This window comes from Canis lupus, chromosome 25 (genome assembly GCF_003254725.2).
Source record: "Canis lupus dingo isolate Sandy chromosome 25, ASM325472v2, whole genome shotgun sequence".
NCBI classification, from domain to species: domain Eukaryota; kingdom Metazoa; phylum Chordata; class Mammalia; order Carnivora; family Canidae; genus Canis; species Canis lupus.
The window spans coordinates 3,416,269-3,560,447 of NC_064267.1; the positions used below are offsets into that span (position 1 = coordinate 3,416,269).

General features: G+C 35.5%; 1 pseudogene; it reads right to left on the reverse strand.

Moving 5' to 3' along the window:
* Positions 1-57,513: 57,513 nt before the first annotated feature.
* On the reverse strand, positions 57,514-113,896 carry LOC118349987 (rRNA-processing protein FCF1 homolog; annotated as a pseudogene).
* Positions 113,897-144,179: the final 30,283 nt, after the last annotated feature.

Consider the following 144,179-nt stretch of genomic DNA (forward strand, 5'->3'; position numbering starts at 1 on the left):
GAGGCTCTCAGAAGGAGGAGAACGGCCAATACAAAACATGGATATGTAGATACAGGATGAGGTCTTAAAATGTGGTGGGAGTAGAAGTAAAAGTCAAGAAAACAACCTGCATGGTGTGTGATGTGAAGTGTGTGTGTGCACATGCACACAAGTTTAAATGCCACAAGGCTTTCAAGGAATAACATCAATACTGATGATGATAACAGAAGCTAGAGAAGTCACAAAGTTAAAAGATGTAACATAAAAATACTTTGACATTATAAAAGTAACAGAAATTACAGTAGCCTTTATGAACATCTTACCTTTCATTTATTCCAAATTACCATACAGTGCAATGTCATCATATTTATTAGTAAATGTGCTGAGCTATTTTTGTAGGAAGTTTTTTTTCTGGTTTTAGAGATTATAATCTATAGGTATGGTTAGCATTTATATCTTGTGCTCATGTAAGCTATTAGCTTAAAAAGATTAAAAGAATTATTGTTTTAAGAAAGGGAGCCAGGGATGAGATAAATTAACCATTAATACCTCCTTTCTTCTTCACCTTGTCATCCTTAGACACTTGTACTTCCTACCCCCTAGTTTGCTCTGGACCTGTCCTGTTCCAGTTGTTGAGAACCCAGGTTGCCCCAGAAAACAAGTAGGAGGACAGAAGTTCTCCAAACAGACTCTGTTATAAAGACCAGCTGGGGCTACTGCTTGTCTCAGTCTGGGGGATTCACAGCAGGTAGGGGGTTCGTTGCCAGCCTAACCTGAAATGCAGCGAAGCAGAATCCTGGCAGGGCTCAGAAATGTTCCAACCTCTTCATCTTCAGGAAACAGGCTGTTCCTAGGAGCACAACCCAGCACAAAAGCTACTTTGAAGAATCTTCTTAGCTTTTTGTTTATCCTCCTCACTTTTAGGAAAACCACAACCCTTGCAGGGCTGAAGCTGTACCATCTGAAGGAAGATGTATATATAAATGCAATTTGTGCTATTGTAAGCTAGGGAAAAATGGAAATCACACCAGGCAAAGAGGCTGCCTGCCAGTTAGTAGGCTTGTTTTGTCTTAGTTTGTGAGTACTACTACCCATAGTACTAAGATACTAAGAAAGTTTGTGACAGCTAAAAAGAAAAGCTTTGGCATTTTAAGGGATGTTTGAATGAGGTATGCTATTCCATTATTTTCTTTCTTTTCATTATAGTTTTCATGACTTGAGACATAGTGTGAGCCTTTAAAAAACCTGATGAATGATTTAGGTAAACACAAAACTAAAATTAGCACACTGTTCATCTGCAATGAAAAATAGTATAAAGCTTGCACTTATTATTTTTCTTTATTCAAGCCTTCAATGAATCTTTTAAATATTTTAGAGTTCTTGGTACAATATAAAGGCATACAAAAATTTCATACAATTTTCTTCCTTTGTTAAAACTTTTAGACTCATTTCCCCTTCTAAAAGGGTATTTTTACAAATAGAAACAAATGAACAGAGAGGGAGGCAAATCATAAGAGACTCTTAACTACAGGGAAAAAGCTGAGGATTGCTGGAGAAGGGGTGGAGGGGATGGGGTAATTGGTGAAGGGTATTAAGGAGGACACTTCAAGTAAAAGCATTGGATGTTGTATGCAACTGGTGAATCAGCAAATTCTACCTGTGAAACTAAGAATACAGTATATGCTAATTAAATTGAATTCAAATAAAAAGGTTTTTAAAAGAAACAAATGAAGCTAAACTGTATCAAAATGATTTTTTAAAAACCCACATATAATAATTTCAAAGACTAGAAAATTATAAAGAAAATAATTATACCAGCAGAAATCATTAGCATTACTATGTTAATGTATTTCCTTATAGTTTTTTCATACATAAATAGTATTTTTACAATTTCAGATATTTTATATTCCTTTTTTTAAACATCTTTTGTGAACTATCAGGTATATGGAAGAATGCATAAAACAACTGTGTGGCTAACAGATAAAAAGGGACACACTCATAACCACCATCCTGTGGGAGCATCACTGGGACTGCAGAAGCCCACAACCAATGTCACTTCATGCTGGGTCTTTGTACCAAGAAACTTTTGCTTATAATTTTATTATCTAGGTTTCCTGATGGCATGAAGAAAAGAGCATTGATGTCAGTACAAATATTCTATTCCCCATGAGATTTTTTTCTTGTCTCATTGTGAATTATTAAGTTATCACATTAGTTTTAGATATCAGTGTTTTGAACTTGGCTTGCCAAATTTCATTTCCAAGTCTGAAAGATAAAGACCACAATTTGGCATGAGATAAAATCACTAAGTTAATTATGAGGCTGATAGAACATGAGCTTGCTGGCATTCCCAGGGCAACACGTGCTCTATCTTACCCCTGGCCTAGTATGCACATGCCTTTTCCACAGACATTTTGCTATTTTAATTTTGGAACACATTATTTGTCTAAAAAATAAACTAAAATTGCACAAGAACACCCTAAAGGAAAATATGATTGCCCAGCACTTTGCCTAACTAGTCTTTAATCTTAATTTTGAAAGTGTTCTTGAAGTTATGCTCTAAGCCCATGACTGAGGGTTTACTACAGAGTCTATCTAGGACTCAGAGAACTATGGAAGATATACAGTAGATGCATAAATGGCCTCTTCCTCCTTCCTTGCCCTGCTTTAGGAAAGTTGGCCTCTTGTTACTATATCTAATCACCCAGATATGTCTGCTGGGTATCCTACATGCTCAAAATGCTGAACCCTTTCTCAACAAAACAAGATCATATCTACACAATCTCTTTGCTGAGGCTTTGACCAAATTGAAAGGAGGAGAGGGAAGATAGAAAACTTACTAGAAGAAGTAACAATAATTAGAATAAGAACAAACTGAGATATAATGAAAACACAACTTTCTTGGTCTTCCATTTAATGAGGCAAACATTTCACTTGCCAATGGATTAAAAAAAATCACAGGACTCCATGATATTCTTTTCACTTCACACACAAAATAATTCTCTGGTCACCTGAAGGTATTACAGAAATGTAATCTGTTTAGTCCAAGATATTATGCTTTAATGGTTGTTGAAAGGTAAGATATTCTCCTGACTGTCTGAGAGCTCTTATGTGTAAGGCTCTCTACTATGTGATAAGATACAAAATTAAGTATGGTATCTTCCTTTTCTTGGAAGCATTTACAATCTTTGGTGGATGGAAGTATTGGAAGGAGGAGTCAAGATGTATATAAATAATCAAATAATCAAATAATCAAATACAATCTATCCTAAAAGGATAATGAACAGTATACCCTAGGAGCATTATGGACAGAACAAATTATTTTCAAGGATAAGGTTATCTTCAGTAACTTCTCCACAATTAAATCATTTTCAATTATATGCTTCCTTGGAATGAAGGGAAAAAAGGATTGTCCTATATATAGAGAAATCAAAATTAGAGTTTACTTATAAAACAAGTGGAAATCTATTATTCTTTCAGTTATACAGAAATACATTAAAAGTTATGAAACTCAATTCCTCATTTAAATATTAAACCAATAGACATTCTTTTAAAGCTAGTTTTTAAAGGAGGCTATGTAGTAAAATGGAAATCATCTCCTTAGTAAGATTGTACTTAGAAGTCAACTTCTCTGGGATAATGCATATCCTGACCCTGTAGAGTTATGCTCTTATAGCACACTTATTACTGTAAGTAAGTACTGTGTACTACTTATTACACAACACTGTAAAACTGCCTTCTGATTGGCCTCACACATTACAAGACCCCTGATGTAAGAGATTCTGACACAAACTCTTGTACATAGTAAGCATCCAGCAAAGGGCTTTTAAATGACTGGATCGACCAATGATTTACTTCTCTTTGCATTTCTAAATGCCACAGTTCCTCAACTTTGATAAACCCCTCTCTAAAATAGTCTCTTAAAAATGCTCAAAGACCAAAAAGAACATGTAGAAAAAAATGTGAACATTTTTCTGACACCATGTGTCTCACTTTAAGTCCAGAGAAAATGGTCACTAAATCTGTACATGAAATAGGAGCAATAATTTATCCTTTCATTGATTTTCCCCTGAGAATTAACTATCTCAAATTCTAACATTTTTGAAAAATCCAGATTAGCCACAAATATAAATTATAAGCATGTTTTTGGGGTAGGGTCTTGTTTAGTTACGGTTTCTTCAAATTAAATGTACCAGCAATCCAATGGCAGAAAAGAAAATATATTTTCAAAATTAGATTCAACTACCATGAAAGGTTATTGGTTTAGAGTTCATATAAGTATATCTCCTAATGCAATCAATTTTTCCTAGAATGGAATGTTCCTTTCAATCTACACAGTTTTCTGTCTAATTAAGGGGAAAGTCTTTCATAATATGCCTTGAGTACATTCACTGTTCTAGTTGTTGAATTCTCTGCTTTAGGGACATCATTTGTCCTTTTTTTGGATTATCTTTATCTCTTCTTTCTAGTAAATAAGTTCTCTTTAATTGCTTTAATATTCATGTGTTTTTCTCCTACCTTTATTTTCATTACCTTGAGTATTTTATTATGAAAAAAGCATTAAGTCATATCTTTTCTGTTTGCAGTTTTTTATTAGTTATGGAACAGTGACTCTCTGTCTTCAGTGTGACTGCTATTCTGGACAACCTTTCCTTTTCATTCCAAGTCTGATTTTATGCTCTTATATTTGAGATTCTCTTGTTAAATTGATATTCTTAGTAAATTATTTAATGATGCTTTCATAGAGATGTTCCTTCTTTTCCCTGGCTTACAACTACTTTTAGAATAAATTTTCAAAATCTGTTATCTTGTCTTCAATGATGTTTTCTTTCTTTTCCTCCCATCTTTTCCATAATATATTTAATACAATTTATTTACATATACCTAGGCTGGCAAACTGGTTTTTGTTTCATTGGCATGTTTCTCACGCAAGGAAGGTGACTGAACAAAGGAATCAGCCTCTGCTGTTTGGCCTGCTAGAATCTGGATGAACTCTTCCTGACTCCCTTTCCACACTGAGCTTTCAGTTTTATTTACCAAACCTTATTGTTTGGGTTTGGAGAAAAGTTTCAGTTGGGGCTGTGTGAGTAGTCTTTGTTAGGAAGACTGACAAATAGATATTCTTTGCTCTAGTTCTCTCTACCTAATCTTGAGTTTATTTTAATCTAGTGTGAATAATTTGAAATTCAAATAATTCTCCAATTCAATGTGAATCTCTGGAAACAGCTCCATCAAGATCAGCCTGAATTTTTCCGTAACTGCATTTCACTTTTACTCTTCCATCAGCCACTTCTTTTCTTCAAAAGAGGAAGAGAGGAAAGTGGGGTTTGCAGGGGGTAGGGTTGCATTGTCTTTTGGTCCCTGATTAACAGTTCACAGTTTGGTAAGGGAACTTGACCAGATGCTCTTTAGCTCTAAATTCATCTCTTTCCTTGCCTCCCTCAGAAGATCTAGTCTAATTCTCCTCCTCTCCCTGTTTATTCCTGTATTAATAGGTATTTAGTATTTTTAGGATTCTTTCATCTTTTTTCTTACTCTTTCACCCCCAACAGCAGGCTCCAAATGTGGTAAACTCATTTTCCCTGACCCCGAAAGGAAAACAGAAAGGCAGGAAGGAGGTTTTTTAATTTTAAGTACACTTCCACATCTTCTTCCATGGCTGTCCACATCCTCTCTCTAAGCAAAGCCATCCTAACTTGTGGAAACCTCACTTCTTTCACTAGCCACAAACCCTTTGTTTGCATTGTTTAATTCGCGCCAGCATTTTTAAGCCAAAGTCTTTTTTTTCCCCTAATGATTTTTAGTTATACCAGTACATTTTTTGAGGAAGAAGTATTTTGTGTTTAGTGAGAAAATTATTTTTGAGAGTCTTCTATGTATAAAGGTCTTACAAAATGACTCCATAAGTAAAGTAGATGTTTTTATCTTTTTAATTCTTATTTTAATTCCAGTTAGTTAACATACAGTGTAATATTAATTTCAGGTGTAAAATATAGTGATTCAGCACTTCCATACAACATCCAGTGCTCATCACAACAATTGTACTACTTAATTCCCATTACCTATTTCATCCATCCCCCAACCCACCTCCCCTCTGATAACCATCAGATTGTTCTCTATAACTAAAAGTCTTTTTTTTTTTGCTTTGACTCTTTATCATTTTTCCCTTTGCTTGTTTTGTTTCTTAAATTCCATGTATGAGTGGAATCATACAGTATTTGTCTTTCTTTGTCTGACTTATTTCACTTAGCATTATACTCTCTAGCTTATCCATGTCATTGCAAATAGCAAGATTTCATTCCTTTTATGGCTGAATATAATACATATATCATTTCTTCATCCATTCATTAGCCTATGGACATGTGAGCTGCTTCCATATCTTAGCTATTGTAAATAATGCTGCTATAAACATAAGGGTATTTGTATCCCTTTTGAGGTAGTATTTTCATGTTCTTTGGGTAAATATCCAGTAATGCAATTGCTGGATTGTACGGTGGTTCTATTTTTAATTTTTAGAGAAACCTCCACACTTTTTTCTACAGTGGTTGCACCATCCACAGTTTGCATACCCATCAACAATGCACAAGTGTTCTGTTTGTTCTATATCCTTGCCAACACCTGTTGTTTTTTGTGTTTTTTATTTTAACCATTCTCACAGGTATGAGGTGATATCTCATTGTAGTTTTGATTTACATTTACCTCATGATGAATCATAATGAGCATATTTTTTTTGTCTGTTGGCTATCTTGATGTCTTCTTTGGAGAAATGTCTGTTCATGTCTTCTGCCCATTTTTTAATTTGGTTATTTGTTTTATGGGTGTAGAGTTTTGTAAGTTCTTTATATATTTTGGATACTAGCTCTTTATTGGATATGTCATTTGCAAATATCTTCTCCCATTTGGTAGGCCTCAATTTGCTTTTTGTATTGCTTCCTTTACAGTGCAGAAGATTTTTATTTTGATGTAGTCCCAATGATTTACTTATACTTTTGTTTCTCTTGCCTCAGGAGACATATCTAGAAAAAAAAAAGTTGCTATGGCTAATGTAAAGTTACTGCCTATGCTCTCTACTAGGATTTTTATGGTTTCAGGTTTCACATTTAAGTCTTTAATCCATTTTGAATTTATTTTTGTGTATACTGTAAGAAAGTGATCCAGGTTCATTCTTTTGCATGTTGCTGCCCAGTTTTCCCAACACCACTTGCTGAAGATACTAGCTTTTTTCTTACATACTCTTTCCTGCGTGTCAAGATTAATTGACCTTATAGCTGGGGGTTTATTTCTGGATTTTCTATTCTGTTCCATTGATCTATTTTTGTGTCAGCACCATACTGCTTTGATTACTGCAGCTTTGTAATATAACTTGAAGTACAGAATTATGATGCCTCCAGCTTTGCTTTTCTTTTTTAAGACTGCTTGGCCATTCAGGGTTTTTGTGGTTCCATACAAATTTTAGAATTGCTTGTTCTAGTTCTGTTAAAAAGTACTATTGGTATTTTGATAAGAATTGCACTGGATCTTAAACTGCCTGAGTAGTATAGACTTTTTAATAGTTTTTGTTCTTTCACTCCATAAGCATGGAATGTCTTTCCTTTTCCTTGTGTAATCTTAAATTTCCTGCATTAGTTTTTTATATAGTTTTCAGAGTACAGGTCTTTCAACTCCTTGGTTAGTTTATTCCTAGGTATCTTGTTATTTTTGGTGCAATTGTAAATGTGACTGATTCCTTGATTTCTCATTCTGATCCTTCATTATTGGTGTATAAAAATACTGTGGATATCCATATATTGATTTTGTTTCTTGTGACTTTACTCAATTCGTTTATCAGTTCTATCAGTTTGTTGGTGGAATCTTAGGGTTTTTTTTATATACAGTATCATGTCATCTGCAAAGAGTGAAACTTTACTTCTTTACTGATTTGGATTCCTTTTTTTTCTTTTTGCTGTCTGATTGCTGTGGCTAGGACTTCCAGTACTATGTTGATTAAAGGTGGTAAGAGTGGAAATCCTTATATTATTCTGACGTTAGAGGAAAAGTTCTCAGTTTTCCCCATTAAGGACAATGTTAGCTGTGGGTTTTTCATAGATGCTCTTTATTGTGTTTGTTTCCTCTCCTATTATTATATTATTATCAATTAATTCCTTTATGTTTGTTTTAACTGCTTTATGTATTTAGGTGCTCCTATGCGGGGTGCATAAATATTTAGAATTGTTTTATCTTCTGTTGGATTGTTTCCTTTATGATTATATAGTGTCCTTCTTTGTCTCTCATTATAGCCTGTTTTTAAGTTTCTTTTATCCAATATAAGTATTGCTGTTCCATCTTTCTTTTGACATCCACTTGCATGATAGAAGTTTCTCCATCCCCTCACTTTCAATCGGCAGATGTCTTTAGGTCTAAAATGAGTCTCTTGTAGGCAGCATATAGATGGGTCTTGCTTTTTTATACATTCTGCCACCCTATGTCTTTTGATTAGAGCATTTAGTCCATTTACATTCAGAGTAATTATTGATAGATATGTATTTATTACCATTTTATTACATATTTTGTGGTTGTTTCCTAAGATTCTCTTTGATCCTTTCCTGTCTTTCTCTCTTTCGTGTTTTGTTAATTTTATTTAGTAATATATTTGATTTCTTTCTTGCTATTCCTTGCATATTTATTAGTGGCTTTTGATGTACAATTACCATTAGATTTCTATATAACCTCTTCTGCATATAGCAGTCTATGTTAAGTTGATGGTCATTTAAGTTTGAACCGTGTTTTCTTTCTCCTCTCTTTCCCACATTTTAGGTATATATAATATTATATCTTATATCCTTTTTTTGTGAATTCCTTGATTCTTTTACAGAAATATTCATTTTTACTACTTTTGTGTTTCCTACCTCTACAGTGGCACTGTTGGCCTCTCCTTTCCACTTAAAGATTCCCTTTTAATATTTCTTGCAAAACTGGTTTAGTGGTCACAAACTCCTTTAGCTTTTATTTGCATGGGATTGTGGGACTTGATTCCAGGTCTCCAGGATCACGCCCTGGGCTGAAGGTGGCGCTAAACCGCTGAGCCACCCGGGGTTGCCAGCAAACTGCTGTTTTTATGGTGCCTCTTCACACAGGCTGTTGTCTCTTTAAGGAGGGCTACCAGCTATCACTGGCCCTCCCAGCTCACCCAGTTCTGAGTCAGCTGACCTCCAAAAGCTCCAGGTTCCAAGTCCCACTGGTTTTACTAACTCATGGAATTCAGCCCCTCTGGTTTTTAAAGCCAAATGCTATAGGGATTAGTCTTCCTCATGTGAATCCCCTGTACAAAGGCTCATTTCTCTGTCCTCTCTATGCATGCATGCAAGCTCTCTCCCTCCTGCAGGCAGCCTCCCTCAACCTTTCCGACCTTCCTAACCTTTCTGATGCACCTTCTTCTCAGTATTTAGTTGTGAAATTTGTTCTGCCAGTCTTCAGATTCCTCTCCAGTTTATTGGCTTAGATGTGGATGACATCTAATTGAAAATGTGGGACAGGGATGCCTGGGTGGCTCAGTGGTTGAGCATCTGCCTTCAGCTCAGGTGGTGATCCTGGGGTCTGGGATCTAGTTTGGCATCAGGTTCTCTGAGAGGATCCTGCTTCTCCCTCTGCCTGTGTATCTGCTTCTCTCTCTGTGTCTCTCATGAATAAATAAAATCTTTTTTAAAAATGTGGGACAGGTTGAGATCAGGGTTCTCCTACTTCATCATTTTCCTAAGCTTTGTCTGGAGGGAAAAAGATTTTTAAGTCTGGCTTTACTTCATTATTTTAAATAAGAATTCATTTATGCTGCTCTTAACAGGCCACAGATGAGAGCTTCCTTGTCCTTGAGAAAGACACTCCTGGGTTATAAAACTGGCAAGAGGTTTTTACATACATCTCAATAAAACAGGGGGGAAATTGACAGTACAATATTTCCAATGTAAATGCTCACATAAAAAGGTCAGAGGCCAAGACATAGAAAGAACCTGTCTAAAATCTACTCAAGATGAGAACAGTAAGGTTGACTCAATCATTTTATTTGCCACTAACTTTGGCAGTATATGAAATGCAAACCACCAATGCCTAGATCCTGTTCTTCTTATTCACCTTACTTTGTATAATTTGATATACAATTGAATAATCATTGAGCTCACAAAAAGTATTTGAGATTATTTCATTTTTTTGGTACAATTATACAGGGGTTGTATTTAGCACAGAGATAAAAAGATAAGTACAAATGCTCTCAAGTGAAAAAAATCAAAGTCTAAAAATTTCCTTTGAAAGTCAATTTACTATTTCAGACCTTCGTTTTCAATACAGCTAAATGTTCACAAGTTCTCACTTGAGATTTACCTATTTAGATTCTACACTGTTCAGAAAATATACAAACATTGAAAACTGTTTCTTAGTGATTCTACACTGTTCAGAAAATATAAAAACATTGAAAACTGTTCCTTAGTGATAAAATATTTGGTTCTAAAACAAAGAGTTTGAAAGGTCTCTCATGTTGTCATTCCTAAATGTGATTATCTTTTAATGCTCACTACATTAGTCTTTTTTTACATGTTCTTTTTTCTTTTATATATTTTAAACTATGTTCTTATATTTATTTTCAATCTCAAATATATGAGACTATACATATTTCTCAATTATTTATACTAATATACAGAAGCAAATGAAATACTGAAAATACTTTAAATTATCTTTAAAATGCTTTTTGATATTCCAAAAATGCATTTTGATTGCTCTGTTCCAAAAGAAGTTAGAAAGTTGCTGGGTTTTTCCACCTGAATTTGAGTTACTTCCCCACTGCAACACACACTTATAATTAATCTCCCCCTTCCTAACCTTTCCTAGGATTAGAAATTGTTTTATATTTTTAATTCTAGAAGACTTCCCCTCCTAAGACTAATTTAATTTGATTCAATAAATACCTATTGTCTCCTACCATATGCCAGCCATTGTATTAGTCACCGAGGCACCATCCTACCTCAAAGAGCTCATGGTCCATTAGGATTCAAATTAAATATAGGAGAGTGAGAGAACAGAGGATGACAAATTTTTAAAAACTAAACAATTTTACAAATCTTATCAATAAACTTTATTTTTTTATCAATAAACTTTAAAACAAGATTTTACATGAATGATAATATATCATTCAGATATATTTTTAATCACCAATCGTATTACCTCTACCCAGAGCATTATTACCTACTGACCTATAAATCTCACTTGTCCTTCAAACCTCAGTTTAGTTATCACCTCCTGCAAGCAATCTTCCATGGCCTCCACTTCCCATCCAGATTAGATGGTTTATAATATTCTCTGTCTTACCACTTGTGGTATTGAATTATATTAATTTCTTTACATGTCTATATCTCCAACTGGACAGTGAGTTCTTTGATGGCTGGGGTAAAATCTTCATCTCTGATTTCCCACCTCTAGGAATGCAATAAATATAGACTGAATAAATAAATGAATAGATGGCTACATACAATAACAATAAGAGCTAACATTTATTAAGTAATTTATCTATGCCACCAACTATGCTAAGTGTTTTACATGTGTCATTTAATTAACCTAAGTATTATTTCCAATTTACATATGAGAAAAACAGAAGCTGTGAGAAATTAAGAAACTTGCTTTAGATTAAACAACTATTCAATCATAGAGCTAGAATTTCAACATTAGCAGTCTGACTTTGTAGCCTGTTCTCTTGACCACATCATGAATGAATAATGTAATTTTCAAATTGGTATTACACAATTCAGAATGAGACTATCTTTGTGAAACAGGTGGAACAAATTTCTACTAGGTCTATTAATTTAGCAAAGATTTCACCGTGGGAGTAAAAATGTCAAAAGTTTAAATTCCCTCATGAAAACAGACAAACGCTAAACATCCCACTAGAACTATTTAAGTATAAAGTTGTCTAAAGGCAAGAATAGGCTTTCCAGGAATCCTTCCAATATAAGGACATCACAACTTAAATATTTTCAAGATACACATCTAGGTTTGGAATATCACGGACATAATTTAGCAATTATGCTTTATTTCTTAATAACTAAAGTCTTTAGTCCATTTTTAAATAAAATTTTTACCTTTAGCTCATTTCATAAGCTTAAAAATTCAATTTGACATGTACACAGTAAATTTTTATATTGAGTAACGAGGTTTTTATATGTGTACTCAGACTCTCATAATTAAAGCCCTCACCTCTAACTCAAGTCAAAGAGGTACAGGTATACCCAAATTTTGCCCAAATTCTACTCATGAAAAGACTGATTGTTTTGATCTAAAACACTCAATAAGCTTATATTGAAAGCATCATTTAATAAAGCAAGTATTTGATCCAGCCTTAAGAGTGGAGATTGTACTTCAAGAGTTAAGATTGTACTTCAAAAATAAAGAAAAAGTTTAGGTGTCTGTGCAAAAATAACAATTTCCCTCATTTTGTGCTTTAATTCATGAGGTATTGATTTCAGAAAACTAAATTGTATTTCTGATCATGTCAACTTCATGTCATCCTCATACACAACAGTGTCTGACTTAGACTTTGGTTAGTGTTCACAGTTCCATTTTTTTCTGAGCGACGCCCTAGGCCTCATCTCATTGGAACACACAGGACCACAGTCTCCTTATTGCCTTCATTGTGTGACAGGACTTTTCCATACAATTACAAACTTCTCAAGCATATTAGAACCTTCTTTTTTAGGAGCAGACACAAACCAGCAGCTTTGTAATCAAGTAGGAGCTTATAGGGAACAAAAATGGGTTAAAGACTTCAGTTTGGATTGATTTGTTATAATTATTATTATTAATGCACAGTTCATCAAAACACTACAAATTTTCATAAATACATTTTATTTTTTTATTTTTTTTTAAAGATTTTATTTATTTATTCGTGAGAGAGAGAGAGAGAGAGAGAGACAGAGACACAGGCAGAGGGAGAAGCAGGCTCCATGCAGGGAGCCCAATGTGGGACTCGATCCCTGGTCTCCAAGATCAGGCCCTGGGCCAAAGGCAGGCATTAAACCGCTGATCCACCCAGGGATCCCCATAAATACATTTTAAACATAAAAGTAAAATGTATTTAAAATGTACTTCTCAATTAATTAGGCAAGAGTATTTTTTGTTTGTTTGTTTCCCAATTAGTTAATGTATTCATGGTGGAATTTTATTATTGCTGAAATGAGATAACAGAGTCCATTCTATTTCTACTTTCCATTTTTATAGACCCAAGTGCTGAGAAACTTTAGTCACATAAACAAATAGAAAATAATGGAAAGAGTTTATTTCTTTAGCAAATGTCCTTCAATTCTTTGTACTACTTCACCAAAACCTTATGGTAATCTAAAAATGAAAAATTGGGGGCAGCCCTGGTGGCTCAGCGGTTCAGCGCCGCCTGCAGCCCGGGGTGTGATCCTGGAGACCCGGGATCGAGTCCCACATGGGGCTCCCTGCATGGAGCTGCTTCTCCCTCTGCCTGTGTCTCTGCCTCTCTCTCGCTCTCTCTGAATGAATAAATAAATAAATCTTAAAAAAAAAAAAAAATCGGGCAGCCCTGGTGGCTCAGCGGTTTAGCGCTACCTTCAGTCCAGGGTGTGATCCTGGGCGTGATCTTTGCCTCTCTCTTTCTCTCTCTCTCTCTCTCATGAATAAATAAATAAAATATTTTTAAAAAATAAAAAATCACTTTTCATAATAAGTCAGTTGGAAACTCAATTAGGTCTTTCCCCACTACTGCTGAAAACACAGAATTGAAAACCAACTGGTTGCAAAAAGATCTGCCACACAATAATGCTGCTCATATTCCCATTTTCTGAGAGGAATTATCACATTAATCTTAACTATATCCATTATTCTCTCATTTAGGAGTACCTAGTTAACTCTACATACTCTACATATACAGTAAGTGTGGGGGAATCAAGATAATATTAACTCCAGTGTACTTTTACCATTATAGCTATCTTACCATATGCTTCAAAATGTCAAAGCCGCAGGTGTAACTCATTTAATTACTACTGTATGATCTTATTATAGGTTTCTTTTATCTGTAACCATAAGTGAGATTGACCTACGATTTTCCTTTCTTTTTCTGTTTTTAAGAATTTGGTATCTGGTATTTTATCTAGCCTCATAAAAGGTATCAAGCAATTTTACATCTTTTACTATTTTCTTGCATATACTAAAGTAAGGTGGTATTGGTTATCTATCATTTGAAAGTTCAGTAGAACTAGCCTGAAAAATCTCTAGGTTTTTAGGAAGGCATGGTTTTGATTGCCACTTCAATTTATTTATGGTCATTTTCTTTTCAACTATTCTGCTTCTTTTCTACTTCTGTTTCTATTTGACTAGGAACCAACTTCAGCATTTTTTATTTTTTTCAGAAATGTAATCATGTCATTTTGGTTTTCTAATTAGTATATGATTGTTCATAACATTTACTTTTGATTTTCAAATTATTTTTATATATGTATATAATTATTTACATTTTGTTTTCTATATTTCCTTGATTCACTTGTCTATAGGTTTATTTAGCTTATCAATCTGTTCAAAGAAACATATTTTAGTTCTCATAATAAAATGTATGAAGCAACAAGAAAGAAATACTCATAAGAAACAATTAAAGCAACAAGAAAGAAATACTCATAAGAAACAATTAAAAACCTAAAATACCTATGAGTAATTACTTTAGAAATATATTTGAATCTTAGGAAGGAAATTATAAAACTATATTGCTACATAAACTAGACTATAGCCCTGTTTCTACACTGAAAGATTAATATTGCAAAAATATCAGTTCTTCCTAAATTACTTTACAGCTTTAATTTCATTCCAATAAAAATGCCAATTTTTTTGGAGAATTTTAATGCCCCAAAAGGATTTTGAATTTCATGTGGAAGAATAATCAGACAAAAATAGCAGAGACACTTTTTTTTAAAGGAAGTAGAGATTCACATATAACATTAACTGAAATTTTTTAGGAAACTATAATTTTTAAAATGCAGTGCTAGCATTAGATTATTCAGGCAAGTCTCAAGCCAGTCAACCTACATTTAAAAGTATTTGCAAAGATATCCTTAAAATTAACAGACATTTACCAAATGTCCATGGTCTCCTCTAAAACCCTCAACCACTTTGTCATGTGACTAGATCTAGTCAATGAAGAGGAAGTGATGGGAGTCAAGGCATAAAAGGGTGGGTGGGAGTTCTCCACTTGGCTTATCTCCTGCTTTGTCTGCCATCAGGAGTATACAAATTCAGATGGCAATACCCAAAATGGGAACAGCCTGAGTTAATCATGTGTAAGATGAAGTATGAAGTTACCTTAGAGTTATCCAATTCTCAATAAACTAGAAACAATTTTAATTCTTAGTCATTTGAGTTGAGTACTATGAAACAGTAAAAAAGACCATTATAAACAGCCTTCTGAAACCCTTGAAATAGGGAAAGTGTAGTTGCCTTTTAAAGTTAGCCTAAAAAATTAACACTTATAGATTTGAGAAAAGACTCCTGTATTGAAGACATAAGACATTTTTACTCATGAAAACTCAACCTATGGTTGTGTCTGTCCTCTAACCCCCAAGTCCCATAAGAATAATGCAAAGTGGGTCAGGTAGATGCTACGCACACAGTGGGTTAGTGTCAGATTTGAAGAACACTATACTTATTTTATAATGAGGAAATGTTTTATAATTAGCAGTAAGAAAACCTGCCTGTTCTTTGCTCTGGAAGGAGACAGTATCTTTATTATACTAGAAAATAAGTACATCTGCTGTCTATTAGAGAAGTAGATATTATCTTTATCTTCCAAAGCTATTCTTTATACAGATATCCTTGAAAATATAATGTGGAACAAAAGAGCAGTTAGTCCCTCTGCTCACAAGATGTGCAGATACAGGAGACCATAGAAAATTGTCTCCTGGCAATCATAAAAGTAACTAACCAGTTCAATAAATCTACCATACCTAGTTTGCATGGATCCAGAACAACCTACCAGCTCTATCCCCAATTTACTTATAAAGAAAATTTAAAGTTTTCATCTTTATGAAGAAATACCTTAGAATTTGGTCACCTCTCTTTCAGTCAATTTCTGGAATAATGGGAAAGAAAGGGAAATTAAATTCAAATTTAAGCTTTATCACCACCCAAATGCCATTTTGATAGAATTATTTTATTAATCTCCATCTCTAAAGATTCTCATATTCCATAGATATATCAAAATTTTGGCCAAGTGCTTTGTACAGCATTCCCTCCTTCCCTAGGGTAAGGTTTCTTTTCATTTGGTTTAACCTGGGATAAGAAAGCTTTTTTTCCATACTCTTAAAATTATAAGAAGCAAGAATACATGCAAACTGAAGCCAATGGCAAAGTGAGTTACTGAGTCCATGGCAAAATCATTAAATGAGAACAGCAGCTGTCAGACGGGGCTCAGCAAACACCTAAGTATTTCATAAGAACTTGGCAAGCCACTCAAAGCACTGCCCCTGGGTACAACCAGAAGCTTGTTAGATGGGGTCAAATACAATGGAATAAATGGAGTAATGGTCTATGTAAAGAAAACCAAATTTATGTGCCATCTATGATAATGGAAACTCAGGATCAGAGAGTTACATGACACTCTGACTAATTTGTCAGCATTTCAGTGTATTAGAGGTTTTAAGACTATCTAAAGAATAAAGTCTCAGCCACCACACAGTCCTTTGGTGTTACATAGTTCAGAAGAGCACTGTAATTTAAGCATATTATTTCAGAAAGAAAAATATTTTACTTTAAGAGATTTAAATTTTATTTTAGAGTCATTTTAAAAGACTAAACTTTTTGTTTTAGGTCTGTAGAAACAAAAGTTATCAGAGTTATATGGAAAAGTAACTAAGAAACATGTAATTTATAAAGATGAATGAGCTTTGAAATATCAATATGTTGTTGCCTACTACCTTTTAAAATTCCAACACTAACTCCAAATGTGCAGAAAACCCCATAAATAAAGGAAGTAGCCTAAATGCCTCAGCCATGTATCTAAATATGCAGCCATTTTACATTTTCTTTCTGAAGCTTTAGTGATACAATATGATCTGCTCTAGAAGCCATTTACTAAAACATTTTGAAGCTTTATTGGTTCACATATAGGTACTAAAAGTTCTAGATCAATTAATTTCTTTTGTCTCTCTACAGGAAATTTGAAGCAAAAATTCTTTTTAAATTATTCAAGGCTGTTATTTTTTTTAATGATAGAAAACAAGTTTAAATCAGCGAAAAGTCTAGAAAAAGAAAGGAATTGCTTATTCTCTGCTAATACTGGGTAGGAAATGTAGAAAATTTAAACCAATATAGATCAAACCTAGAGATGTGAATTAAGCAGTCACCTACACAAATATGAGGCAATAACTCTAAGGACAACAAAATAATTTTTTTTTATTTAAAAGATTTTATTTATTTGACAGAAAGAGAGAGTGCGCACACACACACAAGCACGGGGAGTGGCAGGCGGGGAGAGAGAGAGAGAGAGAGAGAGAAGCAGACTCCCTACAGAGCAGGGGATCATGACCTGAGCCAAAGGAAGACGCTCAACAGACTGAGCCACCCAGGTGCCAACGGACAACATAATAATTTTTACAAAAAAAAAATAATAATAATAATTTTTACAAAAAAGTAAGAACGTATTGAAAAACAAAAATTGAGACCTGCTCAGAGATATCCAAGAAACAGATTTTTTTAAAAAGCTACCAAAGTAATACTGCATTGGAAGAAAGAAACCTGTCCCTTCCTGGTTCCCAAAGTGTGTCCTATAAAGCAAAGTATCACAAATTCTACTAGATATTATGCTGGAGAAGCTCCATGGCTTATAGAGTTAGGACAGAAGTACTTCTCAGCCCCTCAATAAGGTAATGTGTATCATGAATTTCCAACAGGAAGATAGAAAATGCAGCATTTCCCAAATTGGTTTGATGTTAGAACTTTCCAAAGGGCATATCTAGCATAACTGTGCCATGAGACTGCAAAAGAAAATGTAGGTTCCAATCCTACATGGCCGAGGGAAGAATAGCAAAAAGAAAAAAATGCTGCCAGAAAAGATCTCTTATTGTAGTGGGCTGAATGGTGGCTCCCAAAAGATATGTCTATCCAGAATCTGTGAGTGTGATTTTATTTTTAAAAAGGGTCTTCTCGGGGCAGCCCGGGTGGCTCAGCAGTTTTGCACCGCCTTCAGCCCAGGGCATGATCCTGGAGATCCAGATAGAGTCCCACATCAGGCTCCCTGCATGGGGCCTGCTACTCCCTCTGCCTGTGTCTCTGCCTTGTTCTCTCTCTCTCTCTCTCTCTCTCTGTGTCTCATGAATAAATAAATAAAATCTTTAAACAATTTTTTAAAATTTTAAAAAGGGTCTTCTCAATGGTATTATTAAAAATCTCAAGATGAGATCATTCTAGACTAGGGTGAGCCCTAATACCAATGACAAGTATCCTTAATAGAAAAGAAAAGGTGAGAACATGTAGAGGAGAGGTGATATGAAGACAATGGAGGCAGAGATTGGAGTAATACATCTAGAAGACAAGAAACATCAAGGATTTCTGGCAGCCATCAGAAGCTAAAAGTAATGCACAGAATAAATTTTCTCTCTCAGCAGACACCTTGATTTGGGACCTCTGATCTTTAGAACTGTGAGAGAATACAACAGCCTTAGGAAAATACAATGCCTATATTAGGGGAAAAAAACCAGAAACAGAGAAGAGGTGGAGGGGGGATGGAAGAGAGAAAGAATATGAGAGGGAACAAGAAGGAGAGAGTGAAATTGAGACAGATTTAAAAAAAAGAAGATGCAAATTAATTGGCAGGGAGCAAAAAGAAATGAAGACTGGGAGAGTTCACTAAGCGGTATCAGAATCTCTTTGAAGAATTCAGTAAAGAGAAAACAAGGAGGAATGACAGCTAGCTAGCCTTTCCCCTTTTCTTTTCATGTTTCTGAGTATTATCTAAAAATGAATAATACTTGCTTTTCTAACAAATTTTCTTTAAAATCTAATGTTTTCTGTTATTTAATTCTCTGAAACACATACTATTTGCTATACATGGTAACTCAGTATTAAGAGAATAAGAGAAGAAAAGAAGATTTTCCATATGTCCCCCTCTTTCTATACCTCTTCCCTGTTTAGCCCTTCAGAAAGCAAAAGAAAATCTTGATCATGTGGTTGTCATCTGCATAATATTCAAAATTGAGAGTAGCTATTCATGGTTTCTGCTTCTCTAAAGACATTCTATTATTAAAATAACCAAATGCAGTAAGTATAATTATGACGAGCTTATAAATTACTTTCAAAGCACACAAAAGAAAAACTTTCATGTGCCTAACTACTTAATTATTCCTACCATGACCAATTTACATAATTTACATTTTATATAAAACTGGTTTTCTAATTATAAAAAGTGACATGTTCATTATAGTCACTTGGAAAACACATTGAAGTAATAAAAATATTAAAATCACTCTCTTCTCAAAACTTCTGTATTTTCAAAAAGGATTATAAATATAAATATTTCTGGGGCTCAAATTTGATGTGATTCCCAAAATGGTTTGGATTTAATTTCTCCACTCTTGTTTTTTACAAAGAAAGAATGGAAAACACCAAAGCCTATAACTGTCAAACATTTCACATCTGCTCACAGAACTGGCAACAGAAAGAAACAACTTTTTAAAAATATGTTTATGATTATTTGTATATTATAAAAATTGAATTCACTTTAAAATAAAACAACCCCCTTAAACTATAAAAAACATAAAAGTAGAAAGAATAGAAATCACCCATTATTTCATTGTCGTTAGACGTTCACTATTGGCATTTTAATCAATTTCTGTCCTTCTATTCACATTATTGAAAATATAATTTATATTTTTTAACCTAGCAAGATATAATAAACATTTCCTATGCATTAAGAACTTTAAAAAAAAAAAACCCTCACACACATAGTAAGTAGCTGCATAATAGTCCATTTCATGGGTAATACATAACGCTCTCAAGCATATCTATAATGTTGAACATTTAAGTTCTCTCTAATGGAATTAAATGAAGTTTACACTCAGTGTGTATGAACTGTTTTAAGGGTGGTAATTTGTATTCTCAAAATGATTTCCAGAAAGATGGTAACAATAGATATTCCCACAGGACTCTGAAAACCTGTCTCAATGCAACCTTGCCAACACTGAGGAAATTCAACTTTTTTCAATGTTTGAAAGTTGAGTTCCACCACGAGTTTAATTTGCATTTGTGTGTTAGTAATGTTGACTTTTAAAAATAATTATCATCAATTTGCATTTCTTTTGTGTCTCTTTACATGAAAATATAATTTTTTAAATTATAAAAGAAATCAAGAAAAAGCTATATTTCTCACACTATGCATATCTTTCTGCCTTATTTTCTTTTCATAGAAGTTTTTTTTTTCTTTTGAAGCTCAAAGCCAAAATCTGAGCAGTGTCCTCTCACTTGTCCTTTTTACCTCTTTGTATCTTCTCCTTTCTATCAATGGAAAACTTAACCTATAGGAAAACTGATCCAGATCTTTCCAAAAGAAACATAATGCTCATGAAAAACAATATTTCAACTGAAGTAATTTGAATTAATTATTAATTGATAACATTATTTTAAAATTAATTTATTAAAATTAATAAATGTGGTTATTATTTTTTCCTCTATACTGGGAATTATTCACAGTATAGTGGTTCAGAATTAAACCTTGTAAGGACTTCTCAAGCTATAATTTTATCAAACTTCATTCCACAGTTGAGGTTATTTGTAGTAGAACATGCACATGACATGATGCAAATCAGGTAATTCCACCACTCACCCCCACTGCCACCCCCTCATCTGTACTGAACACTTCCATTTCCTTCTCCAAATTCTTTCTCCATTCCGATCTTTGGCCCCAAGAGGGTGATCTGTGTACACAACATCAACAGATTTCTGTGTCCTCTGGCTTATTAGATTCAGCCAATGAAGAGCCAAGTCAGGTGATCAGAAGGAGGGAGGAAAGTAAATCAGGATATTTATTCCCCTGGCTGTATCCCCCATGGTCACTGTACCTCTCAGGACTGCCACCTCTTCAAAACTCTCTGCTTCTGGATTCTTCCCTTATTCCTTTCCAAGTAGTAATGATACAGTTCCCCCACCATTTCTACTGTAGGTTATTAATTATCCCTCTTGTTCTCCTACACTCAGTCCAAACCTTTGAAAATAATCCATTTGTAAATAAAACCTCTTTAATTTATACTAATTTGTGTCTGTGTTGTCCTTTTGAGTTGAAATTGTACTGCTCCATCTCCTATATAGATATTAAATAACAGAAACAATAACGAATTACCCTCTAAAAGTTTTTCATTTGAGACTTCATTATAATTATTGAATTTAATACCTTTAACTTAAATCTCATTAGCTTTCTCTCACTCACTTCAAATATGGGCAATTGGCAGCAAATCCTAAAGATAGCATCCTTCTTTAGATGAGTATCTCATGACCATGCCATAATATGGAGTATCTTTAAAGACGAAAATGTACACTTCAATGTAAGATCTAGTTAGATTAGCAAAGGCTAACAGAATTATCAGTTTCATAATGAGTACTATAATGGGGACATACTCAAAACAAAATGAGAGGTCATGGTGACAACCAGAAACAAGCTTTATATATCACAAAAGAGAAAGCTGTTGTTTATTTATGGCTGCCGGTAGTTATCTAGAAATTTTCCTACATACTTAATATTAGGTGTACAATATAGGACTTTCTTTTTTTTTTTTTTTTTAACTTTTTTTTTTATGATAGTCACATAGAGGAGAGAGAGAGAGGCAGAGACATAGGCAGAGGGAGAAGCAGAGGGAGAAGCAGGCTCCATGCACCGGGAGCCTGACGTGGGATTCGATCCCGGGTCTCCAGGATCACGCCCTGGGCCAAAGGCAGGCGCCAAACCGCTGCGCCACCCAGGGATCCCTAGGACTTTCTTTTAATTAAAGTTTCTCACCATAGATTTGTATTTGACATGTATTTTTTGTTGTTTAGATTGCAATTGATGCTGGGAGATGGGATATATGCCATAGCAATGTTCCATGAAACATTATTAATGGAAACTCATGAAAACTGTAACAAATTGATGTACCACAATATCAGTATTACTGCCATCTGAACCACTTCATGAAAATAAATGGCCCTCTATCAGTCAAGAATCCAGATGCAAAAAAGTGACAAATTTGTCCCTGTCCACCAGAAGTCCACACTCTGTGAGTACTGACTAGTAATCACAGGTTGTCATTCAGTTTCTCATCTAGATTCAATCTCTACCTATAGGTTATTGAGAAATTAGCTGAGAGATGTATTGAAAAGATACTCATTCTAAAAGCTTCAGAATCATGCTAAATTAATCCCATTCTACTGAGTTTTTTTTCATCCATTCAATTACTAACAAATACTTACTGAGTGCCTATCTTATGAAAGGCAGTGTTCTAGGCATGAACCAAGAATGAGTGGAAGGCAAAATAAACATAATTCATAGGACTTTTTTCCTCCTGTTTTTACCTTTTCTTTCCAGATGGATTTTACAAATAGTTACTGATCTAATAGACAGACTGAAGATATGTTAATAAAAAAATCATAAGTAAACCAAAAACATTTTATATGTAAATATTTTGCCAATGACAAGGGTGTCATCAGAAATTTACAGAGAACAAAAAAATTATGGAGGAAATGACATTGAAATAATTGGTTAGTAATTGAATGGAAAAAAATCACTTCAACTCAACACTGTGCAGTAAAATAGAGTACATTCCAAAATCAAACAGAAAAATCAAAAAACAAAACAAAAGTAACCAACATCCCTAAGAAGTTTTAACACATAGAAAAAAAATTGCTTAGAAAAAAGAAAATGAATTGGAAGATTTGACTATATAGAAATGTGAACATTTCTCTGACAACATAAAAAAATTATCAAAATTAAAAGATAAACAGATTAGAAAATGTATTTATAGCAAGAATTTAACAGTTTAACCATAATAATAACCTATAAATTGATGACAGGAATACTAAGGCATTAAAAGTTCAACTGTCAAATGACATGAACAAGTAACTCACAAAAGAGGAAATGAACTGTATATATTAGCAGAGTGGAAAATACTATTTTATGGAAAATGATTTGGCAACATGTATCAAAATGATAAAATATCTGAGGCAGGTACTTAAGTGGCACAGCCAGTCAAGCATCCAACTCTTGGTTCGGCTAAGGTCATGATCTCAGGGTTGTGAGATCAAGCCCTGTGGTATGCTCCATACTAACCAGGGTGTCTACTTAAGACTCTCTCTCCTTCTCCTTTTGCTCCTCCCTGCCACCTTCTCTTCTCTATCTCTAAAATAAATAAATAAATCCTTTAAAAAATGTTATAAAGTGAAAGTTATTTCATTATTTCAATGAATAATGTTAATGCCAGAAAAGGCTTACACTTTATATGTAGAAATTTGAAGGTTATCTAAATGATCATTGATGCAGAAATAGTTAAGTATAGAACCTGCCCTCAATGATTATCCAACTACTTTACAGTATGGCTTATGAAGACTGAAATGACATGAAAAGCAATTATGATTAAAGTAAGCTATTTAGCACTTATGTAACATGATTGCAATTATGTCAGAAGAAATTAGACAAAGAAGAAAATAACTAAAATGAAAGATAGTCAAGCAGTAATAATTTATTTGGCCAGGATCAGTGTATGATTGATATATAGCTTTTCCTGATTTTTAATTTTTTTTCTAAGCACTTAATATTTGAATTATAAAACATTTCAAATAAATATATCAAATAAACATTTGGCATCTTTGTCTATCTCAATTCTTCTGGGAACAGTAAGTCTACAAAAATGTGCCATCCAGACTGAACTGTCAAGGCATAAAATTATATAAATTATTATATAATAACATTTCATTCTATCATAATTCATAAATACTGTAGTACTTCTCATTTTATTATTTCAATGCCTCATAAAATCTTTTCCTGTTAAAACTTGTGTTTTTTAATTTTTCTTTTCAAATAATGATTAGCACAAACAATCCACTTAACCATTAGAAAACCTAATGCACACACCTACTGCATTACAAAGTCATAATTAAACAGGAAATCCTCCTGCTGATGTTTCAACCACACACACTTCATGAACAAACTACAAATTTTCAGATTGTGACTACATTTTCTGTACCTTGCTAATAAGCCTTCCTGGTCTATTCGCCTATATCTCCTCTCTAGAGCTTGGCAGATGGTGGGCACTAAGTGAGTAAATATTTTTTGTAATAAATTCGTACCGAAGGAATAAATAAACAAATAGGCATTCATTTACTTCCATTATCAACATACATCCATTCTGAAAGACATACTCACAGAGACTTAACTTATAACCATAAAACTCACCACATTTGCAAATATCATTATCAAAGTACACACTAAGTAGTTTCAAAGTGAGAAAAGTTAGAATTGGGATAAACATTATCTACTGAAAAGGATTCATTAATAAAAAGAATTAAGAAGAATTAATTAAAAGGAGATTCATTCATTTTCATTGAGTGTTTTTCAAAAAAGAGTTTTCTGTATTCTCTTAATTAGATCATAAAAATAGTAAATGCATGTCTCTAGGGCTGATCAGTTGAGGCTACTCAATAGTATCTGGCATTTTGTGTTGGTGACAGTGTTTTCTACAGGTTTAATGATAGATAATTTACATATCATGTGATTTACCCATTGTCAGTGCACAATACAGTAAGTTTTTTAGTAAATAAATTTATGTAGCAAAATGCCAGATATAATTAACACCATAATCCCATTCTCAAATATGTTCATCACTTGAAAAAATTTTCTCCAGACCATTTACAGTTATTCTGTGCTCCCATCCTAGCCATAGGCAATCACGGATCTGCCTTCTATGACAGTAAATTTTCTTTGTCTTCACACTTCATGTAAAATGAGTCATATAATATTCAGTGGTTGTATTTGCCTTTTTTTTCTTACTAGTTTTGAAGCTTTATCCATCTTATAGTAAGAGCCAGTATTTCATTCCTTTTAACTGATAAATAGCACTCTATTGTAGGGATAAGGCACATTTTGTTTATTCAGTCACTAGTTGATGGACATTGGGACTATTTCCAGTCTTTCTCTTTTATGACTAATGCTGCTATAAACATTTGCATACACACCTTTTTGTAGCTATAGGTCTTCATTTCTCTTCAGTACAGAAATGAAGTGAAATCCTGGGTCACATGGTAAGTTTACATTTATAACTATTTAAGAAACTACCAAAATCTTCCAAAGAGGCTATACCATTTTACATTCCCAACGACATATGAAGATTCCAGTTTCTCCACATCCTCCCCAATACTTGGTATCATCTATCTATTTTTTACTATTATTATTATAGCCATACTATTAGGTGTGCAGTGGTACCTCATTTTGGTCTTACTTTGCATTTCCCTAACAACTAATAATGTTAGTTAGCATCTTTGCTTGTGCTTCTCAGCCATTCATACATATTTGTTAGTAAAATGTATATTCAGGTCTTTGCCCATTTTTAACTGGGTTATCTGCTTATTCTTGACTTCTAAGAATTTTTTTATATTCTCAAGCAAGTGCATAATCAAATAAGACTCATAAATATTTTCTCCCAGTCTATGGCTTTTTCTCTATTTTCTCAATGGTATATTTTGAAGCATGAACATTTTAATTTTTATAAAATCCAGTTTGTCAATTTTCATTTTTATGGCTCAAACTTTCAGTCTCATATCTAAGAAAAATTGTTCCCTAATCCAAGGGCACAAAGATTTGCTCCCATGTTCTCTTCTAAAAGTTCATTCTATGTCATCATATTCAGCATTAAGTGTTTAGAAGTAACAAAAGTAAGAAAAGATAATGATTCCTTGGTTGCTTGTGTTTCTTAGAATGCCATTGTCTTCTTTCTGTTTTTCCAAGTACCCATTCCAATGGAAAGCATGGCCCCTCAAGGCTGTCAGCATCCCAGTTTACTTATTGCAGATGCAACAAAATACATTCATCTTGTACTTGCTTTTACTCTCACTGAATTGCCTGTGAGTCCATAAGAATTCTATGTTAATAGGCCTTACACAAATGATATGTAAATAGAGCAGACAGAAACAGTGGACATCTTGCACAAGATCTGCTCAAATGATGTTACATTGTCCTACTGGACTTAACTTACAAAACAGTTTCAAAGATAAAATATTAAGAATTCCAAGTAGATGACCTCAGAGCCCTGCTAAATACAGACTCTATGTGACTGAATAGAGCCATGACCATGAAACTGGCTTTGGTAATAGATTTTTCATTGAGTAACTTTAACAAATAGAGGAAGTTTCCTTGTATATCCAGACTTTTAGTTGTATGTGTATGAGGTGGTGGTAGGGAAGGGGTTTAATCATAAATGGATGTTAGATTTTTGTGACATGCTTTTTCTGTGATCATTTACATGAACATGTAATTTTCCCCTTTACTTGATGTTCAAATATTAAATCAATCTTTCATTCACAGAATAAATCCCAGAATAAAGGTGAGGTGTATTAATTCATTTGTATTTTGCTATATTTGAGTAGTTAATTCCTTTTTTAGAATTTTTATATCCATGTTCATGAATGATATTGATCTGCAGTTTTCTTTTGCTATCTTTGTCTGGCTCTTGTATAAAAGTAATACTGACTTGAGAATGACTTGAACACGGACTCCTGGGTGGCTCAGTGGTTGAGCATCTGCCTGCCATTCAGGATGTGATCCTGGAGTCCCAGGATCGAGTTCCACATCGGGCTCCCTGCACAGAGCCTGCTTCTCCCTCTGCCTATATCTCTGCCTCTCTCTCTCTCTCTCTCTCTCTCTCTGTGTGTCTCATGAATAAATAAATAAATAAAAATCTTAAAAAAAAAAAAACCCTCAGCCTCAATAAAACAAAAAAAGAGAGAATGACTTGAACATTGTTCCTTCCTCTTTTTTTTTTTTTTTTAGAAAGTTTGCATTTGGTACTATTCTTTATTTAAATGTTTTTCTTTAACTTTTTTTTATTTATTTATGATAGTCACAGAGAGAGAGAGAGGCAGAGACACAGGCAGAGGGAGAAGCAGGCTCCATGCACCGGGAGCCTGATGTGGGATTCGATCCCGGGTCTCCAGGATCACGCCCTGGGCCAAAGGCAGGCGCCAAACCGCTGCGCCACCCAGGGATCCCTATTTAAATGTTTGATGGAACTGACTAATAACACCAGTCTAGGCCTGAACTTTTCATTATGAAAAGATTTTTAATACCTAATTCAATACCTGTACTTCTTGTAGATCTAATCAGATTTTATCTCTTATAGAGTCCATTCCAGTAATTTGTATTTTTCTAGAAATCTGTGTTTCATCTAAACTAATTTGTTGGGATTGTTTTTTATAATATTCCCTTACAATTTCTACAATAAAAATATTGTAGAATAGTTATACCATACCTTTCATTTTTTATTTTGTTATTTTGAGTCTCTTCCTTTTTTTTTTTTTTTTCTTTCTTTCTCTGCAATTCTAATTAAAGGTTTTTCTAATTTGGTCTTTTCAAATAAACAGCTTTTGGCTTTACTAATTTTCTCTATTGTTCTTGATTATTCTATTTCATTGAGTATTTACATCTCCAATTATGGTAGTTAAGTGTCTTTCTTCTTTTCTATTTTGTCATATTTTGCTTCGTGTATTTAGGGTTCTATTGTTAGATGCAAATACATCTTCCTTTTTTTTTTTTAATTTTTATTTATTTATGATAGTCACACACAGAAGAGAGAGAGAGGCAGAGACACAGGCAGAGGGAGAAGCAGGCTCCATGCACCGGGAGCCCGACGTGGGATTCGATCCCAGGTATCCAGGATCGCGCCCTGGGCGAAAGGCAGGCGCCAAACCGCTGCGCCACCCAGGGATCCCAAAAATATCTTCCTGACTGCATTGTCCCTTTCATCATTATAAAGTATCCTTCTTTTTCTTTAGTAATATTTCTCATCATAAAGTCTATTTAGTATGATATTAATGTAATGACTAGCTCTCTTATGGTTACTTGTTTGCATGGTATGACTTTTTCCATTCTTTTACTCCCAACCTATTCATGTTTTTAAATTTAAGATGTGTCTCTTATTATTGACAACTTATAGTTGTGTCTTGCATTTTTATCAAGTCTGACAATCATCTTTTAAGTGGTGTGTTTATCCATTCACATTAAAATAATATCGGTATGTTAGGATCTATATTTGCATTTTTCTCTTTGTTTTCTTTATGTCTAATGTCTTTTTTGATTCAACACATTTTGTTGTTTAGAGTCTAATTTTGTGTTGAGTCTGTACTATTTTAATTCCTTTGTTTTTAGTATATTTTTAAATTATTTTCATAGTTGTTGCTCTATGCATTTTAACTTTAACTCTATGCATTTAACTGACATAAGGTATAAACTTTGTTCCAATATATCTCCTTTAGTCTCTATTCCTTAATATTAGTATTATGATATCTATCACCTCAACATGTTACAACTCAGCATTACAGTGTTATAATTATTGCTTTATAGAATTCTCTTTTGAAGGAGTTTTAAAAAGAAATAAATATATTAATAGAATCTTGTATTTATCCACACATTTGCCATTTCTTTCATTCCTCATTTTTCAGCTGATTTGAGTTACTGTTTGGTGTCACTTCTTTCTAGACTAAAAGACTTTCTTTAGTACTTCTTGTTAGATATATATGTTGGCAACTAATTGTCTCCATCTTTATTTTGGTTTTCATTATTGTGTCTTCATTTTGAAGAATGACATTGCTATGTACAAAATGATCTTGACAGCTTTTTTATTTTCAACACTTTGAATATGGCATGCCACTAACTTCTGACTTCCATTACTTTTAATGTGAAGTTAGCCATTGGTTTTTTAGTTGTTACCCTGAACTTGATGAAACACTTTTCTCTTGCTTCATTCAAAATATTCTCTGTTTCTCAAGAGATTGACTATGATGTGTCTAGGTTTATAACTTTATTTTTATTGGGTTCTGTTGCACTTCTTGACTCTTTAATAAGTAATTTTCATAAAAAATGGAGATCTTCAGCCATTATTTCTTCAAATGTTATTTCTGCCTCTTTATCCCCTCTATTTCTGGGATTCTCATTATATGGTATGTTTTATGTTCTCCCACAGTTCTCTAAGGTTCTTTTCATTTTCTTCAATTATTTTTCTGTTTTCAGAATGGATAGCTTCTAGTGATCAATGTTCAAGGCCATTGATTCTCTTTTCTGCCATGTCAAATCTGCTGTTGAATCCTAATAGTAAAATATCAATCCACTATCTTCACATATTTTGCTAAATCATTCTTATCACACTTTCTTTTCATTCTATAAACATGATTTTGTTTAGGTCATTGAATAGTATTTTCAGAATTGCTTAAAGTCTTTGTAAGCAAAATGTGAGATCTGAGAAATTCAGAGAAACTTTCACTTGATTTTTTCTGGGTATGGAACATAATTTATGTTTCTCCTGCATGTCTTCTAATTTTTTACTGAGTACTGGAAATTTTACATAATATACCAACTCTACATTATTATTTTACTGGGAGTTGTTATTGATTGATAACTAGCCTGAATTAAATCTGTGATGTCTGATTATCTCTACTAATTTTTTTCTTGTTTTCATTTTTAAGCCTAGCTTCCCAGGAATCAGAGTATACATATAGCTCACTGTTCATGCAACAATTTTTCATAGGTTGTGCTCAAAGATCTCAAGCCAATAAGGCTCTCTGCTCTTCTGATGGATCAGTGTGTGGCCTTGTACATTCAAAGTCCAGGACAGTTTCAAGCTTCCTCCAGCTCTTATTTTCTACCAAGATCTTTTGAATCTTCCCTATGCATGTGACATTCTATTACCCAGGAATATATGTATGGCTTGGGCCCATTTCTGTCTCTGCTTGCATGAACACAGCCCAAGGTTAACCTGATATATGTGGAGAACTTATCAAACCCTATGACTATTGCACTTCCTAGAAGCCTCTATTAAATTCCCAGCTAATCCACTAGTTCATTGTTTATCTTAAATGGGACCACAACCACAACCTCAAGCTCACTGTTCTGCTAGTCCTTCTTGTTCATCTGGGAACCTGCATCATTAAGTATCTCTAGCAATTAATGTGAACATGGCTATAATTATAGTGTAGGGTTTTTGTTTGTTTTTTGTTTTGGAAAACTCTGAATTCCTCTTCTATAATGGATCTTATAAAGTATGGAACAATTATTAAAACATGGATTCTGGACTCAAAAAGTCTGAACTATCACCCCAATTCAATCATCCTTAACCTTGAAACAACACTGAAAAACTTATACCATTATAAATGGAATTGACAATAATAGTGTTTAAAAGGTTGAAATGAAGATTAAATTAAATCATATGTCTAAAGCACTGAGCACAGTGCCTGGTATTTAGTAAGTACCCACTAAGATTATAAAACCCCTGGTTATGAATAATTTGGGTCATATAATTGCCCTGGTCATGATCTTGCTCTTCTGATCTTATTCCAGCAGTATTCAGCCTGCATGAACTTTTTTTGGTATGGGGGAGGTTTGTTTGTTCTAGGCTACCTCCCACTGGTCATTTTCCTGATACCAATGCTGATATATCAATTGAAAAAAAAAAAAGTATTGTCTGCAATTGCTGAAAGTTCAATTAACAAGCTATGGGTTTAGTGTCTCATCTACATGTAGTTCATAAACTGTATTTCTATCACTTTTATCCTAGTATTTTTTCCCTTTATTGCTGTATTTGCACTAATATGCACAACCCAGAAACTACAGTAGTTAAGTCCATCCATCACAAACTGTTTGAATGTTTATGAACATCTTCTATGCTATGCCACTGAAGAGGAAAGTATTAAGGTGAATATGTTCTTGTCTATACTGAGATTTCTCTGAGACTCTCTTCCATTCCTTTATCCCATAAAGTTCATTCCTTTTATTTCCTGACTTTTGATACACATATTTGTATGGTTCAGGATCTATTTCTCCTGGAGCTGAGCCTAGTCTATGTAACAGTGCTTTGCTGTTTAACTGCTTCATATTCAGTACATATGTGCTTATTTATATTTGTTAGAAGAATTCAACTACTTACCAGAATACTGGGTGATGAAGTGGAAAAAAAAATCAAGCACAACTAATCCAAATTTAAAACTTAATATTTGGATGCATTTACCTATAATGTTTCTTAAAATCTATGCAAATTAAGAAATATCTTGGATGTGTTCTGGCGGCATTTATAACCCAACACAAATGCTGCAAATAATAGTTTATATTTGTTGAATGCTTATTTACCCCAGGAATTATTATTCTAAGTGCTTTGTGTAAATTATCTTACTTAAAGTCACAACAAGGGGATCCCTGGGTGGCTCAGCAGTTTAGCGCCTGCCTTTGGCCCAAAGCACGATCCTGGAGTCCCGGGATCGAGTCCCGCGTTGGGCTCCTGGCATGGAGCCTACTTCTCCCTCTGCCTGTGTCTCTGCCTCTCTCTCTCTGTCTATCATGAATAAATAAATAAATAAATCTTAAAAAAATAAAGTCATAACAACCCTTTGAATTTGGTACCATTATACCAATTTTATAAATAAGAGAATTGTGCCCCAGTAAGTTTGAATATCTTGCCCAAGGCAGAGCTTAAAAAAAAATCAAGCAAGTGTGACTCTAAAGCCTTGCTCTTACCTGCCATGCTGTATTCCATTCCACAATAATGGTCAACATTTACAGAATACATAGTATCTCTTAACACTGTACAGGTACTGGTCTCAATACCATATAGGTATAACTCCTTTAATCATAACCATAGTCCTAGAAAGCTATATTATAATACCTATTTTAGAGATATGGAAAATTAGGGCAGCCCGGGTGGCTCAGCAGTTAGTACTGCCTTCAGCCCAGGGCGTGATACTGGAGACCCGGGATCGAATCCCACGTCGGGCTCCCGGCATGGACCCACCCTGCTTCTCCCTCTGCCTGTGTCTCTGCCTCTCTCTCTGTGTGTCTCTCATGAATAAATAAATAAAATATTTAAATAAATAAATAAATAAATAAATAAATAAATAAATAAATAAATATCTGGAAAATTAGAACAGAAAAATTAAGAATTCCCACAGGCCATATGATAGGAATAGGTAAACTCAAAATTATAAACAAAGTATATTCAATTCAAAGTATGGAAGCAGCTCACAGCCCCTGATTCTTATAACTTATGTGTTTAGATAAGGATTCAAGAAAAGTTTTCAAATTCTTTCCCCTATGCTTTTGCAAGAATATCCCACTGGGTGATGGGGGGGGTAATGAATAGTTTTCATATCATGTATTATCTCCTATACACATAATAAATAACCAGACAAAGACAAATGCCACCTATTCATTTGTATGTGCTGAGCACAGCTGGCAAAAGCAAAGTGAACAAAAGACGTTCTTTATTAACTTATTCTTGAAGACACAACTGAATGAATGCAACTCAGTGAAGTAAAAAAAATATATTTTTTATACGAATGGAGATTATTTTGATCAATTGAGCTATTTATGCATTTGTTCACAAATAATTTATGTAACAAAAAGCATTAATTACTAAATGAGATTCAAAACACCAAAAACTTGCCCTTGTAAAACTTTGAGAATATACTAGAAGAAAAAGTACTACTAATGATCATCTAATTAAGTTGCTATCTTCCAATGAAATTTAACGAGAGTAACAATGAACAGTGATGGAGACTGAAAATTTCAATGCTTCTATCCAAAAATGAATTCTTCAGATAGTTTCATTTGAAACTATGATCACTTATCCTTATCAGAAAAGGAAAAAAAATGTTATTTGTTTTACTTGTCTGCATTTAGTATTTGTATAAACATGAGTAAATGAGTGAAATTAGGGCAGCCTCAGTGGCCCAGCGGTTTAGCGCTGCCTTCAGCCCAGGGTGTGATCCTGGAGATCCCCAGATCGAGTCCCATGTCGGGCTTCTTGCATGGAGCCTGCTTCTCCCTCTGCATGTGTCTCTCTGCCTCTCTTTCTCTCTGTGAGTCTGTCATGAATAAATAAATAAAATCTTAAAAGTAAAAGTGAAATTAGCTAGAGAAAAAATTCGTATTATGTCCATAAAATATATATAAAGTATATCTATGCCCACTATAGTTTCATATATTTTTAGAACACTGTCCTAAGTAGCCTGGAAAAGTGCTCAAGAATAAATGAAACCTTAAATTGTCTAAAAAAAAGTTTTAAGAGCAAATACTGGCTACCAATCATTTGTATAAATCTTCCCAAAAATCTAAAAATAGGAATGCATTAAACAGAATGCACAGAGACAGAGAATGGTTCATCAAACTTTCCCAGCTAGGAAAATGTGGCTTTCCCATACATCATTCAATAAAAAACAGATGGGAGCAAGTTGGTTGCCAGAAAGAAAGGAAAGAGATACAGCATGTTATAATTATGAGCTACGGATAAACAAAGGGAGAAAGAATATATTAAAACAAAAAGCATAGTTTCTTCCATGAAAATTCTCTCTCCAGAGTAGGTGAAACTAAGGATAAAATGACATTTTTTGTGAAACATTAAGTACACATGGAATGGACACTTTATCGTCTAGAACCTATCTCCCTTCTTTTGTTTATAACACCCCAAATCTTTTGCCACTCCTGATACTTGTGGTTCAGAGACCCCTTTTAGGCTCTGAGGATGGGTGGTGTGATTCATGCTGGTTCAGTGTCTTAAGTCTTATGACCAAATCAGGTCAAGTCAGGGATGGGAACATCTCTGAACCTGGTCCAATTTAGAGGAAATTCTAGAGTTCTCACAAAAAAACTATTTGAAAGACATATTCTTTTTTTCTGAACTTGAGCATAGGAGACCACACGTTTAAAACTGTTGGCAGTCATACTGATACCACATGAAAGTAGAATGCAACAAACTATACAGGAAAGCAGGCTGATGAGATAGATGGTAGGTTCTGATGACATTTCAGCCCCTTCATCAAACTGCTTCTGTATCAGATGTTCCTCTGGAACTTTGAGTCATGTGAACTAATAAGCTTCCCTTTTATCTTAGCCCAGATTGGGTTGAATTTCCTATCTATTAAGCCTAGAAAAGCCCCTAGTAATCAAACTCCAATTTCAAAAACGATGAATAAATAAAAACTAGAGCCACTGCAGTTTACAATGCATCTTTTCCACATTCATTGTTTAATTTTGTTAACTATTACCTCAATTCCCATTTTACAGATGAGGATAAATGGAGTTCTGTTTGTGTAAGCTGCTGAAAGAAAACTACCATTTTTTAAAATTAATTTATTTATTTATGATAGACACAGAGAGAGAGAGAGAGAGAGAGAGTGTCAGAGATTCAGGCAGAGGGAGAAGCAGGCTCCACGCCTGGAGCCCGATGCGGGAGTTGATCCCGGGACTCCAGGATCTCGCCCTGGGCCAAAGGCAGGTGCCAAACCACTGAGCCACCCAGGGATCCCCAAAATACCATTTTCTGATAGAAGAAATACCACTGGGTAACTTATAAACAACAGAAATGTATTTCTCAGAGTTCTGGAGGCTAGAAGTCTAACATCAGAGAGCCAGTATGATTGAGTTGAAAGCCCTCTTTCTGCTCAGAGACATCTTGTATGTTCACATGAGGGAAGGGGAGATAAACTCTCTGAGGCCTCATTTTTTTCTTTTATTGAAGTATAATTAACATATAGCATTGTATTAGTTTCAGGTGCACAACATAATGATTGAACAATTCAACACATTACTCAGTGTTCATCATGGTAAATGTACTTTTAATCTCCTTTATTTCACCCACCTGCTCACCCCCTCAAACTGGCATCCACCAGTTTGTTCTCTGTTTTTAATATTCTGCTTTGTTTGTCTCTTTCTTTTTTTATTCATTTGTTTTCTTAAATTCCACATATGAGTGAAATCATATGGTACATGTCTTTCTCTGTCTATTTCACTTAACATTATAACCATAAGATCTAATTATATTGTTGCAAAGGCAAGATCTCATTATTTTTTATAACTGATAATATTCCAGTATGTGTGTATGTGTTTGTGTGTGTGTGTATCACTTCTCTTTATCCATTTCTATCAATAGACAATTGGGTTGTTTCCATATCTCGGCTATTTTAAATAAAGTTACAATAAACATAGGGGTGCATATATATTTTTGAATTGGTGTTTTTGTTCATTTTCGCTGGGTAAATGCCCAGTAGTGGAATTACTACATCATATGACACTTCTATTTTTAATTTTTTGTGAAACCTCTATATTATATTCCACAGTGGCTGTACCAATTTGCATTCCTACCAACAGTTTACAAGAATTCCTTTTCTCCACATCCTCACAAACACTTGTTGTTTCTTGTCTTGATTTTAGACATTCTGACAGCTATGAAGTAATATCTCATTGTGGTTTTGATTTGCATTTTCCTAATGATTAGACACACTGAGCATCTTTCCATTTGTCTGTCGACCATCTGTATATCTTCTTTGGAAATATGTCTATTTAGGTCCTTTGCCTCTTTTTAAATTAGGTTATTTGCTTTTCTGGTATTGAGTTGTATAAGTTCTTTATATTTTTGCTTGGATATTAACCCCTTATTGGATATATCATTTGCAAATATCTTCTCCCATTCAGTATGTTGCCTTCCCTTTGCAAATGCTTTATATTTTGATATAGAACTAGAACAAATAATACTAAAATTTGTATGAAACCACAAAAAACCTGAATAGCCAAAGTAATCTCAAGAAACAAGAATAAAGGGATGCCTGGGTGGCTCAGCGGTTGAGTGTCTGCCTTCAGCTCAGGGTGTGATCCTGGGATCCAGGATTAATTCCCATATCAGGCTTCTTGCGGGAAGCCTGCTTCTCCCTCTGCCTATGTCTCTACCTATTTCTTTCTCTGGGTCTCTCATGAATAAATAAATAAAATCTTTTAAAAAAAGAAAAAGAAACAAGAATAAAGCTGGAGGCATCACCATCCCAGATTTCAAGATAAAAGACCTAACTGTGAAACCTGAAACCATAAAACTCCTAGAAGACAGGCAATAATTTTTTTTTTAATATTGGCTGTAGAAACATTTTTGTAGAGATGTCTCCTCAGGCAAAGGAAACAAAAGCAAAATTAAACCTTTGGGACTACATCTCTGAGGACTCTTTTACAAGGGCACTAACTCATCAAGATAGCAGAACCTTCACTTAATCACCCAAAGACCCATTTCAGTCATTAGGATTTCAACATTTAAAGTGAGAGGGGACACAAGCATTCAAACCATAGCAAATAACTTTCCCAAGATTACACAGTTGGTAATTAGCAGCACCCAGGTTTTATGAGTTAAAATCCCATAATTTTCTACTCGTGCTTTTCAACCTCAGGTTAAAAAAAAGTAGGGGGGAGTTGATTCAGTGCTATGCCAGGTGGTAAAAAAATAAAAATATAGTTTAAGTGTAACATCTTTCTAGAACGTCAATTATTTTCAAATATCTGAGTAAAAGGATATGAGTAAATTAATTTTTAAATAGTTCTATACAGATTTTTGTATTTTAAGCTCTAATATAATATGGAATAATGCAAACATTTTCAGAATTCAAGTATGAGATCACAATAAAATGTCAGGCTTATAACTTGCCACTTAGCAGACCAAAATGTAAGAGAGTTTTATCTTTAGGAAGCATATAAAATGCAGTAGCATTTTAAAGCTCAAAGGACAAAACTGATTATTTATAAATAAGTGAACTTCCATCTATAAAATCTATCACTTTTTTTAATATTTAGCACAAAATTACTATAGATTCCAGGGAATGATTATAATAACTAAATAAGCCAGGGACATTTTGAACAAACAGCAGAAGGCTGTATGAGTACAAAATGTTCTAAGCGAACTAAGATTTCTATTGTCACTTATGTACTATTGACCTAGATGTTCTAGAAACTAAGGTCACTATCAACAGAGACTTCCGAAATATTTTAGCAGCACAGTTCAAGCAAATGTTTCTTTTCAAGGTAATATATATAAAAAATAATTATTGATGATAAATTTTTTATTTCATTTGCCTTTTTAGCAGAAGTCTAATATTCTTGAGGATATTATAAGGTCAATAAACCAAGGAGAATGTGGTAGACTAGATAATGGCTCCCCAAAGATGTCCATGTTCAAATCCCTAGAACCTGTGAATACATGACTATGTACTATGACTATGACTACAGACTTTTCAGATGCGATTAAGTATCTTGATGTTATATATGAACCCAAGGGTAATGATAAACACAAAACCAGTAATAGACACACCATAGAAAAAGAAAGGAATCCAAGCATAACACCAAAGAAAGCCATCAGGCCACCAGCAAAATGAACAAGGAAAGAAAAAAAGGAACAGAGAATAACTACAAAACAACTAGAAAATGATTAACAAAATGACAATAAGCATAAATCTATGAATAATTACTATAAATATAAATGGACTAAATGCTCCAATCAAAAGACATAGGTGACTGAATGGATTAAGAAAAGACCCATCTATATGGTGCCTCTAAGAGACCCATTTCAGACTTAAAGACACATACAGACTGAAAGTAAAAGAATTAAAACAGATATTCCATGCAAATGAAAAAGAAAAATAAAAGGTAAGGTAGAAATACTCATATAAGACAAAGTAGACTTTAAAACAAAGACTAGGGGATCCCTGGGTGGCGCAGCGGTTTGGCGCCTGCCTTTGGCCCAGGGCCCGATCCTGGAGACCCTGGATTGAATCCCACGTCGGGCTCCCGGTGCATGGAGTCTGCTTCTCCCTCTGCCTGTGTCTCTGCCTCTCTCTCTCTCTGTGACTATCATAAATAAATAAAAATTTTAAAAAAAAATTTAAAACAAAGACTACAGGGACGCCTGGGTGGCTCACTGGTTGAGCATCTGTCTTCAGCTCAGGGTGTGATCCCAGACCACAAGTCCTGAGCTGAGCTCCCTGTGAGGAGCCTGCTTCTCCCCCTGCGTATGTCTCTGCCTCTATCTGTATGTCTCTCATGAATAAATAAATAAAATCTTTAAAAAAAAAAAAAAAGATCTTAAGAAAAGCAAACCCAGAGGTGACTGAATGGCTCAGTCAGTTGAGCATGTGACTCTTGATTTCGGCTCAGGTCATGATCTCAGGGTCCTGGGATCAAGGCCTGCATCAGACTCCCAGTTCAGCAGGGAATCTTCTTGAGGATTCTCTCTCTCTCTCAAAATCTCTCTCTCTACCCCTCTCCACACTTGTGCACTCTTTCTCTAAAATAAATAAATAAATCTTTTTTAAAAAGCAAACCCAAATATGTATATTAAATTAATTTTAAAGTACTAAATTCACTATTGCAATTCAGATCCTCTTATATGATTTTTAAATTGAAATACAATTGACATATAACATTATTTTAGTTTCAGTAGTACAACATAGTAACAATATATTGCAAAATAATCATCACAGTTAACATCCATTACCACACAATTATAAATTTTCCTATTGATAAGAACTTTTTAAGATTTACTCTCAGCAACTTTCAAATATTCAATACAGTTAATGTTAGTCTCCACTGTATATTACATCTCCAAAACTTACTTATTGTAACTGAAAGTTGTACCTTTTAACTACCTTCACTCATGTTGCGCACTACCTCTGACAACAACCAATCTGTTCTCTGCATATATGAGGTACGTGTTTTGTTTTTGTTTTAGATTTCACAAGTAAGTGAGATGATATTACAGGGATATTGGCCTATAATTTTCTTTTTCTGTAGGGTTCTGGTCTGGTTGCAGTATCAGTACAATGCTAACTTTGTGGAGTTTGTAAATATCCTGTCTTCTTCTATTTTGGGGATTAATTTGAAAATAATTGTATTAAATCTTCCTTAAATATTTGACAAAATTCACCAGTGAAGCCATCTGGTTCTGGAATTTTATTTGTTGGAAGATTTTTAATTACTGATTCACCTTATAAGTATTTCTTCATGATTAATTATTGGAAGATTGTATATTATCCATTTCTTCTAGGTTGTCCAATTTGCTGGTACATAGTGTTCATAGTAGTCTCTTGACTCGTTGTATTTGTGTGGTATCTGCTGTAACATTTCCTATTTTGTTTCTGATTTTACTTATTTAAATTCTTTTCTTTTGTTCCTGGTGAGCCTAGCTAAAGGTCTATGTTATTTATCTTTTCCAAAAACCAATTCTTCACTGATCTTTCCTATTGTCTTGTAGTGTTTATTTATCTCTGCACTGATCTTTGTTATTTCCTTCTTTCTATTAACTTCTGGCTTAATTTGTTCTTCTTGTTTAGTACCTTGATGTGTAAAGTTATTTATTAGAAATAATTCGGGCAGCCTGGGTGGCTCAGTGGTTTAGCGCCGCCTTCAGCCCCAGAGCGTGATCCTGGAGACCCGGGATCAAGTCCCATGTCAGGCTCCCAGCATGGAGCCTGCTTCTCCCTCTGCCTGTGTCTCTGCTTCTCTGTGTGTGTGTGTCTCTCATGAATAAATGAATAAAATCTTAAAAAAAAATCTTTCTTGTTTCTAAGTGTAGGCATTTATTTCTATAACTCCCTCTTAGAACTTCTTTGCTGTGTAGTGTAAGTTTTGGTGTTATTATCATTTTCATTTGTGTTAAGTGTTTTCTTCTCTTTTGATTTCTTTTTTGAGCCATTGATTTGTTCAGTAATGTATTGTTTAATTGTAAACTTTTTTTACTCATAATTGTAAACTTTCCATTTTAATTCTTATAATTGATTTCTAGCTTCTGCCATTGTGGTCAGAAAAAATGCTTTATATTATTTGAATCTACTTAAATTTATTAAGAGTTCTGTTGTAGTCTTTCCTGGAGAATGTATTCTGTTGAGTTTTGATAGAATGTCCCATGTATATCTGGTAAGTCCATTTGCTCTAATGTGTCATTTACAGCTATTTTTATCCTTATATTTATAACAGTCTATTTTAAGTTAACAACTTAAGTTTGAATATAATCTAAAGTTCTATATTTTTATTCATTCCCCACAATGCTTTATGTTTTTGATGTTTTATGTTTTTGATGTCACTATTTGCATCTTTTTATCTTGTGTATTCAAGAACAAATCAATGTAGTTATAATTATTGTTACTACTTTCATCTTTAACTTTCACACTAGCTTTATAAGTAATTAATCTACTACCTTTATAAATTTAATTATGAATTTTACTGTATATTTACCTTTACAGGTGAGATTTATACTTTCATAAGTTTTCTTATTACTAATTCATGCCCTTTTGCTTCAACTTAAAGCAGTCCTCTAATATTATAAAGCTAGTCTAGTGGTAATGAACTCCTTTAGCTTTTCTTATGCCTCTTTCAAATTCTGAAGGACAATATTGCTGGATAGAGTATTCTTGGCTGTCAGATTTTTTTCTTTCATCATTTTAAATATATTGTGCCATTTGTTTCTGGCCTCCCAAAGATTCTGCTAAAAAATCTGTTCATGGTCTTATTAGGATTTTCCTGTACATAATATATTTTTCTCTTCGTGTTTTGAAGATTCTCTTCTAATATATAAATAAATAAATGAAAGATTTTTTTCCTTGTTTTTAAATTTTTATAATTTAATTATAACATGTCTTGTACATATCTTTAGGTTCATCTTATCTGGAACTCTATGGGCCCCCAATTATGGAAGTCTGTTTTTTCCTGTTTTAGGGAAGTATTTAGCCATTATTTCTACAGACAAATTTTCTGCCCTTTTCTCTCTATTCTCCTTTTGGTATTGCTACAATGTGAATGTTGGTCTGCTTAACATTCTCCCATTAATCATGTAAGCTAGCTTCACTCTTTAAATTCTTTTTCTTTTGCTGTTTTCATCAGATGAATGCCACTGACTTTCTTTGCATTCACTAACCCTTTCTTCTGCTTCATCTAATCTGCTGTTGAACTCCACAATTATATTTTTCAGTGAAGTTGTTCTTTAACAACAACTGTTGTTCTTCAATAGTTCTTCAAGTCTGTGATTTCTCTTTGGTATTTTCTTATATTTTCTCTTTTTTGATTCTCACTTTGTGCATCTATTATTCTCTTGACCTCATGAATCTCTTTATGACTATTATTTTAAACTCATCAACAAGTAAGTCACTTATTTCCATTTTATTAAGGTTTATTTCCTGAAGTTTTATCTTTTTTCTGAATTTGGAACAAATTCCTCTGTGTTTTCATTTTATTTGATTACTGTGGTGTTTTCTTTGCATTAAATGAAATAGCCACCTTTCCCAGTCTTGAAGGAGTGGCCTTGTGTAGTAAATGAACTTTATCTTTTTTTTTTTTTTTTTTTTTTTTTACTTTATCATTCAACTCTGCTCTGGCTCTTGGCTATCTCTTAAACCAAGTGATTGTTGAAGCAGGCTACTTTATATTCTTAGTGGTTCCCTGTGGTTGAGGGAACAAGACCTGTCAGTGTCCAAAAGGAGAGGATCTGTCAGCATCTAAAATCAGGATGATTGGGAACTGCTTAAAAACCCTTTCTTTGTCACAGTCCTGTGAAACCTTCCAAGGAAAGCCCCACTGGTCACCAGAGCTAAAAGATCATGGGGTGTACCCTGGATGGGATCACAAAAATCATGGTTCTTGATGTGTACAAGCTCCATTCCAGGAGATATTGACCACCTGGAGCAATATACAGGGAATATGTGAAGATGGTACTCACTGGCTTCCATCTTTAGAAAGTATTTCACTAGATTCCCAGACATGTGTTAGATAAGATGCCTGCTCATCAGGCTGAAGTTTTATGATAAGCAAATACGCCTCTTTCATAAAAAGGCCGAGTACTTTTCAGTAGGCCACCTCTGTACTGGATCCTGTGGAGTAGCTAGGTAAATCACGTGAGCCTTTAAAAACTTTGTTTGGGGCAGCCCCAGTGGCGCAGCGGTTTAGCACCCTCTGCAGCCCGGGGTGTGATCCTGGGGACCCTGGATCGAGTCCCACGTAGGGCTCTCTGCATGAAGCCTGCTTCTCCCTCTGCCTGTGTCTCTGCCTCTCTCTCTCTCTTTCTCTCTCTCTCTCTCTCTGTGTCTCTATGAATAAATAAATAAAATCTTTTAAAAAATTAAAAAATAAAAACTTTGTTTGCTCTACCAGTGCAGGTCTCATGGAACCAAGCCTTGTTGGCTTTTAACATTAGGTGTTTTGCAGACTCATCTTTCAGATGGGGGTCTTAAAAGTTGGGGCATGAGAAGCAAGATTCAAACTCTTCATTCCTCATGGAGAAGCCTGAATGTGAGTTTCTCCTGATTATGGGCAACTGTGCCAGTGGTGGGAATTATGGCAAGATTGCATCTTAGCCTTTCCAACTCACTTTGATGTGGGTCCCCCTCCCCCCTATTTGCTCCATGTATAGAAGTTGCTCAGCTAGTTTTTGGGTTTCTTTCAGAGGAAATTTGTATGTGTAGCTATAGGTTCATTGTGTCTATGGGAAATGAATTCAAGATCCCTCTACATTACCATCTTGAATCAGAACCCCTCACATGATATTTTTAAACACTAGTTATAAAAACAATTTTGAAACATCCCAGGCAGTGTTCCTTACTGACCCAAACATTATATCCTGAGGGTTTTTATTTCTTGGTGATCCTGTCTATATTCATTAGCTTTTATAACTGGACATGCAGTATACTCTGGTCACTCTAAAGAACTGAACTTCAGGCTTATTTATAGTAGATCTCATTAGGAAGACATCTCTGTATCACACAGAAAACTGGCCCAATTACTATAGTCAAAGTTGCAATACCCTTTATACTTCTTCATTCATGTGGCAAAGAATAGAATCAATAAAGCTGTTTTTAGAAATAACTTCCAGAATCATATATCAAAACTGTCTTGCTATGAGAGCTGCTGCAACTTCTTTGGAAACAGAATCTATTCCAAAAAAACTTCACTGTATTTTCCTTTTCAAATTATCACAAATTTTTGAATCATAGGCTACTATCTCCCCACACTGATGCAACCTGAGAGTGCTTTATTTAAAATTCCAACATTATGGGATCCCTGGGTGGCACAGCGGTTTAGCGCCTGCCTTTGGTCCAGGGCGCGATCCTGGAGACCCAGGATCGAATCCCACGTCGGGCTCCCGGTGCATGGAGCCTGCTTCTCCCTCTGCCTATGTGTCTCTGCCTCTCTCTCTCTCTCTCTCTCTGTGACTATCATTAAAAAAAACAATAAAAATAAAATAAAATTCCAACATTAGAGTGAAATTTTATCAAGAGAACTAAATTTTGAAGATAAATCAATAAGGTGAAGTGAGTATATTTGTTTTTTAAAGACTAAACACTACCAGCTAAACCATTTATTTAGTATTCAAATATTCTACATAGAAAATAGGAAAATAAGTAATTGAAGTGAGTAACTTCATTAAAGAATCTATTCTGTAATCACATATATGTTAAATTCAAATGTCTTATTAACACATTGTATAAATTTGGCAAATCTCTATTTGTCTTTTCATACCAGGCAATTAAAAATTTTTATAAAAAATGTATTTAGTGAGCCACTTCACAATCTAATGAAATAAAGTCAACAAAATTTAAGAAAAGTTGATACAATAAGCAATGCACATCTATATTTTTATATGTCTGGAAATCTTTTAACATATACAAAAATTAGTGGTTTTAAAAAAATATATATATAAGTTTATGAATCACATAAGCTAGCAGCTATTACAACTGAAAGCGTACAAAGAAACATCAGCTTTTGGAATAACCATACTTGCTCCAAATTACATGATTTCCTTCTCTATTGAATATGGAATAAGATACAGAAAACAACAATCAACCAAAAACACATCAATTTTTTAAGTTAACAGAGACTTAGAGAAATTCAAGATCTTTTCTCATGTTTTTTCCATTCTCATATTCTCCCTCTGAAATGCAACTCCATTGTAATCAGATTCAAGGAATACTGAAATAAAAAAAAAGTCAATCCTGACTATTATAGAATTTGTTGAAGTCTGAACTTCTTAAGCTTCCTGTTGGAAAAATCCGATCCTTGCTACAGATTTCTCTAGCCTTTTACTTTTTTTAAAAAAATTTATTTTTTATTGGTGTTCAATTTGCCAACATATAGAATAACACCCAGTGCTCATCCCATCAAGTGCCCCCCTCAGTACCCGTCACCCAGTCACCCCCACCCCCCGCCCACCTCCCTTTCTACCACCCCTAGTTCGTTTCCCAGAGTTAGGAGTCTCTCATGTTCTGTCTCCCTTTCTGATATTTCCCATTTTCTCTCCTTTCCCCTTTATTCCCTTTCACTATTTTTTATATTCCCCAAATGAATGAGACCATATAATGTTTGTCCTTCTCCGATTGACTTATTTCACTCATCTAGCCTTTTTCTTTTTAATTATATGTTTCTTTCACAGGCACAAAATCATTTGAGTCTTCCTCCACGTGTGTTCTCAAATAGGTGGCTTTGTTCCAAAGCCTTTTTATTCTTTCAGGGTAATCATAATTTTCCAAATGCTATGTGATCTGATAAATATGGTATGAAAAGTCAGTCAACACTAATATGGGTAGTCAAGATCTACAACAGAAAAAAATAAGGTAATGGAGAAAGAATTTGTTCTCTCTACCTGGAAACACTAGGTATTATGGGTTATAGGGGCCACACACAGCCCCTTGCAATGTGAAAATCATTTGCATCAATAAAATATTGATGACACAGAAAACAAATTTCCATTGGCTCAGAATTCACTTCTGACTCTTCTATCACTGAGGAATGGAAGCAATTTATGAATATATATGAATAAATGAATATGAGCACTATCCTGTTCAATTATACTTTTAACAGCGGTTGTTGGTTTCTATATGAAACAAATAAAAAGGTGGTTAGTAATTCTTATCAATACAATTCATTGCAATTCATCTTCTCCATCTTTGCAAAGACAACCCTCTAGACGGAGTTCTGACTTATATCAGGACTTTCTTTTCATCCAGAGCTAAGCTTGTGGGTACCTGATAAAATCAACTTTTAACAATCCTTAGCTACTCAGAAAATTCTTTTAGTCCCAGGTTTCCTGTCTGTATTAGATATTCTCTTAACCCAGACTGGCTTTTGTGTTTCTATTCCCCCTTAGACTGGCCATTTGGAGTGATGACTTTGTAATATATCTGGATTGGGTTTCATTACTGCCCCAAAGATGCAACCTCAACCTCTTGAATCACTGACCATAGCTTCAAAAGTCTCCAGCTTTTGTAACTCTGCCTCCCTACCCAAATATTATGCAGAGTTTCTACATTTCTTGGGAGGAAGTGCACTGTACAGGAAGTAGGATCAGTCTGTTTCCCTAAGTCAAAATGATTACTGATTTAATAATAATGAAAAGTAGAGAAATATGCTTTACACATAGCCTTCAACTGTAATAGGTATGCAGTTTCAGAAACATAAGGATGAAAAGAAAATAAAGGCAGCTTTGAATAGAGGAAATAAAAACTATATACTTCCATTAAACCATTGCTCTCTCTAAGGCAAAACTACATTGGTCCCTTCATGGAAAAGGCTCCAATTTAATAAATTTAATTAAATTTTAAAAAATGAGTTAAAATGTAAAACTTTGGATTACAGTTTAATAATATAAAATTCAGAAACTGAAATAATAACCATGTAACAACTCAGAAAATTTTGATTTAGAATTCTTTGATCTAAATCATACCCAGACCTCCAGGGGAGATTTAACATTTAGATATATAACTATATCACATCCCAAACCTGCCAAATCAGAATCTCCATAAGTCAGAATAAGAAGTATTTTTAATAAGTGGTGCTAACAGTCCCTGAGATAACTTTGTCAATCCTTGCTTTTACTGTGCTCCTCTAGTTCTTCATTTTATTTTCTGTGCCTTGTCTCAAAGTTGCCATAACAATAAATAATCAAAATAAAGTGTAAATTCCAATGAAAAGTGGAAATTAAAGCAAAAAAACTAATATATACCTACTGACTATTATTGACTCTGATTAATCAGAATGTTTTTGATATCCACGTCTCATTTTACAACTTAAGTGTAGGGTAGAACTTAAAGACATACAATTGGGAGACATGTAGCTTGGTTCCACTACAGGCTCAGTCACACTAGCCCTCTCAGTGACCCTGAGAAATTTTCTCCATTCCTCATTTTTCTCAGCTGAAAAACCCAGAAATAATATTAGCATCTACTTGCATCTACTTCATAGTTACTGTCAAGATATTATTGAATACATGTAAATTGTTATGAACAACCTCCTAGCATACAGAAAGCATTCAAGAATTTGAGTTATAATTAATATTATTTTCATTATAGCATTGGAGTGGGTGTTAAAGACATATTATGTTCAAGTTGAAAGAAATAAGGCTATAGAATATTGCAAATTACTATTTCTTTTTATGGATATTAAAATGTTCTTTAAGTTTATTAGAAAGAAAAATGTTCATATGCAAAAGTACTGAACAATTAAGCATAGTGTATATATACACTCACATATTTCCAAGGCTAGTAAAATTAAGCATACAATTTTTTAAAAAGTAAAAGACAACCTTTGGCATATTTTTCAATTTTAAGTTGTTTATTTTGTTCTAGAGTCTGAATTTCTCAAAAGAATTTCTCGCCCAAGTAAACAGTCTCCATGACACATGAATGATAAATGCATTTCATACTGTGGAAGGATTTCTTTCCAAAAAAGATATCACCTGCTTAAATAAATTCCCACAGGAAAGGAGAAACTCCATACATGTGGTCAAGTTCTGTGTTTCTCATTTCTGTTAATCACTCTGTATTTGTATCTGGCTTTACCACAGGAAAGTTTTATGCATGTAGTCTGCCTCAAAGTTGAGTATAACAGATACTCTTCTTTCAGACTTATTCTATGCAGCATAATTTTTGAGGAAAAAATATGCAAAAGTGCCTTGTAGCAATAAAGATGGAATTTGAGGGGGGTATGATAATTGTCCAAAGGAAACAATAATGACTGAGGTGAAACTCTCTGTCAGATAATTTTAACTTTATTTACCCCCACTGTTACCTATTATTTATAATTCTTCAAGGTCTAAAAGTGAAAAATGCGGGCAGTCCCGGTGGCCCAGCGGTTTAGCGCCGCCTTCAGCCCGGGGTGTGATCCTGGACACCCGGGATTGAGACCCGCATCAGGCTCCCTGCATGCAGCCTGCTTCTCCCTCTGCCTGTGTCTCTGCCTCCCTCTCTCCCTCTCTCTCTCTCTCTCTCTCTCTCTCTCTCTCTCCTTCTCTCTCTCTGTGAGTCTGTCATGAATAAAACATCTTTAAAAAAATAAAAAAAGTGAAAAAGGAAACAAAAAGTGAGTTTATTAAGTAGAAATATTTTTATTTTATTTTATTTTATTATTTTATTTTATTATTTTATTTTTTATATTTTATTATTTTATTTATTTTATTTATTTTATTCTATTATTTTATTTTATTTTATTTTATTGAGTTCAATTTGCCAACATATAGCATAACTACCAGTGCTCATCCCGTCAAGTGCCCCCCTCAGTGCCCATCACCCAGTCACTCCAACCCCCTGCCCACCTCCCTTTCCACTACTCTTTGTTCGTTTCCCAGAGTTAGATGTCTCTCATGTTCTGTCACCCTCACTGATATTTTTCACTCATTTTCTCTCCTTTCCCCTTTATTCCCTTTCACTATTTTTTATATTCCCCAAATGAATGAGACCATATAATGTTTTAAGTGAAATATTTTAAATCCATGTACACATATCAAAAATTTCTTAAGACTTAAGCATATTTCCCATTCTTCCAAGAAAAATGCAGACTACTTGCAATTCTCTTAGATTTTAGGCCAATTTTGCATTTTTCTCTCCTACCCCCACCTTTTTTTTTTTTTTTTTTACAGATTTAAAGATAGATTAAATTTACATTATATATCTCTTCTACATATTTTTAAAAGTTTCAGAGATCCTTTTCAAGGAACTAAATATACATGTCCTATTAATTGCCACATAATATTCCATCTAATGAATGGCTGTAATTTTTTTTAAGATTTTATTTATTTATTCATGAAGACAGAGAGAGAGAGAGAGAGAGAGAGAGGCAGAGACACAGGCAGAGGGAGAAGCAGGCTCCACGCAGGGAGCCCGACGTGGGACTCGATCCCGGGATTCCAGGATAACACCCTGGGCCGAGGCAGGTGCTAAACCGCCGAGCCACCCAGGGATCCCCTGAATGGCTGTAATTTATTGAAGCATTCCTAATTTATGGGCCTATGCAGTATTTCTTCTACTGTTACTAATACAAACCATGTAATATTGAATAATCTTTAAAAATTTTCTCCTTGGCATGCATTCTCATTTTAAATTCAGTTTTTTAATCTTTATTTTAATTCTAGTTTAGTTATCAGTGTTATATTAGTTTCATGTGTACAATATACTGATTCAACAACTCTATATAAGCAATGTAAAAGTTTCTAAACTACAGATAAAGAAATATTTCGATCTTAGAACTGAAAATTAAGTAGAAAGACTAAAATGGACTTGTTTTTTGATTCCCAAAAAATTAATGTGGAATCTTAATTGCTGCTAATCTAAATCTACTTTAAGAGTTCCTTTCATGCCAAAGTACTTTCCTAGTTTTCTAAATATTCCTCTCTTTCTCAAAGCTAAATGGCAGGTAGACACTTCCAAAAGTACCTCAAATGTCTTGAGAGACCCTGCCCCAAAAAAGTAGGTGATAAGCAGGAAATTCCACTGTAAAAGACTCAAGAGTTACCCAATAGGGCTGGTTCTGAAAGGATATTACAGTAAGTTAGCCATAAACTGTACTGCCTGCATCAGGGAATGCATTAGTATGGAGGTTAAGGTTGAAAAGGGAGTGACTAAGAAAAACCTAGTAATACATCACACTGAAGAGAAAGTATTTGGACTCCTATCATAAAGAAATGAGTGTGAGCCAAAGGAGGAAGAGCCCCAGCTAAGTAAAAGGTGTTATCCCTTTTCCTCTAACTTCCATTCTCTTTGCCTAGACTCTGGATGAACTAGAAAGTGGAGTAGTAAGAAGAGATGCAGGAAGAGACCATTATTATTAATCTTTGGGCCCCAGATCTGGCTGTGCAAGAGTGGAAGATGGAGCTGTGTGAAAAGAAACAGTGGAAGTTGGAGCTGGGTGGCTCGGTGATTGAGCATCTGCCTTTGGCTCAGGTTGTGATCCTGTGGTCCTGGGATTGAGTCCCCCTGCAGGGTGCCTGCTTCTCCCTCTTCCTGTCTCTGCCTCTCTCTCTCTCTGTGTGTCTCTCATGAATAAATTAAAATCTTAAAAAAAAAAAAAGTAAAGAGGCAGAATCTTTGAACTGAGTATGATATTAAAACTTTAGTCTGAGCTGGATATATAATTAGTATATTAGTATAATAATACATCCTTGGTATGTTATTAGAAATTAAGAAAATCCTCAAGGCTAAAAGTTAATAAAAGATTATGAGATATTCCTGAGCTGTCATTCAGGTGTGGGAAGGGAGATGTGATGCAGTATATTTGAAGCTGGGGTGGGGCAGGGAGAGACAGTTATTTTCTAGTTGTACACCATTAAGTCCAGTTCATTTAATAAACAGGTTACATTTACAATAAACCTTCACTCACTAATATGAAATATTTCTCTATTCTCTTGAAAAGCTCAAACAAAAGAGCTTTGATATTTTCATTTAGGGCCTATTTTGTTGATAACTTCTTAGTAAATAAGGAGGTGATATCTTACTAGCTTTCTCTCTCCCTTTTTTTTAATTCAGTGAAAGATTGAAAATTTTAAATCAATGGAAGATTATCTGTTGCCATTTTTATCAGCTTTTTTGGTGATGAGGCAGACAAAGAAAATTCCAAGTTTGCTTTTTCAATGACAAAAAGCAATAATTATGAAAATTGCAAGTATTCTTAGAGTTTGTGCATTCCTTACATGGAAAGTTATCAAAGGATAGGCTTTGCAATGTTTTCTGTAATCATTCACTTCACAGTAAACAAATATTTCTGTATTACCTTTTCAGATAAAATGCAATTTGGCAAAAAAAAAAACAAACACAGTTTTTGTTAGTAAAATCTATGATTAAGATTATACATATTTGATAACCTTGAACTGAATTTTTAGTTCTTGTCTACCATAGCTAAAGTTACATATATATTCCTGCACCGACATTAGACAATGTCTCACCATGTACTACCAAGGGGTTGAAACTTACAGTCTATACACTCAGACATGTAGAAATATGATTTTCTATATTTTAAATTACTTATTTCATCTTGGACCTCAATCTGACTTTCCAATTTTGCCAGCTAAATGTATCCTAGTGGCTTTATTTGAAAATAGTCTATTCAGAATACTCATTTCTCTAACTCCTGCTTCCCAACATGGCCTTTAGGTATGAGAAAAACTTACATTTCCTATCAGCAAAGGGTAGGAAGTGACTGGTCCTCATCATTTCCTCTGACTGCATGACTCAACCCATTTAGTCAGAGCAGTGATCCCTGTTCTCACTGTACCCGCTAAGATGTACTCTGACCTACCTGGTCACTGCATACCCTAAAGTAGTATGCATAAAGATGCAGTTATTCCTACTCAGTCTACTTAAAGTTAGACTCATGTGCTGCTGACAATAACAGACTTCAGTTTCCTTCCAGTACTGAAATGTCTACAACTTCCTTATACCAACCTCAGTCTTCTTATGATCAGTGATTTTTCTCATTATTTTCTTTTCCCATCCTCAACCTCTATTGTAATAGTCAAGTTTCTTTGTCATGAGCAACAGAAGTAGATTCTGCCTCAACAGGCACAGGTAGGGTGGGAGGAAGGAGTGGGGAAGAGAAGAAGAGCTATAAAGAGATTTTCTGTGGCTTAAAAGAACATTGAGAAGGCTATAGAACCTGACTAGAGTATGGATTTCTAGGAACACAATCCAAAATTATGCCATAGGATTTCCACTTTGGAATAGAATATTGTAGGTGGCAGCAAGCCAAAATTCTAACTGCAGTAACTAGAAAAAAATGGATCAACTACAAGAATTATATTCTTTTTTTTAATAATAAATTTATTTTTTATTGGTGTTCAATTTACCAACATACAGAATAACACCCAGTGCTCATCCCATCAAGTGCCCCCCTCAGTGCCCGTCACCTATTCACCCCCACCCCCCGCCCTCCTCCCCTTCCATCACCCCTAGTTCGTTTCCCAGAGTTAGGAGTCTTTATGTTCTGTCTTCCTTTCTGATATTTCCCACACATTTCTCCTCCCTTCCCTTATATTCCCTTTCATTATTATTTATATTCCCCAAATGAATGAGAACATACACTGTTTGTCCTTCTCCGATTGACTTACTTCACTCAGCATAATAACCTCCAGTTCCAGATTTTGATGGAATCTTGTCTCACATTTAGATCTTTCATCCATTTTGAGTTTATCTTTGTGTCTGGTGAAAGAGAGTGGTCTAGTTTCATTCTTCTGCATGTGGATGTGCAATTTTCCCAGCACCATTTATTGAAGAGACTGTCTTTCTTCCAGTGGATAGTCTTTCCTCCTTTATCGAATATTAGTTGACCATAAAGTTCAGGGTCTACTTCTGGGTTCTCTATTCTGTTCCATTGATCTATGTGTCTGTTTTTGTGCCAGTACCACACTGTCTTGATGACCACAGCTTTGTAGTACAACCTGAAATCTGGCATTGTGATGCCCCCAGACATGGTTTTCTTTTTTAAAAATTCCCTGGCTATTCGGGATCTTTTCTGATTCCACACAAATCTTAAAATAATTTGTTCTAACTCTATGAAGAAAGCCCATGGTATTTTGATAGGGATTGCATTAAACGTGTAAATTGCCCTGGGTAACATTGACATTTTCACAATATTAATTCTGCCAATCCATGAGCATGGAATATTTTTCCATCTCTTTGTGTCTTCCTCAATTTCTTTCAGAAGTGTTCTATAGTTTTGAGGGTATAGATCCTTTACCTCTTTGGTTAGGTTTATTCCTAGGTATCTTATGCTTTTGGGTGCAATTGTACATGGGATTGACTCCTTAATTTCTCTTTCTTCAGTCTCATTGTTAGTGTATAGAAATGCCATTGATTTCTGGGCATTGATTTTGTATCCTGCCATGCTACCAAATTGCTATATGAGTTCTAGCAATCTTGGGGTGGAGACTTTTGGGTTTTCTACATAGAGTATCATGTCATCGGCGAAGAGGGAGAGTTTGACTTCTTCTTTGCCAATTTGAATGCCTTTCATGTCTTTTTGTTGTCTGACTGCTGAGGCTAGGACTTCCAGTACTATGCTGAATAGCAGTGATGAGAGTGGACATCCCTGTCTTGTTCCTGATCTTAGGGGAAAGGCTCCCAGTGCTTCCCCATTGAGAATAATATTTGCTGTGGGCTTTTCGTAGATGGCTTTTAAGATGTTGAGGAATGTTCCCTCTATCCCTACACTCTGAAGAGTTTTGATCAGGAATGGATGCTGTATTTTGTCAAATGCTTTCTTTGCATCTAATGAGAGGATCATATGGTTCTTGGTTTTTCTCTTGCTGATATGATGAATCACATTGATTGTTTTACGAGTGTTGAACCAGCCTTGTGTCCCGGGGATAAATCCTACTTGGTCATGGTGAATAATTTTCTTAATGTATTGTTGGATCTGATTGGCTAGTATCTTGTTGAGAATTTCTGCATCCATGTTCATCAGGGATATTGGTCTGTAATTCTCCTTTTTGGTGGGGTCTTTGTCTGGTTTTGGAATTAAGGTGATGCTGGCCTCATAGAATGAATTTGAAAGTACTCCATCTCTTCCTATCTTTCCAAACAGCTTTAGTAGAATAGGTATGGTTTCTTCCTTAAACGTTTGATAGAATTCCCCTGGGAAGCCATCTGGCCCTTTATTTCATTTTTTTTGTGAAGTGTTCCACAGTAATCACAAACCTGTTTATTTATTAGTCCTTAGATTGATGGGTAATTCCATAATTTCCCATTTTTTATTACTAATAACCTACAATAATATTTTTTGCATGCCTTCTTCTGTAACATATGAGAGTTCCTAAGGGTAGATAGGTACATCTAGGGCAGATATACTAGCTGAATGTAAGGCATGTGCATCTTTAATTTTATTAGATTTTGATTAATGGCTCTCCAATTGCATTATGCTAATTTATACTTTAATTTTAGTCCTTAACTGAACCCCTTTCCCATATCCTCACCAACCCTTAGAGTTACCAGACATTATATAATATTTACCATTCTGGAGGATGTGAAAGATAATCACATTATTGTCATGATTTTAATAGGTTTATTTGCAATTTGAATTAAAGAATATTCAAATAAATGAAAACAAACCTCACATGATCAGAAAATTTAATATTATTAAGGCAACAATATTCTCCAAACAGATCCACAGATTAACACAATCTCTATCAAAATCCTATCTGTCTTTGCTGCAGAGATTGACAAATTTGTCCTAAAATTTATACGGAAATGCAAGGGACACAAATTTGATAAAATAGTATCAATAAAGAAGAACAAATTTGGAGTACTCACACTTTTCAATCTCAAATCTTATCGTAAAACTATAATAATCAAGACAGTATGGTACTGCCATAAAGATAGACATATAGTATAATGAATAGAACTGAAAGTTCTGGAATAAATCCATACATTTTGGGGTCATCTGATTTTTGAAAAGGGTACAAAGACTATTTCAACAGGGAAATAATAACATTTTCAACAAATAATACCAGGACAAATGAATATCCACAGGCAAACGAATGACAATAAATCCTTATTTTAAATTAAAACTAAAATTAACTCAGAATGAATCACTAATCTAAATGTAAGAACTAAGTATATAAAACTTTTATAATAAAACTTGGAGTAAATATTCATAACTTTGGATTAAGCAATAGTTTCTTAGATATAATACCAAAAGCATAAAAAACAAAAGAAAATTATGTTGGAGTATTCAAAATTTTAAAACTTCTGTCCTGCAAATGAAAACCAACAAGAAAGTGAAAAAAAACAGTCCACAGAATGGGACAAAATACTTGCAGGTCATGTATCTGATAAAAACCTTGTAGTCATAACATATAAAGAATCCTTACAACTCAATAAAAAAGCGCTAATTATCTATTTAAAAAGTAGGTCAAGGATTTCAACACATATTCTCCAAAGAATACATATAAATGGCCAATAAGCAAATGAAAAAAGTGTTCACATCATTGATCATTATGAAAATTTAAATCAAAACTATAATGAGTTTTTATCTTTATAATTCATCTTCACTCATCTTAAATGGTTATGATAAAAAATCAAATAATAGCAAGTTTTGGTAAAGACAGAGAAATTGTAACCTTCATACACTGCTATTAGGAATGCAAATCTGGTGGTGATTTTGTTACAGAATTTAGCAGTTCCTCAAAAAGTTAAACATAGGGTTACCATATCACCCAACAATTCCACTTCAAGATCTATATCCAATACAAATGAAAACAAATGTTCACACAGAAATATGTAAGCAAATGTTCACAGCAGCATTATTCAAAATAGTCAAAAGTGAAAATATCCCAAATGTCTATTAAGTGATGAATGAACATGTAAAATGTGTTGTATCCATCCAATGGAGTATTATTCACCTATACAAAGTAATTAAGTACTGATACACAGTACAATGTGGATGAACCTTGAAACACTATCCTAAATGAAAGGAGTCAATAACACAGGATCACATATTATAGAGTTCCATTTATATGAAATGGCCAGGATAAGCAAATGTACAAAAACAGACGGTAGATTATTGGTGCCTATTTACACATTTAATGCAATCCCTATCAAAATACCATGGATTTTCTTCAGAGAGTTGGAAAAAATAATCTTAAGATTTGTGTGGAATCAGAAAAGACCCCAAATAGCCAGGGGACTATTGAAAAAGAAAACCAGAGCCGGGACATCACAATGCCGGATTTCAAGTTGTACTATAAAGCTGTGATCATCAAGACAGAATGGTATTGGCACAAAAACAGACACATAGATCAATGGAACAGAATACAGAACCCAGAAATGGGCCCTCAACTCTATGGTCAACTAATATTCGACAAAGCAGGAAAGAATATCTACTGGAAAAAGGACAGTCTCTTCAATAAATGGTGCTGGGAAAATTGGACAGCCACATGCAGAAGAATGAAACTAGACCATTCTCTTATACCAGACACAAAGATACACCCAAAATGGATGAAAGATCTAAATGTGAGACAAGAATCCATCAAAATCCTAGAAGAGAACACAGGCAACACCCTTTTTGAACTCAGCCACAGCAACTTCTTGCAAGATACATCTATGAAGGCAAGAGAAACAAAAGCAAAAATGAACTATTGGGACTTAATCAAGATTAAAATCTTCTGCACAGCAAAAGAAACAGTCAAGAAAACTAAAAGACAACCTACAGAATGGGAGAAGATATTTGCAAATGTCCTATCAGATAAAGGGCTAGTATCCAAGATCTATAAAGAACTTATTAAACTCAACAGCAAAGGAACAAACAATCCAATCATGAAATGGGCAAAGGACATGAACAGAAATTTCACCAAAGAAGACATACACATGGCCAACAAGCACATGAGAAAATGCTCCGCATCACTTGCCATCAGGGAAATACAAATCAAAACCACAATGAGATACCACCTCACACCAGTGAGAATGGTGAAAATTAACAAGACAGGAAACAACACATGTTGGTGAGGATGTGGAGAGAGGAGAACCCTCCTGCACTGTTGGTGGGAATGTGAACTGGTGCAGCCACTCTGGAAAACTGTGTGGAGGTTCCTCAAAGAGTTAAAAATAGAGCTGCCCTACGACCCAGCAATTGCACTGTTGGGGATTTACCCCAAAGATACAGATGCAGTGAAATGGCAGGACACCTGCACCCCAATGTTTATAGCAGCAATGTCCTCAATAGCCAAACTGTGGAAGGAGCCTCGGTGTCCAACGAAAGATGAATGGATGAAGAAGCTGTGGTCTATATATACAATGGACTATTTTTCAGCCATTAGAAATGACAAATACCCACCATTTGCTTCAATGTATCCACATAGAACTGGAGGGTATTATGCTGAATGAAGTAAGTCAATCGGAGAAGGACAAACATTTTATGGTCTCATTCATTTGGGGAATATAAAAAAATAGTGAAAGGGGATAAAGGGGAAAGCAGAGAAAATGAGTGGGAAATATCAGTGAGGGTGACAGAACAGTGGAGTCTCCTAACTCTGGGAAATGAACAAGGGGTAGTGGAAGGGGAGGTGGGTGGGGGGATGGGGTGACTAAGTGATGGGCACTGAGGGGGGCACTTGACGGGATGAGCACTGGTAGTTATTGTATATGTTGGCAAATCGAACTCCAATAAAAAAATACACACACAAAAGAAAGAAAGAATACTGAGGGTTGTGGGAGGGGAGGAGGATGGGGGGATGGGATAACTGGGTGATGGATATTAGGGAGGACACTTGATGTAATGAGCACTGGGTGTTATATAAGACAGATGAATTATGGACCTCTACCTCTGAAACCAGGAATACATTGTATGTTAATTATTAGAATGTAAATAAAATTTTTAAGTGCAAAAAAAAAAAGATTATTGGTGCCTGAGGCTAGGAGAGAGTAGGGATGGATATGCAGAGTGACGGCTAATGCATTAGGAATTTATTTTTAGGGTGATGAAAATGTTCTAAACTTAGACTTTGAGGGTGGTTGCACAGAAATGTGAATACAATAAAAACCACTCAATTGTATACTTTAATGGAGTGAATTTAGTGATATACGAATTATATATCAAGAAAAGAAAATGGACTACACTGAAGAGACAATACTGTTGTGAATCAGAACAGTGGGAAAGGGTATGGAAAGAAGTGTATGTGTGTGCTAGATTTGATATGAAGTAGAGGAGAGAGGGGCATTGGAGATGGCTTCTTCTTTCTGGCATGACTTTCCAAATGCATAGAAGTACTGTGGACAAAATTAGGGAGATCTGGGGGGAGAGCCACTGGCATATGGAGAAGGAAACAGTGATCACAATTTCTGTTTGCTACACCTTAATTTTGAACCAACCAGAAGACAAGTCAGTGGAATTACTGTAAGTGTTAAGAATTTGATAGTATTCAGTGGGTAGATGGCACATAAAGGTTATGTTAGTAAATAAGATCAACCAAAGCAAGATTATAGACATAGAAATGAAAAATGGCTCAGGATAGAGTCCCGCTGATCCAAACTTCACAAGCTGAATGTAAGCTGAATTGACTCCTCGATGACTATAATATGGCATTTCAGCATTCCTGATAGTCTATGGGTGTATGTGTGTGTATATATATATATATATATATATATATATATATATATATATATATATATATATCTGCTTTTGGATTCTCCTTTGAATCACTTGGAACATCATTAATTAATGATTAAATAATATCTCTGACATGCGTTTATTTTATATTTGTATGAAAATCATGATTTTATTTTTTTAAACAATTATCCTGCAAATAGACAATATACTACCGAAAATCTTTCCATGGCTTCACATTGTTCTTCGATTAAGAAACCACAATCCTCAAATGATCAACAGCAAACTGCATGATCTGCCCACCTCTCTTGCCTCACCTATCCCATCTCCCCACTTTTGCTTTTGCTACTCCAATTATTTCTGGTCTTTAGTTCTTTCATCCCCTATGACCTTTCCCATCTTTGACTCTTCATCAGGTCCTCTGCCTGGAGTTCTTTGCTCTATCTTCTGTCTCTTTACTAGGTATCTCCTAGCTATCATTTGCATGGTGTTTCTTAATCATTTCTGTCTAAGTCAGGATCCCTCATTCTGTATTGTTATTATAGCCCCGGGAAATGGCACAGCTTAACACATAGAAAGCACTGAATCCTTGTTGAATAAATAAATTAACGAATGAATGTTATATAATTCCAGTTCTGATTGTTCTTTTTAAGTACCTAATATAACTTTAATAAATGTTTGTTGAGTAAATCAATATAAAACAACCATCAAATTATACAAGCAATCATCTGATTTATAGAAAGATGCAACAATACTTAAAATGATACAAAATACTGATTTCAAAACATCAAAAAATGAGTATATTTAACCATACTCAGCTCGTAACAGAGCAAATGGGTAAGAAGAGTAATTCATACTATAGCATATTGCTAATATGAACTGGCAACAGAAAAAGTTGGGATAAGAAGGCAGAAAAACTCTATCTTTTAAGAATTAGAACTGAGGGGCTCCATAATCATCTGGCATCTGCTCAGTGTTGTACCTATGGTTAGAAATGTACATGATGGGGGCAGCCCTGGTGGCACAGCAGTTTAGTTGCTGCCTGCAGCCCAGTGTGTGATCCTAGAGACCCGGAATCGAGTCCCACGTCAGGCTCCGCTCCCCGCATGGAGCCTGCTTCTCCCTTTGCCTGTGTCTCTGCCTCTCTCTCTCTCTATTAATAAATAAATAAAAAAAAGAGAAATAAATGTACATGATGGGAACTCCAGGGATCTTCTGGATCCTTTGTTTAAGGTCCTGTGGCCACAATGTAACACTTGTGCAGAGTTACTCTCTGTACTAAGCAGTCATCTGTATAGGTTCCTTTGTGTGTGCATGGCAATCGTTCAAATCTTGGATCCTTGGCAATCCTTAGAGCCACTCGATATTTTTGCCCCAGTTTCTCAATTTCAGCCATTACACAGTCAGTTATACAAGGGATACACTTGGCATACAGACAGTCCATCATTGACTGTATTAAGTCAAGTTTGGCTTTAATGGAAAAGTTGCTAAAGTTGGTATCAACCAGGATGTGGTAAGGTGGGCCCAGCTGTGTGTTATATTGGAAGAATACGCAGGAAGGATGTTGGGGGACTTCTCTTTCCTTGAGTGCAGTGGGATCTTTCTTTTCTTTTTTATTAGGTTTTAATCTATCCTTCTCTTTAAGCCTCTGATCTCAGAGACTAAGCATTCGCTTCATGGTCGCATACTTTCTTGCTTTCTTTTGCTTCCCCGTGTTCACGCCGCGCTCTTGTTTCTTCAGTTCTGATTGTTCTGATTTGTCGGTTGTATTCTTGAAATTCAAGGAAAGTATGCAAGGGCATCTGCTTTTAAGTTAATGTGACCTTTTAATTTTTTTTTAAAGATTTAATGACAAAGAGAAAGAAAGAGAGCACCACCAGGAGGAGGACAGACAGAGGGAGGAGGAGAAGCAGACTCCTCCCTAAGCAGGGAGCCCAATGCAGGGCTGGACCTTGGGATCATGAGCTGAGCCAAAGGCAGACGTTTAACCAACAGAGCCACCCTGGCACCTAAGTTAATGTAACTTTCAAATGTAAAATTTGAAATACACTTTCTCCTCTAAATTCAATTGTCCTTGTAAATGGCCAAAGGTGGACTTCACCCAAAGCATGCACAACACAATACCTAGCTGCAAAGCCAGATTTCCACTGCCTGTTTGTCACCTTCACTCAGTTCCTCAGAAATTGGGTGTGGTTTCCTGAACTTACCTGAGGTGGGGGAAAAAGGATGGTAAGAGCAATGTGAGCCACCTCCAGGCCTTTTAGGAAGCAAGAAACCCTCCATGGTCTCCCCAAAGGACCTGTGTTCTTGACAGGGGGCCTGCCTCTGCATGTCATGAAGCTGGTGCTGACACATCATTAGTCACATCACTGGACATCCGTTTGGACATTTTATAAATAAACAAAACCAGAATCACAGCACAAAAAGTTTCTGCCATATTAAAAGGCTTATCCAGACTAAAGCATCTGTGACTTTGTGGATGAGTCAGATCAGATCTCCCTGCAAGTAATTCATCTTTTGTATCCTTTCTCTTTCCATTTGGGATCGGGATAGCGTAAGTGGAGTGTGGAGATAAACTCAATCAATAAAATATAAATATATAGCATATAAGGAACTTAAAAGTATGTCTAAGGATTGATTTTCTTCTGTCCTTTTATCAGGTACAAGTATCTGTTGACTTATGTATTGACTTTTAATTTTATAATATTGTTAATTTTCTGCATTATGAGACTTGACTTGTCGAAAAAGGAAGAGGCTCTATACTATGGTGCCAGTCCCCTTATTTTAATGGCAAATTATATCTACCAACCTATTTTTTAAGGAGATTGCAAAGTTGTTTCCCAAACATCATTTCTAATACTATTGTTTACTTATATTTTACATAAATACAAGTTAACTGTAATAATTGACTTATTGCCTTGTGACCTCTGGTAATATGTCCCTGATATGATGAAACGAGGCCTCCTCCTTCCTCAAACTTAAGTTATCCCAGAAGTTTTCTCCTACTCCCAGTTTCTTTGTTTTTTTTATGAGTTGAAAGAAACTGCATATAGGAGATATTAGAGTTTGAAGTCCATATGTCTATAACCATCTGATACATGAGCCAAGTTATGACAGAAAGGGATAGATGGGGAAAATTCTGAAATTCAGTCTCAGTCTCAAATCAAGGTGTCCTGTTGAGACCTAGCAAACATCACAAACATCACCAATTATTGTGGACAAATACATCAGTCATTTAACTGAACCTTGTAGCCTGGCCACAGCACAGGGTACTAGAGACTCTTAGAAGAAATTTCTTTGTTACTTTAGGTTCATGTGGACAAATAAAAGACTTATTTTCAATGTATTAGTTACAGGAAAGCCTAGAATCCCAGGTTGTAATTAATCTATATTTTAGATCATTATTCCAATGAAAACATATCATTTTCTACAGAATTAGAACAATATCTCTACTGTTAGAAGACTAAGAGGTGACTAGATTACAAAAAGTTCTGAGATTGATTTTTTGGAACTGGCTGAGAGAAAGTAGTTTTTTTTTTCATGTAACTAGACTACATATACATGAAACTTGGGTACTGTGGGTTGGCATCTTCTACCTATCACACTGGCTCCGTTCTGCAGAGACAAAAAAAGTTGCAGATACACAAAGTCTAGTAAGTAAGGATTCTCCTGCCTGCCTTTGAGTTCTATGAAACACCTCTGTACTCTCCTAATAAATTTCATTTTTCTCATCCAGCTCACTATAATCAGATTAATGTAAACAGACTTCAAGGAGAGAAGTCATAGGTGATGAAGTAGACTAGGCCAGAACCAGGTAAGAGAAAACAGCAAATAAAGGCCAATACAGGCCAATAGCAAGGTATTATGATAAAAAAAAAAATCGCAGAAATACATGTGCCAAATAGACCAATTGAACATTGATTCTAGACTGTTGCTCATACACTTCTGTATGGCCTGGACCAATCTACAGCTAACGAGAGACCAAGAGGGGTTGCTTGATGTCTTTTTCCCCTACTTATTCTAATCCTTCTCTCTCGGAGCACTTTTTGACCCAATCTTAAAACCACAAAAACAAAATTTGTCTTTCTAAAAAAAAAGTGAAAACTGTCCTTCTTTCTCAACCAAAACAAACAAAACTACACTTTGCATCTTCTTGCCCTTACTCAGTCAAATGGCTTCTATTATGAATGCTTTCTCAAATATTCCCTGGTTCCTCAGCCTCTCATTACTATGATAGACCATTATTGCTCCCAGACAATTCTATGTGAACAATTTCTCTCCCATCTGTTCCCTTTTCTTTATTTCCTTTAGAATAGCCCTAGCTGAGATCCTCATCCTCTCCTACTGAACAGTGTAACAGCCTCAAAACTGGTCTCCTGGTTCCTAGTTTTCCTCTTTTGAATCCATCCCTTACAATATCATTAGAATTATCTCCAAAAAAAAATATAGGACTGGGTCCACTATCGTTTAAAGATCTTTGAGGTCTTCATGTTGCTTTAGATTAAATTTATACTTCTTAATATGGCTGTTAAAACTACTTTCAATTTTACCCCAACTTATTTTTTCCAGTTTCATCTCCTATAAAAACTCCTCCTCATGTATCATAACATTATAGTGCATAATCCCAAACACAGTACCTTTTATGCTTTGTGTTTTTTAAATGTTGTTCCCTTTGTCTAAAATGCCTCCCATCTAAACCAACTTTCCATTCTATGCCTCATGAATTTTTTAAAGTTCTCTGTGAAACTTTATCCATGGCTTTAGCTGCTACTATAGCTCATATGAGATATACTGGCTCTACATATAGAAAAAAAAAGAGAGATATATTGGCTTGTGATACCAATAGAGCACTTACCACACTCTACAGAGCAGTTTCTACAATCATCTCACTGGAATGTAAATCCCTGAAAGCCAGAGACAACACATTATTAATTTTCAATATCCCTAATGTCTAGAAATGTCCCTCAAATATTGAATGAATGTTTACTAAATAAAATTAAATTATTAAATACTCAACCTACAGGTTAAAAATGGTATTCTATTCCTTATGATTTATACATTGCCATGGCAATGTTTTTACTTTTAAAATAACAAGCCAGCAAAGTCATTCATTCATTCATTCATTCATCCATTCAAATTACAGCCAACACATTCTAGAAAGAATAAACATTTAGTGAAAAAAGTCTTGTTCCAAAAATAATTCTCTTTTTCAAAAGTATTAAGTGAAGGATACAAGGATGAGGGAAAAAAATCTAAAACAATAGATTTTACACCTAAATGATTTTCCACCTTGAGAAACTTTCACCAGCTCCAGTTGTGTGATTCATTGAGTTCTTCCAATTGCTTCCTATGTCCAAGTTGTCTGGAATAATATTCTGAGAGTTAGCAGTTGTATGAAGTTAGTATAGCTTTAATGTTTCTGCCAAATGTCATTACCTCATTTCTCAAACTGAGCTATGGAAATAGTTGGAATCATCTTATATAGACCTTTAATGACCTCAAATAAAGAAATAAGAAAGTAAAGGTATGACAGCTACTGAAATTCTTCTATCCTTTGTGATTCAAATTATATCAATATGACTGACCAAATCTACCAACATTTGCTTAACTTGAGATGTGAGGCTATATAAAAGACAACTAAATAATTATATATATATATATATATATATATATATATATATATATATATATATGACCCTGATTTTGTAACTCTGTTAGCCAACAGATTGCTTCATTTTTGACCCACAAATAGTCAATTAGCCATTTAGACATAGTCAGGACATAAGTCAGAGATCTGAAAAATGATCAAAAAATCTTACCAACATCCAATTTAAGGCAGAATGAAAGAGTTCAGAGACCATTGTCTGCCATCCTGATACCCTGCCCTTCCCCACTTCCACCCTCCTAAAACTGCATATAATTGTATGTATGTGAATCTCTGCATTTATGCTCTCATGTATATTCAACCTTCACTTTTCAAAGATCCTATAATTGTGAATTCACCTGCTTTCCAAAATTTATTTGTGAACCCCAAAATCAATATTCCTATCACTTTTGTGATAACCCATGAACATGCTCAGGACAGTAAAATATTTAGGCTGTTCAAAGCACTCATTTTCAGCTGAGGTCAAAGACAATGCTCTCCTTTCTTGTTCACGCTAATGAAGAGATGACCAGAGGATGGAGATGGTAAGGGCAGTGCAGTGTGATGTGGGGAGTTCTGGCTCTGGAGCCAGTTGAATGGAGTTTGAATCCCAGCTCTGGCACCTGTTAGTGGGACAGCCTCAGACAAGTCACTTAACACTTCTATATCTTGGTTTCTATTTTGTAAAATGAAGAGAATGGCATCTAGAATGGGTGAGTTACTTTTAGGGTTAAAGATTATACAGTATATACAGTATGTGAACTATATAAATTTATTTATTTGTTTTCTTGCTTGTCTTCCCTAGGAGCTAATTCAATATGTGTGCTAATTCAGTGTTTACAGCAACTTTATACAACATAACTACCACAAATATCAAGAATATACTATATCTAGACATTGATGATGAGACTGAGGTATCACAGTGACTTAAGTTTGCACTCCAAAAGGACAGAGAGATAATTCTTACCCCAGGCTTTATGTGCATTTATTTTTACATATATTTCAATACTATTACATTGTTCGCCAATTTAGCTGTACAAATTTATGTGCTATCTTGTTTTTTATAATCAAATTCTCTATTTGCTATACAAGAGTATTATCAAATCATTCAAGCCATGTGGGACAGCTGGCTTGTGTAAACTACTCATTGACTGATGTATTTCTCTTGATTATATTACTACATAATACTTATAATAGGTTCAGATCCTTTGCAAAGGTAAAAGACAATTATCAAGAAGTGTCTTACAGAAGTTTCTGGCCACATGACAGATTTTCCACTTGGCTAATTGTTGCACTTGACTTAGATATAAGCAAAAGTACAGGAATTGTTGAATTAAATCAGGGATTTGTCCACTCTGATTAAACAGAAAAACAAAAGTTTTAAATTAAAAACAAATTATGTATTGCTGACATATAAAGATCTCTTATAATTCACAATAATATTATTAAACTAAATATACTTTAAATAGATAAAAGATTAGAATAGGCCATTTAAAATGTATAAAATGAGGGCATCTGGGCGGCCCAGTGGTTGAGTGTCTGCCTTCAACTCAGGTTGTGATTCTGAGATCCTGGGATTGAGTCCCGCATCAGGCTCCCCACAGAGAGTCTGCCTCTCCCTTTGCCTATGTGTCTGCCTCTCTCTTTGTGTCTCTCATGAATAAATAAATAAAAATCTTTAAAAATAAATTAAAATAAAATGTATAAAATGACCAATAAGCACATGAAGAGATGGTCATATCATTAGACATCAGAGAAATGCAGAACAAATAACCATAAGATAACACATTACAAACTTACTAGAATGACTGAATATATAAAAATTAACAATATAAAGTGTCAATGAGGACATGGAAAAACTGGAACTGTCATACATTGCTAATGGGAATGTAAGTGGCACAACCACTTTGGAAAAGTGTGACAGTTTCTAATAAAAAATTTAAATTTATCATATACCCAGTAATTCAACTCATGGGTAATTACCTAAGAAAAATGAAAACATATGTCCACGCAAAGACTTAAGTACAAATGTTCAGAGTAGCTTTATTCATAATACTCAGAAACAGGAAAACAACCTGTGTAAATAATTGAATGAATAAACACACTGTAGTATATCCATACAAAGGAATACTAATCAATAATAAATAGGAATGAACTACTGAAACACACAACATAGATGAATCTTAAAACTATGATAAGCACTCATAAAGAGTACTTAGTGTATAATTGTATTTATGAAATTCTAGAAAGGACAAATCAAATCTATGACAATAGAAAGCAAATCAGTGTTTCCCAGAGGCTGAGGGGGAGGGGCAAGGAATGTAAAACAGTATCATGAGGGAAATTTGGGGCTTATGGAAATGTCCTCGAACTTGATTGTGGCAGTGGTTCGATGGCCACAGACATATATAAAAACTCACTGAAGATATATTTTACTTTATGCAAATTATACCCCAATAAAATTAATTAAAAATTCTATATTACTGCAAATTCTCACTGTGAGAGAATTAAGAGAAAAGAAAGAGCTAGAGGACAGAGAGAAGAGAAAAATGGAATAATCTGTGGAGGAAGAAAGTAGATAGAGAGAGAAGATTAGGATGAGGTTTACAAAGTTTTCATAATTTTCAAGGGCCTTTAGCAGGAGAATTAAACATAAAAGTAACATGTTGTAATAAGCAATGACTCTCATCTGCCTTTAAATACTATGCCTTTGGGTTAAACTAATAAATTTTGTACAGTTTTTTTTTCATAGAAATAGTCTAATGCCAATATTCATTAACTGAATCAATAAATATATGCTTGTATGCACCATATTGCAAGCATTAAACTAGATTCTAAGGATTTGATGATGATTAAAACATTGATTCTTCACTGAAAGTGTGCTCAACTGAGATAGAGGAAGTTACACACAGAGATAATTACAATAAATATGATAACCATGGAGATATGGCCTTAATCATTTATGTACACCAAAATCACCTGGGCATAAGATTCTATGGAAGAACCCAGGATTACCCAAACCAGCCTAGGACTGATTTGGAATGTGTTGCTTGAGCTGGTTAAAGAAGGATGAATAGGAGTTACCAGACAGAAAAGGGCAGGTGGAGTGTTAGGTTCTAAAAAAGGTGAGAACTATATAAGTAGTTTAGTTAAAGTAACTTAAAAGACAGAGGTGGAGACTTCAAAATCAGATAATAGAGTTTTTTAAAATATTTTATTTATTTATTTATTTATTTATTTATTTATTTATTGAGAGAGCATGAGGGGGTGGAGGTGGAGGGAGGGGCAAAGAGAGGAGGAACAGCAGAGGGAGAGGGTGGGAGAGGGTCAAGCAGACTCCCTGCTGAGTGCAAGCCCAGCCACAGGGCTCAATCTCAGGACTCTGAGATCATGACCTGAGCTGAAGGCAGATACTTAACTGACTGAGCTACTCAGGCACCCCAGATAATGGAGAGTTTTAAATTAATTCATTAGGGTGATATTCTGAGACAATATTCAGAGAGACTAGCTGGCTATCACAGGGCCAGTTGCCCAGTTTGTCTATCACTAGTGATTTCTCTGGTCTTACCCCTTGTCTGTAAACCAAGATGAAGTCATGTGGTAGGTATCCATAGAAACATCCTCAGACTCATAACAGCTCAGTTCACAGACTTACACTGGACTACTTCACTAGACCTGGCCTCCTGTTCCATTTCTGACCTAGATTCTCATCATTTTGCTCAAAATTCTGTTCTGGACCACAGTATTGTCCTCTAGTTTAATCATAAATATAGGTAGTTTAGTCATCTCTCTTGAACAAAGTTTATCCCCAACCTTTGTCCTCTCTTACTCTTGGTAGTTTCTGAGGTCAGTATGATGACCCTACAGATCTGTATCACCGACCCTTGAGGGAGGTTTGGACATCAAGGGGACTATAACTAGAAAATCATTTAAATTTGAACATGTAAAGCACTGGAGACACACAAAGCCTTTATTTTTGCTGGTCACTGTGTTCTATCTAGTAAGCTATTGAGTCTCTTAAGTATTTAAGAGGAATTCTGCACATATCTCACTTGGAAGGCATTTATTTTGGCTAAATTCAATCGTAAATAATTTAAAACACAGACTGAATGTTATGATTCTTTGAACTGCCTAGAAAAAAGTATCAATCTGAATGAGAGATGTGGCAAAAATACACATGAGATAGATGCTTTGCAGGTTCTTCTTAGTCAATGTAGTGTTGACTTATAGTTTGTTTGAAGGACTGATGGAAGGTATCTTTTTCTTTCTTTCAATCTTTTTAGTGTGTGCTCCAAAAAAGGACTATTTTTAAACTGGTAAATGACAGAAAATATGTTCTACTAACTAATGGCTAACACCTAAAACAATTTTATGAGGTATGTAATTTATGTGTCCTTAAACTTGACTTTAAAGTATCTTCCTAGAAGATTATCTATTCAGTTTACTAAACACCTAGTTATACCAAACACTGATTTGTAACTTCAGAGTATATTACTATCAGCTCAGGTCTTTTTCCTCCTGGCCTTGATTTTTTTATAAAGCCTTCTCTAACCTTCACCTCTACCAAAAGTTCTTCTTTTCATCATCTGAAATGCTTCAAACCCTTTATAGGTACTTTTCCTTTCATATTATATGCCTTCTAATCTAGAATCCTAAATAGAATACAGTGAAACAGGGAAAGAAGCATGAAAAAAATCAGAACCCAGGTCAAAGCAACTTGGATGGAACACAGCATCTGAATTATCTAAACACCAGAATAGAAGGTCTTGAATCCCATATAAGAAAAGGGATTGCTTTGTGAAAAAAAAAAAAAGAAAGAAAGAAAGAAAGAAAGAAAAGGGATTGCTCCCATTCACCTCTGAAAATGTTTGGTCATTTTAAACAGCTTGCTTTTTAAAACGGCATGGTTGACAAGCATTTATTGAAATCTACAAGGTGCCTGGGCTGCCATACAAACCATAAAATGCAAAATTTTCCCATTTTGCTGATCTACTTCAAAAGTGGGAGAAGAACTTAGAAATTTCATTCAAGAATGCATTTAGGAGATGTAATACAAATACATTTAGGAGATGTAATACAAATGCTTGGCTGGGTATTAAAAACATTAAAAAGTATCAGCATTGTCAAAGCCTAAACTTTGACAAGCTTAGTAGCTCTTGTTATCATTCTGAATTTAATTTTAGGAAGTTCATGGCCAACAAAAAATCAGAAAACAATATGAATTTTCAAGGAGACCCTAATAAAAAGGGTTTAGTTTGGCTAGCCTCAAGCATAGTAGGGGAAAACTGAGTCAAAATCTATCTTGTTGTAGAATTGTAAACCCCGAAGTAGACCAGTGTTCCAAGAGAAAGAGCAACTTGCATTTAAAGTAGTTAAAAGAAAAAAAAATAAGTAGTTAAAAGAAGGAAATACAGTCCTGCATCATTTTAGCTTGATGCTTCTTCATCACCCAACTGTGTATATCACTGCAACCACATTATCCCATGAACCTAACAGCTCTATTTTTCAGGGAGATTGTCTTTTAGTCTCATAAAATTTGGTTTCTATCCATTTGATTGTTGTTTTGGAACTGATATTCTAGAGTCCCAACTAGTGGTGTAATAGAAAATGATGAGCACATTTGAAAAGATTTAGCAAGAAGTATGAAAAAGCTCAACCATTAGGACCAAAAGTTTCATGAGACAAGACTTTCAAGCCAGATTCCTGGCACTGTACTTTCTGTTTACAACTATTGGAAAATCTCCATTCTTGTGGTAACAGTACTTGAGATCCAATAGTAACTAAAAACCAGAAACTGTGACATCATCTGAGATCATTTGGCATTTAGGGGGAAAGCTACTGTTTCTCTTTATTCAATTGAATTTTTGGATTCAAATTAAAAATGATAATCAGAAAATATATTTGACCCATTTAAATTATTTTACAGCTATTTAATATGATTCTAATACATGCAAAAATTACAGTCTCATAGAGAATAACACACAAACATCAATATTCAAAATACCACCCAATGTATGTGAAACATAAATGACAAAATTCATTATAATTACAAATGCATTTAAAACAGGTATACTTGGGATGCCTGGGTGGCTCAGTGGTTGAGCATCTGCTTTTGGCTAAGGGTGTGATCCCAGAGTCTGGGGATCGAGTCCCACATTGGACTCCCTGCATGAGCCTGCTTCTCCCTCTGCCTGTGTCTCTGCCTCTCTCTGTGTGTCTCTCATGAATAAATGAATATTTTTTATAAATAAATAAATAAATAAATAAATATAATTGGTAAGCAGAGGACAAGGGTCACTCCTAGGTAAAGTAGATCCTATAGTGCTTAATAAGTGTTGAAAGATGATGCAGATATTTTATACTTAAGACTTTTAGTTTGGTGAGGATAAGGGGGAAAATGAGGGGTTAAAGAAAACAGTATAAATAAAACTATATGAGCCAAAAACCCAGTGCAAATATATGGAATTATGAATAGAACAGATAAGCCATTATACTAGTTTTGTGTTATATATTTCTGAAAATTAAAAGAAGTTGGAGATCAGAGAGTTGAAAGCCAAATTAGTGAGTCTGAACTTTAGTCAGTCATTTATGGAGGCATTACAGTATAGGAATTAAGAGCCTAGTTGCTGCCCCCATCCCCCCCCAACACACAGGGTACCTCCAGAGTTTAACTCCTGCCTTTGTATCTTACAAGCTATCTAATCTTTAAATAAGTTGCTGAACTCTATAAGGCTCAGTGTACTTCACAATTCTCACAGTGTACTCACAAAGATTCTTGTGAGGATTAATTAATGTCTATCCACATAAACTGCTTAGAACTGTACCTGACATATAGTAAGCCCTCCATAATTGCTAGCTATTAGAATTGAGCTAAAAGTAATAGAACTGTAGTGAAGTAACATAAACCAAAGATTTGGGTTTCAAAATGCACTGGAGAAGGCTAACTATAAAAAATGAAACCAATAAAGAGAATGCCACCAATTCTTAAAGATATGTGACAAAGAGCTAAATTAAAGTGGTAGCAGTGGGGGATCCCTGGGTGGCGCAGTGGTTTGGCGCCTGCCTTTGGCCCAGGGCGCGATCCTGGAGACCCGGGATCGAATCCCACGTCGGGCTCCCGGTGCATGGAGCCTGCTTCTCCCTCTGCCTGTGTCTCTGCCTCTCTCTCTCTCTCTCTCTCTCTGTGACTATCATAAATAAATAAAAATTTAAAAAAATAAAGTGGTAGCAGTGGGAAAGTAGAGGAAGGAAAAGATGTCAGAAATATTCCAAAGGTAAATTTGTTAGGACTTAAGGATTGATTTTCTTTGGGAGATAATAAAAAAGAATGAGTCGTGGATGGCTCTAGGATTTCATCACTGAAGAAAGAGAACCTACCTTTTAAAAATCAGGAAATGAGTTAGGAGAGTGAAAGATAATTCATTCAAAAGATCTTAAATTCAGTCACAGGCATGATGCATTTGAGATGCTTATATGACATCCAGGTGGAAATGTCCACCAGACCCCTGACAATGTAGAATTGAGCATATGAAAGAGAGAGCAAGAGAGATGTGACAACCATCAGCTTAAAGGTGCAAGATAGGATGAGAATGAGAGGGTGTTGGATAGTTGGACTGGTATGTGACTTTGGAGAATGCTAATCTTTGAACAGGGAGGAAAAAAAGTAACTAACACATTCAGAGAACGAACAGCCTGGGATAAGAAGGGAACACTCTTCCAAAGGCCAAAGAATAAAAACTTCAAAGGAAGTAAAAGAAGATTATTATTAATAAAAATTATTGTATTTATTCCCTAAAAGCTCACTGGTGGTCTTTGGCAACAGATTCAAAAAATGAGAACAGGTTGGGATGTCTGGATCACTTAATGGTTGAGTGTCTGCCTTTGGCTCAGGTCATAATTGATCCTGAGGTCCTGGGATCGAGTCCTGCATTGGGTGAGGAGCCTGCCCCTCCCTCTGCCTATGTCTCTGCATCTCTTTCTTGTGTCTCTCATGAATAAATAAATAAAATCTTTTTTAAAAAATGGAGAACAAGGAAGGCAGACTGCAAGGACTAAAGGAGTAAGTAAGTCATCCAGCATAAGGCCTTGAGTACAGACCATACTGTTAAGACATTAATTGGTTTACCATAAAAGAAACTCGACAGTAGGCTCAAATAAACAGATGAATAGCTTTGACATGGATTTTGTTGTTTGATCATTCTAAGGCAAAGATATAAGGGTGATATGCTCAGGCACCTCCCAGTGAGAACAGCATATTGGCCAATCGGAATAGATTTTGGCTGGCAGGTTACAGCAGTGCAGAAAGGTGAATGAGCCTTGTTTTTAAGAACAGGGAGAAACTGAGAATGTTTATAGGAAAAAAGAGTTTAAAAAAAGCCAGTAAAGAGGCAGAGAGACACTAACATGATAAAGGAGATCACTGTCTGAAAAAAAATTTTTGAAAGAGGTTAAAAAATAATGGTACAGAGAGTTCAAGTGACAATTTAGTCATGGAAAGAGAAGAGATATATTTTTCCACTGTGATATAAAGGGGGGAAAAAGAGGTGAAGATACAGAGGAAAAAGAGGTTATGGGGAAAGAGTGACAGCAGAGCCATCTGAGGACAAGGGCAGAAGAGTTGCTGGAGCTCATGTTGGATGACATGTATAGGAGGTGCAGGGGTCATCTTTTTGAATGAGAGAGATGTCATAGGATTGGAAGTTGAAAAGTGTGGAAAATCTAAAACAGCTGCCATGAGGAATGCAATAAGAATTTAACAAGCAAAGAAAAAGGAAAGTTGCATTCTTTATTGACAAGTAGCATTAAGAGCCCAAATGAAGTTAGATAGCATAAATTTGCAGTGAGTAAGTCTGCACAATTTCATGACTTTCTGTAACACCAAGCAGTTTACATCATCTTATTGCCTCATCAATTGTTCCTCAATAAATACATTCCTTTTCAATTTCTTCCGAAATACTTTTAAATGAGTCCAGAAGTGAGTTAAAAATCCAATAATACATGATGAAAATTTATATAGCATAATACAAGAAAGATAAACATATTTAACCCAATAAAGCATGTTCAATTTTGCCTCTAACTACAATTTTTATCCTCATACTACTAGTGAATGATTAAATATTCTCATCTATTCCAGTAATATTACACAAAATATGCTCATATAATCATCGCAATAAATTAAAAAATACAGTCCATTTTTAAAAATATAAGTGATATTCATATTTTATTCCAGGTGTTAGAAAAAACTACATCTTGTAAATGAAATCAGACACATTATGTTTTTGTACATCCTATGAGCTAAGAATGATTTCTACATTTTTAAATGGTTGAAAAATCATAAGAGTTCATGACATGTGAAAAATTACATGAAATTTAAATTTCAGTGTTCATAAATAATTTTATTGGGACACACCCATGCTTATATTTTCAGATATTGTCAGTGGCTGCTTCTGCACAGCAAGGGCAACATTAAATAGTTGCAACAAAGACCATATGGTCCAGAGCCTAAAACATTTATTATCTGTCCCTTTGCAGAAAAAGTCTGCAGATTCCTGTCCTATTTATCCACTCAACCAACATTTACTGAACACCTACTATACATTAGGTACAATGTTAAGCATTTAGAAAATGTAAAGATGAAAAAGGGACACAGTTCCTAACCCTGAGGAGATTACAATCTCTCAATGGTAGTAAATTAGTACCATTTTATTGGTATTTTGAAAATTATAAAATCTGTTATATGGCAATGGACTCTCACAGCCCTGCATCCACCTTACATACTTTCCAGAAGAGAAAGCTAAAATGTCACATGTGTAAGGGGGCCTATTCATGGATCACAAAACAGACACAACAAAGTAGAAGCTAGAATCTGTCTTCTCATGCTGGCCCTTGTACCACCTTACATCCTTCATGTCAATAAACTGAGGATAATTTATTGAATCATAAAGTATATGTGAGAATTAGTAAGATAATGTGAATAAATTTTCTAAAAAGTACACTTTTAAAGCTATCAAAACTATGCAGATACCAGAAAGTATTACCATTGCAAAGTAATTGGGAAGAAGGGCATATGCACAATTAATACAAATAGAATATGTGAAGTATCACCAAAGGGTACAAATTAATTGCTGCTACAGTAATCCATTTCAGAAAAGATCACAATTCAGTGAGGGTGTCAAGAAAGATTTCATGACAATGACAACATTTGTGCTCAGCCCAGAGGGATAAGTAAGCAACCCTTTAATAACGGGTAAAGAAAATAATATTTTGTTTATTTTTTTTTAATTTTTTTTAATTTATTTATGATAGTCATACAGAGAGAGAAAGAGAGAGAGGCAGAGACACAGGCAGAGGGAGAAGCAGGCTCCATGCACCGGGAGCCTGACGTGGGATTCGATCCCGGGTCTCCAGGATCGCGCCCTGGGCCAAAGGCAGGCGCCAAACCGCTGCGCCACCCAGGGATCCCTGTTTATTATTTTAATTAGTAAAATACTGAAGTTATCCATTCCTCAAAATAATTCTGCCATACCCCATTGTTTCATTGCAGTTTATCTACAAAATTATATCAAAATTAAAAGATGTGAACCTGTGTGCCACCTCTGTTAGTACCAAGAGGCCAGATGGGACAAGCTGCCACTCTACCCCTGCCACAAGGTAGGTACTAACCACTTGTTTCTTGCACCTTTTCCTGTAAGGCAGAACCAGCCTGGAGATCGTTCTCCATACAGCTAGTCAGGCAGTACCACATAAGGTAAAACCGGTCTGACAGCTCTAGACACTTAAGAAATTAAGTGGTTACCACCATATTGTACTTCAGAAGAACCTATGAAAAAAATGCATATTATTGCACTGGGAATATATCAATTTGCTTTACTCTGGTCTATTAATGGGAGACAAAACTATTTCCAACTGAATATGTGTACTCTTGACTACAAATGAAATCTACACTTACTCAGAGTTGAAATACCCTTAGGCAGATTCTGACAGCAACTTCATGTACATTCAGCCTTGGAATGTATTACATGATTATAATAACCCTGATTCTGAAGGTAAATTTAAGCAACTGTTTTTCATTATTCTCTGAGACTGTCCTTGGACTCATTATTTTTGCCATATCTTCATCAATCAGCTGTGTTACTAGTGGTAATCAGGATATTTTGACTCATTTAAACTTGTTCAACTTCCTATTGAAGTAGTATATTTCCTACTTCCCTAACTCACTCCGATTAAGCACAGGAGAGTGAGTTCAGATTGAGAAATTATTCATAAGACTTAACCAAATAAAAAGAATGATGTATGATATAAAATCTTAATATGTGCAAATATCCCATAAATTATTTTACTTTAACCAATTTAAAAAATAACTTCTACTATTCCAATTCATTATGACAGATTAACACCTCTTCAGCAACATCAAATATTTAATAGAATAATTGAGAATAAAGACTCAAATTCAATACAATATCCCTGTGTTATCAATGTATAATCTCATTCAAGATCACTGATACTCAATGTTGGAGTAGTTACTTGATTGCTGAAGAAAATTTCAAACTGCTCCATCCAGATCTTGACTTCAACACAGCTCATGTGCACTAATTTTTTAAAAATAAATTAGTGATAGTTTGATTGTCACTGTATAAAATCCATACCACTGTAAAAAGCCATAGCTAATAAAGAGAATGCTGCTGTCAAAATCCAAAAGAAATACAATAGATTAGCTATATTACCAACAAATATTAAAATTATTTTGGTAAGTTATCATCATAATTATCCTAATATCTGGAATATTCACCACATATCTATTCAAATTTATTTAATAAACGAGTAAGTCAACAGCAATATTTTATTCCTTTCAGTTTACTCTCATGAGCTGTGCTCTTCTATTGTCAAAGTAATACATGAGACCGCTGCTGGATTGCCTCTTCATGTTACTCAACTTTTTTTATGGTTTGTATCTTCATATACTAGTAACTTTCCACCCAAACTAGATGAGAGTTCTTCTTTATTATTTTAGAAATAGTTTCATTATGAAATGTTACAAGCATAAGGACAATTATAGGGAGTCATAAAATGTACACCAAACTCCATGAAGTCTATTTTTTTTGCCATATTGGACTTAGATTATTAAGCATTTAAATATTACTAATAGGGACATCTGGGTGGCTCAGCAGTTGAGCATCTGCCTTCGACTCATGGCATGATCCTGGAGTGCTGGGATCGAGTTCCACACCAGGCTCCCTGCATGGAGCTTGCTTCTCTCTCTGCCTATGTTTCTGTGTCTTTCATGAATAAATAAATAAAATCTTTATAAATAAATAAATAAATAAATAAATAAATAAATAAATAAAACCAATAAAGTCATAGTCCTCTGCAATCTTGTTCTCTCTCCCTCCCAAGAGATAACGTTTATTCAAATCTGGGTTTGTCTTTTTCAAAGTTTTCAAGACTATATTTATATGACTGTAGTAGATGTATCCCTAGATATCATACATTCATTTTGAAATGAATAGACTCCTGCAGGAGTCTCTATGCCCTGCATTTCTTCCTCACCCCTAATAAACCAGAGTTAGCTTCAAAAGGAAAGAGTAAATTAGAAGCTTCAGAGGAGTTTGTGGCAATGATGGTAGAAAGAACCTTTGTTCTTTTCATGGCAGGTGTCTGGAGAAGCAAGCCAATTTCTAAAATACCTCCTTAATGGAGAGGAAAGAAGCTGGCTGGCAGCATGTGGATGAAGGCAAATACTGCCTGTTGCCACCCAACCAAGTCTCCTGCAGTTCTGAAGTTACATAGTTTTGTATTTCCCTTCATCCCTGAGACTAAGCCCTTCAGGCCCTTTAAAGGACCTTCTGGTAAGATAAGAGTACCAAGTGCATGAGTGTGCTCATCATGCCTCATCATAAGGAGGATGAACATGCTAAGGTGGCAGACAGAGAAAGTTTTATCTCAACAGATGAGATACTGGATAGATGCCAACAGCCAAGGTCAGCCATGCTCCCCAATGCCATCATGTAAAAGTACACTTATTTGCTTTGAATGAAAAAATTCTAAGTTTACCCAGAATTCACTATGTGTTCTATCACAGGGATTGAAACAGAGTTTTTTAAAAAGTTAAAAATATTATTTTTTTCACACCTGGGTAAATGATAATATTATAACCACTATGTGCACATTTACAATACTCAGCATCTCAGTTTTAAAATATCTCCCCTCAAATCACTTAGTTAACAAGGTTAAGTTTAAATGTTCTTAGTTGGAAATAATTAACCTACTGACAGCACTTTTTATTTTGTAATCCCTACACCCAGTATGGGGCTTGAACCCACAACCTGAACATTAAGAGTCACACACTCTTCTGACTGAGCAAGCCAGACACCCCAACCTATTGACAAAAGTAAAAAGAACTGCTTCTAAAGGTGGTTAATGGGACATTAAACTTACAGAGCACAGATTACTGAATTATCCTTATACCTTAAGAATTTGCCTTGAATAAGAAAAATGTAAGTAACATATTCATTGGTTTCAAAATCACAAGTCAATTAAAAACTATAAATAAGACTGATCCTCATTAAGAAAGTACATTTCTGGCATTCATAGCCTATATATAAGAAACCTTTGAACCTAAAATCAGAACTATGGATTCAATTCTTGTATGTGCAGTTACTGCTGTGTGAATTTGGATTAGTCACTTAGACTCTGCATTTCAGTTTCTATAAAATAGAAACTATGCCACAGGATTCTTGTTAGAATGGTTTTTATGTGACTCATTCTTAGGAGTCATTCTCATGCCTATTATATATTAAGCACTGACTATATATATTAAAAATAGAAAATTAAGCCATTGATCCCTGTCCTCAATAAATTCAGAGTATGGTAGAGGAAACAGACAGCTAAGACTTATAATGTCAGTTAGTACTTCCTATATGTGAGGTTATGAGAGAAAATAAAAGAAAAAGAAGCACTGAAGAGAAAGCTTAGAGCAGTGGATTAAGAATGGGTAAGATTCAGAAAGGTGACGTCTAAGAAGATTCCTAAAAGATGGGATTCATACCACACCACTTCATCACCTCTAAAAATCAATTAAAATTCTTAAAGAAAAAAATGGAAAAGACTAATGATCAAAATTGATAAATAAGTGAAAGACTATACCTATACTATATCTATATAAAATAAATTCAATTTAAAATCTCATTCAAGGGGCATCTAGCTGGCTCAGTCAGTGAAGTGTATGACTCTTGATCTCAGGGTCATGAGTTCAAGCCCCACATGGGGGTGCAGAAATTACTTAAATAAGTAAAACTTACAAAAAAAAAATAAAGTCCATTCAAAAATCACAGTTTATGGTGGAGTTGAAATTAGCCAACAAAATTCAATTAGACCACTAAAATGCAAACTAATGTTGCACCTCCTAGATTCCTAGCAGTGTTTAAAGAAAAGCAGGTGTTGGGCAGCCCCGGTGGCTCAGTGGTTTGGCGCTGCCTTCAGCCCAGGGTGGGATCCTGGAGACCCGGGATTGAGTCCCATGTCGGGCTCCCTGCATGGAGCCTGCTTCTCCCTCTGCCTGTGTCTCTGCCTCTCTCTATCTCATGAATGAATAAATAAAATCTTTAAAGAAAAAAAAAGAAAAGCAGGTGTTAATTTTAAAAATTATAATTCATATTTTTACCCTCAAGGAATTATACCATTCTAGTCAATAAGATTTATATACATGAAATAATTCAAAATATAAAATAAGTTTGTATATAATACAATGCCAAAAAGACATTATATAAAATAAGTGGTCAGAAAGTAAGGAGAAACAGAGCTGTCAGGATTTACTGAGGAAGGCTGTAAGGGAAGATGTGGCAACTAGAAAAGGACTCATCAGCTATAAATAAATCATGTGAAAGGAGAGTGGTAGTCCAGGTAATTGACTTGATGAGGCCCACAGCAAAACTGCATGGAATATGTCACAGAAAAATACAATAGACCAAGGACAGTTAGATTTAGGTATTGATAATCATGAATTAGAATAATCATGGACATATTCTTGATGCCAAAGAAAGAATCCGTGAACTCAAGATCAGGAAGATTTTCATTAAATCATGGAACCAACTTTTTTTTTTTTAGTATCACAATTAGATGTTTAAGTCCACAACAAAAAATTGAGAGAAACAAAAGTGCTTCAAGGTGTTCCCTAAGAGAGATGTAACACTCCAAGAGTCAACCTAGAATATAGATTCAGATTTCTCTGGGACTCCTCCCTAGCTGCCCTTCAGATAAATGCCACAAAAAGCATTTTGACAGAAAAACTTTTCTCATTATAGCTATACCATATTTGAAACAAATACATTTCCATAAAACATTTTGTAATGAACCCACTGTTTCAATATCATGATAACATGCCTGTATGTTTATGTTCATTCTCAGCTAATGCATTTGTCTGCCATTAGGAAAGCATGAATAGAATGTTATATATGATGTGTATTATATGTACATTTTAATTGGACCACTTTGTAAAAATGTTTTAACTTATCAGTAAAACTTTCCAACCTGGCAAATTATACCACACATCCAAACTAGAGGGAAAAAAAAAAACCTGTCTCCTATAATGTTTGAGGAGAATGCTCACTAGAACTAAAACTCCAAAAGAGACTGGAAATCCCATCGGTTTCATAGTTCTAACTAACTGAGAATCTCTGAGGTCACACATCTGGAATGAATTCCAAGTGATTCATCCCATGTAAAGTGGAGATTTAGCAATGAGATTTATAACATCAAATGGAAACTATACACAAAAGTTAATATTGCTGTAAACAATTCTAGTCTGAAATTGTTCAACATACATCCTTGAAACTGAGTTTGTAGTTTTTGTACCAAATGGGTGATGGGTAGTAAGGAGGGCACTTATGATGAGCACTGGGTATTATATGTAAGTGATGATTCACTAAATTCTACCCCTGAAACCAATTTCACCATATACGTTAGCTAACTAGAATTTAAACAAAAACTTGAAATTAAAAAAATCAAAGCAAAACTAAAAGCATGTTAATACCAATTTATCAAAACAGTACCAGATTTTCTGAATTATTTTCAATTATAAATTAGACAATTTGGCACAATAGTTGTCAAGTGTTTAAAAAATTTTATTGGGATTTTTTGGTCATAGTTTCATTTCATTAGCAGCAAAACATCTCTACCAAACCACTCTTAAATTCATTTTTCTTAATGTTCCAGATAACTCTGCTGTCACCATGGCAGTCTTATTCTTTTTTGTGTGGATTACATATATATTACCTTCTTCTTCCTATATTTAAAATCTCAGTTAATGGCTGTGACCCAATCACTTCTGTCATCTGGATTAGAAATTTCATTCTTAACCTTTCTCTTCCTCATCTCTTCATTTAAATGGTCACCAAGTACCAGATTGAGGGTATCTGACTATGACATTTGCCATACAATTGATCAATCACACTGCTTGATTTGTCTGACCAGGCTAATAAGGTTTGTGTATCTTTCTCCTACATAGTTCTATGTACTTTTCCCCCCAAAGCTACACAATTGAAAAGGTAATGACTTTCTCAAGTAGATTTAACACTAGACCTTCAAAATTCTGATATCTTTTTGCCTTTAATATTCGAATAGAATGGCTTTAGCCCCACTTTATGTATTTCTTAGCCATTTAATTATAAAAAAGAAATGCTCAGGGTTCCTGCAAGATGGCAAACTCCTACAATTTATTGGTTCCCTGCCCCAACCAACTGTTGATGCCACAGAAATAAAGTGCATCTGAAGAAATAAAGGAAAGCCTGTGAGGAGCCCCTGTAGAGCCTGGGAGCAATTACAAACTTGGGTGTAGCATAGGGGACAAACAATTGCTTGGGCAGAAAGCTTAGCATACAATGTAGATATAGGTTCAGGGAAATTTTTCTAGTTTTTTTTTTTGTTGTTGTTGTTGTTGTTGTTGTTTTTTACTTGCTGCCACCTTAACCTACCTGTTGTCACACTGGGATAGAAAAACCACAGTATCAGCCGAACACCACAGGGGAAACATTAAAATAGTCCTTTGGGGGTGCCTGGGTGGCTCAGTTGGTTAAACATCTGCCTTTGGCTCAGATCATGATTTCAGGGTCCTGGGATTGAGCCCTGAGTCAGGCTCCCTGCTCAGCAGGGAAACTGCTTCTCCCTCTCCTCCTTCTCCCTCCAATCCTGCTCACACTTTGTCTCTCTCAAGCAAATAATTTTTAAAAATAGAAGAACAAGACAAGAACAGCGGATAACAGTTGCAAGTGAACTAAAATTCCTCTGCCTCTCCCCCTCCGGACCATAAAGGAAATATCGATGGAAGTCAAAAGAGAAAAATCTTCTATAGAAAGCAGTATAATAATAATCATAAAAAAAGAGAGTAGGAGGAAGTTTTGAGGTGATGAATATGTTTATGGCATAGGCTATGATAATGGTTTCTTGAACGTATACTTATTTCCAAACTCATGTTGTGTATATATATATATTTTTATGTTGTATATATTAAATGTGTACGTCTTTTTACATAGCAATCATATCTCAATAAGGTAATTTTTAGAAAGAAGAACAATAAAAAGAAAAAGAAGAAAGCAATAATCCAAGCCATCTGAAGAAATAAGTCAAGTTTAAAGGAAAAATAATCAGCTTGACTGATTCACCAGCTACATTATAAAGATAATGATATGGAATTGTTTCCTCAAAATGTTTAAAGAAAATAATTTTAATCCTAAAAGTGTATATTTAGTCAAACTATCATTTAAATGTAAGATTGAAATCAAGATAATCTCATACATACCAGGCCTCAAGACATTTTTTACACAAGGCTTTTTGGAAGCTTTCTTGGAAGTATTCCAAAAAGAAGAGAAATAAATTATGAAGCATAAGGCACTATAAGATATTTGGAAAATAGATGAATAATAATTTAATAAAGTTTAGAGTTTTTTAAGAGACAAAAACATGAAAGCATATTTAAAACAATATAGAACCAAAACTCTGGGTACCACCACCACAGAAGTGGAATGGGAAAAGTTACAGAGAACAATAGAAGAGGTAAGTATGCTAAAGGACTATACATCCTGGAAAAAGAGTCATATGGATATTGATAATTTCAAGTCTTTGAAAAGACAAAGTAAAAATAAAATGGATCTAGGGATGCCTAGGTGGCTCAGCGGTTGAGCATCTGCCTTTGGCTTAGGGTGTGATCACGGGTCCAGGGATTGAGTCCCACATCAGGCTCCCTGCGATGAGCCTGCTTTTCCTCTGCCTCTGTCTCTCATGAATAAATAAATAAATAATCTTAAAAAAATAAAAATAAAAAAAACTGGACCTTAATATATTAGGCATAATCACTAGAAAATAAAAATAAAATGGAGGATTTCAAATCAGCAAAAGGAGATTAAATCTATCCAATGGAACACAAGGAAGAAGCAAAAAAGAAACCTATTAATAACGCAAATAGGAAAAAAAACATGTCAGAAAGGTGTTCTAATGGAATAAAAATACAAATGTAAATAAGGTTAACCTCACAAACCAAAAGAGAGATTATCAGACTACATTTTATTATATATTTATCAATATGTTGTCATCAAATGCCATTTTCATTTTTTTAATTTAAAGTTAGTTAACATGTGGTGTATTATTAGTTTCAGAGGTAGAATATAGTGATTCACCAATTGTATATATAACACCCAGTGCTCATTACATGAAGTGCCTTAATGCCCATCCGAATTCATCCATCCACTCACCTCACTTCCAGCAATCCTCAGTTTGTTTTCTGTAGTTAAGAGTCTCCTATGGTTTGCCTCTGAACTGGGGTCTGCAGGGAGAGGCCGCTGCCAAAAAGGCCTGGTCAAATCCTCAGGTGTACAAGGACATCAAGATCGGGAACAAGCCGGCGGCCGCATCCACATGCTGCTGCGTTTAGACGTTGTTGCCCTGACAGCAGGCCTGCTCTCCATGGCCAGCTCTGGCCCCAACACCAATGGCTCCCAGTTCTTCCTGACGTGTGACAAGATGGATTGGCTGGATGGCAAGCACGTGGTGTTCGGGGAGGTCACGGAAGGTCTGGATGTCCTGCGGCAGATCGAGGCCTAGGGCAGCAAGGACAGGAAGCCGCAGCAGAAGGTGATCATCGCAGACTGCGGGGAGTACGTGTTGAGTAAATCAGATCACCAAGCAGCGCGCAGAGCATGATCCTACCTAAACTACCCGTAGCGTCTACCTGGGTATTTTTATATCTGTTTTTATCCTATTTTATTTTTCCCTCCCTTCCCCTATGTTCATCTGTTTTGTTTTTTAAATTCCACAATGACTGAAATCATATGGTATTTGTCCTTCTCTGGCTGACTTATTTTACTTAGCACAATACCCTCTAGTTCCATCCATGTCATTGTAAATGGCAAGATTTCATTATTTTTTGATGGCTAATATTCCATTATTTATATATCATATATAAAATGATCTCCTTTATATCCATTCATCTGTCAATGGACATCTGGGCTTTTTCCATAGTGTGGACATTGCTGCTATAAATATTGGGGTGCATTGCTCCTTTGAATCACTGTGTTTGTATTCTTTGGATAAATACCTATTAGTTGCAATTGCTGGGTGATAGAATAGCTCTATATTCACGTTTTGGGGAACCTCCATAGTGTTTTTCAGAGTGACTGCACCAGCTTGCATTTCAACCAACAAGAGGGTTTATTTTTCTTCATATCCTCACCAACATCTATCATTTGCTGAGTTGTTAATTTTAGCCATTCTGATCAGTGTGAGGTGGTATCTTACTGTGGTTTTGATTTGTATTTCCCTAATGATGAGTGATGTGTAGCATTTTTTATGTGTCTGTTGGCCATTTGTATGTTTTCTTTGAAAAAATGTCTGTTCACATCTTCTGCCCATTTCTTGACTGAATTTTTTATTTTGGGGGTGTTGATTTTGGTAAGTTCTTTATAGATTTTGGGTACTAGCCCTTTATCTGTCATTTGCAAACACCTTCTCCCATTTGTGGGTTGCCTTTTAGTTTTGTTGACTGTCTCCTTTGCTGTGCAAAACCTTTTACCCTGATGAAGTCTCAATAGTTCATTTTTGCTTTTCTTTCCCTTATCTCTGGAGACATGTCTAGCAAGAATTTGCTGTGGCCAAGGTCAAGGAGGTTGTTGCCTATGTTCTCCTCTAGGACTTTGATGGATTCCAGTCTCACATTTAGGTCTTTCATGCTAGCTAATCAGATCCAACAGTACATTAAAAGGATTATTCATCATGATCAAGAGGGATCTATTTCTGGGATGCAAGGGCGGTTCAACATTCACAAATCAATCAACATGATACATCACATTAATAAAAGAAAGGATAAGAGCCATATGATCCTCTTAATAGATGTAGAAAAAGCATTTGACAAAATATAGCACCCTTTCTTGATAAGAACACTCAACAAAGTAGGGATAGAGGGAACATATCTCAACATCTTAACAGCCATATACAAAAGACCCACAGCAAACATCATCCTCAGTGAAGGAAACCTGAGAGCTTTTCCCCTAAGGTCAGGAACATGATAGGGATGTCTACTCTCACCACTGTTGTTCAACATAGTACTTGGAAGTCCTATCCCCAGCAATCAGAGAAAGGCATCTAAATTGGCCAAGAGGAAATCAAACTTTCACTCTTTGCAGACAAAATGATACTCTATGTAGAAAACCTGAAAGACCACCAAAAAATTGCTAGAACTCATACAGCAATTCAGCAAAGTTGCAGGATATAAAGTGAATGCACAGAAGTCTGTTGCATTTCTATACACCAACAATGAAGCAATAGGAAGAGAAATCAAGGAATTAATCCTATTTACAATTGCACCAAAAATCATAAGATAGTTAGGAATAAACCTAACCAAAGAGGTAAAAGATCTGTACTCTCAAAACTACAGAACACCTATGAAAGTAATTGAAGATGATACAAAGAAATGGAAAACATTCCATGTTCATGGTTTGGAAGAACAAATATTGAAATGTCTCTGCTACCCAGAGAAATCTACACATTCAATGCAAACCCTATCAAAATAACACCAGGATTTTTCACAGAGCTGGAACAAACAATTCTAAAATTTGTATGAAACCAGAAAAGACCCCAAATAGCCAAAGTAATGTTGAAAAAGAAAACCAAAGCTGGAGGCATCAAAATTCCAAGCTTACAGCTGTATTATAAAGCTGTAATCATCAAGACAGTATGGTCCTGGCACAAAAGCAAACATATAGGTCAATGGAACAGAATAGAGAACTCAGAAATGGACCCACAACTATACGTATGGTAAACTAATCTTTAACAAAGCAGGAAAGAATATCCAATGGAAAATGACAGTATCTTCAACAAATGGTATTGGGAAAATTAGACAGCCATATGCAAAAAAATGAAACTGGACCAATTACTTACACTTTACACAAAAACAGATATCATTTTTTTTAAAGAATGCAAAAAGCTAAAGATGAGGAGACCTTTTTAAAACATATCAGGTAAGTCTAAACTAAAAGCAACAACAGCAATTTTAATGTAAGACAAAATTTAAACCAAAACAAAAATTATTATGAGAGATGAAAGAAATATTATGTATTAATAAAAGGAAAAAAGAGATCAAGAATATACATTGATCATGAACACAAATATGTCTAATAAAAAAAGCTTCAAACATATATAGAAAATACTGACAGAGCTACTGGTACAAATGGATAATTTAAATATGTTTATAATTTTGACATCGCCCTGTAAATAAACTCATAAAATAAACAATAAAAGCAATTAGTAAAGGTATAGAAGTTGTGAATAACTCATAATGGACCCAAATCAATATATTTACAAAGGATTAATATTCAATGAGCAGTATATTAGTCAGTTCAAGCTGCCATAACAAAATGCCACACCGGATGTTTTAAATACCAGCCATTTATTTTCAAATAGTTTTGGAAGCTAGAAGTCCATGATTAAGGTACCAGCAAATTTGATTTCTGATAAAATCTCTTATTAGTTTATAGACAACTACCTTCTTGGTGTGTCTTCACATAGCCTTTCTTCTGTGCATATGAGGACGATGGAGAAAGAGCACATGAGAGCAAGTTCCGGTACCTCTTCATCTTATTAGAACGCTGGTCCTATTGGATTAGGGCCCACTTGATATCAATTAACTTTAATTACCGGGATCCCTAGGTGGCGCAGTGGTTTAGCGCCTGCCTTTGGCCCAGGGCGCGATCCTGGAGACCCAGAATTGAATCCCACGTCGGGCTCCCGGTGCATGGAGCCTGCTTCTCCTTCTGCCTATGTCTCTGCCTCTCTCTCTCTCTCTCTCTGTGTGTGACTATCATAAATAAATAAAAAAAAAAAATTAAAAAAAAAAAAAGTTGGTTCTTTGAAAAAGTAGGACAGACCTCTGTTAAGATATATCAAGAAAAAGTAAAATGATACATGTGAACAAATACAGAATGGAAAAAGGGATATAACTACAAATACAATGGCAATTAAAATAACAATGTAATAATGTATAATAATTTCTATAACGTTTCTTATGCTAATTTTATGGCCCTTAGTATATTAAAGGCAAATAAATTTTGCAACCTAAACACAATGAATAAATTTATGAAAAATTTAAAATACCAAACTTCATACAAGAAGAAAGAGAAAGTGTGAATATAGGGTAATAACCATTAAAGACATTTACACAGTAATAAAATACTCCTTACACAAAAATCAAAATCCCCAAACCTAGATAGTTTCATAAGTGAATTTTTACAAAACTTTGAAAAAGTAAATAATTCTCAGGAAAGCTCTCCCATTCACACAATGAGGCTGGTATATCCTTATTTCAAGTTAGGATAAGCATTAGAAGAGAAAATTCTAAGACATGCTCCCTTATCAATGTACATGAGAAAATCTGAAATCTCCATTAGCTAAATAAATCCAATAATGGTTTTAAAATACCTTGTTCAAATAGGGTTTATACCAGAGTAAAAGGGTATTTGAACATCAGAAAAGTCTTCAATATAATTCACTATAATAATGAATAGAAAAGGAAAAAAATAGACAATTACCTATAGGAGAGAAAAACAAAAAAACATTAATGGTTAAATATATATTTCAAATAAAAATTCTTAGAAAGATATGAAAAAAAGAGCTCTTCCTTAACTTGATGAAACCCATACTAAAAAGAAAATCCTACATTATGTATTATATTCTGTAGTAAGCTTTCATACACATTCCTAATTAAGCTCAAAAATAAGACATGTCTACCATAGGCAATGCTTATTAACATGGTTTCAGAACTCTTAGTCAATATGGAAAACATAAAAAATAAGTAAGGCATGATCTGCAAATGACATTTATTTACATTTCTATGTAAATGATCTTATTTATAGAAAACCCAGCAGAATCAAGAGACATTTAGAACAAGTTAAAATGTTCATTAAGGCTACCAGAAACAAAGTCAACTTACAAAAAATTCTTTTTATACAAAAAAATAACAGAAAATTGGTAATATATAGTATTTTAAAAGAAAACTATTAAAAACTATATTTTAAATATTAACCTAAAAATATTATCAATTACTCTTCAGTGAAGCTGTTAAAAATATTAACATAAAAATAATATACAAGATCTTTAAAATAAAGATTTTAAACTGTTGAAAGATGTAGAAAGTACCTAAATAAATGGATGTATGTAATGTATATGGGCAAGACAACTTTGGAGAAAAGATAACGATTCATAAAAATTCCAGCTGTTTTTTTTTTTTTTTTAAGATCAGGTACAATGAAAAATTCATGAGGGAAAACAAAGATTCATAAGTAGCTAAGCTAATTTCCTAAAATAATAGTAAAAAAGAGGTCTTGCCATATAAGTATTAGACATATTACATATTACATATTACAAAGCCACATGCTAGAAACAGAAAAGTAGGTCAATTATCAAAAAATTATCAAGGGTCCAGAAATAGAGCCATGTATAGAAATAGAGAATGAAACTTGATCAAGATAGTATCACAAAACAGCAGAGAAAGGATAAACTATTTAGTAAATGGTACAGGGAATATTGGCTCACTGTATGAAGAAAAATAACATGAACCTTTATCTTAAACTATAAACAAGAATGTTCTCCACATATGTTAAAGACATAAATGCATGAAGTTAAACTTTATGGAAAAGAAATTTATAGACTATATCTTTATGACTCAACTGGTATGTAAAAATCTTTCTTAAAAATCCAAGAAACGTATGATCACTATGTCAAAACTTCATGGAATTGTAAAACCCTACATTAATAAAGAAGACAGATCTCAAATCAAAAGTCTAACATTACACTTAAAGAAACTAGAAAAAGGAGATGAAAACTAAGCCAAAAGTTAGCAGAAGGAAGGAAATAATAAAGATTAGAGCAGAGATAAATGAAATAGAGAATAGAAAAAACAAGATGAAAATCAAAGAATATAACAGTTAGTTTTTTGAAATAATCAACAAAATTGACCACCAGTTGGTTAGATCAACTTAAAAAGAGAGAGAGAGAGAGAGAGATGAGATTCAAAGAACTAAAATCAGAAATTAAAGAGGGGACATTACAATCGATGTAACAGAAATACAAAGGATCACAAGAAACTACTTTGAACAATTATATACCAAAGAACTGTATAACCTAGAGGAAATGAATATATTTCTTAAACATAAAAACAAAAATAACCAAATCATGAAGAAATTAAAAAAACTAAAATCTATAACTAATAAGGAGATAGAAATTGTTCTGAAAAGCCCAGGTTCTGATGACTTCATTGGAGAATTCTTACCAAATACTTGAAGAAAAATAAGTAAAGAAAAATTAACTTAAAGCAAACCAGATAAGGGGCTATATCAAACTTTAAAAATTTCTGCACAACAAAGAAAACAATCAACAAAGTAAAAAGGCAAGTGAGAGAAGAGGAGGAGATATTTCAAATAATATATCTCGTAAGGGATTAATGTTCAAAATACATGAGGAGGGATCCCTGGGTGGTGCAGCGGTTTGGCGCCTGCCTTTGGCCCAGGGCACGATCCTGGAGACCCGGGATCGAATCCCACGTCGGGCTCCCGGTGCATGGAGCCTGCTTCTCCCTCTGCCTGTGTCTCTGCCTCTCTCTCTCTCTCTCTCTCTCTCTCTCTCTCTGTGACTATCATAAATAAATAAAAATTTAAAAAAATACATGAGGAACTCAAAAACTCAATAGCAATAACAAAAGCAGATAACCCGTGTTTGAGATGGGCAAAAAACTTGAGCATACAATTCTCCAACAAGATATATAAATGGCCAACAAGCATATGAAAAGATGCTCAAGATCACAAATCATTAGAGAATACAAGTCAAAACCATAATAAGAAAACACTTCACACCCATGAGGATGGCCACCATCAAAGAATAGAAAATAACAAATGTTGGTTTGGATGCAGAGAATTTGGAACCCTTGTACACTGTTGGTGAGAATGAAAAATGTACAGCTGCTATGGAAAACAGTATGGTGCTTCTTCAAAAAATTAAAATAGGGCGGGGCAGGAGGGCAAAAAAAATTAAAATATAATTACCATGTGATCCAACAATCCCATTTGGGGTATATATCAAAAAAAATCAAAGCAGAATATTGAAGAGATATTTCCATATCCAGGTATATTACATTATGCACAATAACCAAGAGGTAAAAACAACTCAAATGTCCATCAACAGATGAATGAATAAAGAAAACATGGTATTAAATTGAATATTACACAGCCTTAAAAGAGAAGATCTTGTCACGTGCTATAACATGGATGAAACTTAAGAGCATTATACTACTGAAACAAAAGGAAAAATACTATACAGTTCCACTCATATAAAATATTTAAAGTAGTCAAAATCATGGAAACATAAAGCAGAAAAGGGACTGCCAAGGGCTAGCGAGATGGAATATGGGGAATTAGTGTTTAATGGACATAATGTTTTAGTTCTGTAAGATGAAAAATATCTGGAGATCTATTGTACAGTAACATGAATATATTCATCACTATTAAACAGTATGCTTAAAAATGTTTAAGATGGTAAGTTTGTTATTGATTATAACTGTAACTAACTAGACCCCAAGACCTGACCTTTATTGCCCACCTCCCGCTTATACTTATTGACCTGTGTCCCACATTTTTCCTTAAGCTCTTCTTTCCAGTTTATCTCTTAACTCAGGCAAATAGAAACTGAAACCACCCAGAGTGGTAGCCATTGCCCTGGCAAGACTCCCAGCCAGCCCAGACCACCCATGCCAGTTTGAGATTAACCTCTGACTCACGCCTATGCAGATGGACTATGGAGTGATCTCCAGAGTGACCGATGACAACCTTTACATCTTGATGATACTAAAATTTACCCCCAAGGAAGAGCCACAGCCTCATTTACATAACATACAATGGATTTATAGGCATCTTCCAAGATGCCTACTTCTACATATGATGACAAGGCTTCCCTATTGAAATATTTAATCTAACCCTAAATAAAAGGAATGCATTCACCCTTGCTGGGGAATCATGGCTTGGAAGTTACTCCCTGTGATCTTATTTGCTGCAAGTAAGTTTTCTTTGGGCAACAATTCAACCTGGTACAGTTTCTGATTCACCAAGGACCAAACTCACATTTGTTCAATTACATAACCACAACTAAAAATAAAATAATTTTAAAAAGCTTTGTGGAACTAACTAGATCAAAATTAAAGAGTTTAGTTCAGGGACACCTGGGTGGCTCAGTGGTTGAGTGTCTGCCTTCAGCCCAGAGCATGATCCCGCAGTCCCGGGATCCAGTCCCACATCAGGCTCCCTGCATGGAGCCTGCTTCTCCCTCTGCCTATGTCTCTGCCTCTCTCTATGTCTCTCATTAACAAATAATTTTTTTAAAAAAACTTAAAAAAAAGATTTCAGTTCAATAAAAATCAACTTGAAGTCAACAGAGTAAAGAAGATGTTTGCAATTTTGAAAAACCACAAAGGATCACTATTTAAAATACACAAAGAACCTTTGCAAATCAAAAAGACAAAGACAGGAAGTCCAATGAAAAACAAAGATATGCATAAACAATTGCAGAATACGAAGCCATAATTCCATAAGCCTAAGGGTGCATGAAGTGAGACTTTAACTTATTAATACTTCTTCATAATCAAAGATATGTGACTAAGCAATTAGGTACCATTTTACAGTATCAGAATGGCTAAAATTAGAAAATTTGGGGGCATGTGGGTGGCTCAATTGGTTAAAGCATCCAACTCTTGGGTTTGGCTCAAATTATAATCTCAGGGTCATAGGACTGAGCCTCACATAAGGCTCCATGCTCAGCGCAGTCCGCTTGTCCCTCTCCCTCTGCTTCTCCCCCTGCTTGTGTACTCTCTTTCTCTCTCTCTCTCTACCTCTCTCAAATAAATAAAATCTTTTTTTTTTTAAAGAAAGTGTTGATGAAGCCAACCGAGGAAACAAACACTTGCATATTCTACAACCATTCTTGAGAGTAACCTGGAAGAACATACTAAAATTACTTAATGGAATTATATAGGCATAAACTCTGAATGCAGCAACCTTATTTTGTGATATATATCCAAAAAACAAGAACAAAAACCCCTCTTGATCAGCTCACTACAGGAGCAGACAGGGTATTCACCAAACTTCGTATAAACAGTTAAGTGTGGTAAATACATACAATGAAATACCTTGTAGGGATTAGAAACAACAAAATATATATACATACAACAATACAAAAAGATCTTTAAAATATAATGTTTAACAAGACAAGAAACAACAAATGTTGGCAAGGATGTGGAGAAAGGGGATGATGATTCCCATTATCTTACACTGTTGATGGGAATGCAAGCTGCTGCAGCCACTCTGGAAAACACTATGGAATTTCCTCAAGAACTTAAAAATAGAGCTATCCTACAATGCAGTAACTGTACGACTAGGTATTCTCCTACCCACTACTAGGTATTTACCCCAATAATACAAATGTAGTGTTCCGAAGGGGCACCAGCACCCCAGTGTTCATATCAGCAATGTCCACAGTTTGGGTATCAAACTGTGCAAAGAGCTGAGATATCCATTGACAAATGAATGGATAAAGAAGATTACACACACACACACACACACACACACACACACACACACACACAGGGATGCTACTCTGCCCCGGGTGGCTCAGTGGTTTAGCGCCACCTTCAGCCCAGGGTGTGATCCTGGAGACCCGGGATGGAGTCCTACTTTGGGCTCCCTGCACAGAGCCTGCTTCTCCCTCTGCCTCTCTCTCTCTCTCTCTCTCTCATGAATAAACAAATAAAGTCTTTTTAAAAAAAGGAATTTGAATGAGAGTAGTTTAGTTGGAAAGCATAAGCAACACTGGTAAAGAATGAAAAATTAGTATCAAGAGAAGAATGCATCCCATAAAGGCTCCACTATTATGACACCAAGATTCCACAGTGAGCAATTAAAGCTTAATCCCAGAATAAAACTCTGAGAATTTATGTAAAAAATAGACCTGAAAATTGTCCAGCTCTAGGAAAGAGGGAGCTCAGATTTTCATATGCCCACTTATGAGAGTCACTAATTGAGAGCCACCCTTTAGAAATTGATCATTCATTGGCATTTCCAGTCTGTCTTGTGTATAGGCAGCTCTCTACAGTTGCAGAAAAAAAGAGCCTTAGTCACAGATGCAAATACTAGCAGTCATAAATGAGCAGGATTTCCCAGAGATATGGATGGGGACCTGAGTATATCTACTATAGCCCATCCCTTGCACTAATCAGATGTACTTTACCCTCGTGTTAATTTAGTTAGTACTTCAAATTGGTACCCAGTCACAATTTTGATTTAAAAAGAAAAGAACTTCTAGCTTAATATTGGTATAAGCTACTGTCTTGGCTGGCTATTGCAGTTGGTCCCAAGGCCACAACTGATATTCAGCATCCCCCTTTTCCAAAACACATTTTAGACTTTTCTCACTCTTGAAATAGCATTTCTACTCTTCCAAGCTGGCTGCTCAGTGGGGTAACCTATACCTTCACACCTGAGAAATCTGCACCTCTGGTTATTTGGCTTTGTCAGGATACTGTTCCTGTAATTTCCTATTTATGATAATCATCGGGTTTGAAGGCAAATCAAAGTAAATCTAGACATACTTCTCACTGTCCCCATTACGTAGTAGCAATCCTACCTCCTCAAAATAAACAAGATCAATCACTTCTGTCAATATACTAACCCTTCAATCACTCTGGCAACAAACTAACCCTTCTAGTCTAATTATATGAGGAACCCAAAATGACTAGGTAGTTGCTCTAACTTGAAGATTAGTGGAATGTTACTTTGTTCCTGGAAACCCGGACCTCAAATCCTACAAATATTAAAGTTGTAGGAATAGAAAACATACTTTCTCCCAAGTGGGTCACTTGTAGCAAATGGCTTAAGGGCAGCTTCTGCTTCCATGCCTTGGATCCATGTGTTCAATCTAAAGGAGATATGTAGCAGTATGTACTGATTCAAGGAATACATCTTTAAAGATAGCATCCAACGACTCCAAGCAGATGCCTTTGTTTTACTTTTAAGTGGCCTTTTCAACATTCAAATTGGGAGCTTCTGGGTGATAGAGAGCAAGTGCAGTAGATCCCACACACATATACTTACTCTTTACCATAAATCAGTCCGTTTCAAAAAAAATTATAAGACATACTATAACTCTAAGTCAGACACTTTGACCCCTCAGATGATGGTGCTGACTGAAGCACTGGGGCAGAGAAAGCAGACTAATAACTGGAATATGTAACAATCCAGTAAGGATAAATGGCTGCCTCCCCTAGCATTGGTGTCTTCAAAGTATAGGACCATACAAATAGCTCAACATCAGTTTCTACTGCTGACACACACATTGAACATTCCACATTAGTGATACCCAGATTAACCTTAATAAAAAGCCTTTGCTGTTGGGCCCATGCATCACCTGCATTCCTACCACAAGACTACTCCATTCATGGGTCCAGTGTGCACATGCTGGGATAGCCAAGAGAGGCTCACTAACTTCTCCTAAAAAAATCATCCTTTTCTTCTATTCAGTGTCTTCCCTGATGTGGACGACTTCTGGTAAATAGTGCCGTTATATAAAAATCCAATACTTTGTGCCTATTCCTATTCATCAATCCACATTCTTCTTTCCTAAATCTCTTTTTAACTGATCTTCTAATCTCACTCCTTCCAAATCCCTAACCACCTAGCCTTTCAAGTGCTGTGCATTTTCTTCAGTGTTAGGAAACGGAAACGTATGATGGCTTTTTTTTTTTTTAACTTGGTGGAGATATCTTGTCATACCCAGACCACAAAATCTCTACAACTTTCAACAATGTCAGAGGCCCTTAAATTTTTATAAAATTTGTCTCCCCTCACCCTGGCATGTGTCTTACCAAAGCACCTAGAATATTTACGGCCTCTCTGATTAACATGATGTCATTAAAAGGGCAGACCAATACGAGTTTTCTGCAAAAGGTTCAGATAATCAAGTTGCCTTTATATTATGTTGTTAGTGAGAGTAGAACGGCAAACATAACTTTGAACAAGTCCATGAATGCATACTTTTATCTCTTCCGAATGAATGTGAACTGCCTCTGACCCATTTTGCTGGCATGGAATGCAAAGAACATATTCTCCAGATCACACCAAATATAAGAGACTGTATTGATCTGTTCTAGTGAAGATACACATCCATCACAGAGCTGTAATTGAGTATGTTACTTGGTTACATTTTCAGAGGTCCACATTGTCTGCTCTGATCCATCTATTGTTTTTCTTCCAGAAGCAAGACTAGTGATGATGGCCACTTGAAACATACTTTAGGAGTGCTTTTTATCTCTGATATTCCATCTGGGATTATTTTTTCTGATTTTTTGTCTTGGTTGGGAAGAAGGTGAGGAAAGTTCAAGGGCTTCCACTTGGCCTTTCCTACCATGGTTGCTTTCATTCTACAGATCAGGTAATCAATGCACAGTTCTACAAGCTACTAAATATCTTCATCATAAGTATGAGCCGAAGGAATAGAAAATGACCACAGAAGTCTTTGTACTCTCTAATAGGTGGACTCAAGCCAGGACTCAACTTATGATTTCATTTATGAGTTTGCATTAGTTTACTAGAGTTGTCATAACAAAGTACCACAAACTCGGTAGCTTAAACTACAGAAATGTATTGTTCTCATAGTTCTGAAGGCTAGAAATCCATGATCAAGGTGTCAGCAGGTTTGGTTCCTTCTGAGGGCTATGAAGAAAAGATCTGTTCCAAACCTCTTTCCTTGGCTTGCAGACATCCATCTTCTTCTCCCTGTCTGACTCTGTGTCCAAAATTCCCTTTTTATAAAGATACCGGTCATAATGCATTAGGATTTACCCTAATGACTGTATTTTAACTCAACAACCTCTGTAAAGGCTCTATCACCAAATAAGGTCACAATCTAAAGTACAGAGGGTTAGGACTCCAACATATCTTTTTTGTAGGACACAGTTCAACCCAAAACAGACCTGAACTCCATACATGCCCTCTTTAAGAGGGTATCAGTGTCAGTCCAGACACTGTATCCACCAGCTCTGGAAATATATGGTTATTTCCTTTTTCCTAGTACATAATTGCTCCAGTAAATGGCTATAGATCTCTTTAGGAAAAGACTTGGGAAATCATTACTGTCTGTGCTTCTTGAGGTACTACAAAGTTCTTTATTAAGACACCTCATCATTCCCTTCAATCAATGCTGAGAGAACAGCTTCGGATCTGGAAACTGGATAAGGGATCATTATTTTGTTTGTTTGTTTGTTTGTTTGTTTGTTTGTTGTTGGCAGCTGATATGACCATTTAGAATACCTGTTCCTGATCTTTTATGTAGAGGTATAACAATAACCTCATGGGTGCCCCTCTATCTTGTCCCTACTAAAAATATTGAGAATTAAAGTGTTTTACTTCTTTGTAGAAAGAAAAAAACTATGAGGAGTAGTTTGAACAGTGGTTTCCTCCTTCTTTCTGTCCTATAGCTAATGATATGGATCAAGCATCTTTTTATGCCTTGGCAAATTGCCATACTACTTCTTAAGCTTGAATCAGCTTCTAGCATCTTATCCTTTCCACTTTTAATGTGGTGAATTATCTCTGAGAATTCCATGATTGTAAAGCTTTCCATTAGCATCACTTTCTCTGAGATAGTTTCATCATTTTGTCATGACCATTTTTCTCATTATGTCGGTAAAGTTGCCTTCACTAAGCTCCTCTGATTGCATATCTGGAATCTCTCTCTTTTTTTTAATTAAGTTTTTTACTTAATTCCATTTTGGTTAACTTACAGCATTATTCATTTCAGGTATACAATATAAAGTGGCTCAACAATTCTATACATTGCCCAGTACTCATCATGACGTGTTTGGAATCTCTTAAATAGCAGCAGTGTCAATAATCTCATAGCTATTTCTTCCATAACCCCACTTATATTCAATTAGAATTTCACTTCTTCAATTATCACTTTAGTTTCTTTACTTTGCAGTGGTCAATTCTCTCCTTCAATTGTCCATTTTTATAAAATGTTACATGGCTTTCTCATTGGGAGATACACAACTATACATTTGCCATCTGTGCATAAACTGAATAACTGATTACTTTATAGATTTTGAAGAGAAAATGACACATTCCTTGATCATGATGTGCATCTGTTATTTACGAAGTGCTCTGTGTGGCTTTATTGAAGAGCCAGAAAGGTTTGTACTTTATGCAATTACTCCCAGTTAATATATCTTGATAATTTAAATTTGAACTGTGTGGTTGGAGCACTGGTATTTAACAGAACTGTGATAAGTGAAACTCATGCATATCAGAACCATGTTAAAGCAAGGAATATAAATCCATTCTAATATGCCCACCTTTCTAAGTCTCTTGACTCCTCCTCAGTACTTTGCCAAGGCACTTCCAGAATCTCTATCATTGAAACAGAATATTATAACTGATTCCTGTTGCCCTCGCCAGGATGCTAAATATTGAGCCACATAAGAACGTTCTTATCAGTAAACTCTCCCTTATCCAGACATATTTTGTAATTCCTAGTGCAGCACTTTCAAGATTGATCTCTAGGCACACTTTCCTGATAGCATAATTTTAGCCAGGTCCTACAACTCATCTGGTTAATAGTACCTTTCTTTCCAGTCAGACATAGTACTTCGCCAGTTAGGCCATGATGAGGTTGAGCCTAGTTTTTGGCTTACATACTTTAGGGACAGTTGGAGCAAACTTTGAGGTAAATATATCTGCAAGCATATTATCTTGCAAAACATCTGCCTCAGGTGATGGTGACTCTCCATGATGTCCAGATAAGGTGGAATTGGGAGTAGAAGTAACTGCTTTCCTCTTATAAAAGAATAGTAACTTCTGCAGGGCCAAGAGTTGGAGGATATCTGGAAGAGAAATTCAGTAAGTCCAAGAAGTCATGAAGGTCTTAAAGAAGTTCAATATTCTCAAGCCAATCCATTTTAGATATCAGGGTACCACTCTTTTTGGTAGAGAAAATAAAGAAAAAGACTTGCCAGAGTTGTTATTCAGCCTTCTTTGTAATTCTAGTATAAAAGAATCAGAATTCTGGGCCTAATTTTCAATACAGTCTATCCTCTAAGCTTTAGAAAATGAGAGCTGCCTTAGATACTGTCAAAGAGATTTTCTGACTTTGACTCAATACCCATGGTTCAGGACTGGCTAGTTTGAGTACATGGTTTTCTTTTTTCAGCACATCAATGCCCATTTAACAGCAAGTGACTAAATCCATAGTCCTAGTTGTTACCATTACCACCATCTCTCAAATTCCAGAGATACTGCATAAGACAGTGAGTGCATCACCCTATACCTCATCCCACCCCAATGCCCAACAATAAGAGTCTTAGTGATTATAATGCTACAACATGCCAGAGTTTAAGTCCACCCCCCCCAAAAAACTAGCAATGGAGTCTTTTATGTAATCAAAATGTCAAGAGATCCTACTCTAGAATCTACCTTGAAGATCTGCCTTGTAGAATAATTTCTGGTATAAATTTCATTATTTTGGGATTCTCTACAATCCATAAGCAGACCCAAAGAAAATAACCAAATGCAAATATTTATGCAGGAGTTGCAGTAAATGAGGGCAGGGGGAAGATGTGAGAAAGGGAAAATGAAACAGTCAATGAAGAGTGCATTATCAAACTAAATAACACAGTGGGTAAATGGAGCTTAATCCTTTGGGGAATATCTGGAAAATGATATAAAATACATGCATCAGAATTATCCTACCTGAAGGACAAAGAGGCTGAAATATTTACATACCTATTTCCCTCATTAGTTGAAAGCAGCTCCTAGGAGTTGTTAATTCCTCAGCATGTTCAACCTGCCATGCTCACAAGGAAAAAGCTTTCTGTAGCATGGAGAGCCCTCATCTAATATTGGCAGTTGAAGTCAGCCAGAAAACACAGTACTGAAAAGGCCTCCAGAATCTAAGCAAGGCAATACAGCATCTGCTATCCTAGGCATCCCTGATCCCCAGAGCAAAACTGCATATTTTGAATCTTGGTGCTGAGTAAAATTGAAAAATAGTCCCACCATGAATCAGGATCTAGAGAAGTCCCTGGATTACCAGATCATCAAAAAAGGAGTAGCATTATGTGGGTGTTACGGCCTGAATTATATTGCCTCCAAATTACATGTTGAAGTCCTAACCCCCAGTCCCTCAGAATGTGACTATACTTGGAAATAGGGCCTTTAAAAAGGTGATTAGGTTAAAATAAAGTCATCAATCCAATCTGATGTCCTTACAAGAAGAGGAAATTTGGACACACAAAGAAACACCAGGGGCACAGGTGCACAGAGAAAAGACAATGAGAAACACAATGTGAAGGCAGTTAAATGCAAGCCAAGAAGGGACATCTCAAAAGAATCTGAATCTGACAATACCTTGATCTTGGACTTTTAGCCTCAAGAACTATGAGAAAAATATATTTGTATTGTTTAAATCACCCAATTGGGGGTACTTTTTTTGGCAGGCATACCAAATTAATATAGCTAGGATGGTTCACTGATTCAGGGACATCATCACTATGGGAGCAGAACCATAGGAAAAGGATCCTTCTGTAGGCCAACTCTATCCTAGATCAAGCAATTCCTCTACTCTAAGTGCAATGCAGAATTTTTCCTGATGTTCCCTACTCTCAGAACCAACAGAACTTGTCAGTTTTACTATGCCTTAATTCGATAACATAGAGGCTCATCTTCAGAAAATGAATCCAGTAGAAATGACACCATGGGTAGTCTTGGTCATGTAAGTCCGCCTGATTCACTGCTTCTACCTGAATGGGACACAGCTAGCCAGGTTTTGTTCCTCCATTGCATCCTTTAGTCAGACGTAAAATGCCACAGAAGATGCCAGAGGACAATTCCTGAGAAGAGGACTTCCTGTTTCTTATTCTCCCCTGTAAAGCTAGTATAGCCCTTCCTAAGAAACTTCCCCATCAAGTGATTTCCCTATCCTAGCTCGTCCTCTGCTGGCACAAGAAATGTCTGTCCATCAGCCACTGGATTTTGTCTTTTGTCCTATAACCTAAAAATAGAAGTGATTTGATCTAGCCTTCCAATAAGCTTACTTCTAAAGACCTAGGATCACATAAAGGTGTTCTATTGTGCCTCATATAATTTTTTCTTTTAGTTTTATCATTATTTACTAAATATATATACAATGGCTTAAGTGGAAATCTATTAGAATTATATAATTCTTAGTAGAGTGATTATTGTAATGTGAATCTTATAAATCATTTCCATTGTATTATATTGTAAATAGTGTAATTACAGTAAATTTGCTGTTTTTAATAAGTCCAATAAAATAATTCAAACACAGAGCAAGAATTTTTTGTTCTTCTAAAATAATTTTGAATTTTTCTTTTTGGATTTTTCCTTCTCTTAGTTAAGTGACTATATAATAGTCTAAATAGAAACTCGATAGATTTTTAATTCCAAAGGTACTATTTTAGAAATGTACATGTAAAAATATAAGTCGCATTAATAAACTGCTTCCATTTTATGAGTTTAATTGTAATCCAATTCCAAATGCCTATCTTTAAGCCCTAATGTTAATTTGATATTTTATTGTTGCTATTTAATGTCTTTCTTATTAATACAGCACTTAGGTGGCTCAGTAGTTGAGCATCTGCCTTTGGCTCAGGTCATGATTTCACGGTCCTGGGTTCAAGTCCTGCATTGGACTCCCTACAGGGAGTCTACTTCTCCCTCTGCCTATGTCTCTGCCTCTCTCTGTGTGTCTCTCATGTATAAATAAATAAAATCTTTTTAAAAAATAATGATCCAGAAATAAATCTTTTTGTTTAAGATTACAGTTAAGTAATTATAAAACTCCAAATAGAAGCTTATCAAAATTATAATTTGAGGGATATTTTTTATAACAATAAAAGTTGTTAGTGTTGTTTATTTAAGAGTGACATTTATGAGTCAATTGTTTCATTTTCTTCTATTTCTAGGTAATAGGAACATAGTATTTTGTTTGTTGTATTAGTTTCCTGTATTTGCTGTTATAAAGTACCATAAAGTAGGTGACTTAAAACAAGAAATTTACTCTCTTACAGTTCTGGAAGCCAGAAATCCAAAATCAAAATGTCAGCAGAGCTGCACTTCCTCTAGAGGCTTAAGAAGAATCATTCCTTGCCTCTAGCACCTTCAAATGATGTCCAGAATCTTTTGGCTTCCTTGGCTTCTGGCCACACTACTCCATTCTCTACCTCTGCCTTCACATTTGCCCTGTCCTCTGTGTGTGCCTTCTCCTCAGATATCTATATTAAAAAAACGTTTTTCACTGAATTTAGACCCCACCCAGTTATTTCAGGATGATCTCTGCATCTCAAGATCCTTAAACTATTTAAACCTACAAAAACTCTTAAAAAAAAAAAATAAGATAACATTCATTGGTTCCAGGACTTAAGACATGGACATACTCTTTTGGAGGCCACCCCTCAAGTATTTTACAAGCTCCTCATAATATGAAGTGTTGTGAGAGTTCTATATGAATAGAGGCTACCAAGTTGAGACATTTGAAATTCAAAATCAATTTCTGTATACTAAGGACTATATTTACTCTGGTTGTTAGGCCAGTATGTTTAACCTAAAAGATGCTAATTATTCTTTTTGAAAAAAAAGAAGAGACTAATATTAGTGAAATGAAAAAATAGTGGAATTGGAAGTCAAAATACATTTTTTTAAATGTCTGTGTGCGCTAAGGACTAAAAAGATACACAATAAACTGTAAATTGTAGTAATGGGAGGAGAATGGGGAGAGAATAAAGAAGAAATTTTATATTCTCTCTTTGCATATATTTGTATTGAAATGCAGACAACAGCACACATGTCTTGTGTCCTAGCTTTTTTGGCTGCCACCCAAAGGAAACATCCCTTGACACCTTAGTTCTGGTGGCCAGCAGAGTTTGTGCTCATGGGTTCAAAGGGATTGTAGCAAACAAAAATATGGTTCTTAACTGGCTATCATGTCAGAGCCCAGGGCAGAGAGAGTAGACAGAAAACCATCTTCCAGTCCTCCCTGAAACAGGTATATTTGCACTTTAAAAACTCTTGCTTGAGAGTCTAGTTTCTAATCAGACTGCATCTAGGTGCTGATTGAGATCTTACCCCTTTGGAATGCTGACAGGTCTTGGCACACCCTCAACTACTGGAAGCAACTAAGAAAAAAGTAGACTACTTAGATAATCACAAAGATTTGAGAGACAACTATAAGGTAGGGCAAAGATGAATGATAAGATTCATCTCCTACATAAGGCCACACCTTCAAGAACATGAGAGGTGCCTGTTTTATCTAATGTATAAAAACCAACACACACAGGCAAGGAAAATGAAGAAACAGAGGAATGTGTTCCAAACACAAAATCAAGAAGAAAAGAGCATTTGAGAGGACTCAGATTAGTAACATCAAGAAGAAGAGTGGATGGAAGTCCTAACCAGAGCAATTAAGCAAGGAAAAAGAAAATAAGGCGGTCAAATCAGAAAGGAATTAGTAAAAATGTCACTATTTGCATATGACATATTATAAAATGAAAAATCTAAAGACTCAACCAAAGAATTGTTACAACTAACAAATTCAGTGAAGTTTCAGGATATAAAATCAACATACAATAATAAAATCTGTAGATCCATATGGGTCTACACCAAAATAAAAAGCTTTTATGCAGTGAAGGAAACCAGCAACAAAATGAAAAGGCAACCTACTAAATGAAAGAAGATATTCACAAATTACATATCCAGTAAGAGGCTGGTATTCAAAATATATAAAGAACTCATATAACTCAATGACCAAAAAAAAAAAAAAGCAAATAGTCTGATTTTTTTTTAATGGGCAGAGATCCTGACTAGACACTTTGCCAAAGAAGACATATAAATGGCCAACAGACACATGAAAAGATTCTCAACATTACTAATCATCAGAGAAATGCAAGTTAAAACTACAATGAGATATCACCTCACACAGGCAGAATAACTAGAATCAAAAAGATAGAAAATAATTAGTATTAGCAAGGATGTGGAGAGAAAGGAACCCTCATGCCCTGTTGGTGGGAATGTAAATTGGTGCAGACACTGTGGAAAACAGTATGGAGTTTCCTCGAAAAATTAAAAATAGAAATACCATACAAGCCAATAATATCATTACTGGAGATTTACCCAAAGAAATGAAAACACCAATTCAAAAATATATACGTACCCTTAGGTGTGCTGTAGCATTATTTAAAATAGTCAAGACATGGAAGCAACTCAAGTGTTCATTGATAGGCCAATGGATAAAAAAGTGATATAAATAGACAATGGAAAATTACTCAGTTGTAAAAAAGGAGGATATGTTGACATTTGCAAAAACATGGATGGACCTAGAAGGTATTATGCTAAGTAAACTAAGTCAGATGGGGAAGGACAAATGCCATATAATTTTATTTATATGGGGAATCTAAAAACAAAACAAATACACAAAAAAGCAAAAACAGCCAATTGCCAGAGGGAAGAAGATGGGGGGGGGGGGGCGGATAGACAACATGGATGAATGAGAGTGGGAGAGACAGGCTTCCAGTTATGGAATGAGTAAGTCAAGGGGAGAAATGGTACAGTACAGGGAATATAGTCAATGGTATTGTAATAACACTGTATGATAACAGATGGTAGCTATACTTGTGAGCATAGCATAATGTACAGACTTGTCACTATGTTGGGCACCTGAAACTAATGTGACACTTATATCAGAACTATCTATCACTTAAAAACAAAAACAAAACAAAACAAAATTCTTCCCAGGACTCTGAGTTATGATCATTTAGAATTTACAAAGATGGTAGCTATACTTGTGAGCATAGCATAATGTACAGACTTGTCTTGTCACTATGTTGGGCACCTGAAACTAATGTGACACTTATATCAGAACTATCTATCACTTAAAAACAAAAACAAAACAAAACAAAATTCTTCCCAGGACTCTGAGTTATGATCATTTAGAATTTACAAAGAGCAAAGATGTTTATCATTTTTTTACAGCATTTCTCTGTTCTTTTAAAACATTTGAAGCATTACCTAAATACAAAAATGTCTGATGGAAAAATATCCTATGACAATTTAAAATACCTTCTGGAACACAGACTGAATCTGATGCACTAAAGTTTGAAATAGATGAATCTGGTGATGTTCCTTTTTCTTTTATTCCAATGACAGTCTTTGTGGTTACATATGTTTTCTCAACTTGTGCTCTAAGCAAACATTCCTTTTCACAGTTACTTCTCCAAAAAGAATCCATTAAAAGCTTTTACACAATAAAGATCCAGTCTACATCTTAACTTGCATAAATCAGAGTTTCATAAATGCACATGGCAAATCTTATCAACAAATAAATGTTGATGGCCAAGGAAGAAATGTGGGTTTTTGGAAGAAAATTTAAAACTGAGGCTATCGATGTCTTATATGGACATCAAGGGCCCCTGATGTGTTTTATTTTTTTCTTAATAATAGATGTTTATCCTTGTTTCAGTTCATTGCCAGAATTTTTTGCAACTAACCAGTAAATTAGGAGCCAGCTTATTTCCCCAGAGATATGATTACATTAGTCACTCAGTAAATCTTGAATTAATTTTGTTCCATAGTTTTCTAAAGAATTCATTAGAAAATCTCTGGATCTAGGGAAGTTAGTCACAGGGCCTAAAGGAATTTACCTTCAGTGAACCAAAAGGGAAAAAAAAATGGAGAGCAGCAATATGCTGAATAAATCTTTAAAAAAGTTTTCCTAAATCTTAACAAACATGAATCCATGAAACACTGAATATTTCTACTACAAAGTAAATAATCCAAACCTACATGTATAGCCTCTCATTCGGTATAGCATCTGCAGCATCTTGCTCTGATAGTCTGTAAATCTAAAGATCTGATGTAAATCAGGGATTTACTTGAAGCAGTTGAGCTCTAGGTCCAGCAGCCATTAAGGTGATTCTTCAACAAGGAACAGTTCAGTAGCACAAACCTGAACTCATGCTCTGAAGTGTTGCTGACAAATCTCTTAGGCTGCTGGGAATAATGTCTTTTTGATTAAGGAATGAAAATATAGCTCTCAATACACGTTGAATTCACCCTTTTCTCTCATGGCATCTGAAACAAAGTGAGGAGATAAGTAGAGCCAAGTTGTTGAATATTCATTAGCTCTATGCCTGCCAGCCCTTTCAATAGCACACGCCAGGTTACTTATTTCAGAGAGCACACACATAGGCAGGAAAAGTATAGGAGAGCAATTGTTAGGCTTTATTTACACCACAGAAATATACCATCCACACCCCCAAAACCAGTACCATGAAATCCACCTAGCTCCACACATGGAGTAGGATTCAGAATCAGTTCACCCACTGCATTCCCAAATCAATTTTTTATCACATACTTTTTTAAAATAGAATTTCAATATGGCCTTAGAAAGAAGATACTATTTACTTCCTACATTTAACTGCCCAGAAATATACTCCATATACATGATATTAACAAAACTTTGTTTCATAAACAACACTAATCCTGTCCACAGTTTGTGTATTTGTAAGCAGTAAGTTTAGAACTGAAAGATGTCATGGGATATAACAGAGATATTAAAATTAGTAAGTCAAAGCAATTTATCAAAATACTTGATGCATTCTTAAATAAGTCATGTTATTAATTAGCAAAGAAGAGTCAGTGGAATTCAAAAAAATACTTGTAACTTTGAGACTTCTTTTCATCAATGTACTTTAGAGGTGAGAAGTTTAACTGAGGTCTGATCCTCCTAGAACTTGTTTAATTTCTTTCCAGCCATGACAAATGACAATCAAAATCTATACCCTGAGAATTAACTGTTAGTTTTCACTGGAATAGAAAACTCTTACAAAATAAAGAGTGTTACAGTGAATAAAGCATATTCCAGCTGGCCTTAGCAACCTTAAGAACCCAGAACAGCTGTGTGAACTCCTTCATAAATTTGCCTGCTTTGGTGAAAGGTGTTAGGGCCAGGCGGGAAGGGAAACTCCTCAAGATGGCGGATAAGCCAAAATGGCTGAGGTTCCTGTCACCACCTCCACTTGGGACGACAGCTTGAGCAGACCCTTACACCTCTCCTTTGGACTTCCCCAACCTGAACCCAATGCCCTTCAAACCCCAGAGGAGGAAGTCACCTTTGACTGGTCGAATTGCAATCCTTCCTTTGCATAGTGAGGGTCACTCTGGTTGGATTGCAATCCTTCCTTTGCATATGAGCCAACCAATAGGAAACCGTTCTGCCTTACAACGTTATGTAAACCCCCTACCACCTTGTCTTGGGGCGACTTCCTCGACTCACTCTCTTTCCCCCATGAGTCATGGAACCTCGCCTGAGGGTGCCTGCAATAAAATCTGTTCTTGGACCCTCGCTTGCCTTGGCGGTCTCATTTCCATCTAGTTACTAAAAAACTTAACAAAAGGGAAGGTTACAGATGACAACAGACAATACTGGAGGGCTGGTGTGGCTAAAGGAATTCTACTCCCTGCACGAAACACTAAGGCCCAGGTGTTCAGTTGCCCAATAAACAATCACCTCTCATTTATTCCACATAGTTTTTATAAAAACTTTGCTGGAACAGTCTATACTCACCTTGAAAGCAGATACCACACACACACACACACACAAAAAAAGAATATATGGATCTTTTCAAGATTGAACCTTTTCAAGATTTGGGAGTTTGAAAACTCAGGGCATTTTCCTTTAAAAAGCAAAATCATCCTTGTATTTATGCTATGGAATAACACATTCAGATACTTAGGAGATAAGTAAAATACTAGGAGCCTTAAGTTTTTTCCATAGAAAAAGATAAACTCTGTTTTAATAGCCTAATTTTTGCTCTTTCTTATATCTTTTCAAGCATTCTGTTTACAATGAGTTCCCCCCAAAATTACTTATCTGAACAAGCCATCTGAATTCCATTAGGGGGCCAGCCTCAAAAAGATCAGTCCTGATATCAGCTAGTTGCTACAAAAGAAAAGGAATAAAATTCTCCTTGACCCAAGAGTCATATATACATTATTATTATTATTACATTAAGTTGAACACTGAAAAGATTAAAAAGTATAACATTGAAGTGTAAAGATCAACATTACATTTACATAACATATTATGTGATATATAGGCTACTAGATCAGTTTTTAATCTTTTCAAATGTATACATTACAGGATACTTAACAGAGAAATAAATGCCAGACAAATAAAACTTCCATTACTGGTGTTTGCAGAACTATAAACTAAAATTCATTATCAAAAAGGCTGTTTTTCGGGGGGGAGGGGCAAGATGGCGGAAGAGTAAGGTCTCCAAATCACCTGTCCCCACCAAATTACCTAGAAAACCTTCAAATTTTCCTGAAAATCTATGAATTCGGCCTGAGAATTAAAGAGAGAACACCTGGAATGCTACAGTGAGAAGAGTTCGCGCTTCTCTCAAGGTAGGAAGACGGGGAAAAAGAAGTAAAGAAACAAAGGCCTCCAAGGGGGAGGGGCCCCGCGAGGAGCCGGGCTGAGGCCGGGGTGAGTGTCCCCAGGACAGGAGAGCCCCGTCCCGGAGGAGCAGGAGCTGCACCGACCTTCCCGGGCGGAAAGGGGCTCCAGGGAGGTGGAGCAGGATCCAGGAGGGCGAGGATGCCCTCGGGCTCCCCGGGACACTAACAGACACCTGCGCCCCGGGAGAGTGCGCCGAGCTCCCTAAGGGCTGCAGCGCGCACGGCGGGACCCGGAGCAGCTCGGGGGGGCTCGGGCAGCGGCTCCACGGAGGGGGCTGCGGGGCGGGAGCAGCTCGGGGGGCTCGGGGGCGGAAGCGCGAATCCAACAGCGCAGGCCCAGAGCACAGGGCGCCGGGACACAGCCCAGGATCCAGCCTCCCTCCGGACAGGCAGAGGCCAGGAGGGCCAGGACCACAAGGAGCTCCTGCCCGGAGCTGAGCAGATCAGCGGCCGCGCCCGGAGCCTCCAGGCCCTGCAGACGGAGAGCTCCGGAGCTACTGCGGGGGCTGACTCCAGGGCTCCAGAGCTGGCACCACCACTGGGGTTGTTCCTCCTGGGGCCTCACGGGGTAAACAACCCCCACTGAGCCCTGCACCAGTCAGGGGGCAGAGCAACTCCCCCAAGTGCTAACACCTGACAATCAGCACAACAGTCCCCTCCCCAAGAAGACCAGCTAGACGGACAAGATCCAGAGGAAGTCAAGGGACTTAAAGTACACAGAATCAGAAGATACTCCCCTGTGGGGTTTTTTTTTTTTCCTGTTTTGTTTTGTTTCGCTTTTTGATTTGTTTCCTTCCCCCACCCTTTGTTTTTCCTTTCTTTCTTTTTCTTTTTCTTTCTCTTTTTCTTCTTCTTTTTCTTTTTTTTTCTTCCTTTTTTTTCTCTTTCTCTTTTCTTTCCTTCTTTCTCTCCTCTCTTTTTCTCCTTTTCCCAATACAACTTGCTTTTGGCCACTCTGCACTGAGCAAAATGACTAGAAGGAAAACCTCACCTCAAAAGAAAGAATCAGAAACAGTCCTCTCTCCCACAGAGTTACAAAATCTGAATTACAATTCAATGTCAGAAAGCCAATTCAGAAGCACCATTATACAGCTACTGGTGGCTCTAGAAAAAAGCATAAAGGACTCAAGAGACTTCATGACTGCAGAATTTAGAGCTAATCAGGCAGAAATTAAAAATCAATTGAATGAGATGCAATCCAAACTAGAAGTCCTAACGACGAGGGTTAACAAGGTGGAAGAACGAGTGAGTGACATAGAAGACAAGTTGATGGCAAAGAGGGAAACTGAGGAAAAAAGAGACAAACAATTAAAAGACCATGAAGATAGATTAAGGGAAATAAACGACAGCCTGAGGAAGAAAAACCTACGTTTAATTGGGGTTCCCGAGGGCACCGAAAGGGACAGAGGGCCAGAATATGTATTTGAACAAATTCTAGCTGAAAACTTTCCTAACCTGGGAAGGGAAACAGGCATTCAGATCCAGGAAATAGAGAGATCCGCCCCCCCCCCCCTAAAATCAATAATAACCGTTGAACACCTCGACATTTAATAGTGAAGCTTGCAAATTCCAAAGATAAAGAGAAGATCCTTAAAGCAGCAAGAGACAAGAAATCCCTGACTTTTATGGGGAGGAATATTAGGGTAACAGCAGACCTCTCCACAGAGACCTGGCAGACCATAAAGGGCTTGTAGGATATATTCAGGGTCCTAAATGAGAAGAACATGCAACCAAGAATTCTTTATCCAGCAAGGCTTTCATTCAAAATGGAAGGAGAGATAAAGAGCTTCCAAGACAGGCAGGAACTGAAAGAATATGTGACCTCCAAACCAGCTCTGCAAGAAATTTTAAGGGGGACTCTTAAAATTCCCCTTTAAGAAGAAGTTCAGTGGAACAATCCACAAAAACAAGGACTGAATAGATATCATGATGACACTAAACTCATATCTGTCAATAGTAACTCTGAACGTGAATGGGCTTAATGACCCCATCAAAAGGCGCAGGGTTTCAGACTGGATAAAAAAGCAGGACCCATCAATTTGCTGTCTACAAGAGACTCATTTTAGACAGAAGGACACCTACAGCCTGAAAATAAAAGGTTGGAGAACCATTTACCATTCAAATGGTCCTCAAAAGAAAGCAGGGGTAGCCATCCTTATATCAGATAAACTAAAATTTACCCCGAAGATTGTAGTGAGAGATGAAGAGGGACACTGTATCATACTTAAAGGATCTATCCAACAAGAGGACTTAACAATCCTCAATATATATGCCCCGAATGTGGGAACTGCCAAATATATAAATCAATTAATAACCAAAGTGAAGAAATACTTAGATAATAATACACTTATACTTGGTGACTTCACTCTAGCTCTTTCTATACTCGATAGGTCTTCTAAGCACAACATCTCCAAAGAAACGAGAGCTTTAAATGATACACTGGACCAGATGGATTTCACAGATATCTACAGAACTTTACATCCAAACTCAACTGAATACACATTCTTCTCAAGTGCACATGGAACTTTCTCCAGAATAGACCACATACTGGGTCACAAATCGGGTCTGAACCGATACCAAAAGCTTGGGATCGTCCCCTGCATATTCTCAGACCATAATGCCTTGAAATTAGAACTAAATCACAACACGAAGCTTGGAAGGACCTCAAACCATTAGAGGTTAAGGACCATCCTGCTAAAAGATGAAAGGGTCAACCAGGAAATTAAAGAAGAATTAAAAAGATTCATGGAAACTAATGAGAATGAAGATACAACCGTTCAAAATCTTTGGGATGCAGCAAAAGCAGTCCTAAGGGGGAAATACATCGCAATACAAGCATCCATTCAAAAACTGGAAAAAACTCAAATACAAAAGCTAACCTTACACATAAAGGAGCTAGAGAAAAAAGAGCAGATAGATCCTACACCCAGCAGAAGAAGAGAGTTAATAAAGATTTGAGGCAGAACTCAACGAAATTGAAACCAGAAGAACTGTGGAACAGATCAACAGAACCAGGAGTTGGTTCTTTGAAAGAATTAATAAGACAGATAAACCATTAGCCAGCCTTATTAAAAAGAAGAGAGAAAAGACTCAAATTAATAAAATCATGAATGAGAAAGGAGAGATCACTACCAACACCAAGGAAATACAAACGATTTTAAAAACATATTATGAACAGCTATATACCAGTAAATTAGGCAATCTAGAAGAAATGGACGCATTCTTGGAAAGCCACCAACTACCAAAACTGGAACAGGAAGAAATAGAAAACCTGAACCGCCCAATAACCAGGGAGGAAATTGAAGCAGTCATCCAAAACCTCCCAAGACACAAGAGTCCAGGGCCAGATGGCTTCCCAGGGGAATTCTATCAAACGTTTATAGAAGAAACCATACCTATCCTACTAAAGCTGTTTGGAAAGATAGAAAGAGATGGAGTACTTCCAAATTCATTCTATGAGGCCAGTATCACCTTAATTCCAAAACCAGACAAAGACCCCACCAAAAAGGAGAATTACAGACCAATATCCCTGATGAACATGGATGCAAAAATTCTCAACAAGATACTGGCCAATAGGATCCAACAGTACATTAAGAAAATTACTCACTATGACCAAGTAGGATTTATCCCTGGGACACAAGGCTGGTTCAACACCCGTAAAACAATCAATGTGATTCATCATATCAGCAAGAAAAAAACCCAAGAACCATGTGATCCTCTCATTAGATGCAGAGAAAGCATTTGACAAAATACAGCATCCATTCCTCATCAAAACTCTTCAGAGCGTAGGGATAGAGGGAACATTCTTCAACATCTTAAAAGCCATCTACGAAAAGCCCACAGCAAATATCATTCTCAATGGGGAAGCACTGGGAGCCTTTCCCCCAAGATCAGGAACAAGACATGGATGTCCACTCTCACCACTGCTAATCAACATAGTACTGGAAGTCCTAGCCTCAGCAATCAGACAACAAAAAGACATTAAAGGCATTCAAATTGGCAAAGAAGAAGTCAAACTCTCCCTCTTCACCGATGACATGATACTCTACGTAGAAAACCCAAAAGTCTCCACCCCAAGATTGCTAGAACTCATACAGCAATTTGGTAGCGTGGCAGGATACAAAATCAATGCCCAGAAATCAGTGGCATTTCTATACACTAACAATGAGACCGAAGAAAGAGAAATTAAGGAGTCAATCCCATGTACAATTGCACCCAATGGCATAGGATACCTAGGAATAAACCTAACCAAAGATGTAAAGGATCTATACCCTAAAAACTACAGAACACTTTTGAAAGAAATTGAGGAAGACACAAAGAGATGGAAAAATATTCCATGCTCATGGATTGGCAGAATTAATATTGTGAAAATGTCAATGTTACCGTGGGCAATATACACGTTTAATGCAATCCCTATCAAAATACCATGGACTTTCTTCAGAGAATTAGAACAAATTATTTTAAGATTTGTGTGGAATCAGAAAAGACCCCAAATAGCCAGGGGAATTTTAAAAAAGAAAACCATATCTGGGGGCATCACAATGCCAGATTTCAGGTTGTACTACAAAGCTGTGGTCCTCAAGACAGTGTGGTACTGGCACAAAAACAGACACATAGATCAATGGAACAGAATAGAGAACCCAGAAGTGGACCCTGAACTTTATGGTCAACTAATTCGATATAGGAGGAAAGACTATCCATTGGAAGAAAGACAGTCTCTTCAATAAATGGTGCTGGGAAAATTGGACATCCACATGCAGAAGAATGAAACTAAACCACTCTCTTGCATCATACACAAAGATAAACTCAAAATGGTCGAAAGATCTAAATGTGAGACAAGATTCCATCAAAATCCTAGAGGAGAACACAGGCAACACCCTTTTTGAACTCGGCCACAGTAACTTCTTGCAAGATACATCCACGAAGGCAAAAGAAACAAAAGCAAAAATGAACTATTGGGACTTCATCAAGATAAGAAGCTTTTGCACAGCAAAGGATACAGTCAACAAAACTAAAAGGCAACCTACAGAATGGGAGAAGATATTTGCAAATGACATATCAGATAAAGAGCTAGTATCCAAGATCTATAAAGAACTTATTAAACTCAACAGCAAGGAAACAAACAATCCAATCATGAAATGGGCAAAAGACATGAACAGAAATTTCATATGGAAGACATAGACATGGCCAACAAGCACATGAGAAAATGCTTCACATCACTTGCCCTCAGGGAAGTACAAATCAAAACCACAATGAGATACCACCTCACACCAGTGAGAATGGTGAAAATTAACAAGACAGGAAACAACACATGTTGGAGAGGATGTGGAGAAAGGGGAACCCTCTTGCACTCTTGGTGGAAATGTGAACTGGTACAGCCACTCTGGAAAACTGTGTGGAGGTTCCTCAAAGAATTAAAAATAGAACTACCCTATGACTCAGCAATTGCACTGCTGGGGATTTACCCCAAAGATACAGACGCAGTGAAAAAACAAGACACCTGCACCCCAATGTTTATAGCAGCTATGTCCACCATAGCCACACTATGGAAGGAGCCTCGGTGTCCATCAAAAGATGAAATGTTAAAGAAGATGTAGTATATGTATACAATGGAATATTACTTAGCCATTAGAAATGACAAATACCCACTATTTGCTTTGACGTGGAGGGACCTGTAGGGTATTGTGCTGAGTGAAATAAGTCAATCGGAAAAGGACAAACATTATATGGTCTCATTCATTTGGGGAATATAAAAATTAGTGAAAGGGTATAAAGGGAAAGGAGAGAAAATGAGTGAAAATATCAGTGAGGGTGACAGAACATTGGAGACACCTAACTGGGAAATGAACAAGGGGTAGTGGAAGGGGAAGGGGTGGGGGGTTGGGGTGACTGGGTGATGGGCACTGAGGGGGGCACTTGGTGGGATGAGCACTGGGTGTTATGCTATATGTTGGCAAATTGAACTCAAAAAAAAAAAAAAGAGGAAATGTCTTTTCTCAAAAATGGAAAAAAAAAAAGCACAAAGAAATCATTAACTTATTTTATCTTAATACAATGTGCTATTACTTCCTAAATAAAATGCATGACATCAGAGCTGAAAGGACCTGTGCAGAGGTCAGTGTTAAAGTTTTTAAAAATTAAATATTTAACATTTCATAATAGGGGATGAAAATACAGTATAAAGTATAAAATTAAATTTGAATTTTATATTTTTCTCAAGAAGTCTTTTACATTACACATTTGGATTGTTTATTCCACCTACCTCTCTTAAAATAAATATAATTCTGAGTTTTCAAATTGTTATATTGAATTTACTAAAAGGTTTTGAAAAATTACTCTTGGCTAAGGACATTACAACATAAAACATTTTACCAAAATAATGAATTAGCCCTCAGCAACTCTAAAGTAAACGCTACAAAATGGTTATCTGAGTTACATACTTCAGTTTATTGAGGTCAAGACATGAATTATTATCAAGACTTAAAGTGACTAATGAATTAGCTGACTATTCTAAACCCCATGTTCATAGAAATGTTAATGATAAAAAAAAAAAAACAGTGAAACCAAATATATGCAATCACATTCAGAATGTGTATGGAAAAAAAATCCTTTCTTTAACCTGTTCCTAGATTTTGCAAGTTTTGAAGTAAACCTCTCCTAAAGAAACCACCTTTCCACTATGAGAGATCTACTCCAGCTATGTTATCTCACCACTGAAATCACACTTTATTATACATACATGACCTAAATAGAGTGATAGCACCTGAAAACCAGTATCAGCACAGTATCACACCCAAAAAAAGTAGATAATATTTTTGTTTTGTTTTTGTGTTAGTTTTCTTTTGCCATTCAACAACTTACCACAAATTTGGCAGTTTAAACAATACCTACTAATTTGCTTATAATTCTGTAGTTCACAGGTCTAGGATGGTGTGACTGGATCCTCTACTCAGAGTATCACAAGGCAGAAATCAAGATGTCAGCTGAACTGAGTTTCTATCTAGAGGCTCTGGAAAAAAAATCTACTTCCAAATTCATTCTAATTGTTGGCAAAATTTAGTTACAGTAGATCTTGCGAATGAGGTCTCTATTTTCTTGTTGGTTTCAACCAGGGCATTCTCAGCTCCTGAAGGCCTCCCACTGCTCCCTTCTAAGGGGCCCTTTCTATGACAGCATTTGCTTCTTCAAGGCCAGCTGGGGTGTGTCTCTGCTGCTTTGAAACTCTGACATCCCCTTCTGCGACTGAATGGAGAAACCTCTCTGCTCTTAGAGGACTTAACTGATTAGGCTAGGCCCACTAAAGATAATCTTTGTTTTGCCATACAGTGACATCACAGAAAAGGTTTCCTCATCACAAGGTCTACTCACACCCCTAGGGGAGAGGATTATATAAGGGCAAGGGTCATTGAAAGTAATCTTAGTGTAGGGTGTTGGTGCCTGAGTTGGTTGAGGAGAGCATCCACAAAGGGAGAGGGACAGCAGTGGCAATGGGATATTGGTTACATGCAGTCTCCAAGTAAATATGTTAAGATAATGGAAGCCAGATTTCTCACTGTCAGAGAAGGGAAGAACAAAAAAGAAAAGAGAGAAAACTACAACAAACTCCATGCTGTTAGATTTGAGTACATTATGTGAAGTCAGGGTTTCCAAAAACAGATATAGAAGTGTGTGTGTGTGTGCATGTGTGCATGTGTGAGTGTGTGTGTGTGTGTGTATGTGATATTACTTCTGTGATATTCCTGCAAGAGATGCATAACCTCAACTTAATCATGAGAAATCAACAGACAAACCCAATTGGAGGGACATTCTACAAAATAACTGGCCAGCTCTTCAAACGAGTCAAGGTCATGAAAAACAAAGACAGTCTGAGGAAGTATTCTTAACAAGATGACTAAAAAGACCTATTAGATGCAACATGTGATTCTATACAGGATTCTTTGTTATAAAAAATCTTATTGAGAAAACTGAAAAATAATGAGTCTAAGGATTAAATGGTATGAATAAGTCAATGTTAGTTTCTAGAATTTGGTCATATTGTGCTTATATAAAAGAAACACCCTTATTTGAAAGAAATGCACATATTCTGGAGTGCTGGGGCATCATATTGGAAACTTATTTTTAAATGGTTCAGGAGACAAAAGGTTTTTGTACCGTATTTGCAACTGCTATGAAAATGTGAATTATATAAAAATTTTAAGTGAATTGTAAAAATTTTTTAAATTAGAGAAAAATTATAAGAAAATATTTAAATAATTTTTAAGTCATAAAAATTTTGACCCCAAAATTTCACTTCTGATAGGAAATGATTCATTTAAGGAAATGATTAAAAATATATGCCTACCTCCAATAGCCCTAGCACAACTATTCACCATTCAGCTTTTAGCTTAAGGTTATTTTCTTAGTAAAGTCTCCCCTGAACTTACCAACCCAGATATGAAGCTCTTGGACACAAAGTTCTTGGACAATCTCATAGTAATTTGTGGCTTTTATCACAGTATATAAGTACATATTTATGTAAACATTTGATTAATGACTTCTTTCCTCTGAAGCCCAGGACCAGCCCACCATTGTATCCTCAGTACCTAGCACATAGCAGATATTCAACAAATACAATATAATGTAAATGGATGAATAAATTTATATTATGTAAATTATTATATAACTAAGAAAGAAAGAGAGAAAAGAAAGGATTTAAGAAGGAAGGAAGAGAGAGAGAGTGAAAGAAAGAATCTTAGTCCATTCATGATGCTGTAACAAAATAACATAAACTACATAGCTTATGAACAACAAACATCTATCCTTATAGTTCTAGGGACCAGGAAGTGCAAGATCATGGAGCTGGCAGATCTGGCATCTAAGGATGACTCATTTCCTACATGGATTCTTTTTACTATAACCTCTTATTATCGAAAAGGAACAAGGGAGCTTTCTTGGGCCTCTTTCAATAAAAGCATTTGTCCCATTCTTGAGGATCCCCCCACATGATGTAATCACCTCCCAAAGACCCCTACCCTCTAATACCATCATCTTGGGGGTTAAAATTTCAACACAGGAATTTTGGGGGAACACAAACATTCAATCTAGAAGGATAGCTAAATAATAAGCAATGTGCGGGCTTTAAGTTCATAAGCATAGCTGTCACTCAGCTCTATCCTTGGAACCTAAACTTAAAAAGACCTGTTGGTTGGAGAAGGTAAAGAACTAAGAACTGAACAATAAACACATTTGATAGCATAAAAACCATCTGAAGATAAAGTAACAACTGCCTTTACTTCTTGAGAGGAAGCAATATAATGAATAAATAGGGCAATGGTTTTAACCAGGGATGGATGGATGGATACATACATACATACATACATACATAGACAGATAGATAGTTAGATAAGAAGAAAGACAGATAGATAGATCAACTGATTCATTACAAACCTCTTTGGAATTTGATAAAAATGCAAATAACTGAAAGAAACTTATGGTATTGGTGATTCAATGGGTGAAACTGAGAATCCATTAATTTTGATGACTGTTTAGGTCAAAGATAATATAAGGTAGAGAAATTCTATCTCTGCTGAAGCTGCTGAACCAGACCTATGACTCTAAGGAGAAAGAACCATAAACAATAAGAAACAGCTGCTCCCTACATAACACATTGGAGCCTAAAATAATTTGCTCTAAAACCCTCTAACAGATATTAACACAAAAGGAGAAAGGATCTTTCATTCCCAATCCCTTATTCCACCATAAATCATCACAGCTTGAGGGCTTTGGGGCCACCACCTACGGGAAAAACTAGATTCTGGAGCACCTTCTGTCTGGAGTGAACAAGTCATCAACAAGTCAGTAGGGTTTGAGCAGCAGCCCAGCAGCTACCATGCCATGCCAAGGACAGACCAAAGCACCCAATAGAGCAGCATAAGGTCATGAAATATTGTCAAGCACCTGGAGAGTCATAGGGACTCTTCAGAGAACTGCCATGGGACTTGAATGCCTCTGCTGAGCAATTAAGGGCGAGAGCCACAGTGATCCATGATAATTGTGTTCCACAAAAAAAAAAAAAAAAAAAAAAAAAAAATCTATAAAATGTTTCTGCGAAGAAAATCCATACTTTTATTCCTATTCCATATATAAGAAAGCAAGTTTTATTTATTTTTTTTTAATTTTATTTATTTATTTCATGAGAGACACAGAGAGAGAGGTGCAGAGACACAGGCAGAGGGAGAAGCAGGCTCCAGGCAAGGAGCCTGATGTGGGACTCGATCCTGGGTCTCCAGGATCACACCCCGGGCTGCAGGCGGCGCTAAACCGCTGCGCCACCGGGGCTGCCCTATTTATTTATTTTTTATGGTAGAAAGCAAGTTTTAAAGCTATTTTATAGCTTTAAAGAGAGTGAGAGAGAGTGCATGAGCAGGGGGAGGAGCATAAAGAGAGAGAGAGAGAATCTCAAGCAGACTCTGAGCTAAGCATAGAGTCCCTCTCAGGGCTTGATCTCATGATCCTGAGATCATAACCTGAGCCAAAATCAAGAGTCAGACCCTCAACCGACTAAGCCACCCAGGTGTCCCAGGAAATAAAAGTTTTTAAAACCAGTGCATCAGTCACATTGAGAATACATCTTTGCACTAAGATCATGCAAAAAATATCTCCTCTCCTTTTTGTCAAAGATACTGTTTACCTGGACAATAAGTGAGACTTGAATTAAAAGACTTCTCTTAAAATGATAAATGAGTTAAATAACACATCTGACAAGATTTTCTTAGTTAAAAGCAAAATAACCATGTGACGCATTGGACTGAATAATTCAAAGAGAAAATCCTTTATGTTATATTTATTCTCCATTTCAATTTGAGCTATAAATCTGATGCAAGTTGTCCACAACCCATGTACTTTGGTTTTGTTTGTTTTTTATAAAGCACTAATATCTTTCATTTCTCTAACATTTCAGAATATAGTTCAAATAACTTAAAAGAGGATATTTAAAGCATTGATGTATGGGGATATTTCTATTTATCTTCCTCACTTTACAATTCCCAGACCCACCAATTTAGCCCCATTTCAACACAATCTTACTTCCCTCCAGATAATCCCTATCTCTGTCCTCACTTTCAAAACTACACTTCTCAAAAGCATTGTGCACATACTTTTCTTCATTTTCTCACCCTTCGTTTACTCTTCAACCACTCCAATCTGGCTTCCAATCTCACCAAAACCATCCTCCCTAAGATTATCATCTTCATCACCAACAGGCATCATGCTTCTGAAACATTTAACACTGCTAACCCCCTTGCTTCTATTACTGTACCCTTTTACTTCTCTGGCCACTCTTTTTCTAGCTCGGTTCCAGACCTCTCTTTATCTACCAACCTTTAAATGTTGGATTTTCTCAAATCTCAGTAATGGGTCCCCTTCTCCTCCCCCAGTGAGTGCCCACTAAGATGCCTCAGAAGCTAACATAATACAATAAAGCAGACCAAAAAAACCTCTCCAGTGAAGGGAAAATATACATCTACAGTGGAAACTGAGCTTAAATAATATACATTATTCACATGCAGTAACATAACTTTAACTACTATATAAACATCAACCCTCAATTACTTATCTCTAGTGTAGACTTCTTTTTGAACTCCAAGTACATATGTTCAAATGCCTACCCAACATTTTTCTTTGGATATCTTGAGAGGGTTTCACATTCATCATGTCCAAGGCAGAATTTATGATCTCCCAACCTAGTTCTCCTTGGAGAGAAGATTCATTTTATAAATGAATATCATTTTATAAATGACATGATATGGCTACTAAAAACTAGGTGTCAGGTATAGTTGAGCATCATTCACTCAATTGTTAACATATTTTTAGAGTATTCAAAGTGTATTTCTTCAGATTATGGTATATATGAATGTGAGTACAGATATAAATTTGAGCTTTGTGTGTATGTTTGTATACATAGTTTTTATATCACTTTATATATATGTGAAATACATACATAAATGTGTGTGTATCAGTATTATACTACTATTGCTGCCAGAATATATTAAAGAATTATGTTAGAAAAATATTGTTAAGACTTGGACTCAAATGGGAGTGGCTTATATGACAGCCATATTGAGGAAGATTTTCACTCAATATAAAGCAAATTGTCTTGCCTGCAGGATTATCTAGTTGATGCTGTGATGCCCCAGGTCCCCCCTTGAGGAAGAAAAGACTTGTTCCACTAATTACAGAAAATGAACTTCAGCTTTTTATCTTCTGTGAGGATTGCCTCAGCTGAACCAAACTGCCTTGCTAAAAATCCAATGACTGGTCAATAATGAGGCATAAAGGCCCAGCACTTCAGCACAACTTATGACAACTCAGGCCACTGCAACCCTTAGCTCACTGTGTGTTCAGCAGGAGCTTTCACTGAGACTACACGAGAGCTGGACTTCTCCCTCTGCCCAATCCTGCCTCCTTTCCTCTCTTCCTCAGGTGAGGATGCCAAGGGCACTTCCCAATAAATGCTCAGCACCCTCATTTCCCTCTTTCAGTCTGCCTCCAGAGAACTCAACCTGGGAAACTTGCCAAATATGGAATGGCCTGCATCCTAAATATTATGCGCCCATTGCTGGAAATGTCCAAAGAGGGAACAATGATTTTTAAATGTTAAAGATAATATGCATATATGGATGTCCTCTAATATTCCTTTCAGATTGTTTTATGCTTCTAAGTTTTAGACATTGGGAATCATATAATTAATATACTTTATGTGCTGAGTACTTTATACATGTTATCTATTCAAGCCTCACAAAAACCAGGGGAAATGGAGTATTGGCCCCAATTTACAAAAGAAACTGGGGTTCAGAAACATTACTTGGACCAAGGTCACATATTTATTAAATAAAGGATCTAGAGCTTGAACTGAGTTCTTCTCAGTTGTCCATCTACAACCAAAGCTCCTTTCACTATATCAGTTATGAGAAAAGACTATGGGTTTATAAAATATACTGTATTTTATATATAATGTAATTATATTAAATTTTTAATTTGTTCTGCCATTTCCAGTATTTTAAAGGGTATCATTGAAAATGCAGCTGTGTTCCCTTTTGCCTAGTATAAGTAATTCTATTTAGTAATCTTTTTTTTTCCATTTAGTAATCTTGATGGTATCTTTGAGAATTATGGAAGTTCTTTATTATTTCACTTGCTTCCTCATGAGAGTCTGTCTTTCTGTTCAGTTGTATAGGCATGCTATGTGATACATCTGGCAGCACACCTTTCACAGCTTCCAGACTGCTAGGACCAAAGCCAGAGGTCCTTGAGTAAAATTTTGCATGTTCATACAAACATTAAAATAGCAGATGAGAGAAGCTTTGTAAAAACTATTTCTGAAATTAAATTAGCATGTAAACTATATTCTAACATTCACCATTTGAGACACAGCAAAGATTAGCCCTTGAGTTGTTGGAATTTGAGAAGGTATGATAGAAAAAAAAAAAACTTAAACAAAGGCCTATCAAATACTGTTATTATCTTAAGAGTTACATTAGATTCTCAGAATGGTTAAGAGACTTGACTACATTCTGAGAAGCAACAGCATCTTTAGCTCCAGATTATGTCCAAGTTAACGTTACAAAAGCAAAATTGAGGACAGAAGTTTACATGAAATCTGACCAGACCATATCAGCCTTTTAAATAATAAATAGCAATACTTCCAACATATTTTGATGTCAGAAATAATTTTCATTGCAGAGTAGAAATTATAGTTTCAAATTTGATTATTTAGAACTCTTTGGGGGATCCTAGAGGAAGGGTAGGATATCTAAGAAGGCAGCCATTTCTTGGTAGACAATGTTAAGAAGATGACAAGGATATACTCATTCTTACTTCAATCTCATATTGTACTTTCTTACAAACTTGTTACTTAAAACATGTTACAAAAATTTAAAAAGAAAAAGTTTGAAACCACTCCAATAAGTGACCAAGAAAAGCTGTGTTTTCAAGGCTAGGGTGCCTTACCAGGTGCTGCAAGCAGGGCGATTCTTTCTAGGAGATACTGGAGTTAGGCTATGGAGCATGGGTCCTGTCACTTTCCAGTTCTGTGAGACACAAGGAAATTTACCAGAACTTTAGTTTTCCAACTTGTGACTAACTATATCATCTTCACAAGAGTACTATTATACATCAGCTATTATGAATTATGTGCTGTGTCCATCACAACTTCCTCAGATTTGGTGGCATCATTTGATTCCATAACCACTGGTGCCCCTGACACCACTCAGGAGCCAAGCACCTTCAGCAGCTTTATCTGCTGTCTTCAGTCTTCAGTGCTATCTGGTGTACCAAGGACTTCCTTCCTTCTTAGATATGCATTCAACACTGACAAAGGCTTTAGCCATTTCTGTCACCACCATCATTGTTATTCTCTCACTATCTTCTATTTCTTTTGTACAATAATGTATGTAGTTAGTTGTCTTCTTGAAAATGAAAAGTATGAAATCTTAGAGCCAACAGAGCATTTAATGTGTGAGCTCTGGAGTCAGAACACCTTATGTGAGTCTTAGACTCCACAACCTATTAGCTCTGTGATCATAGGCAAGATAATTAATATTTCTAGACCTCATTTTTCTCATCCATAAAATGAGCACAATAATGGCACCCACTCCTAGGGTCATTTATTATGAGAAATAAATGAGATAATCTATGTAAACTTCATGGAAAACATTAAGGATTCAACAAATTCTAGATATTATCATTGTAGTATCTCACTAGAGTAATTCTATTTTTAAATGGCATGTATCAAGCTATACAGCCTTAAGAATAAATAATAGTGAAAGGGAATATAAGGGAAGGGAGAAGAAATGTGTGGGAAATAACAGAAAGGGAGACAGAACATAAAGACTCCTAACTCTGGGAAACAAACTAGGGGTGGTGAAATGGGAGGAGGGCGGGGGGTGGGGGTGAATGGGTGATGGGCACTGAGGGGGGCACTTGACGGGATGAGCACTGGGTGTTATTCTGTATGTTGGTAAATTGAATTAAAAATAAAAATAAATTTATTAAAAAATAAAAATTACATTTCCTTTAAAAAATAAATTTCTTAATCAAAAAAAAATTTTTTAAATAAATTTATTAAATTTATTAAAAAATAAAATTATTAAAAAATAAAAATTACATTTCCTTTAAAAAATAAATTTCTTAATCAAAAAAATATATAAAATGTGTAAGAAATATTAAGTGAAAATGAAGAAATAGGCACAACTATAGATTTTTTGTGTTTTTAAAAACAGGGGGATATATCTAGATATCAGGGAGATCAGGGATTCCTTCTGAGAAGGAGAAGCCGGGAACTAAAGAAAAGGAGTTCAAAAGAAACTTACTTTTTACTGTGGACAAATTTTTACTCTGTGAATTGCTTACTATGTGTAGGAATTACCTTGTCCAATAAAACATTAAAAATGAATACTTAGGGATCCCTGGGTGGCGCAGTGGTTTAGCGCCTGCCTTTGGCCCAGGGCGCGATCCTGGAGACCCGGGATCGAATCCCACGTCGGGCTCCCGGTGCATGGAGCCGGCTTCTCCCTCTGCCTATGTCTCTGCCTCTCTCTCTCTCTCTCTCTCTCTCTCTCTCTATCATAAATAAATAAAAATTTTTTAAAAAATGAATACTTATTTTAGCCACAAATAATATTTGGAAAGTGTCATCCCGATACTGTTCCTTTTCAGGGGCATATTATAGTAATTGCAAAAGTACTGATTTAAAGAACTTTGACTGCAGTGATATCTCACAATACTATTCCACTTTATATATTTTTGTTAATTATATCAATTACCTCTTGGGAAGTGAAGAATATGAATTTCAACTCAGGCTTCAGAAAGTTGATAAATAAAAATTATGCTATGCTTTATTTAAGAAACATTCACCAAAAATTCCTATGAATGAGAATATAAGTCACCTGATATTTAGTAACACACCATATATTCCTCCCTACTCTGCATCAACCTATCCTATGTTATTTGCAAACTGATTCCAGAAAACTGAGGTAATGTGTAAGGAAGTCATTTTTAATCCTGTCCTTAATATGTTTTCTTTGTTCTCCTCCTATGAAATCTCCAACCCCCATAGATGACCTTCTCTTCTACAGGACTGTTAACAACAACTTGCTGATTGAGTTCTAGTATTTTTAACACATTCTATGCATTTTTAAAAATATTTATTTTATTTATTTATTTATTTATTTATTTATTTATTTATTTATTTATTTATTTATTTGAGAGAGAGTGTGAGGGAAGAGACAGAAGCAAAGGAGAGGGAGAGAGAATCTCAAGGAGACTCAGCAATGAGTGTAGAGGGTTGGCCCTGGCATAGGGTTCAATCTCACAACTCTGAGATTGTGACCTGAGCCGAAACCAAGAGTCAAGATACTTAACTGACTCAGCCACTCAGACACCCCAACACATTCTGTGCACTTCCACTTTTGCAACTCCCAAGAAAAAAAAAAGCCTGTTTTTAAAATTCAGTAACAAGGAATAAAAATTAAATAATTTTTTGAGGAGCACATAGGAAATAAATGGCTAAATGTAAAACAAGACTAGATAGTTGCAATTCCTGTGCTTTCATTCATAAATAAATACTACCCACAATTATAGCATGTACCTCTCATTGAACACTTAACATGTGCTACTTTGAAGTATTTGTTTTATGTTATGTTTTTGTTTGGTTTCACCCATAATGATTTTAAGTCCTTCCAGGAAAGAACCTTATCTTTTGACCCTTTGGATTCCCAGAGTTGGTACAGGTCTGAAAGAATAACGTGGAAATAATGGGATTATGGTGATGATGGTGGTGATGGTGATGATGATGTAATGATAATGCCCATGGGGTTGGATTTCAGGCAGTCACTCTGTGCTGAAGTATATGTACTTATCATTTCACCCATATTGTCTCAATATTTACATTAGGCCAAGCCAGTTTAGTCTCTGGATTTACATAAAAATAACAAGGTACTGTAACTGCTATGATAAAACAAAACAAAACAAAAACAAAACTTTAGGGAGTGCACGGAGAGTGACCATTATATCCAAAGAGGAGAAAGAGTCTTTATAAATCCAAGTATACATTCAATCTTCTAGGTTACAATGAGGATTCAGTGTAAACCAGCCCAAGTTAAGGGCTTTGCATGCATTATTTCAATTAATCCTAACTACAACTTTGAGTTTGGTATTATCTCCTTCATGAAAATGAACAAAAGCAAAACTCACTTTTCCTAGGACTGCTTGGCTTGTAAGTGTTAAAGCTAGTATGTGAGTTTTTAGTTCCAGAAGAGAAACTTTTTTAAAGTTTTTATTAAATTCCAGTTAGTTACCATACAGTATAATATTAGTTTCAGGCATACAGTACAGTGATTCAACATTTCCATACAACACCTGGTGCTCATCAGAACAAGTGCATTCTGTAATTTCCATCACCCATTTAACCTATCTATACTCCACCTACAACCCTGATAGTAACCCTCAGTTCACTGTCTATAGTTAAGAGTCTGTTTCTTGCTTTGCCTCTCCCTGCTTCTCTTTTTTCCTTTGCTCATTTGTTTTGTTTCTTAAATTCCACATACAAGTAAAATCATATGGTGTTTGTCTTTCACTGACTTACTTCGCTTAGCTTAATATTCTCTAGCTCCATCCACATCATTGCAGATAGGAAGATTTCATTCTTTTTATGGCTGAATAATATTCCATTGTGAGATATATATATATATATCTCACAATGGAATATTTTTTTTCTTGGGAATATATATATATATATATCACAATGGTATATTTTATATATATATATATATATATATATATATATATATATAAAACCCACATCTTCTTTATCCATTCATCAATCAATGGACACTTGGGCTTTTTCATAATTTGGTTATTGTCGATAATACTACTATAAACATCAGGATGCTGGTATCCCTTTGAATTAGTATTTTTGTATTCTCTGAGTAAATACCTAGAAGTGCATTTGGTGGATCATAGGGTAGTTCTACTTTTAACTTTTTGAGGAGTCTCTGTAAGGTTTCCCACAGTGACTGCACAAGTTTGCATTCCCACCAACAGTACAAGAGGGTTCCCCTTTTACCACAACCTCACCAACACCTATTGTTTCTTGTGTTCCTGATTTTAACCATTCTGTTAGGTGTCAGGTGATATCTAACAGTAGTTCTGACTTGCATTTCCCTGATGATAAGTGATGCTGAGCATCTTTTCAAGTGTCTGTTGGCAGGGATCCCTGGGTGGCTCAGCGGTTTAGCACCTGCCTTCGGCCCAGGGCGTGATCCTGGAGACCCGGGATCGAGTCCCACATCAGGCTCCCTGCATGGAGCCTGCTTCTCCCTCTCCCTGTGTCTCTGCTTCTGTCTCTCTCTCTCTGTATCTCTCATGAATAAATAAATAATCTTTTAAAAAAAGAAATGAAACACAAAATTCGTGTATCACTTAAAAAAAAGTGTCTGTTGGCCATCTGGATGTCTTCTTTGGGAAAAAGTCTATTGTCTTTTTTTTTTAATTGAATAAAGGGTTTGAGTTTTTTGGGGTGTTGAGTTTTATAAGTTCTTTATATACTTTGGAAACTAACCCTTGGGATCCTTGGATGGCGCAGCGGTTTGGCACCTGCCTTTGGCCCAGGGCGCAATCCTGGAGACCCAGGATCGAATCCCACATCAGGCTCCCGGTGCATGGAGCCTGCTTCTCCCTCTGCCTGTGTCTCTGCCTCTCTGGGTGTGTGTGTGTGTGTGTGTGTGTGTGTGTGACTATCATAAATAAAAATTTAAAAAAAAAGGAAACTAACCCTTTATCAAATATGTCATTTGCAAATATCTTTTCCCAACCTATAGGTTGCTTTTTAGTTTTGTTGATTGTTTCCTTTGCTGTGCAGAAGCTTTTTATTTTGATGCAGTCATAATAGTTTATTTTTGCTTTTCCCTTGCCTCAGGAGATATACCTAAAAAGAAGTTGCTTTGGCCTATGTCAAAGATGTTACTGCTTGTGTTCTCTTCTAGGATTTTTATGGTCTCAGGTCTCACACTTATATCTACAATCCATTTTGATTTTAGTTTTGTGTATAAGAAAATGGTCCAGTTTCACTCTTCTGCATGTTGCTGTCTAGTTTTCCCAACACCATTCGTTAAAGAAACAGTCTTTTTCCCATTGGATAGTCTTTCCTCCTTTGTCTAAGATTAACTGACCATACAGTTGTGAGTTCATTTCTGGGTTTTCTATTCTGTTCCATTGATCTGTGTGTATGTTTTTATGGCCAATACCATACTGTTTTGATGGCTAAAACATTATAATATAACTTGAAGTCTGGAATTGTGATGCCTCCAGTTTTACTTTTCTTTTGCAAAATTGTTTTGTCTTTTTGGGATCTTTTGTGGTTCCATACACATTTTAGGATTGTTTGTTCTAGCTCTGTGAAAAATGCTGTTAGTATATTGATAGAGATTGAATTAAATGTGTAGATTGCTTTGGGCAGAATAGAAATTTTAACAATATTTGTTCTTCCAGTATGAATATGAAACATCTTTCCATTTCTCTGCATCTTCAATTTCTTTCATCGGTGTTTTACAGTTTTCAGAGTACAGGTCTTTCACCTCATTGGTTAAGGTTATTCCTAGGTATCTTTTTATTTTTGGTGCAAATGTAAATGTGACTTATTCCTTGATCTCTCTTTCTGCTGCTTCATTATTCTGTGTCCTGTAACTATACTGATTTTTCTATCCATTCTAGCAGTTTTTGGATAGAGTCTTTTGGGTTTTCTATATATAGTATTAGGTCTTCTGCAAATAGTAAAACTTTTATTCCTTGCTTGCTAATCTAGATGATTCATTTCTTTTGTTGTCTTACTGCTGTGGTTATGGCTTCCAGTACTATGCCGAATAAAAGTGGGGAGAGTGGACAGTCTTGTCTTGTTCCCGACCATAGAAGAAAAGCTCTCAGTTTTTCCCCATTAAGGATGATATTAGTTATAGGCTTTTCATATATGCCCTTTATTATGTTGAGGTATGTTCCCTCTAAACCTACCTTTTTAACGCTTTTTATCATGAATGTATGTTGTACCCTATTGAGGTGATCAGATGGTATTTATCCTTTCTCTTGTTGATGTATCACATTAAATCACCCTTGCATGCCAGGAGTAAATAAATTCCATTTGAGCATGATGACTGACTTTTTTTAATGTATTGTTGAATTCAGCTTGCTAATATCTTGTTGAGGATTTCTGTATCATTTATGTTCATCAGAGATAACAGTCTGAAGTTCTCTTTTTTTTGTGGTGTCTTTATCTGGTTTTGGTATCAGGATAATGCCGGCCTCAGAATGAATGTGGAAGTTTTCCTTCCTTTTCTATTTCTTTTGGAATATTTTGAGAAGAATAGGTATTAACTCTTCTTTAAATGTTCGGCAGAATTTGCTCATGAAGCCATCTGGTCTTGGACTTTTTGTTTATCAGGAGTTTGTTTATTACTGATTCAATGTCTTTACTGGTTATTATTCTGTTGAAATCTTTTATTCCTTGTTTTGGTTTTGATAATTTATATATCTCTGGGAGTTTAATCATTTCTTCAGTGTTGTCCAATTTGTTGGCATATAGTTTGTCTCAAGGTCATGAGATCAAGCCACATTGGGCTCCACACTCAGCATGGAGTCTGCTATTCTTCCTCCTTCCTTGACCTCCCCCTCTGCACCTCCCCCTGTTCACTCTCACTCTTTCTCTCTCTCTCTCAAACACATAAATAAATAAAATCTTAACAATGAAAAACATTCCATTTGAAATCATCTGAAAAATTTCACAATTACAGAAAAAGAAATCTGTAAATTATGTTAAAACTGAGTAAAATCCACCCAGTCTGGCAGCAATAACTTTAGCAGAACAGAATTTTTGGGATCCTTGCAACTCTATTGTATACATGGCAACCTGTGCTATAGAATAGAAGAGGAATATTGTCTGAAACTATACTCTGATGAGCAGTGGGCTCATCCACTCCAGATCTACAAAGTCAAAGAAGAAGGCCTAAGTAACATGATTTGAGTTTTCTTGAACAGCAAAAGACAATAGTATTTTAAATAGCCAAATACTGTAACCTGGTAAAGAAGTTATGGACATATCAAAATGTACGGTTTCTAAGCTTCTAGGCAAACCAGAGTCCAGATGCCTAGTAGAGAAGCAAGTCAGATATTAGTAACCGAAATCATTCTAAATTCTTTTAATGCAAACGATTTGTCAAATAAAATGAAAACAGTCTGGATATGCATAGCTTCCAATCTCTTGAGGAAATCAGGCAGAAAAAGCCAAGAGGACTTTCCCAGAAATAAATCAAAGTTTTACCAATGACATTCACTACTGAAATGGGGGACAGAATATAAAGCCAAAGAACAGACAGAACTATAAAATTGTTTCTGTCATAAGCCAGAATTATTGTAAATAGATTTGACATTTGGAATTCAAAGATTATTACAGAAACATATGGCCTAAAATATCACATTCTATTCAAGGGTCCTAAAGTTTGGAATAAAGAAGTTAAATGCTCTGTGCAACAAAATACTTCTCTAGGTGGCCTAAAAGAATGAGGTTTGATCATATTACTAATTCCTTCCAGTTCCACAAGCCAACACACCTCTGTTGTATACCACTGGACAGAGGTTCCAGTAATTCCAAATGATTGTCAGTTAGCTATCTACCCCAAAAGTCACTGAAAGCCTAACATGATTATTAGAAATATATGACAGAAGAGAAAATGTTATAAATAAAAGACTAACCCAGATTTCAGAGCAGTGAAACTACTCTATGACACAATTATAGAGTATACATGTCATTACACATCTGTCAAAATGCAAAGAATGTACAACCAAATATGAGCACTTATGTAACTATAGACTTTGGGTGTTAATATGTCAATATGAGTTCACTGATTGTAACAAATGGACCACACTGGTAGGGGATGTCCACAGTAGGCAAAGCTATGCATGTGGGGATAAGGGATATATGGGGACTGTCTGTACTCTCTGCTCAACTTTTTTGTTGTGAACTTAAACTGCTCTAAAAATTAGTCTTTTAAAAAAACAAAAATAAAAACAAAACCAGACCATGGGTGATTGATGAACCCATATACTCCAGAGACAATGTCTTAAAGAAACAAATTCTGCAATTCCATTCAGTTACCTTCTGGATGTTTACTCCATTATATCAAAATATTCACTGAATATTTCCACCTGCCTACTCATCCTACTCCATATGTTGTTTTCACTGAGTTGTCAACTTTTGAAAACATGTGTGTCCATTCCAAAAGGAAATACTCAAAAATAAATAAATAAATAAATAAATAAATAAATAAATAAATAAATAAATAAAACAAAAGGAAATACTCACTAAATAATTAGTAAAATCAATTATTAAAAATCTTCATTGCAAATTTAAAAGTGATTAGTGTTTACCCTACAAAAATTAGTTTATAATTAGTTCCCTTTTGTAATAGATTAAGGTAGCAAACAGTAAGTTAAGCATTTATAGAAGTTCAAATCTGCGTGATGGATACATACATGTAGGATTATTATATTATCTACTTTAGTATCTGTTTGACATTCTCCTTAATATAAAGTTTTTTTAAAGGATCAATTATAAAGCATATACCTGCTTAATGTACCAATAATTCTACAGAAGTTAACTAGCTTACTATGAGATTATGTTATTATAGTCATAGAAAAATATTTAATATGCTATATCACCATTATCTGAAAATATAGCATAGTATTTAAGAACATGAATTTGGAAATCAGATTGTCTCCACTCCTTCCTTAGCTGTTGTAGTATTAGGAAAATTATTTATTCTACTTAAGCTCCAATATTCCCACCAAGTAATGGGAGTAATCTACAACAAGGACACTGCAGAATTAAATGGCATAAAATGTGTAAAGTAGCATAGCATTGGTTTAAGAATAGGTGCTCAATAAATATTAGCCATTACAATATTCTGAAGTTCTCTATTGATATTGCTCTAACTCTAAAATAAGCAGCAAAGGTAATTAAGAGTTTTACTCTGTAGGTGGGGAGAAAGATTTCAAATATTCACAATTCAGAGCTTAAAAAACTATTCCCATTTTTAGTATTCTTAGTATTTCCTAAGTCAAATATTTAGAAATTACAAAGAATTTACCAAAATAGAAGGAATTATATAATCCTATCATGGCCTTTTAAACCTAATTAAATAACCTAAAGAAAGTTTTATCATTGAATTAATCAGTTTTCAATAATGCTCTACATTTACTTCCCACCAGGCCTTCTGGCATCAGCTCTGTGTAGGCATACAGTCTCATGCTTGGTTAGGGATATGGGAATGTGGGGTCTTCTCCAGTCTCTCCTGAGTGGATATGTGGAGAGCTTAGTATAGCCCTAGTCTGCTAGTCCACTGTTGTAACCTCATGCTACCTTGACCATTGGTCTTCCTCCTTCATTTGTCACCAAAATCGGTACTTTTACTCAAACACTATTAAATAAGAAGTTTTTCCACACTCCGCTCCAAACCAGTGAGGCCCCTTTGGAGAAAGCTGCTGGCTTTCTTATTTTGCAGTGCCCTGTACATTTCTGCTCAGACCCAGCTTGGGTGTGGGTGTGGATGGGAGAAGCCTCAGGCAAAAATGCCAGACTCCTACTGTTCTTATTTGACATTCAATATTTTTTTTTTGTAGTAATTGCTTCTCAACTTGTCGTATGCCTTTGATCAATTCAAAAGCCCTGAACTAGTTGTTTTCAACAATTTTGTCTAGTTTTATTGTTATATAATGCTTTAATCAGAAAACATGAACAGAATATATGATGTTTTATCATAGAAAGTTAATAGTGGGGCATATTCTAAATGTCTAACTGGAAGCCATGATTATTAGCATTTTGTTTTGTGGATCACAACAAATATATACAAACTAAATGCTTAATCTCAATAAATACTGGCCTTTTTCTATATAATGTTTAAACGTTTCCTATCTAAAATCTAAATGAAGGTCCTTTCCTACATAACATTTCTATATCATGTTTATATGTTTATTCTATGTGTTTCTATATAATATGTTACATGTTCATTTAATCTTAATAAAATATTGGTTCTTTTCTATATAGTGTTTATATTCCTTAATAGTTAAATTATTCAAGTACCTTAAGACACAAGGATCCTGAAAGCTGGTAATAAACAATAAATCATTATTCTGAAACTCTTTCATCTCAAAACAAGTCCGTTTTGAAGGATGATTAGAATCTTTTTTTCATAAAACAAGATTCTAGAAATGTATCTTTTCCAATGGTTGGAAAAGATTAAAAAAACTGTATGTACATGATTATAAGAAACCAGGTTGAGACTTCAAAAATAAATATATTGACTACAGAACCCAGAGTTATCAAAACTATTTGTAGTCTGCTAGACAACAGTGTTAAAAAGGAATTCATTGGAATTAAGCACAAACCCGTGTCTATACATTCAATTGCACTAACCTACACCTCTGCCAATCCTTTTATTTTCTCTGCCATTATCTGTCCTGATCATAGTCAAATTAATCACAAGATGAGCCCATAAAATAAGGAAGGCAGTTTTATTTAATGGATCACACATACTCAACCTCACTCATTTTGACAATCTGACATAGTTCTAACCTACAGTTTTCTTTTTTTTTAATTATAGGAAGTAACTTTGTTAGAACCTGAGCACAATTATCTGAAATGCATTTGGAAGATATAGTGAGTGTGATAATATATTATAAACTGCTGCCATTTAATTTTTCTGATCCTCTGAATAAAGTAACATAATTTACTTGAATGTGTTCTCAAAATAATTTGCCAAAAAACTGGATGAGCTTAAGAAAGAAAGGAACAGTCTGCAAGGAAAAGTCAAGAGAGTATACAATTCCTTACTGTTGTGGAAGGAAGTGAAGGAAGATGTCAAAACTTTAACATTTTCAGAGAAACCGAGAGAAAAGATAATAGCTTTTAAAGTTTAAAATGCAACCTCCATTCTCAATATAGTAAAATTGGTATTTAAAAGATCTTTTTGGGACGTCTGGGTGGCTCAGTGGTTGAGCATCTGCCATTGGCTCAGGGCGTGATCCCAGAATCCCGAAATCGAGTCCCATATCGGGTTCCCTGCAAGGAGCCTGCTTCTTCCTCTGCCTGTGTCTTTGCCTCTTTCTCTCTGTGTCCCTCAATGAATGAATGAATGAATGAATGAATGAATGATTTTTTTTTCAAATAAACAAGTTTCAAAATGAGAGAAGAGATGCTAAGCAATGGAAAGAAAATGTTCTTTCTTAAAAAAAAAAAAAAAAAAAGAAGAAAACCAGCACATTGCAATGAGGCCCTCTGCTGCCAGTTTTTTAATACTACACCAAGAAGATCAACTTCCAGCAGTTTCTGTCTTTGCAGGCAAATACTTCAACAAAGCTTTAAGGAAAAAAATTACTTTAAATCCTCAACAAAGTATAGTCATTTACAAGACTTTTTCAAATCAAAGTGATTGATTCTGCATAATATTCTGAACACAGTCTGAGCCACATAAACTTCAGTTAAATCTCTTAGTGACAGCATTATTCATTTAATAACAGATTTTCATTATTTTATGTTCTATATAAATATTTCCAAAAAGAGACTATATTCATACCAAATGGTTTCTACAATGACAATAGTTCATCCAATACTATGGAAAAACATATTTTTAATTAGAAAGAAACTTGTGTCTCAAAGGCAATTCCTAATAAATATCTCCATTTCCTGGGGAAAAAAATAACAAGCAGTCCAGAAAATTAACTCAAAAACTCATCTGAAGGACGCCTAAGTGGCTCAGTGGTTGAGCGTCTGCCTTTGGCTCCAGGTGTGTTCCAGGGGTCCTGGGATTGAGTCCCATATTGGGCTCTCTGCAGGGGGCCTGCTTCTCCCTCTGCCTGTGTCTCCTCTTCTCTCTGTGTGTCTCTCACGAATAAATAAAATCTTTAAAAAACAAAGAACTCATCTGAGACTAAAACCAATGCAATTTGACCATCATTTTTTAAAAAGATTTTATTTATTTATTCATGAGGGACACAGAGAGAGAGAGGCAGAGACACAGGCAGAGGGAGAAGCAGGCTCCATGCAGGGAGCTCGACGTGGGACTTGATCCCGGGACTCCAGGATCAGGCCCTGGGCTGAAGGCAGCGCCGAGCTACCCAGGCTGCCCTTTGACCATCATTCTTAAATTGCCAGGACCAGGGGTAGATTTACTGTGAAGTGAATAAAACTTCACACGCATAGCCAGGAGCTGTGAAGTATTCCAGGTGAAAAGGAGAAGCCAAGTGTCAATAAGGAAGCTTTTCTAAGTGAGTGTTTCTGGTAAATTGCCTTAAGAGAACTTAGGGAAGGGATCCCTGGGTGGTGCAGTGGTTTGGCGCCTGCTTTTGGCCCAGGGCGCGATCCTGGAGACCTAGGATCAAGTCTCACATCGGGCTCCTGGTGCATAGAGTCTGCCTGTGTCTCTGCCTCTCTCTCTCTCTCTGTGACTATCATAAATAAAGGAAAAAAAAAATTAAAAAAAAAAAAGATAGCTTGGGGGAAAAAAGGGTCTGAACCTCGAGTTTAAGTAAATTGTCATGATTTCTTTTTGTATGTTAAATATGTCATTAAAAAAAAATGTTTGTAGTTTTTTCTTCTTCTTTCTTAAAGAGGGCCAGAAAAAAAATGTAAGCTCACAAGCCACAAAACTGGGGATGTGAATATCCCTCTGGGTAGTATACTTTTACTCAAAACAGTCTGTACAGAAAATGTTATTTTACTTTTAATGGAAACATCTTACATTAATAGGGAAAAAAATGGTTTTAATGCCAATTTTGAAAACAAGACAAAATATGAACTTAAAAAGGCATTGGTAAAAATACTTTATAGAGTTTTTAAGTGAAAGAAAGAAGATTAATATCTGCCCAACAATGAAGCTATCTAGCATTCAAGAATCTCTAGCTTTTGATATCTATGTAGTGGTTAAGATTACTGGCTCTGGAGTCAGACACCTTGATTTCAATCCTGAATTCATCACTTTATAGCTAAGTCACCTTTAGCAAGTTAATTGTGCGTTATAGATGTAGACATTTGATAACTATTTGCTGAATAAATAGATGCATGCATCAACTCCACATGAAAACTTCAATTTAGCAAATACAGTAGTTCAATTTACTTCTACGTAAAAAAAATGTATTTGTTACACAGATCAGTTATGGGAAAGGTATTGGGCAAGGGGGGAAGAAAGAATATCAGAGTTTAAGCAAAGCATTTTTTTATGATTTCTATTTGTATTTGATAAGATGGGAAAAGGCTTTCTAGAGCACAAAGCATATAAGGATGAAGCCTGAAAGACCGTTAGGATCAGACCTGGTTGACTGGGAAGGTGGAACAGGCTGGAAGCATTTTAGGCTAAGGGAACAATACACTAAGCCAAGACCCAGAGAAAAGAAAGTGGAGAGATCTAAGTATTCTGGGAAGTTAGCAGCCCTGTTAGCTTCAGGTTTAGAGAATTCAGGGAGACTGGGTTGGAAATAAACAAGGGTCACATCACCACTTCAGTTAATAATGCTCCCTATTCTGAAGATGCTCACAAAATTCCTTATCAGTGAAAGTCCACACAACCACCATTATAAATTACATTTGGCTTTCTTTCATAGACAATGTCTTTAACTGATACAAAGAAATACGGGATTTAGGATTTTTATTAAACTATAATTATTTCAGTTCCAGATTTGAAAATGGATTTTATTTTTTAATTTATATTTTTGTTGAAAACTGGACCATCTGTAACTTTCAAATACCAAAATCTCTCACATAGAAATCATTTGAATTGCAAGATTTATGTTAAAGCCATTACTTGGAAGATTGGGAGAAAAGGAAGGATAATGGACACTGGGTTAAGTACATAAATTTTCTAGTAGGTCATTAGGAGGAAAACTGTTCCCAAGGCAAATGTCATCAACAAAGTAAATGGATAAATGAAAGAAACGCCATTCTTGTTGGTATAATACATAAAGTAATGACCTTGGGTCAAACTTGACTTTCAAATTGGCCTCAATCACAGTCAGTACTGTGATCTTGGGCAATTCATCTAACTTCTCTATGCCTTAGTTTCCACTTCCATAAAATAAGAAGGACAATCACAATAATAAAATTTGACTGTGATATATTATGTTACTATCTGTCCATGGGAGGAGTATACATTTTCACACACACTGTCTTTGGACTTGAACATATGACATGTTTTGTCCAATATAATGTGATATTTGTCCCAACCTCTTGCTACTAAAATAACATACCCATAAGGACGCTGCCCTTTCAGCCTGGATTTTAGAATGAAGAGAACACAGAAATCAGAGATGTGCTGTTCTACATCCTCCATAAAATTTAATTGACAAACTTTATTGTTGTAAGCTACTGAAATTTAGGAGTTGTTACTGTTGCAAAGCCAACTGCACTACCTACTTCACACATTTTTTATAAAAATTGAATAAACCAATATAATTTAAAACACTGTATAACCTTCTATGCCTACCCATACCTTATACTAGCTCCTTCTCTTGCCTAGGTTGATGAGATTAGAAAATTTAGGAACATTAACTTGTGATGTGCTCAGCTCCTAACCCCCATCTCTTTATTATACCTCATAAAATGAAATAACCTTGGATTTTTCGTTATTTGCAGTGTGAATTTCCATGAGAATATTGAAGGGAGGATATATCCTTAAAATGATACAGCTTTTTATGCTGGTGCTTATTCCAATTCTTCTGAGAAAGTGCTCAGAACCACTTATGTCTGGTTTCCCTCCGTATTTTCATTAAATCTTACTTAAATCTTTGTTTAGCCAGAGTTTTACCAGAGCTTCTATGTGGAATCCTGTTTATACTTAAAAGATTCCACGGGAAAAGAAAAAAAAAAAAAAAAAAAAAGTCTTTCAATTAAACTAACAGAAAAACAAAAACAAAAAATCTTGATAAAACTCAATAAAGAAATGACCACAGAGATGGCAGAGAAAAGCCTATGAGATGGTACCACGATTCACAATAAACCATGTAGAGATAATGGCTAGGGAAGCAGGTGAGCCAACGATTGGGTCAGCAAACAAGAATATTTTTATTATTCAAATGCTTGGGCTTCCCATTTTTGCATGATGAAGTTGAAAGAATATGAGCTCCAGAGTTATATAAGGCTAGACAGCTTTGATCCCAGTATAGCCACAATTTCTACACAATCTTAGACCAGCTACATAATTTCAGACATACTTTCCCTATTCAGTAAAGGGGAAAAAAAAAAAAAAAACAGTTATTTTCCCTTACCCAGATAGGGGAAATAAACAACTACCTCATAGGATTGTGATATTAAAGGGAATAAGGTGAGTGGAGCATCTAACGTAATACTTAAACAATAATACCTTTTCAAAAAAAATTCTCTTAGCTCTTTGTCTTTAACTCTTCTCTTTTCTATTCCCTCAACCAAATTTCGGTAACACATGTGCAAATGCTTTTGTTCCCAAGTTGGGAATCTCCTGTAGGGTAATAAAAAAAACATACTGAAATCTAACACACAAAGACATATTTTATGCTTTAAAGCTAAGAGATTTTTTAAAAATATGCACAGATTTATATGTAGTTTTAATATATTTACAGCTTTATATATTTACAGCTTTAATTGGTCATAAAATACACATACACATCTGAAATACATAGAAATAAAATGATACCTTTTCCAAATAAAGTTGTATCATCAGTTCTGTATTTCTCTGCCTTCCAACTTTGAAACCCCTAGGAATTACAAAACAGAGAGTGAGACGCTCACCCAACAAAAGGTCATATTGAGTGATTCCAAGGAACATTAGAAAACCTGTACTGAATTCAAGTTTTTAACTGCCAGATTTTTAACTTTTGGCTACAGTTCCCATGTATGATATAATTTAGAAATTTAGTTTCAGCACAGGAGAATCACCAGACTTAAAACACTGTGTACCTCAACATGCAAAATGTTAATGGAAAATCCAGATAAGTCACAAATTGTTATAAAGAAATTAAAAAACAAAAAGAAATTTGCAAAATGGCAGGGAGACCTTCATAAACTGAGCAAGGAAAAGAAGGAAGGATGGCTCTTTTATTAATGCATAATTGAATGGAACCTCCGAAGTTCTTCACACCTTCCCCTTCTTGGAACGTCATCTACACCAAGGATTCTGTAGGTCCATTATGAAACTTACTAGAAGAATATAGCAGACAAGTACAGTGCTATTTTTCTAGTCAGATATGAATCACAGAAGTTCAGAAACATACATTTTTCACCCCAATCTAGCAGTACCAGCATCACTGCCCACAACACATACATACAGATTTGTTCATATGCATCCTGTTAAAAAAAGTTCTGAAGCCTTCCCAGTGCATTTCTTTGAATTCATTTGGTTTGAGATTTGACTAAAAATCCTAAATAAAAATAGTTTTTACCTATAAAATCTTTACCTCTAAAGTCCCATAATCAATCTGTTATCCATATTATAGAAAAAGAGGAGTAATACAACACAGGAAAAATTATCAAATCATACAGGGGCACCTGGGTGGCTCAGTGGTTGAGCAACTGCCTTTGGCTCAGGTCATGATCCCGGGTTTCTGGGATTGAGTCCCACATCAGGCTCCCCGCAGCGAGCCTGCTTCTCCCTCAGCCTATGTTTCTGCCTCTCTCACAGTGTTTCTCATGAATAAATAAATAAAATCTTTAAAAAAAATATAACAAACCAATTTTCTTCTACCCCTACTAACATTTAACCTTAGACATGTCCTGATACATAAACACCCAACTGGAAATGGTTGTTATCGATTCTTGATTGGGGCCCTCATGCAGGAATTAAATAGTGGAGAGATTAGGTCACAGTCATATTTCAATACAGTTCATTCATATCTTCATTTACTCATTCAACATTTATTTATTAAAACCTACTATATTCCAAATAATGTTTTAGTTGCTGAGGTCATATCAGTGAACTAATAGATAAAAAACTCCTACTATCATGGAATCTATACTGTAAAAGGCAAATAAAAGAAATAAGTAAATTAAATTATTTAGAAAATGATCATTTCTGTGATGAAAAATAATACATGAATGAAAGGTAGAACCTGCAAAACGAGAGACAGACAGCGAGAGAGAGAAATCAAAAATGACTTTAATGTTTGGGCTGCACAACTAGGAGGAAGTTATTATAAACTGATATGGGGAAGGCCTTGGCATGGTCTGTTTGGGGCAGGTCAAGATCAAGAGTTTGGTTTTGCCTGTGTTAAGTCTGAGATGCCTATGAGATACAAATATGTAAAAGGAAATGCTTGTGGGGATGCCTAAAAGACAACAAATTCAATGGACTCCTCCTCTACAATTATTTGGCTTTATCTACCTCCAAGGTGTCCTTTGATGGTCTCCTTGCCCTTCAGCCCATCCTAAATCTTTCTCCTTTTCCTCATTTTTTAGGAGATTGAGATAGCACAGATACTTCCATTGCTGATTCTGTCTATGATTCAAGATCTCTTTCATGCTTTGCTTGGGGAACTATTTAGCAACACTGTGAAAGCTAAAACATGGTAAGGGCAAGCAGAAAAAAAATCTTAGAGACTGAGTTATCCTGGAAATAACTTGGAATTTTAAAATCACATGCAAAACTCTCTTGAAGTACATTGGAAAATCAGCTGTGGCTGAAACACTGCCACTATTAAGACCAGTATTCAGTGTAAGATATTTGCATAATGCATATTCTATAAGATCAAACCATTTCCTGTATTTATTATTAAATGAATGCCTTTCAGCTGCTGTATCTTGTGGTTTAAAAATCATTGGGAGCTTGGGACATTCATGCTCATGTGAAGAGCCAAAAAAAGATACTATTCCCCAAATTAAAAACTGATCTTAATTAGGAATAAACAAATAAGATGAGCAAAAAAGCAGACCACTAAACTGGCCTTGCCTCTAGGTCTATAAAGTATCCACCCGGGTGATGCTTCAACAAGGAGCAACAGAACACTCTGTTTCAAATTAGATGACAATTCTAGCATTTTTGGGTAAAGATTTGTTCTAATATTCAGTACTTGAAGACACATAGTGTAGATCCTGCCTGCAATAGCATACATTTTAAATATGAAGAGTAAAAGTATGTGTAAGTTGATGGAATTCCCAAGCGCTGTCATTACATCTCAAGATAAGCAAAAGGCTAACTCCTCGAACCTTTTCCACTCCTTGATAAATAATACAGAGCAACTTCCTCTCGGATTTTAAGTAGATTCCTGACTCCTTTGTTCCTCTATTTGAGGAAACTCCCATCTGAGCAAGACTACCTACTCTTCCCACTGTGCAGTTATACTACTTAAGGCAGAACTAATTACAAGGTAATGCAAACAGTTTTTATAATTAGTCTCATGTCTGAAATGGCAAATATTGGGGCCTGAACAATTTGTAGCATTTCTCAGGCAACTTATATCCAGCCAACCTCACTATTTGTAATTAATGAGTCTATACTTTATTCCCTTCAAAATGAATGAGCATCCTAATTGCTATTCTAACAGCCCTATAATAAGGTACAGTGGCTAAAGGTTCAGCCTCTCAGGCCAGAGCTCCATTCCAGGCCCAGCTCTGCCATTTCTGAGCTGGGGGACATTTGACAAAGCTACCTAACCTCCCTATGCCTCAGTTTCATTGTCTATAAACTAAGGTCAGCAAGAGGACCTACCAATTGACTATTGTTTGGATCAAAAAATAAATGACACTTGACATTGTGACTGGCAAATAATAAATGCTCAATACAAAGGCCCAACCTTAGTATTTGTGGAGACTAGAGAGGAATACAAATGAAGCGTCTTGTAGTATGTGATGAAAAAATAGCAATTTTGAGTTGCTGCCTAGGCATTTTACAGTATGACAACCCTGCTCACACCTGGAGCTTAAGTTTCCCAACCCAGGTGCCCACTTTGCTTTCCCCAGGGCACCTTTTAGAAGACATATCTAGAAAAAATGTTTGCACAGCTAACGTCAGAGCAATTATTGCCTGTGCGCTATTTCTAGGATTTTTATGATTTCAGGTCTCACATGTAGGTCTTTAATCCATCTTATTTTTGTGTATGGTGTGTGAAGTAGCCCAGTTTCATTCTTTTAAATGTAGCTCCAGTTTTCCCAGCACTTTTTATTGAAGAGACTGTATTTTCCCCATTGGATATTCTTGCCTCCTTTGTCACTGATTAATTCGCCATATAATCATAGGTTTATTTCTGGGCTTTCTATACTGTTCTATTGATCTATGTGTCTATTTTTGTGTCAGTACCATACTGTCTTGATCACTACAGCTTTGTAGTATATCTTGAAATCTGGAATTGTGATACCTCCAGCTTTGTTTTGCTTTCTCAAGATTGCTTTGGCTATTTGAGGTTTTTGTGGTTCCACACAAATTTTAGTATTCTTTGTTCTAGTTTTGAAAAAAATGCTCTTGGTATTTTAGTAGGGATTGCACTGAATCTGTAGCTTGATTTGGGTTATAAGGACATTTTAACAATATTAATTCTTCCAATCCATGAGCACAGAATATCTCTTCATTTGTTTGTGTCATCTTCAATTTCTTTCATCAGAATTTTACAATTTTCAGAGATCAGGTCTTTTACCTCCTTGGTTAAACTTATTCCTCGGTATCTTATTCTCTTTGGTGCAATAAATGGAGTTCTTTTCTCAATTTCACTTTCTGCTTCTTCGTTATTAGTGTATAGAAATGCAGGGCACCTAGGTGGCTGAGCGGTTGAGCATCTGCCTTCAGCTCAGGATGTGATCCTTGGGTTCTGGGACTGAGTCCCTCATCAGGCTCCCTGTGAGGAGCCTGCTTCTCCCTCTGCCTATGTCTCTGCCTCTCTCTGTGTGTCTCTCATGAATAAATAATAAAATCTTTTTAAAAATGTGCAGTTATAAAATCTTTTTTAAAAATATTTTATTTAGGGATCCCTGGGTGGCGCAGTGGTTTAGCGCCTGCCTTTGGCCCAGGGCGCGATCCTGGAGACCCGGGATCGAATCCCACGTCGGGCTCCCGGTGCATGGAGCCTGCTTATGTCTCTGCCTCTCTCTCTCTCTCTCTCTCTCTGTGTGACTATCATAAATAAATAAAAATTTAAATAAATAAAATATTTTATTTATTTATTCATGAGAGACACACAGAGAGAGGCAGAGACATAGGCAGAGGGAGAAGCAGGCTCCATGCAGGGAGACTGATGTGGGACTCGATCCCAGATCCTGGGATCAAGACTTGAGCTGAAGGCAGATGCTCAACCGCTGAGTCACCCAGGTGTCCCTCCTTTAAAAAAAATTTTTAAAATAAACACTACCAATTTCTGGGTGAATTTTGTATCCTATAACTTTACTGAATTCATTTATTATTTTTGGTAATTTTTTAGTGGCATCTTTCTATGTATAGTAGCATGTCTTCTGCAAATACTAATAGGCTAATTTCTCTTTACCAATATGGATGCCTCTTATTTCTTTTTTTTTTTAAGATTTTATTTATTTATTCATGAGACACACACATACAGAGAGAGAGAGAGAGAGAGAGCAAGAGCGAGAGAGAGAGGCAGAGACAGAAGCAGGCTCCATGCAGGGAGCCCGATGCAGGACTCGATACCCGGTCTCCAGGATCACACCCTGGGCTGAAGGCCGCGCTAAACCGCTGAGCCACCTGGGGTGCCCTTATTTCTTTTTCTTGTCTGAGTGCTATCAGTAGGACTTCTAGTATTATGTTGAATAAGAATGGTGAGAGGGACATAGATCAGTTGTTCCTGATCTTAGAGGAAAAACTGTTTTTCACCATCGAGAATAATAATACATGTGTTTTCATATATGAGCTTTTTTATATTGAGGTAAACCCACTTTATCAACAGTTTTTATTATGAATGGATGTGGTACTTTGTCAAATGCTTTTTCTGAATCTACTGAGATGATCGTATGATTTTTATCCTTTGTTTTGTTGATGTTGGTACATGTTGATTCGTGAATATCAAACCAGCCTTATATCCCCAAATAAATTCCATATGGTCAGTGAATGATCCTTTTAATGTACTGTTAAATATGGTTTGCTAATATTTTGTGGAAGATTTTGCATCTATGTTCATCGGTCATATTGGCCTGTAGGTTTGGTTTGAGGTTTGGGTTTTTTTGTGTTTGGTGTCTTAGTCTGGTTTTGGTATCAGGGTAATGCTAGCTTCATAAAATATATTTGGAACTCTTCCTTACCAAACATTTAAAGGAGAGTTAATACCTATTTTCCTCAAACTAGTCCCAGGGCAGCACCTTTTAAAATAACCACTTAGCATAGAGCCCATGAAAAGTTAGGGACTGCCATTCCAACCACCTTACAAGCAATAGGTGCTTACTACCCTGCTCTCTACTCCTACTTCCTCTTGATCTAGGATGGAGGACTGCCATATCACCCTGGCTCATTGTGCACTCCCCCCATTTCTAGTATCTGTAAGTAATAAATCTTGTGACTTTACTTTTCTTTGTGTGACTATATTGAAATCACACCTTCAATCCAAATGATCCCAGGGTTTTCATTTCCTCAAAGTGAGAGGTCAGATGCTGACAGAGCTACCTGCTTGCTGACCATGTCATGTGAGTGTCTTGTGCCTCTTTAGTCACCAAGTCATAATCTGCATATTCTTTTTTTTAAGATTTTATTTATTTATTCATGAGAGAGAGAGAGAGGCAGAGACACAGACAGAGGGAGAAGCAGGCTCCATGCAGGGAGCCCGACATGGGACTCGATCCTGGGTCTCCAGGACCACACCCTGGGCAGAAGGTGGCACTAAACCGCTGAACCACCTGGGCTGCCCATAATCTGCATATTCTTAACTTAACACACCAGCTATAGGCCTTCAACATATACTGTCAGAAAGACCCAAAGACACACAGTGGTCAAAGTAGTAAAGATCAATTTTATGCAGAAACTATTATAATTAAGGGAAAGAGACTTCATAGTGGAACTCAGTTCATTTCTGAATACAAGAATAATAAGTAGAAATCTATAGCCAAAAAACAAAATGAGATGGTCAGTGGATGGAAATTTACTAAGAGGAGAAAGACATAAGAATCTTGCTTAACTGACTTAACAGAAATCTTGCTGAAGGTAGGCCAAGGTGATCAAGGATGGGGTGATTCTTCATCAACTAACTTAGTGGAATCTTTTTAAAGCTGAGCTATAAAGGCCTAGCAAGGATTGGGGCCCAAAGTCGAGGCCTAGTTGAGAAGAAGGCTACAAGGAGCCTAACTAACGTTTAGTCAAGGAGATAAGTTTCATCAAGAGCATATATTTATATTTTCTAGATATCTTAAAGGTATATAAGCAAGTCAATAAACAGATAAATATGTACTATATATTTTTGTAACTATTTTATATAATGTAATATTATATATTTATACATTATTGCTGTTATTATTTATATAGTCTCATAATGACCCAGGACTCCTCCCAGTTCCACATCAGAATATGGCAATTAAGAGACAGCCAGAACCTTTCTCCTAAGCAACAACTGCCCTTAGCTCTCTCCTGTGCCCAGGTGTGTGCACACAATGGGGTAGAACACACTCAGGAAGATGGAGACTGAGAAGAGACCCCAGAGCAGGCTCAAGAACATTTGGGCAGAGAATTCTAGGGTCTGTGGTACCCACATGTCCTCTTGAGCCTATGAACTTTTTCCCCACAAAAAAGAGGGCTAGAACAGGCCTCAAAAGTATGGTGCTCAAAGAAGAACTTCTCTTGCCAAGGACTAGAAGTGTTAGGTGTTTTGAATGAGTAATGCTATTGAATAATGAAGTTGTTTTAAAAGCTAAATTATGGGGCACCTGGGTGACTCAGTTGGTTAAGTGTCAGCCTTTGGCTCAAGTCGTGATCCCAGGGCCCTGGGACTAAACCCTGAGTTGGTCTCCCTGCTCAGTGGTGAATCTGCTTCTCTGTCTGCCTCTTCCCCTGTTCGTGAGCACTCTGTCTCTCTCAAATAAATAAATATTAAAAAATAAAATAAAATAAATAAAAGCTAAAGTAAAATAATCTGACAGTATGAGGTTGAATAAAAAATCTTCTACTACACATTTAGATTATTCTGTCCAAAAGAGAAAGGTATTCATATCATATCATTTTTAAAATGAGTTTTTTAATACATACACACATCACACAAATATAATGATCACAATATATATGTTAGTGTGAATATAAAAAATTTATATAATCTGTATTTATAAATGCAAATTATGGATTGAATTGTGTCCCCTCAAATTTTTTATGTGGAAGCCTTAACCTGCAAGGTGACTATCTATAGATACGGCCTTTAAGAAAGTAATTAAAGCTAAATAATACAATGAGGAGGGGAGCCTAATCCAATATGACTGGTATCCTTATAAAAGTGACACCAGGGTGGAAACAGAGAAAAGGCCATGTGAGGACTCAATGAAATGGTGGTCATTCGCAAATCAAGGAGAAACAAAATCTGCCAACACCTTGATCTTAGGCTTCTTGCCTCTGAAATTGTGGGAAAATAAACTTCTATTGGTTAAGCCCCCCAACTGTTACTTTGTTATGGTATCCCCAGCAAACTAATATATACATGTGTTCACAGAATTCTGGGAACCAGTTGGCTAATTTCATTTTGTAGATAAGAAAATTACTATTGAGATAGTACCATTGTTAAAATTATAATAATCATTGTCTCTGTTCTCCAAAGAATCACAAGACAAAACTATTCCCTAAATGCAAAGAAAAGCAATTCAGCATTACATCTCCCCCAAGTATACTTATACACAGAGTGACCCATAACTCTTGTCATTGAAACTAAACACTTTTGAGTGTGAAAAGGATATACCATTAATAATTATTCCAGGATAAAGATATAAACTGAGATTGATCAAAAGCATTTGGTCACTGTACTTAAAAGTTTATTCATTAAATTTTATTGATTTTCAATAAATATTCACTAAGAGCATACCAAGCACTAAAACTATAAAAATAAAAAGCATAACATTCTGTATCCAGGGAATTTACAA